This window comes from Camellia sinensis, chromosome 15, assembly GCF_055761805.1.
Source record: "Camellia sinensis isolate YWXY chromosome 15, ASM5576180v1, whole genome shotgun sequence".
Taxonomy (NCBI): domain Eukaryota; kingdom Viridiplantae; phylum Streptophyta; class Magnoliopsida; order Ericales; family Theaceae; genus Camellia; species Camellia sinensis.
The window spans coordinates 121,050,853-121,195,031 of NC_138975.1; the positions used below are offsets into that span (position 1 = coordinate 121,050,853).

The 144,179-nt window shown below is 38.4% G+C and overlaps 4 protein-coding genes and 1 long non-coding RNA gene across 9 annotated transcripts; 3 read left to right on the top strand and 2 right to left on the bottom strand.

Annotated features, from left to right (window-relative positions):
- Positions 1-11,625: 11,625 nt before the first annotated feature.
- Positions 11,626-13,472, bottom strand: LOC114323067 (uncharacterized). The gene is made up of 2 exons (XR_014356919.1): positions 13,375-13,472; positions 11,626-11,823 (listed from the first exon to the last, which is right to left on the bottom strand). It is a non-coding gene; the product is annotated as an uncharacterized LOC114323067 (long non-coding RNA).
- A 28,340-nt stretch (positions 13,473-41,812) lies between these two features.
- On the top strand, positions 41,813-78,165 carry HDA05 (histone deacetylase 5). The gene is made up of 14 exons (XM_028270527.2): positions 41,813-42,092; positions 42,756-42,957; positions 43,470-43,616; positions 43,746-43,858; positions 44,173-44,384; positions 45,016-45,080; positions 48,429-48,599; positions 48,795-48,881; positions 74,715-74,841; positions 74,928-75,049; positions 75,685-75,878; positions 76,083-76,212; positions 77,640-77,704; positions 77,799-78,165. Exons 1-14 carry the CDS (start codon positions 41,926-41,928, stop codon positions 77,965-77,967), a joined length of 1,971 nt encoding a protein of 656 aa, XP_028126328.2. The 5' UTR covers positions 41,813-41,925; the 3' UTR covers positions 77,968-78,165.
- On the top strand, positions 59,631-74,708 carry LOC145813576 (uncharacterized). 5 transcript variants are annotated; one of them, XM_082909171.1, is made up of 7 exons: positions 59,638-68,814; positions 68,910-69,116; positions 69,213-69,380; positions 69,450-69,632; positions 69,721-69,903; positions 70,042-70,137; positions 70,840-74,708. In XM_082909171.1, exons 1-6 carry the CDS (start codon positions 68,722-68,724, stop codon positions 70,093-70,095), a joined length of 888 nt encoding a protein of 295 aa, XP_082765297.1. In that variant the 5' UTR covers positions 59,638-68,721; the 3' UTR covers positions 70,096-70,137; positions 70,840-74,708. The 5 variants fall into 5 exon arrangements, 3 of the variants coding, with proteins under 3 accessions (XP_082765299.1, XP_082765298.1, XP_082765297.1); XM_082909172.1 differs by lacking the exon at positions 70,840-74,708 and having other exon boundaries at positions 59,637-68,814; positions 69,721-69,908; XR_014356734.1 differs by having other exon boundaries at positions 69,721-70,137.
- Positions 78,166-81,272: 3,107 nt separating the features above from the next.
- LOC114323063 (DNAJ heat shock N-terminal domain-containing protein) lies at positions 81,273-86,338 on the bottom strand. The gene is made up of 3 exons (XM_028270524.2): positions 84,462-86,338; positions 81,826-81,884; positions 81,273-81,697 (listed from the first exon to the last, which is right to left on the bottom strand). The coding sequence occupies exons 1-3, from the start codon at positions 86,184-86,186 to the stop codon at positions 81,640-81,642; spliced, it is 1,842 nt and encodes a 613-aa protein (XP_028126325.2). The 5' UTR covers positions 86,187-86,338; the 3' UTR covers positions 81,273-81,639.
- A 17,873-nt stretch (positions 86,339-104,211) lies between these two features.
- LOC145813252 (uncharacterized) lies at positions 104,212-105,534 on the top strand. The gene is made up of 2 exons (XM_082908535.1): positions 104,212-104,454; positions 105,283-105,534. Exons 1-2 carry the CDS (start codon positions 104,212-104,214, stop codon positions 105,532-105,534), a joined length of 495 nt encoding a protein of 164 aa, XP_082764661.1.
- Positions 105,535-144,179: the final 38,645 nt, after the last annotated feature.

Below are 144,179 nucleotides of genomic sequence, written 5' to 3' on the forward strand. Positions count from 1 at the left end.
ATTAGTCTAATTTCACAAATGTCCCTGTGGATCGATATCTGGACTTGCCATTATTCTAAAAGAATTTGATATAATTTAGTATTTATTTTTGGTGTGTGTAACGACCCATCAGATACTTAAGTTTGGCAGTAGCCAAATTGTCAACCCTTGTACCCAGGCGTTCACACTAAATTTTAGTAGGCAATCCCAGAGTTTGCAATAAACAAGGATCGACACCTCCCAGACTGGTGTTGACTCCAAAGGCCAACAAGAAAAGGCAGGTGTCGACACCACCAAGGGCTAGTGTCAACACTAGATTTCAGTAGCGATCTAGGGACACAGTAGCTAGATGGTGTCGACACCTCCAAGGCTGGTGTTGACCCTAAGAGCAGAAGAAGGCAAGGAATAAAAGGCAGTGTCGACACCAACAAGGAAGGTATCGACCCTTAAAGCCAAAACCAAACATGAAGAGAAAGGAACGACCATCATGAATATGGTTTCCCGGATTCAAAAGTAATAAATGGTTTGGGTCTAAATCAGGATCGCTATATGCTCAAAAATGTAAATGTTGAGATTATAAAGAGGAAATGGAATAAATGTTGAGAAATGTGAAATTGAAATGATGATTAATGATGATGGTGGAGTTTGATATGTATTATTACTCCCATTTAAGATTTTGGAAAAGTGTATCTTTAATAAAATTTATTTATCTGTTTAAAATATTTGTTTTGGGCTATCGGTGGAAAATAGCTATGATTGTTGTAGAAATTGCATGTAGACTAGGCAAACTGGACTGTTTATAAATTATGCATATCATGGAGCATGTAGCGGATTTTAGAAATTGAAACTGTATGTTTTGGAAAGAGATTTTAGAAATTCTTGTGTTATGTTTTAAGTGCATTTGTTTCATTTTGAAAATCATATTTTGGATCACATGTATTGTGCTACTTTGAAGGGTAAATAAAATGGTAAATTTGAGAAATTGTTGTTGTTACATTAAACAAGTTGGCCTGTGTGTTCAAGGTAAAAGTCCCAAAAACTGCGCGTATACATGGGTGTCGATCCTGCGGATGAAATTTTAGTAAAATGGCGATGGTAGTGCTTGTATAACCTACGTTTACATGGGTCCTGTTTAATGGTTTCTAGCGGATGAAATTTTCATGAAAAGTTGTATTGGTTTTGGAGATTTACCTATTTTATTTATTACCATTTTGGTTTTGGAAGGAAATAATTTTAAAACGATTTTAGCAATGTATTTGCTGTTGGTTAACGATGTATTCGTATTGGAATTGGCAATGAAATTTCTAGTTAGTATTGAGATACCTGGATTGATTTGTGGAAATAGATTTTATATTAAACTAATGCATTGAATTCGGAAAACGTTTTGAATAAACGAATGGTTTTGAAAACTGGGAAAATAGGGTTTTTATTAAGAAAACAAGTGGATTTGAGAATGCATTGAGCATATTATTTATGCATGTATTGCATTCATGATCATTTGCACTGGTAGAGTATATTTAGTTTTTGAAATATTTTTTATTAGGCTTTATGCTCACACTACGTGGTTGGAAATATTTTTCAGGTATGCTTATGTGGATGTGGACTGAGACGTTGAAGTTGTGTTTGGAACCATGTATAGTGGTTCCTTTATTTGTCGGCCAAGGGCCATTTATGTATTTGTTGGCCGTGTGCCATTCTTGTAAAGGTTACACCTTTTGTATATGATGTAAGCCTTTGGGCATCTTAATTTGATTATAACATCTTTGTATGTTTTAGTTACAGAGCATCCATTCGACTTAGATGTTGTATCTAAGAATATATAAAATTGGAATAACACATGTACTGTGTTGTGTCTATATTTTATACATCTGGATGAGTGTTATTAGTTATTGTCTATCGTTGGGTGGTTTACTCACGTGGGTCGGACCTCGTAAATCAGGGATGTGACGATTTGGTATCAGAGCTAACCCGGTTTAAAAACCTTGAGCTCACGGGAAATGGTTAGCCATAATGGGTTTATCATGCTCAGTGAGGACATTTGTATATTGTGTGCTAATTGATACCATGGTTATGTGTTGCATTTTATGTGGACATGGTGTTGAGACTCATGGATATTATTCGGTGCCTAGTTGACTAACTTGAAGGTCTTATTGGAAACGCGCTTGATCAATGTTGTATCTAATGAGAAATCTAAGCGAGTACTCAAATGAATGATTATCTTTGTCAACTTAACGCGATTACGTGTTACGTGTTATGTGGTAGATGGTATGTAAATTCATTGGAGTCTCAATGGGGTTGTTTGAGTAATTGTTATGTGATTGTGTTGTGTTAGTATTTTAGAAAAAGGTGTCAGCGTTATGTATCCTAAGTTGTGTGTTTCCCTCCTTATAGAAACGTTTTGGATTGAGTAATGGACTCGGAATGGACACCTCGGTGAGTGCTACATTGGTGATATGTTATGTATTAGCATAAGTTGTGAGTTGGTGTTGGTAAGCTAGAGGTTAGTATTGTGGAGTGTGGTTGGTTGGAATGTGGGTGTGGTTTGACTTCCCTCAGGGTTGGTGGAGCCTGTTGGAACATTTAGGCTTGAGGTTTCTCTTTATAGATGATGTGTGTACTACAAGAAATTTCACTTTTGACGACTAAAATTTTAGTCACCAAGAGCCTTATTTTAGTCGCCAATCACTTTTGTCGACTAATATATTTGGTCGCCCATTTGGTCGCCAATATTTTGTCAGGGAAGACAATCGGCGACTAAAATTTTTTTGATAGCCAAAAGTAACCTATTTTAGTCACCATATATTTTTTAAAAATAATTAATATATATTGTTACTTTTAGCAACTAAATTATTTAATAGACAATTGTGTATGTATGTTTGGCGACTAACTACTTAGTAGCCAAAAGTTTCCTTTTTACAATTGGCGACTAAAAGTTTAGTAGCCAAAAGTTTCACTTTTTTACAATCGGTGACTAAAGGTTTAGTAGCCAAAAGCCAATCTGTGATATTTGTTTAGTCGCCAACAGGTCTCATTTAGTTTTTATAATTTGTTCTGTAATATTTTTTGCGCCACCTGTAACTTGTGCGTACACAAAATTATTCATCCATTCAATCATTCATTCAATTCTCAACCATTCAATAAAAATATTTCTCCACAACCTGTAGCATTCAATTTCCAACCATATACAAAACTTAACTATTAACCATATATATCAAAGAAAATAAGAATCCATAAACATAGTATAATCTAACAAATACATATACTATCCAAACCAACAATTAAAATCCAAATTAAATAAAATCTTAATAACAAATTGTGTGTGTGTCAATTTCCGACCACACTGCCAACTTAGTACTCAACTGGAGAACACCGGCAGAATAGGTTAAGCCCGAACAACCTGCAACAGAAAGAAGAGATTTTGGCAGTGGCTCGTCCACCTGGGGGCACTCCGACGATCCAGTCAGTAAAATATCTCTCAAAGAAAATCAATAGTGCTTAACTCACTAGACAGAGCATAAAAAGCATACCTTAGACCCATAGGGGTGCCTTCCTTTTATAGCGAACACAATCCTAGTCCCAATAGAAGCCTAACTTCAATGGACTCAGGATTACTGCTAATCTTGGACTCCCAGTAGGATTGGGATAAACTCTCTAAGAGTTTTATCTTAATTCAAACTGAAGTCTTCTCTTATTCTAGGACTCTTGTCCCTTATCCGCTTATCCCGAATTCCGGTATCTTCGGAGATAACCTCGGCCTTGCCGAGATCACCTCGGTGTCATGACCAGGACACGTGGCACCCCAGCTGACACATCGGCGTCACCTTGGCCACGTGTTGGTACTCAGAAAATATATCCTCACAACTGCCCCCCTAGGTTCTATTACCTCGGCATTCTGAAGTGATAGAACCTATATCAGTACTTCCTTCCATTATGTCGGCTAAAAATTTCTCAGCCGAGATCGTCATTCAGACCGACATGCCTTTTATAGAACAAGAATTTCCAAGTGCTCTTTCATGCATATGAGCTGTCGTGCATAACAACTCAACCGTTTTTACCACGTGTCTTTCCCTTACTGGTCCGGACCTGATACGCGCCATCAAATCGTATCACTTTTGTGTGCGCCGTCTAACAAGCACGTCGTCCAAGGCACCATAATTGTAATTTTGCCGCCATTTTCATGTTTTTTATCAAAATCAAAATTTTCTCTCTCAAATCCTTCATTGCTGCTTTTGCGAAGCTTTATGCAATCAATTTCACACTCTCTCTTTGGTGAGGCTTTCGTTGCACTTCTTTGCTTACTACCACTGTCTGACACCGGCATACTTCACACCGGCCTTTTTATAATCTAAACAATCATTCTTCAATGTTAGGCTGAAGTGTCTTCTTTCGTTTTCTGAATGCATTCTTTATTTTCTTCTTTCAACGTGGTTGTATGTGTCTTCTTTTTACTCTTGTACGATTCTATACTTAAAATAATATGTGCAATCTCCTCGGGATGTAATACCTCGGTTGTACCCACTAATCAGTTTATCTCAGCCTTGGCTTAACACTTGAAAATATTTAAAATATTTTCACAAGTGTTATTTACAACTCGATACTTTACTTTTAGCAAGACTTCTGTTTTCAAATTTCTTCCAAGTCTTGGCAACATGGTAATCTCGGCAAGTATGTAGATATTTCTTTCAACATAACATTGGCTTAACTTGAAAACTTTTCTCAAAATTTCAACAAGTGTTAAACCACTCTTCTTTTAACATAACCTTGGTTAACTTCAACTTGTAAACTTTTCTCAAGTTCAACAAGTGTTAGCACATGATCTCAGTTTAACTTCAACTTGTAAACTTTTCTCAAGTTTCAACAAGTGTTAAACATCATCTTGGTTTAACTTCAATTTGTAAACTTTTCTCAAGTTTCAACAAATGTTAACACATGATCTCGGTTTAACTTCAACTTGTAAACTTTTCTCAAGTTTCAACAAGTGTTAAACATCATCTCAGTTTAACTTCAACTTGTAAACTTTTCTCAAGATTCAACAAGTGTTAACACATGATCTCGGTTTAACTTCAACTTGTAAACTTTTCTCAAGTTTCAACAAGTGTTAAATATCATCTCGGTTTAACTTCAACTTGTAAACTTTTCTCAAGTTTCAACAAGTGTTAAATATCATCTCGGTTTAACTTCAACTTGTAAACTTTTCTCAAGTTTCAACAAGTGTTAAACATCATCTCAGCTTGTGAAATTCCAACTCCCAAGCATCATTCTCCAGCCCTTTGCCCCCTAATGTGAACTTAAGTTCCACTTAGGTTCTCATTAGGCACGTGGCTTTGACCTTGATATTGCTCTATAGGCAGGGGATCTGCCCCCTGCATGGCTTTCGCATAATCCTTTGTGGAAAAAATTATTTAACTTAGGCCGAGCTCTTCTCTTCTCGGACTTAATCATCTAAGCTGAGATCTTGTCTTCTGGGATTTGGGATTCCAGATCTGGAATCTGGGATCTGCTTACTTGGGCTAAGCTCTTGTCTTCTCGTGTCCAGTATTATCTCGGCTTCGCTTCGGCGAACCATTTCTCTTCTCTTGTTTGGACGCCTTTGTCCCCGGCGTGTCTTCCTCAGCTCTGGCATACTTTTCTATCATGCCCATCAACTCCTCCATGCTTTTCGGCAATGTCTTTGCCAGTGATTTTCGAAGCAAGTGATCATCCTTCAAGCCGTTTTTAAACGACATGACCGCCACCTCTTGGTTGCATCCTGGTATTCGGTTGAATACCTCATAATGTCTTTTGGCATAGGCCCTACGGCTTTCATCCTCGCTGATCTTCAGGGCCATTAGGGCGTCCACCCTCAATGGCTGTAGTTTGTTTGTCATGAACCTGGCCACAAACATCTCGGTCAGGCCTTCCCAGGTTTTCACAGTTCCTTTCGGCAACTTGTGAAACCAGTCCGATGTAATTTTTTCGAATGATGAGGGGAACACTTTGCAGAGCAACGACTCGTTCCCAAAGTATAACGCCATCGCGTTCAGGTATAATCTGACGTGAAAGTTGGGGTCCAACTTTCTATCGTATATCTGGAACCTCGGCATACTGAATCTTTTCGAGACCTCAACTTTGTCTAATTCTTCCGAGAACGGCGTTCTCGGCTTGACCGGGGAGGTTACCTCGGCATCTTGTTGCTTCCTCTGTAGGTGATCTCCCAGATCCTTTTTGGTTCGTCCAAGAGCTCGGCTATCTTCGGATTTCAGCCTCTTTGGTGCACTACTTCTAGTGTCATCGTGAGTCCTTTTGGACCTTCCTCCACTGGTCGTGTCAAAACAGAGTTCCTTCCCCTGAACATCCCGATGTTCTTTGGTGCAGGTTTCTTTTGTTCGACGTGTCTTCTGGGATTCTCCATGCTCGATCTCCCGTGAAGGACGGTGAGAATGTCCCTTGGTCCCGCCATGCTGAGGGACTGCAGGAACTATTTCCTACCCCCCTTTCTGGGCACCTTTCTTGGCCGCTGGAATCGGCGTATCTTGTAACAGGAACGGTGGCTGCATGACGTTGTTCTGCATCATGAAATTGACGACCGTTTGCAAGTCTGCCAATTTGTCTGCCATTCTCTTTATTTCGTCATCCCTCTGCAGGCATCTATCTTTCCATACCTGGAGGTCGTTCTCGTTATAATACCCGCTCCGATCCGATTTCTTCAGTATGCCGTCCTCCTGGCCAACATCCTTTCCTCCGTGATTCTTATCACGAGTCTCTTCATTGCAGTTGTCTTCTTCGACGTCAAGGTCAATATGTTTCCCACCCTCAGTAGGGGTGTCGTCTCCAACCTTCTCTTTCTATCCGTCGTTGGCCATCTATTCTCCTTTCTTTTCCACAGACGGCGCCAAATTGTGTGTTTCAATTTCCAACCACACTGCCAACTTAGTACTCAACTGGAGAACACCGACAGAATAGGTTAAGCCCGAACAACCTGCAACAGAAAGAAGAGATTCCGACGGTAGCTCGTCCACCCGGGAGTACTCCAACGATCAAGTCAGTAAAATGTCTTTCAAAGATAGTCAATAGTACTTAACTCACTAGACAGAGCATAAAAAGCATACCTTAGACCCATGGGGGTGCCTCCCTTTTATAGCCAACACAATCCTAGTCCCAATAGAAGCCTAACTTCAATGGACTCATGATTACTACTAATCTTGGACTCCCAGTAGGATTGGAATAAACTCTCTAAGAATTTTATCTTAATCCAAACTGAAGTCTTCTCTTATTCTAGGACTCTTGTCCCTTATCCGCTTATCCCGAATTCTGGTATCTTCGGAGATAACCTCGGCCTTGCCGAGATCACCTCGATGTCATGACCAAGACACGTGGCACCCCGGCTGACACGTCAGCGTCACCTTGGCCACGTGTTGGTACTCAGAAAATATATCCCCACACAAACCATATCAGGTGTACGTGTTTCGGATCTCCAATCTCAAATAAATAAATAAATAAATTTTATCCAGAGCTTATCTGAAATATATTAGTTCATAAGTTAGTTTTAAATTAACCCAATTCCATCACTAACAAAGACATTATTAAGAATAATAATTCTGTAGATATTCAATATTTGTTGTTTATAAATTGTTTTAATAAGGATTCAACATGATAATTATCTTTGCTAAATAACTTAGTTAAAAACTTTAGTGTATTAATTTTAAGAAACCAAAAAAAAAATCAACTTTGGTAGATTTTTCAATGGCAGCATTGCCACTTGGTTGCATGCATGGAGATATAGAAGATACTCTTCAGAAAGTCCCATTATATTCATGGGAATTTGAAGATTTGATTGGACTAGATAGAATGGAGAGAGAGAGAGAGAGAGTGAGAGAGCCTCAGGATTTGAACTTAAATATATATATATATATATATATGAACACTTGCATTTGGAAGAACACGAAGAACAGAGAAGGAAAAGAGTCAGTGAGCAAGCTAAGTGTAGCTTGACTTTTTTGCACCCCCTTTCGGAAGACGAATAAGCCCTACAGTATTGGACTTCTGTGGTTTTGAATCTGATCTCACAAGTGCAATGCAAAATAGATAATCACCAAAGAGTACAAATCCGGCAAATCTTTTGAAAAATTAATTTTGAATCAAATTGCCAAAAATGGACTGCTTTGCCAGATACAGAGTCGCCACCTAAATGTTTTATTTGGAAAAATTTAGGAAATCCATGACTCATGCCAAAGGCCATATGTCCGTCATCACCAAGATTGTCTCAGCTCGGGAAACTTAGGTACGAGAGGAGAAGGTCATGAATTGAGCACCCCCACTCGCTCGATCGAAGATCGGCTTCTACTAACCATGATAGGAATCATATCTATATTATATGCTCTTGTTCCGGTTTATTAGGCTAGCATTACTATGTGATGCGCACAAACACAAGTATAGACTAACTTACAAGAATTGGAACACTTGATTCATGTTTGTTTTGAAAATTGTTTCGAAATATGCACTATTTGAAAAAGTGATTACATATAAACATTGCTCAAATTATTTCAATTCTAGCAATTAGCCTTCATCCACAGGCATTCAAGCAATTATAGCACTTAAGCAATTAGCCTTATGGCAAGCATGCTAAACATGGCAACAATCACACGTATGTGATATGCTAAAGTGAGTAAAGGCTTATCTAATACTCCAAGCCAAAAGAGAAATGAGTAACAAAAATGCATGATTCCTAACTATGCAATATGACTAATGCAACACATACAATTTGTAACTAATAGGCTCGGCTATTAATATGGCATATGATTTGATTTGATAACATGCGGTCTAAGCATGTATTCAAAGAATGTATTAAACTAATAATACAAGTTCGAATGATGAACCGAGCCTCGGTGCATGCAAAACAAATGGATGCAAACATGAAGTATGCTAAACAAAACATGATGCTCCTAAACTAACCATCATAAGCTAGTAAATAAAAGGGAGAAAGACGTGAGGTTGGAAGACATACACATTATTACAACATTATGCTCTCACGAAGGAAAGTCAGAATGAATTAACTAACTAATTAAAACTAAGCTAATTATTACAAAACAAATGAAATTAGCTAAACTAATTAACTAATTATTACAACACTTGAATTAACTATTCTAGCTAACTGAAATAATTACAAACCGAAATCGAATAACTAGTTAACTAACTAATTAATTACAACACCTTACAAAAATTAACTAGTTACAACTAATTAATTACAACAAACATCTAAGCTAAATATTTAAGCTTAAACATGCTCGATACGCGAGGAATACTCATACACATGCTCAGTTTCCACCCAAAAAGCCACTGTTTTGCTTCCAAAAGGCCTCTGTTGCACAATAAAACACTAACACCTTTGTCTACTTCCAGAATAGCTCTGCTCTGCTCAAAGAACACACTGCTGAATTTTGCATCAGTGGCTGGCCGGCCAAGAGTGAGGGCCTGCTAGCCACCAATGATAGCCGGCTGGCCATCAAAGGTGGCTTGTCGTCCATAGAAAGTGGCCTGCCGGCCATTGCTGCCCAGTTCATCTTACTGCAACAGAGAACAAACAGAGCGTGCATAGGGCATTCTCAATGGTTTATTTGCCCAATTCAACCCTCCTTATCATGAACAAATTAAAGGAGTGTATACTTGGTCCACAAACCATCAACTCAAGCAATTTCATTGCATGATGACTCATGAACCAAAATGTGCAAGTTCAATAAATGCAACAAAACAAGACTCTCAAAACCACCTCCCTATCATGAAAATCAAGGGAAGTAGTTGACAATGAATCTTGAACCATTTTCATCACTAATGAGTATGAAACGACCCAAGACTCAAGGGTTCAATTAACGTCCGATTAAACCCAAACAAATTATTATCTTGCATCATTTTAGTCCCATTTTATTACTCCATTTAGATTATCATCCATTCTTTAATTCATTGAGTCCAATGGTGAGTTTAAGTCCTCTAAATGGAAAGAATGCTCAAACCAAGTGTTGTCTTAGGTATGAAAGAGACATCATACCGTTGATAATAAACCCCAAAGGGATTACACAATTAAGCATGACATCTTAATCTCATGCTTTAAACAAACAAGTTGTTTAAACCACTTTCAAAGAAAAACAAAAGCCAAGAAAGGGAGGAGGTTGTAGAGGTGATTAAGAGTGATCACAAGTATGGAAAGCCATAAATAAATGCAATCAACTCAAATAAGATGGTGTCTAAGGCCTAGAACACCAAACTTATGAGAATAATTATACTATAAGCATGCAAAAGAAAGCTCAAATACAACTATCAACCAAAAACAGTGCTAAATCAGTCTAAAAATAGTCTTAAAACATGTTAGAATTAAGACAAAAATAGCTAGATTAATATGCTAAAACATAACACAAGTTAGGCTAGTAAGCAAGACACAAGGAGGGGAGACTAACCCCTTCAAATTTGGATTTCAAAACATGATTTTAGCCACTAAAATAACTATGAAAAATAGTATTTAAAAGCTCAAAAACAGATAGTAAAAGGATGGGAAACACAAGGGAAAAGGCGTTCAAAACAAGGTGCAAAGAAGGGTAAACCACCCCCTCAACCTTTAATGGCCTCAAAACCCAAGCTTCACCCCAAAAATACAGAGTTTTTATAGCCCAAAAACAGTTGGAAAACAACAAGAAAAAGAATAGATGAAGCTAGTAAAGAGACAAAGCTTTATACCTCTTGAAGAGAAAACCAATTCTAGGCAACAAATCAAGACAACACACCCTGTAAGAGCTCAAACTAAGCTCTAAAGTACCTTAGCTCAAAGATGAGAAGGTTTGGTTAAGAGTGTATAGGCAAAGGTTAAGGATATGTAGGCAAGAGTGTAGAAATTTGTAAAAGAGAGAGGAAAAAGTTTTGCTCTAAAATTTTTCTAACCTTAAAACATGAGAGGGAGGCCCTTTATATATAGAAAACATGAATTCCCCTCAAGAACATCCAGCCCTACACATGGGAGCAGATGCAAGCATCTGTGTAAACAGTTGGCACAGCTGTCACAAAATATCTACAAAAGACCCTACTGGCCAGCCGACCATCACTGGTGGCCGGCTAGCCACATCAGTGGCCAGCAACCAAGAGTGATGGCTGACAGCCCAAAAAGGTGGCCAGCAGGTCACCAATGGTTGCAGGCTTGAAGAACCAAGGTTTGGTCCAAGAATGAGGTAACAGGTGTGCAAGGTTGAAAGGCTCAAAGCTAAGGCATTCCGCTAAGGGCTTCGAGCACTTGACAAGCATATAGACTCATTATTGGGTGTGCAAGCGATGACGTTCAAGCCGTAAGGGCCATCAAAAATGGGGTCTCTATACTAAGCAATAGGGAGAAGAAGGAGAGTAAAGGAGCTAAAATTTTTTACCATTTCATCATCTTATTATTGAGTAAGAAAACCCTCTCAACCCTCTCATTTTTTTTAATTGTTGAAATTTTCAGATTATATTTATATAATAAAATGACTAAACTTATAGATAGAATTTTATTTACAGATGTATATAAATTTTGTGATATGTATATCAAATATTTGAAGATATTGATAGTCTTAAAGTCATAGTATTATTGTGGAAATAGGCTTGCATATGTAGTTTATACCATTAAAAAGAGGATTGAAGATTTTATATGAAGGATTTAAAAATGCAGAATAAGATAAACAATTATATTAACTATTATTACATACAATTGATCCATTGTTAAATTTTTACATGTAGGTCACCGCATCGGGGATCAATCCAGTCATTCATCTTCTTCGACTTGTGACACTTCTCATAGAATTTGCAAAAATCAGGCAACTCTTCATCGTTCTCATCTACCTATTAATTTCTCATCTAACAGAATTGTTTTAAGCAAAGAATCCAAATGTGGAAAAAGATTAAGAAGGAATCCAATGACACAAAGATGAACATAAACTTCAAATAAAAAACGTGAACCACCACCCAAAGTAACAAATGAACAGTAAGATGAGCACAAGAATGCTAATTAATTGAGTTCTGAAAAATTGGAAAGAAGATGCTTAAATAGTTACTACAAATGAAAAAAGCTAAGCAGCACAAATGCACATCAAGTCCAATTTTCCCATTACCATAAAGGTGATATTGTAACGGTGAGCTCACATCAGGAGAAGAAACATCCATTACTCTATTATTCTCGTACCAGTACTTGATGTAGAAGAACATACCTAGGATTTTAGGATTGATTTTTCTATAAAAACCAAGTACTGCAGTGGTTTAACATAAGGGAGCTTGTTGATTAATAAAATTTAGAATTATTTTAAACTTTCTCCACCTCTTCAAGTATTATTATGTGTAAATCAACTATATATGGTAACTTTAGTCATGGTATTTGTATTGAATCAATAGTTTCAAGAGCAACTATATGTGGAAAATGCATATATATATCTAAAAATAGAAACCTGTCTAAATTTTCAGACAAAAGAATGCAGCTGTAACACTCCAAATAGAATGTGAATATAACAAAACTTCGCTAAACACATCAATATCAACAAACCCATTAACTCACACCAAAAAAACTGTTAAATTTTTTTGCTTCTCCTACAATTTCTAAGTGACCAAACTGAGACAAACATAGAATTTCTTCTCATGCCATTACATTAGCCAAAAACATTTTCTTGAGTCTGAATCGATTTCTTCATTTTCTAGATTTGATGTATTGAAATAACAAAATATGTCCAGTACAACTCTACACTGTCTCATTTTCTTAGCAAGTACTGTATCTTTCTAGGAACTATTGATAATTTGTTCATAAAAAAAAGAAATAACAATTACATGTGCCATGATCAAGCGAAAGCCAGATCAAATTAATCAGGTGTCTTTGTGCCTGTCAGCTTCAAATACCAAAATTAATACAAACCAAATGTGAGTCACATTGCACCCTGTTTGGTTGCAAGTAAATAGAAGGAAAATACTAGAAGAAAATAAAACGAATCAGAGAAACATATAGAGATAAACAATGTGAGTTACTGAATCAGAACAAACAACAAGTAAAGTTACACAGCGTAACAGGGAACATATCAAAAGCCATTTTTGCATTGTTGTAAGTAAATTATAATAAGTTTAGATTTGTCTCTAAAAGATTATTTTTAGGGATCAAATCTAATTAGTCCCTAAATATTAGTCTCTAAAAGACTAATTTCTTGTAGTGGCATAAAGCGGGCAAAACAGTTTGTCAAGATTTGGCACTGAAGAACACTGAGGAACACTTTAATCATAACATAATAACTAAGCACTCAGGTAATCTTCTCCACGCAGTTGGGATTTCTGCTTTTGTCTATTTATGAAAATGAAAATGAATTTTAATAAACAAAACCAATGTTATTGCACATCAAAACTAGAAGTAGAGTCTACTCATTAAAAGCATACCTCATATCCTATCCAAGCAACTAAAGCAATCACTGTTCCTGCTAATGCATTTGAGAACTTTCTATAAATATCCAACTTGACAAAACTCCTCTTTGCCTGGATAGAGAGAAAAATATCATTATACAAACTCTATGAGAATGAAAATAGTAAAGTTGCTCTAATGGAAAAATAATTTAATGTTTCAACTAATCAGTTTCCCAAATTCTACCTATCCCCATGAAAATGGTACTAAAGAAGCCCTCTTGATGATGTTAACAAAGCTTTATTTTGTCTCCTGATTCCTTTTGCAAATATAGTGTGATGGTTAACATCTATATTCAGCAGGCCACTGTTTTAACTAGAAAAGTTTAAAAATTTAAAAATTTTACACTTAATAATGGGGAACTTGAAGGCATTGGATGAAGATAAATTGAAGATTAGGGATTTATTCTAGTATTATTTTGTGATTTGTGATTCAACAAGTTTTATTTATTAAATTAGAATTTATTGGGGTTTCCAAGGATGCCTATAAATAGGCCTTTATGTAATGAACTTATCAGACTTGGCTTGGATCTTGAAGAATTTGAATATTGATTAGGATTATCCCTGTTTTGACGTTTAAAATGAAATTCGCTAAAAAAACATGATACAAACAATTCAATTGTCATCACTATGAACACAAATAGTAATGAAATTTGTATATTTAAATGTACATAAAAGAGTGGGTGGAGAACTAAATTCATATAAGAGACTTGAAAAACCTTTGGAGTTTGTGAAAGGTATCTTTTTTTTTAGGGCTTTGAGAAATTTCACATTCTCTGTTTTTTAAATTTCTCTTCTTTGGAGGCCACCTTCCACTTTTGTTGAGATTCCCCCCTCACCATCTATTTTAGTGGGCATCACATGTATACAAATAGTATTTTCAATCTAGGGTTTTGGTACAATATATTTAATTTGGACCAATGCTAAGAAGTCCAAATGTAGTAATGCATCTCTATTAAATTAGATATTGCAATGCTTTTTCTTGTTTATCATTTTTCATTAACTCTATTTTTTTTTTTTTAATTATGCCTATAATGTACATCATTCTTCTGTCCATTAAGTGTACAAACATAAAAATCAATCACATTAAAAAATCTATTTCTCCACAATCTGGATCATGTAACACATGTGTCTATTCCGTTATTAAACATCTAAAAATTTAACTTTCAACCTCAAATTTGACTATCACGTAATACAAGGAAATAACCTTCATATAAGCCACAATATCAACTTTCTATTCATGTTAATAAACATAGTTTGTACGTATAGAAGATTGTTTTTTTGCTGTTTACAACCATTTTGTAAATTGAAGATCATTTGTTTTTCTGGTGTAAATACACTACTCATGTCCCCTGATATTAATATATTGGGCCTTACAATCTAAACTGTAGAAGGAATTAATTAGTTTTATTACATAGCCTAAGTAATGCCACAATCTTGGGAGTTTTAAATAGGAAAATTTGGCTATAAACCCCCTTTCCCTTCCTTTCATTGTTAGAAGGACTAAGAAAAAAATTATACCTTCTAAACCCCCTCATAATTATAAAATCTTGCATAAAGGACAAAATTTATTATTTAAATATTTTATCAGACTATTATACCCTCACATATACACAATTCAGATACAAAATTTATCTTCTCTCTCGTCTCTCACTTCTAACCCTAGCTTCCTCCATGGCTGGAGCTGTGTCATTCCTAAGCTCCGATGATCTCTCTCTACATCTTCTCAACTCTCCTCCTTCAACTCTCCTTCAACTGTTCATCTTCTATCTTGTCTCTCTCTTCTAATCCTAGCTTCCTTCATGGCCAGAGCTGTGGAGAACTTGCAAATCGCGCTGATACATATATATATATATATATATATGTGTGTGCTCGTGTGCTTTGAGATTTGAATTCGAATATATATGTATTTTGAGATTTGAATTCGAATATATATATATCTACATATTCCGATCTGTAATATATATATATATATATATCTATATATATGTGTGTGTTTGTCTGTTTTGAGATTTGAATTCGAATATATAGATTTTTGAAAGCTCAAAGTTTTAAAAATCTGAAAAATCTGTAAAATCTGAAAAATCTGTAGAACCGGTGTATGAAAAATTGAGATTTCTCTAAAATTTTCAGATTATAGGCATGATTCAAGGATTATAGGTATGATTCAATGTTTTTCAAAGTAAACATCGATTGATTCAAGGATTATAGGCCTGATTCAAAGCTCAAAGCTCAAAGTTCCATCGATTTTTCAGAGTAAACATCAAATTTCATTTGATAGAACCAGAGTAAAATTTTACTCTGGTTCTATTGCTCTGTTTTTTTCATTTGACAGAACCAGAGTAAAATTTTACTTTTATACAGAGTAAAATTTTACTTTTAGCTTCAGAGTCTTACAGTTTACTTATTTTTCAGAGTAAAATTTTACTTTCATACAGAGTAAAATTTTACTTTTAGTTTCAGAGTGTAAAATTTTACTCTCATTCATAGTAAAATTTTACTTTTATATAGAGTAAAATTTTACTCTGAAATACATTGTGAAAATGTCTTAATAGGAGAGCTGATAGATATGAGGGTAATATAGTAAAAGAAACAAGTTTTAAAATATCAGGGAGTTTTGAAAATACTTATATAATTCTTGTCCTTTTAAAAGAGAAATTAGATAGTGAGGGGGCTATGACCAAATCCCCCTTTTAAATAATAAAAAAAACTAGCTTGAGGATACAGGTTCCAATGTGACAAGATTCAGATAAAAGTTGCAGATAATCAAGATGCATATGAAGGTTAAGGGAAGTTTTGTGCGGGCTTATCTCGGAGGTCCATTTGTAGATGAAAGAAAAATAATAGACAATTAGGCCATGAACTAGAAAAACAAATGCTATGGCCAATAGAATTCTAAGCACTGATGAAGTATACTCTATTGTGAACATAAACTTAAACATAGGACATGATCTCTAGAAGTTAGGCTCGTGGCTTAGAATTTTTAGAAGCCTAAGAAACATTTTATCAAACAATTTGAAGGCAAGAAAAAAAAAAGAAAAAAACAAATCCTTTATTATAAGAATCCAAATCCAAAACAACAACAAACTATTTTGACATTATAAGAATCCAAAGCAACAATCCATCTATATGAATTCAAAACAACAACCCATCTTGAGGGTCTAATTTGGTCGTTTACGGAGGGATTAAAGAGACCGATTCAGTGAGGTTTAGGGCAAAAATCCAGACTACCATGGTGCTCTCCTTCATTTTGTCTTTCTATTCACAGATTTGAACGCTTACACCCAAAAAAATTTTAGAGAGAGAGAGAGGAAGGGGAAGAAGAAGAGAAAGAGGAAGAAGAAATACCAACTATCCACGGTGTGCGATATTGCACTGTCACTGGTCAGAGATGGGTGCTCGTGTGCGACGGTGGCTGGTTAGAGATGGGTGCTCCTTGCGACGGTAGCGGGCAAATCTCTACGGAATGAGAGAAACAGATATGAGAGAGGATGAGAGGGAAGACTGAAAGCGTGAGATATTTTATGTAGATGGTTATTGGCGACAAAAATTTTTTAGTCGCTGAAAGTATTTTACAAATCCCTCCAAAATATTTGAAATGTCTCGTTTCAAAAATTTTAGTACTTTAGCGACGAAAATTCTTTTTTATCGCTGAAAATAAACTTTTGGCCACCAAACGGTAAAAAATAATCTTTTATTTTCCATTCGGTGACTAAATGGTTTAGTAGCCAAAACTCAATATACGGAGATTAAAATTCTTTTTTGTTGCTGAAAACAAACTTTTGGCGACCAAAATTTTAGTCGCCAAAAGTAAAAAATAATTTTTTATTTTTCATTCAACGACTAAATGGTTTCAATAGCCAAAACTCAATATATAGCAACTAAAAATTTTTTTTGTCTCCAATTCTAGCATTTTTAGCTACTAAATTTTTTTTTAGTCACCAATAACTAACATACCCCCGTCTAAAAAAAATTAGTAGCTAAATATTTTACTTTTGCAAACTAAAAAAAAATTTTGTCGTCAATTCCACAACTTTTGGCAGCTAAATTCTTTTTAGTCACCAATTTTGGTCGTTGAAGGTGAATTTTGTTGTAGTGGTGGTTGGAATAAGTGAAGTCATTTTCTGTATAAGTTGGATGAAGTAGTTAGTTGAATACCTAGCAGGATTTATAATTACTTTGGGTAATAAGTTTTGGTTATCTTGTTTTGAGACTAGAGGATAAACGGTTGTAATTCCTATGTGGTCTCTTTCTTTTGTAATCGGTATGGTGTGGACCGTTGAAATATTATGACTGTGTTCATGAATGTATAGTGGGTTGTTTATTTTATGAGTTATTGTGGAATTGAAAAATCTTCATAAGAACTATTGCGTTTTGACTTGGAAATGTGAGGGCCAAAAAGCCTTATTTTGATTAGGGTTTGTATGCTATGTTAAATAATTTGTATTTGGTTGAAATTGATTTAGAATGGATGGAAGGTAGAACTGGTTGTGGAAGATGAGTACTTTGAGGGTCATTGTGACTTGTTGGGTTATTGTGAGGATAGAGTTTGCCAGTCAATATATTCAGTTTGGTTGATGTTGGTTACTAGTTTATGTTAGAGGTATGATGATTTTGGTTTAGACCTGACATATTTGATGCTTTGCGATTTGGATTTTCTTGTCTTTAATTGTTGTTCATATCCTTGTTTAACTTATTCGTTGTTAATTTGAGTTGTTTGAGTATTGTGGTTGCATTTGGAATAGGTCGGGGGTTTGTTTTTAAATAGAAATTTTGTCTAGATTTTGGCTTAATACTTGAGTGGTACTTTCTATGCTCGAGCGGTCTTTGAGAACTCTCAGTACTTTGGCAGGTCTACAGAGATATTGGGAGGGTGTATTCTTAGCTCGAGCAGTGTCTCCTGCGCTCAAGCGGTCAGCTTCTGTTTGTAATTTCTGGAAGTGTGGTGTTTTGGTCACTCAAGTGGTTTGTGTGTATTTGGAACCCATTATGAAGGAGTTTGATGTTGGAGTATTGTGGTTTGGTGCTAAGTGAGAACAGTATTTGGGCGAATAAAGCAGAGTCGTATGGGTCGGTAAAGGGTAAAGTGTTGTTGTTTATAACAAGAAGTGGGTTAGACGGATCAATGTCCTTATAACATCTTTAAGAATTCCTCATCAAGTCTTTGAGAGTTGGTAGTGTTGGTGTTTGAGTTAGTAAGAGTGGTTGGCATGAAAATGACTTGAGTTTATCTTATGGGGCAATTATTTCTAGCCTACTAAGAGTGGTTAGTTTGGTTTTATGGAAATTGCTTTAATTATAGATTCTTTTGTTTGGGATTGGCGGTATGTAGGAGTATGTTGTTAAGAGATGTGTAAAAAGGGATTGGTCATGGAACTATCCTAGGAGGTTGCCTTGGTGTGGTAATATTATGCTTATTGTAATGTTACATGGTTTAATGTGTACTAAGTTAAATTACTTTTGTCATAAGTGGAGGTTGTTTATGAACCTCATGTAAGATCCCTAGTGTTGAGGTGATTTTCTGTTGTGGTTTTAGTTTGAGGATGAAACTTCTAGTGGTATGATAAGGTTGTGTGGAGCGGGTAGTGAGTTGTGTAAGTTTGTTATTTACTTCATTGGTCTTAGGTGAGTGTGTATTATGATCTTTGGGAGTTCAGCTCAAACTCAAGTATGGTGCAAGGAAGTGTTGCCATGTAGGCATAAGTGCAGGGGATAATATGGGTTAACTTGAGCAACCCGGTGTGATTCAATGGGAATATAAGATTGTGTGAGGAGCTCCATCTCAGAGTTGATTTGGTTAGGTAATATGTGTTGGTGTGGTGTTGAGATAAGTGGAGTTAAATGGTATGTCAGCATTTGAGGGCTAGTGTGGGATAGTGGTGTTGAATAATAGATTGATTAGCATTTGGATTGGTTGACATATAGTCACCTCAGGAATAGGATGGAATCATTGTGTAATTGATCGATATCTTAGTGTGGCATGTAAATTCCATATGGACAGTTGGGAAGTTATTTTGAGTTTGAGGTAACCGATTTGGGGTTACTGTTTTACTGTGCTTTTGCGCCATTATGTGATTGTGAGTGTAAAATTTATGTTCCTTGTCTTATTGCATTGCTGGAATTTTTGGAAATTTCTTTGGATTCTCATGGTGGAAATTTGGTTTTGGTATTGTGGCATCATCGTGGATGTGATAGGTTTTGTTAGGTGACCATGTTATGGTTCATTGAAGGAATGCCAATGAATGATTTTGAGGGGAAAAAAATTATTTTCTCTTGGTGTTGTGGCTTTGGGTGCTTTTCTTGAACTAAAATAGTTTTGAATTAAAATGTAAGTTTTCAGTTTTATAAAAAGATGAATCCAACAAATTAGAAACAAAATGAAAATGGTTTTGTGTTATAAATATCATCTATGTTTTAAAAATAAAAATAAATAGTTTGGAAATCTCTAAGTTTTATTGTAGACAGTGGAAAAATATTTAGATTGTGACAATGTGGATTTGAACACCTTTTGGGAAAGCAAAGTGTTTTGAGACAAATGGAAAAGTAAGGAATTTTCTTTAACTTGAATGTGGTATCTTGTGTTGTGCAGTGCGTTGTGATCTAGCCTGGGTTGCTAGTTATGTGCTATGTGTTTATTTTACGGGGGTATAGAATTTGTCCGAGGCTTGTTAGGCCGTATTCGTTATTCTTTAGCCGTATTTCACCATGTGTTCTCATCCCGAGAGTTGGTCGAGAGTTTAGTGTACGAGGAGTCCTCTTATTCTCTGTGTCCGAGCGTTTGAGCACTCGATGATGATTTCGATGTTATAGGTGATTCAAGCGTGGTTGACATCTTTGAGTCTGAGTGGTTACTGTTTGTAGACACCCCATTTTTGACCGCCTTTAAGACTTGGACGTGACTGATGGTTTTGGAAGTTGTGTAGGGGAAAGGTTCAGTTTCTTTGGCAATGAGAGAGTCAAATCTCAACTCCATACCCCTTTTTGGACCAAAACACTCTTGATCAAAAGATTTTAGACCTTAAAACCCTCTCTTTCAAAATGTTTCTGAAATAAAGTTTTTACGACATTCCGAGGCTCGTATTTTGTCAAATGTTGTGCTTTTCGGTAAACCGAGCAAGGACAAAGTGGAAATGAATGAAAGAGAGATGAAATCTTTAAAAAAAAAATTCAAAACACCTTTTCTAGGGGTTTGGAGTTGAAGAAAAAAGGAGAAGAGAGAGGAAAACTAGATTGGGAGAAGTTCGGCATGAATCCGGGTAGGACCGAAACTGCGCGACTCCACCGAAACGGGCATAACTCTTTGCACAGGGGGAATTTTGATGCAAGGTTGGTGCCATTAGAAAGCTAACTTCTGGGGCTTGAATGTGGCCACATGGCAACCAGAAAATCTGATGGAAGACCAGAAAAATCAGGTGGTCAAAAGTGGTTCAGCATGAATCCAGGAGGACCAAAACTGCGCAGCTTCACCGAAACAGGCATAACTCTTTGCACAGGAGGAATTTAGATTTGAGGACATTTCCATTGGAAAGGAGACTTCTGGGGCTTCATTTTTCACTAAAAATGTCCTAAAACCAAGTCCGGGTGGGGGAGATATGGTTGGTTGAAGTCCGGTTGGACCGAATCTGCGCGGCTTCACCAAAACAGCCATAACTTTTTGCACATGAGGAATTTTAATGCAAGGTTTGCGGAATTGGAAAGATAAATTCGAGGGCTTCATGGCCGACCATTAGGCCTTGAATATTTTGAACCCTGGTGGGCCGACCAGGGCAAGTGGTTGGCCGACCACTTGAACTGGCCGGCCAGCTACCCTCTGTTTTATCTCTCTGAGTGTGTTCCAGCTATGCCAGCTGTGAAGCAATTGACCCACTATCCGAGATTTGAGCCCTTTGTTTCTCTTCTTAAGCAAGCTTTGGTCCCTTTGCTTAGCTTCTAAGAGAAGCTTGACCCTTTGGCCAAGCTTCTTGAGGAAGCTTGACCCTTTTGGTCTAGCTTCCCCAAGAAGCTTGACCCTTTTGGTTAGCTTCCTTTAGAAGCTTGCACCCTTTACTTGAGGCTTCCTAGAGAAGCCATGGCCCTTTCTCTTCTATAAGACAAGCTCTCAACTCCATTTTGCAAGGTTAGAAAAGTTTAGCCAAGGCATATGCACTCCACCCTCCATAGCCTTCTTCTTCAAAGCTCCAAACCCTAATATTCTTGCACCATTTGCACTACACCTCATAGCCTACCACCTCCAGCATCCATCCAAGCATCTTGGAGTTGATTTTTAGAAGTTGAAGAACTCCTTCCTTGGTCCAGAAGCTGCTGGAGTCATTGTCTACAAGGGTGAGTCTCTATTTCCCCTATTTTTGCATTATTTTGCTCCATTGATTAGCCTTATTTGCAAGTATTTTTGGACTTCATCATAAACTAAAAAGTGTCTTCTTTTGAGCTCCTCTTGGAGTTTGATTAAGGACACTTTTCCGTTTGAGACCATCTACCTCCTTGTATGCTCCATCCCTCTTTGTAGGCTTATTTTGCATCATATCTTAGCCCTACTTGTGAGCATTTTCGAGATTTTCTATAAACTAGAAAAAGTCTTTTTTTGATCTTCTAAACATGTTTGTTTAAGGAATCTTTTCTTTTTGGGGTCATCTCCCCCCTTTCATGCTTCATTTCCTCATGTTTTGAGCCTTGCATTTGAGCATTTGCATTGGCCTTGGTTTGGCCATTTAGCCACTGAAATCTAGTGGATTTTCAATGGCTTAGATGTATTTTTGAGCTTCAAAATCAGAGATGGGTGACCCTCTCACCCCTTGTTCTCTTTACTAGCATTGTTGGCCTTCCAAAGGGGCTCCATCTTGCATGTTGTGAAGTCACATTTCAAGCCCTATTTTGTGAGTTTTAAGGCCTTCCTTGACTCTTTCCAGAGCCCATTTTTCCATATTTTATGTCTATGATGCATGTGTAGAACAATTCCATTCAAGGCCTTTCAAAGGGGCCTTTCATTGTATGCTTCATTGACCCATTTTAGGGCCAATTTGGTGAGTTTTAGGGCTGTCATAACTGATTTCCAGAGTTGGTTTTTCCATGTTAAGTGTTCTTGTTGTATGTATTGAGTAACCCCTCGCATGGCCCTCCAAAGGAGCTCATCATTTTTGCATACATTGGATGCATTTCAGTGGTTATTTAGGGTTTATTTGACATATCATGTTCCTATTCTTGGCTGGTTTGGTGACCTCTCTTATGCTTCATGTACATGCCATGTAAACCATGCTTACTGGCCTAGGTTGCGTGTTGTTTTAGCCCCTCATGTTAGCATATTTTGGCTATGTCTTAAACTGATAATGTGCTTATTTTGGACTGTCCTAGCTCTGTTTTTGGGTCTTGTGGTTGAATGATGTTAGTTTTACATACTTGTAGTTCAAGGTCCATGCTTAACTTTGAGGTTTGAGGTCCATTACATGCATGTGCTAAGGTATTTTCATGCTTTGGGGTCGTTTTGCATCACATTTCAGAGCCTCTGTTAATTCCATATTGTCATGTTTTGTACTCTTTAAATGCGTTTGAGAGTCGGGCTTGTATGCTTTGTTTTCGGACCATTGAATGAGCTCCATTTCGTTGCATTCCAAGCCATCATTTTAGGCCATTTCCCCACTATTTCAAACCTGCCTAGGGTCTGTTTGGGGTTGGTTTTGCCTTTGGTGCATTGCTTTGGGTACCTCTAGTGTAACGCACTTCACTAGTTTCGGTACCCGGGCCCCCTAGCTTGCATTGTGTGCCATATTTGCATTTTTCGGGACCATATTTCATGCTATTTCAGAGCTGTAATTTATGCTATTCCATACCATCTTTCATCCCTTGCCATGCTTTAGTAGAGTGGCATTCCATGCCTTAGGTTCGGTCCTTGGTATTTGTACGTGTGTGCACGCATTTCGGTTGTCTCATTTTCATCTAATGGCCACTGATATGAGTGTGGCTGAGGTCCACTCACGTTGGTGTAAGTCCATCGTGCATTGTGTATGCCATTTCATAGCATTGTGTATGCTGAGTTGCATGTTAGAGCATTGTGTATGCCATGTTACATCGAGCATTGTGTATGCCATTTCATAGCATTGCGTATGCTAGGTTGTATGTTAGTCGCATTGTGTATGCCATCTCATTTGCATCGTGTTTGGGATAAGAGTTAGTCCAAGCACGGGAAACGAGGGACGTTTCATACTCCGAGTGACGGAACGTGTCTCAATTCTCGATCGCCGACACTCCGAATTACCCATGATGGAGTTTAGGTCTTGTTGTGTTTATATGTGCATTCATTTCACATCAAGTTGTGCAATTCGACCCCTCGGCCATCATGCATCGAGATGCGTGATTGGTGGCACGAGGATTGAGGACTACACTCCCTGAAGAGTAGTCATGCATACATATGTGAAAATACTTTGCCATGCCCCTTTCTTGCTCTCTGTTGCAGCAAATCAGAAATCAACAGCCTTCCGGAGCCTCGCACAACATTCCGGGATTAAGTGTAAACAGAGGCGAATCGGGGCATCGCAATGGATTTCCGCGCAAAGCAACTCAAGCATGCATCTTTCATAATTCGGAACAGAGCCGAGGCGGTCCATAGCTTGCATGCTAATTTACTTGCTTTCCTAGTTAAACTGTTAATTAATTAGGGTTTTGTACTTATTCGGACTGTAATTATTATTCGGACTGTATTATTCTTTCGAACCCTCCGAGCGAGGGCACAATTGTAATAAGTGTGCGTGCGTGTGATGTATGTCTTCCAACCTCACGTCTTTCTCCCTTTTATTTACCAGCTTATGATGGTTAGATTAGGGCATATTTCAATTAGCATACTTATGCTTGCATGTCTGCATCATTCATCTGTATTGCATGCACCGGGCTCGGTGCATCATACCAACTGCATTGTATTTCAATTCCGAGTTGGATACTTGTTAGTTATAGCATTTCGCATGCCATCCTTAGAATAGCCGAGCCTACTATAGTTACATTTTGCATGTGTTGCATTAGGCATTTCAGCATAGTTAGGATTCATACATGGATTTCTAACATAGCTTTTGTTTTGGCTTGGAGTACTCGGTAAGTTTTATGCTTTAGCGTCCTTGCATGTGTGTGAGTGACTGCCATGATAGCATGCTTACCATGAGGCTATTTGCTTATGTGATATACCTGCCTGAATGCCTGTGGGTGAAGGTTGGGTTAATTGGATTGGAACAACTCATCGACTGCGAGTTTTAAGCCCACTAGATAGTGGCAAAACCATGTTTTCTAAGCCTACCTGAGGGTGGCAAATCCACATTTTAGCCTACTTGCGAGTAACAAACCGTTTTCAAAACAAACATGAGATGTTTCGTTCCAATACAGGTGACCCAGCCTACACTTGTATACTGTGCGCATCACGTAGTAAATCTAGGCTAATAACCGGAATAAGAATGCATAATGTTTTCAAAACTTGATATCATGGTTAGTAGAGGCCGATCTTTGATCGGGCGAGCGGGGGAACTCACAAAGTGACCTTCCCCAATCATACCCAAGTTTCCGAGCCGAGGCAACTTTGGTGATGACGGACACGTGGCCTTAGGCAAACGAGTCAGGGTTTCCTAAATTTTCCAAAATAAAATATTTAGGTGGCGACTCTGTATCTGGCAAAGCAGTCCATGTTTGGCACTTCTTTCAAAAAAATCTGTTTTCAAAAAAACGATTTGCCGGATTTGGACTCTTTGATGATTCAACGGTCTTACATTGCACTCTGTGCGATTAGATACAGGACCATGACTTTGAATCCTAAACTGTGGTGAGCCCAAATGAACAGAACGAGACTCATCCTCCCGGGACATTCGGGGACGTCTACACTGTTGTTGTTGTGGTGGTTGTTGTTTCTTATCTCATGGACCACTACGAGTCATGTGGGTCGAAGAGGCATCCGTGTTTGTTCCTTGGTGTTTTGTTGTTCGGGCGTCTCTAGCGTTTTGAGATGTTAAACCTAGAATCTGGGAACTTATCCCATGATGGATCTAAACATGGATTGGTGTTGTATTCCTTGTTATCGTTGCGTGGTTTTTGGTTTTGGCATTATTTTAATTTCAGGGATGAAATTTCCTAAAGTTGAAAGGTTGTAGCACTCTGTACTTCCTGTTATAATGAAATTATATTTGACTCTTTGAATATCTTGATTGGGAACCTTCTTAGTCGATGTTTGAGTCTTGGTTGAGGTGTTATCATAGTGGTTAGGTGAGATTGAATCAAAAACTCCAAATTCGAATAGTTGTTATTGAGTAATCTTCACTCTTTTATCATTTTCTCTTTCCACACTTTGAATCTTGATGTGAGGCTAGAACCATTAGAAAGCTTACTTTCGGCGCTTCAATTTGGACACAAGAACCACCCTAAACAGAGTTCGGATGAGAGAGTTATGCCTATTTGAAATTAGCGAATCTATGCTATGAGCATAGTGTGCTCGAGCACAACTTTCAACGCTCAAGCGTATTATGCAGGATCAGGTCTTTAAAAATCACTTTTTGGGTCAAATCTATTCATTCTTCACTCCCCTATCTCTCTCCTTCCGCCATTTTTGATTTCTCAAGCTTTTTAGGCTTGATTTCATCTATTTTTATACATTTTTGACCCCTAATTTCATATACCAAAACGTAGAGCTCGACGAGGGCTTCCATTTAATCTCAATGAATCATCGTTTTGTCGCCGGTGATTTTGCTGACTTGTTTCCTTCTTGCTTCAAGAGGTAGGATGTATTTCTTAAACTCAATATGAGTTTGGTAGTGTATTTGTGGTGTATTTTAAATATATAGATTCTATTGTTCTTGGATTGATTTTTGGAAATTTGTTTTGTAAGTGAAGGTGTGTTCCAAATGGGATTGTTGAGCTATGGTTTAGTTACAAAAGTTTATTTTCCACTTACAAAAATGCATATGAGTTTTTTAAAAGTAAAAAGCTCTAATTTGGAGAAACCTTAAAATGTTGATCTGTTGGAAAAACTGTTGGATTATTAAATCAAAATGTAAACGAGGGGTTTTCAAATGTTTTCTTGAAAAATGTTGTGGTTATGAAATTGGAGTTGACATATGTTGAAATGAGCTATTCTTGCATTGAAATGGATTTTTAAAGAGGAAAGGAGTTATGCTAAAAAATGTAAATGTTGAGATTGTAAAGATGAAATAGAATAAATGTTGAGAAATATGAAATTAAAATAATGATTAATGATAGTGGTGGAGTTTGTATGTATTATTACTCCTATTTAAGATTTTGGAAAAGTGTATCTTTAATAAATTTTATTTATCTGTTTAGAGATATTTGTTTTGGGCTATCAGTGGAGGATAGCTATAATTGTTGTAGAAAATACATGTGGATTAGGCAAATTGACTTGTTTATAAATTATGCATATCATGGAGCATGAAGCAGATTTTGGAAATTGAAATTGTATGTTTTGGAAAGAGATTTTGGAAATTCTTGTGTTATGTTTTAAGAGCATTTGTTTCATTTTGAAAATCATATTTTGGATCACATGTGTTGTGCTACTTGGAAAGGGTAAATAAAATGGTAAATCTGAGAAATGGTTGTTGTTACATCACACAAGTTGGCCTATGTGTCTAGGGTGAAAGTCCTGAAAATCGTGCATATACATAGGTGTCAATCTCGCGGACGAAATTTCCATAAAATGGCAATGGTAGTGCTTGTATAGTCTACGTTTACATGGGTCCCGTTTGACAGTTTCCCGCAGACGAAATTTCCATGAAAGGTTGTATTAGTTTTGGAGATTTACCCATTTTATTTATTATCATTTTGGTTTTGGAAAGAAATGATTTTAAAACGGTTTTAGCAATGTATTTACTATTGGTTAACGATGTATTCGCATTGGAATTGGCAATGAAATTTCTAGTTGGTATTGAGATACTTGGATTGACTTGTGGAAATGGATTTTATATCAAACTAATGTATTGAATTCGAAAAACGTTTTAAATAAACGAAAAGTTTTGAAAACTAGGAAAATAGGATTTTTATTGAGAAAACAAGTGGATTTGAGAATGCATTGAGCATATTATATAAGTATGTATTGCATTCATGATCATTTACACTGGTGGAGTATATGTAGTTTTTGAAATATTTCCTACTGAGCTTTATGCTCACCCTACGTAGCTGAAAATATTTTTCAGGTATGATTATGCAGATATGGACTGAGATGTTGAAGTTATGTTTGGAATCATGTAGGTTGGTTTCTTTATTTGTCGGCCAAACGCAATTTATGTTTTGTTGGTCGTGTGTCATTTTTGTAAGGGTAACACCCTTTATATATGATGTAAGCCTTTGGGCATCGTAATTTTATTATAACATCTTTGTATGTTTTAGTTACAGAGCATCCATTTGACTTAGATGTTGTATCTAAGAATATATAAAATTGGAATAATACATATACTGTGTGCCTATATTATATACATCTGCATAAGTGTTGTTAGTTATTGTCTATCGTTGGGTGGTTTACTCACGTGAGCCGGACCTTGTAAATCCGGGGCGTGACTGTAATAACCCCGACCTCTGATTAATGCGAATCCATATTTAGTTGTGCCTAATTAGTAATTAAGGCGAAATTCTGAATTAAAATGCATGTGTGTGTTGCATTGTTGTATTTATATCTATTAGGCGTAGAAAGATCTGTTCACATTTTAGTTTCGGTTTGCGAATTGAAAGTCCTATCGGCATTCGAATCAGAAATTGGCTTGATTTATATGCTAATTAGATTTATAGAATTTTATGGTAGATTTAATTAAAATTCGATTCGGAATGACTAAACTCGATTAAAATAATGCTATTTGGTTACTTTTGACCAATTACCACTTAATAGGGCATTTTGAGCCTACTCACCCCTTTTATTCATTGGATCACACTTGAGCCTATTCTAAGGAGAAAGAAAATGTGAGAGCAGGAGAGAATTGAAGAATTAGGGCTTTAAGTTCAAGATTTGAATTCAACAAGAAAGTTTGCTTAAGAAATTAGAGGAGTTTAAGAAGACTTGGGAGATTGAGCCTCTACACTTAGAATTCAAGGCTTGAGGTAGGAAAAATTCACCCTCTTAATTATGAATTTAAGTTGTTCATGCATGAATTCAAGTGAAATGGGCTATAAGATGTGAGAATCAAGCTTAGGGAGTAGGAAAGTAGATCAATCCATGCATGCATGCATGATTCATAGCATTTTGAATGATGATTTTCAAGAATTTCCTCATGCATGTGTTGATCTCACTCTAATTCTGGAAAAACAATGAGTTTCATGTGATTTAGTAGCAATTGGTCATGTTTTGGAGAGCCTTAGCTCAAAAATGTGCATGTATGTTATGTTCTTGAATTAACTTTGAGTTCCAAGTTGAGTTTTGTACAATTGGTTTGCTTTTGAGCCATGATTTCTTGAAATGATGCTTTAAACATGTTGTTTCATGAGTTATTAAGTGTTTTCAAAAGTTTTGGGCCTAGGAAATAAAGTTTGGTACATTTGGGGTTAAATTTGAGCATGGTGGTCAAATCTGGGAATTCCAGATTTTTTATCCATGCTCGAGCATTCACCCTGAGTACATGCACTCCGCTCGAGCGTCGAGAGTTACGCTCGAGCGTTAAGAGTTACGCTCGAGTGTTGAGAGTTACGCTCAAGCGTGAAATGTGTATACCCAGAAGTTTGTGTGTTTTACAGTCCGCTCGAGCGAAGGAATCCACGCTCGAACGAGACTCTGAGTCTCATGCTCAAGCGTAAGTCGAGCGCCCATCGAGCGTGAAAATCATGCATCCAGCACTTTTCACAAGTTTACAGTCCGCTCGAGCGAGGAGAGTCACGCTCGAGCGGTGTTTCATTGTCTGCATGTCCGCTCGAGCGAGGCAAGCCACGCTCAAGCGTGGACCTTAATTTAGCAAATTTTGAAAAATGTTTTCCAATCCATTCTTCCATCCTCATTCCATCCTAGGCATTCCTAGGCCATGTTTAAGACTCCATATTGAGGATTAAAGGTTAGAAACACACTAAGAACCAATGACGTAAGTTTTGTACATTTAGAACGTATGTTTCAAGTGTATATCTGTTATGTGTTATGTAGGTCACGTGCCGCGTACTGTTTGACCAATCTACTCCGTCTATCTGTCTTAAGGCCAACTATGAGTAATAACTTAGTAAAGTTATGTTCAATTGTATTTATTTTCTGTGTGACAAAATGAGATCTGTTTCCTGAAATGATATGTTCTGTACGATGAATAATTGTCCAATTTCTGTCATGTATTCGTGACATCCTTAGTATCATGTGATACATGTTGGTTGTTATCTGGTATCGGAGGTTCCTTTATGGAACTTAAATCTGTCAGCACTCTGTTACCCGTACCGGAGGCCCCGTCATGGGGGCTCAGCGTATCTCTGCTCTATTACCCGGATCCGGAGGTTCCTTCATGGAACTGGTCATTCGTGACCCTCACGTGTCTGCATCTGTTCTGTATCTGTTCTGTTAATGCTAATGGATGTATCATGTAAACTTAAGCATACCTTATGATTTCTGTATATGATCTGGACAAATTATGAATTTGACATAAATCTGAATTATGATTTCTGAATCTGTACAGACTCATTTATTGAGACCCCTTTACTCTGTTATTATTCACTGGGCTTTCACTCACAGCTTATATTATATATGTAGGTGAGCTGGCGCGTGACCAAGGCCAGAGTTGACGGCCTTCGTTTCTGTTTTTTTTATCAGCCAACCATTGTGCCTGCCGAAGAGGTTCCGATTGAAGTCCAGTTTTATGGTTGTTTTTGTACTTATGCTGGTCCCTGTCTATTTTGTAAAGTCAGATCTTGGGAATTACACTCTTGTAAATGTTTTGTAAATATGGTATCTTAGACCGGCATACTTATGTATATATATAAGTTTTGAAATCTACTGCCTCATGTACGTTACCACAGCTCATTGGATCTTGTCTATTTTGTATTATTGCTTCCGCAGCCCCTTATTATATGCTTATCTGTTCAGAGGCCTTTGGTAACCCACGGATTATTGACCGGTTACGATGCCTAACCTACAGGGGCGGGTTTGAGTCGTGACAGTGACATTAACTTCACAAAATAATATTGTGGATCTCTTCTATTACTAAAAATGTGAGAGGAACCTTAGACTAATTTTCTTAATAGAAAATGGAGGAAACTAGAAAACATGAAAGACAATTAAAGAAGGTTGAAAAGATGAAAGTCAATCAAAGAATGTTGCCACGTAAGAAAGATAGAGTTTTAAAATTATGAGAATTTAAAAATGAATATTTAGAGGCTTTTGACAAAATAACTACATTTGGTTATATATATAATAACTAGTGGTCACCCGTGCGATGCACGAGATTTTAGAAAGTCAATAATCACTAAAAAAAATTGCTATTTGATTGTATTTCTTAATATTTTTATTTAGTTTGTGTATATAAATCTTACTTCACATCATTAAAAATATTTAATATTTCACATTATTGAAAATCATCACATAAATAATAGCTAATTTATCTAAGAAATACTTCACACAATCAAAAGTAAAGTAAGAAAGACATATTATAATTAATCAAAATAACTAATATTAAATAAAAGTAACAATAAATTTGTTTAATCAATAGTAGATATTACATTAATCATTCCACATAGTATAATGAATTAAAATAAAATTAATTTTAATTCCCATTATATTTAGTTAGTGGTTAATTTTTTTTACATGCTATTTGTTTTTTGGTTATATTTATTCATTAAACATAAATAGTTTTGAAATGATTATAAGAAAAATAAAAAATAAAAAAAATGGGTTGGAAATGCTTTAAAGTTGAATTGACAAATACAAAGAATATAAATATTTAAATTATTCAAAAAAAATTAACTTTTAATATGAGATCTCTTCCATTTGCTCAAACTCTTAATCTAAATAAAAAAAAAAATTAAAAAGAAGAAGAAGAAATTTGTGGTTTAGCTCAAATGAAATGAGTTCCTGAAAATAAATTTAATCATGAGTTATTTCAATAGGATAATCAATAATAAAAAAATCAACCGATGAATACATTTAAAATATAAACTCATATCTAATAAATTTTGATGTGTTCTTCATTTTCAATCTAACATCTGCACCAAAAAAAATAAACACAAATAGTCAATAAGTGAGAGAGTTACAAAATGATAATAGTAGCGCTTTAAAAAAAAAAGAATAAAATCTCAATTAAACGACACATTATTAGCAAAAATAAAGAAGTGAAGAAAAATACAGATTGTACCAAAAACATTTAAAAATAAAATAATAATATCCATTTACATTAACTCACTTTCTCACAAATGCAAAAAACTCATGCAAATACATATTTCAAATATAAAGCAAATATTTAAGATTTTTAGATACCAAAAAGTAGGGCTGTGCAAAATACCGCCCAATTCGCCAAAATCGCACCGATCCTCATCAATCTGCACCACTCTAACTTCTAATCGCGGTTTAAACTTTAAAATTTATAGTCCGCCAACCGAACCGTTCCACTCTGCTATAGTTAATACATATATATTTTTAAACTTCCAATGAAATATTAATGTAAAAATGAGTGTGGAAGACATTTAAGATATAAATTTTTTTACAAATTAGTGGTTATATATATGAAACATAATAATTACTTTGTGTTATATATCTAAAAAATATTATATAAATTAGTGTTATATATTATACAAACGTATAATAATTAGTTAGAATATTTTCAATCTGTCAATACATAAAAAACCGCCCAAATCGCAATTTGTCAATCCGCTAATCTGCTAACCCGCCATTCGTTTGTAATTTTACTCTCAAACCACCCGAACCACACTGCGCACACCCTTACCAAAAAGGGATAAAAAATGACTCAACGTTAATTATTTTTCTCCCAATCTTCTGTTCATGGTTCCTTTTGTACTTGTTTTTATATTGAAAATATTATACTTAGACAAAAAAATATATATGATATCATATCATATTTAAAATTTATATTGATAATTAATTGATGATTTTGAAAGATAAAATATTAAATTTAACTTGAAAATAAACTTTAAAAAGACTAAACAAACTAACAAAAAATAAATATAGATTATTAAAAAAATTATCATTTTTTTGGGATATGTATATCGCAATCTTAATCTTTTTTATTTAAATATTTTGTTATTTTTTATTTGAATTTTCATTTTGCAATTCAAATCTAAATAGTTATATTTTTATTTTTGTATATTTTTCATCTCTATTTTTTTTGTTATTCATATATAAACAGTTATCTTTTTATTTAAAAAATTATCTGACTCATAATATTTTTTATTTAAATATTAATATTTTATTTGAATTTTTATCAATTCAAAATATGGAATTGTATTAAATTTAAACTTTATAGGAATAATTAATAGATGATTTTCAAAGATAAAATAATAAGTTCAACTTAAAGAAAAAATTTAAAAAGATGAGCTAAAATATATGGAAATTCTACAACAAACTCACAGAAGGTAAATGTAAATAGTTTAAAAATTATCATGTTTCTGGGATTTATATCTCAATCTTAATATTTTTTATCTTTTTTTTGAATTTTTATATATGAAATTTTATTTTAAAATTTATATGGACAATTAATTAATGATTTTAAAATATAAAATATTAAATTCAACTTGAAGATAAACTTTAAAAAGATTAAGCCGAAATATATGGGAATTCTACAACGAACTCACATAAGGTAAATATAGATCGTTAAAAAATTTATCATGTTTTTGGAATTTATATCTCAATCTTAATCTTTTTTATTTAAATATTTTTTTATCTTTTATTTGAATTTTTATTTTTCAGTTCTAATCTAAATAGTAATATATTTTTTTTTGTATATATTTTTATCTCTATTTTTTTGTTATTCATATATAAATAATTATCTTTTTATTTAAATATTTTTTAATTGTTCATATATAAATAGTTAACTTTTTATTTTTAAAATTAATTGACCCGTAATATTTTTTATTTAGTTATTTTTTAATCTTTTATTTGACTCTATTATTTTGTGGTTGAAATTTGAATAGTTATATTTTTATTTTATTTTTTTATATTTTTATCTCTACCTCTTTGTTGTTTATATCAAAATATTTGTTGTTCATATCTAAATAGTTATAATTTTATTTAAATATATATAATTTTTTTCACTTTTGAGATTTAGATAATTGACAAATGATTAAAAATAAGGAAAAGTGGGAGAAACTTGAAAGGTGACACATAGAAGAGAGAATCCATAAGAGTTTAATATTAAGAGTTTAGAAAATTCTCATACTCCACTACATATGCTCATATCTACAGTATAGATAGATATAGATATCATTGTTTATATAGATATTTATGATTAATTTTCTTATGGGCCGGGCTTTCCTCCAGTCACTGAAGGGTACTGTTAGGCCCGTGGGGGCTCACCATAGGTCCCATTTCAATAATCTGAAACCGTTGAATGTGTAGAACTCGTCGAGTATTATATGTCTAGAAAAAATCACGTTGATTGAATATCAATAGCTACGTGATCAAATCAGTTTCGTATAAAAAAAATAAACGGTGAAAAAATAAATAGTTGACAAAAAACTGATTTAATCACATAGCTATCGATATCCGATCAACGAGATTTTTCGCGAAAATATAGTACTCGATGAGTTCCACATATTCAACGGTTCGAATTATCGAAACGGGACCCGTGATAAGTCCCTACAAGTCCAATAGCACCCTCTAGTTTGACCATGAACTAAAAGGAAGCCACTGCCTTTTCTTATTTAGAGGAAATTATTAAGAAACTAATAAAACCACATAGTATATAAAATTGTGACAAAAATCAATTCGTTTCCAATAGCAATCATAGATGAATTATGGACCGTTTGGGAACCACTAAAAGAACTAATTTTTTGGCTATCAAAAAACTTGTTTGTCATTAAATCTTTTTATTAATAATCAAATGTTACATAAACTTTTTGCAGTCAGAAAAAAAATATTTTTCCTAGTAACTTTTCAAACTCACTAAAATTTTTAACTTAAAAAAATTAATTATTTAGGGACATAATTTTGAGTAATCCATGTGGCCTAGGTGGTTAGCTAATGTGTCATATGGGTGATTCTGATTGGACGATGTGTGATCAAATCACATCTGAATCCAAAATGTTTGAATGAGGAACTAGAGTTCTAAATGATAACAGACTATCTATTTGGGTAAGGTTGGACTCTTGAGAGGATTGATCTTATTCCAAATAGGAGTCGTCTTAGATAATTGATATTCTTGTAAAGGATAGAGTCCCATAAAATAAAACTTCTAGGGGAAGTTGGGCATTGATCATTATATAAAGAGAGCACCTAATTGAGAGTTGTTTTACTTGTGTCGATATCTTGTGAGATTTGACTGACTTGATCATCAGAGTGCCTCTGGGTGGATGAGCCATCGTGGTATTTCTTACTCTCTTGTGCGCAGGTATTGGCTTAATCTATTCTTTCGTGTGCTCTCCAGCTAAGTTTCCTAGATCTCGGTCAGGAGATCTGTTTGGTTGTGAGGTCAAAAATCAACACTCACAATTTGACGTCATCTGTGGGAACTGAGTAAGAATAGATGGTCAACATTCGGCAAGGAGGATGAGAAGGATCATTTTGATTATTGATTCTTGGTTGTTAGTTTTTGACGAATGGACATTTGAGTCCTTGTTTCATGAAGTTGACAAGTCATGATCTTGGTCAGAAGAGTATCTCTAGCATGTTGTTTAGCCAATATATTAGAAGATTAGACGATATAGGTTTCATCACCTCAGGTTGTCAAGGTAATAAAACCTAGAGGCAGTTGTGGGGACATAATTATGAGTTGTCCATGTGGCCTAAGTGGTTAACCAGTGTGCCACGTGGGTGATTCTGATTGGCCGAGGTATGGTCAAACCACATCTGAATCCGAGATATTCAAATGAAGGACTAGAGTTCTAGATGATAACATACTCTCTATTTAGGTAAGGCTGGACTCTTGAGAGGGTTGATCTTAATCCAAATAGGAGGAGTCTTGGATAATTGATATCCTTGTAAATGATAGAGTCCCATGAAATAAAACTTCTAAGGGAAGTTGGACACTGATCATTATATAAAAAAACCACCCACTGGGTCCAAGGTACGCTATAATTTAGAGTTGTTTTACTTGTGGCATATCTTGTGAGATTGTTAGATTGACTTAATCGCCAGAGTACCTTGGGTGGACAAGCCACCATGATATTTCTTATTCTCTTGTGCGCAAGTGTTGGCTTAATTTATTCTTTCGCATGCTCTTCAGCTAAGTTCCCTAGATCTCGATCAGGAGATCTGTTTGATTGTGAGGTCAAAAATCAACATCCACAAATTCCAAACATCAATAAAAGTTTCTTATAATTTATCAAAAAAATAAGGATTGAGTTTTTTTCAAAATTTAAATATTAATTTGAGAGGCCGTGAGACTTATTATGGATCTCGTTTCAATGATCCTAAAGTTTATTTTGTAGAAACCCCATATATATCATTCATGAAAAATTTTAGGTCCATTCGATAATTGTAATATTTTTCATTTTATCATATTTGTCTCTAAAAAAATAAATAATTTATTTTCAAAAATATATTTGTCATTAATTTTTTTGAAAATAAATTAGATAAAATGAAAATGTTACGATTATTCGATTAATCTAATTTTTTTCAATGAATAATATACATTGAGAACTTTATAAAATAAAAGATTTGTATTATCAAAACAAATTCGTGACAAGCTCACAACATCTTAAAGTTTTCTCAAGTTTTAAAATTTTTGATAAATTATAGTAAACACCTTTAAACTATGGCTCATTTGTATTTTACTTCCTGAATTTCAAAACTCAATAGTTAATTATCTCAAAATATTATCTTGTTATAGTTAACCTCTTATGTTAGAAATTTATACAAAATTAGATAATATGTAAAACACAAGACATATTTATTGAATTTTTAGGATAATAAGATAATAGTTTGAGATGGTTAACTAAAGATGTTAAGTGTAATAATATAAATAGTTTGAGATGGTTAACTGTTGCGTTTTGACCAATAACTACTCATTTAGAGCACACCTAGACTTGCCACAGGAGCATTGAATAATTTCTCTCTAGTTTAAGGGAATTTATTATAATATATCCTAAAAGTTTTCTTAAATTTTAAAAAGGATTTGGTTTCTTGCAAGTTGACCATCTTAAGTTTGGATATGATAGGCCCATTTTGAGACTGATTTCAGTAATCAAAATCATTTCCTTTTTAAGACTTGTTGAGTAAAATATTCATGTAAAAAATAAGATGATCGGATATAGTTAGTTATATGTTTGAATCAAATTTATATTATAAAAATTAATAACTATTTTTGAAATTATATTTATTATTCATTTTTTGTAAAACAAATATAATTCAAACATATAATTATCAATGTCTAATCATTTTAATAGTTTACATGAATATTCTACTAAACAAGTTTGAAGAAGCAAGCAGTTTGAATTTCCAAAATTGATTTAAAAATAGTGGCTTTGATCCAGTCCAAGATCGGACTGGACCGTGCTGTTGGGCCCGTGAGGGCCCACCACGGGTCCCGTTTTGATAATCTGAACCGTTCAATGTGTAGAACTTGTCGAGTATTATATATCTGTAAAAAATCACGTTGATCGGATATCGATAGCTATGTGAACAAAACAGTTTTTTATCAACCGTTAATTTTTTCACCGTCCATTTTTTTTATACAAAACTGATTTGATCACATAGCTATTGATATCCGATCAATGTGATTTTTTACAGGCATATAGTACTCAACGAATTCTACACATTGACGGTTTGGATTATCAAAACGGGCCAAAAAAAGGGCCCCATGGGTCGGACTAGACGGGTCCAGTCTTGATCTCAACTTTAGACAAGCTGGACCCTAAAAATAAGCCTATCAAACTCAGATTCCCTTTCAAATTGAGATGATAAGAAGCCAAACCTTTTTAAAAAGAGTAATGTTAGGGACTCCAAATGTTTTACTAATATTTTTACTAGTTTCACATGGGTGTGAGATCTACATGTGAGCCTCACACTCATGTGAGACATTTGGTAGAGATGTTGGTAAAACATTTAGGGTTCCGAACATTTCTCTTTTAAAAAAGAAAAACTCTATTAGGGTGTATACTAAGGGTGGATATCGGCCCACTCGGCTTAGTCTTATTTTTCTAGAGCTTGATAAGGTTATTTTAGCCTATAGGGATGGGCTAGGCCAATATTTTCAACCCAAAATACTAATGGGTTAAGTTTGAAATTTATACTTTCAACCCATTCCGGTCCGCTAATTAATTAATTATTTGTTTGTAATACATTAATATATATATTGAGATCTAAACTTTTTCTTTATTGATTTTATTGAAACTCACATTTGTAGTGATATGTGATTGAATTTATTTAAGAAATTTTTTAATTTATAATGATATAAATATATTTATTTAAAAAATATAATGTGTGATTGAATTTAATTATGAAATGTTTTAATTTTTTTCAACAAATAGTCCCATAGGAGGGTTAGAGATTTATAATTAATTTTGGACTAAGCTTGGACAGATATAGAGACCAGATGTTAGAACTGGGTAGCGCCGCTCCACTCTTGAATAAACACAAAGTTCCTTATGATATAGTGTTGGCCTGACATTTGTCCATATTGTCACGACCCAAACCCGCCCCTGTAGGTTTGGCACTGTAACCGGCCAGTGGATTACCAAAGGCCTCTGAACAGATTAGCAAATAAGAAGGGGCTGCGGAAGCAATATACAAAATAAACAAGGTCCAATGAGCTACGATAACGTACATGAGACAAAACTTTTCAAAACTTATTTATATACATAAACATGCTAGTCAAAATACATCAATATTTACAGAGAGTAATCCCCAAGACCTGACCCACAAAACACACATACAGACTAGCACGAACACAAAAACAGTCATATCAATAGGCTTCAAGCGGAACCTCCTCGGGAGGCGCACCAGTTGGCTGACAAAACAAAATAGAAGGCCGTCAACTCTGGCCTGGGTCATGTGCCGCCTCACCTACATATATAATATAAACTGTGAGCGAAAACCCAGTGAATAATAAACAGAGTGAAGGGGTTTCAATGAATGAGTTCGCACAGATTTCGAAAATCAATTTATATTGTATCAAATTCATACTTATTCAGATCGTATACAAACAGAAATCATAAGTTATGATTAAGTTTACGTGATACATCCATTAGCATAACAGAACAGAACAGAACGCATAATAACCCAGTTCCAAGAAGGAACCTCTGGATCCGGGACAGAACAGAACAGTTAAGCCCCCATGGCGGGCCTCCGGTACGGGTAACAGAGTGCAGAAAGATATAAGTTCCATAAAGGAACCTCCGATACCGGGTAATAGCCGTAGATATCACATGATACTAAGGATGCCAAGAATACATGTCAGAAATTGAACAATCATTCATTGTACAGAACATATCATTGTAGAAAACAGATCTTATCTTGTCATTTAGAAAAAAAGTACAGTTGAACATATCTTTACTAAGTTATTACTCACAGTGGGCCTTGAATCAGACAGACGGAGTCAAAAGATCAAACAGAATGCGGCACGTGACCTACATAACACATAACAGACACACACTTGCAACACACGTTCTAATTATACAAAACTTATGTCATTGGTTCTTAGTGTGTTTCTATCCTTTAATCCTCACTATAAAGTCTTAATTATGGCCTAGGAATGCCTATGATGGAATGAGGATGCAAAAATGCCTTAGAAAATATTTTACAAAACTTGCTGAAAACAGAGGTCTCGCTCGAGCGTGGCTTTCTTCACTCGAGCGAGCTTGTCAAAACAGAGGGGTCGCTTGAGTGTAGAATCCTTCGCTCGAGCAGTCTGTAAAAATGCAAAAGTACTGGTTGTTGGAAATTTACGCTTGATGTTCGCTCGAGCGTGAGACACAGCTCTTCGCTCGAGCGTAGGTCTCGTCGCTCGAGCGTGCGTCTGCGAGCACCAAAAACCTGAGAGCTTACAATTCACGCTCGAGCCACCATTTCTTCGCTCAAGCGGATCTCAGAACAAACGATGGTCGCTCGAGTGTGGAATCCTTCGCTCGAGCGAGGAAGCCAAATTCTGGAATTTCCAGATTTGCCTCCCAAGCTCAAACCAAGTATTCAACAGCTCAAAACTTAACCTCTTGGGCTCATTTTCTGGAAAATACCTCCAAACTCAAAGTATAAGATGTTTCAAAGCTCAATTTGTAAAATCAAACCCCAAGGGTGAGTTAATTGATCACATTTTCAAATAAAATTTCAAGAACATGATGAACACACATACATGCAAGTGTCCTAATGAATTCAATGTCCTAAAAATGTAACCAAATGCAAGATTAACTCAAAATTATAATGAACTCATGGACTATAACTAGGATATGGCCTTGCATGTAAGGATTTCCATGAAAACACTTCCAATTGTTAGGATTATGAACATGCATGCATGAATTAAGCTTAAATTCTACATATTTGAGCTAATTCTTAACTTAGACCACTAATGGCACATGAATTATGCAAGAAATGACTTGAATTCACAATCAAGATGGTAATTCTCTTACCTTAAGTCTTCAATTTCAATCTTAGAAGCCTAATCCTCCAAGTTGCCTTCAATTCCTCCAAGTTTAATTATGACACATTTGACCTTGAATTTTGAATCTTGTTCCACAGAAGGACAATTGAAGATATCATTGCTTAATTTCAAGGGCAAAATCATCAATTTAATAAAATATAAACTAATTTGATAAAAATAAATATCAAAAAAAATAATTTTGCATTTTTAAAAATTATTTCCACCCACTAAAGATAAAATTATGTAAAATTGATAATTTTTTTAGACATTTATTTATTTATTTCTTTTACCAAATTAATTTTTATTATGTGTTTAGATGATGATCGTATAATGTGTGATTGTTTTTATTTTCATTAAATTAGTTTCTATTTTTCCAAAGTCAAATATGGCAACAACTTTGATATCATTATTAAATCAATCCATTAAATTAAAAAAAATCCAAAACTAAAAGCATTTCATATATTAAAGATATCGATTATATATTAAAATTCTAACAACCACCCATTACATGGTCAACATCCAAATACATAATAAAAATTTATTTGATACAAAAAAAAAAAAAATAAATGTTTAAAAGATTTATTAATTTTACATAATTTTATTTTTGGTTGGTAAAAATAATTTTTAAAATTTTTATAATATTTTTTTGACATTTATTTTTGTCAAATTAGTTTATATTTTATCAAATTGATGATTTTACCCTTAAAATTAAGCAATGGTATTTTCAATTGTCCTTATTTGAAATAAGATTCAAAATTTATGGTCAAATACGTCATAATTAAAAAGTCAATGACCAAAGTGATACGAGACCTAAATTATAAGGACTATGGCCCCGTTTGTTTTGGGAGATAGAATAGAGGGGATTGATAGTGAGGGGATTAATAATGAGGAATTGTTAAATTATTTTTATATAAAATAATAAAAAAATATAAAAAATTAAACATTATATTTAAAAAAAATTTCCAATATATAAAAAATAAAAAAATTTCTAATCCTCTCACTATTTTCTAATACCATCTCTACCTCTTCCTTACCAATCCCTCTTCAAAGGGTATTAGTAATACCAAGGGACTAATAGTCCCAAGGCTATCTCTGCAAACAAACAAGGGCATAGTAATTGGTATTACTAGTCCCAATACCCTCCCTACAACCTAAAACAAACGGAGCCTATTAGTATAATTCGTCATTTTTTCATTATATCAATTTGTAATGACATTACCCATTACGAAATTTTATATAATCAAAAAATTTGAGATAATATAATCAAAAAATAAAGTAGGAGTGTGAATTTTCAAATTTCAAAATTGAACAAACGTTCATAGGAACATGCAGGGCCCCAATGAATCGTCATAAAAAAAAAACAAAAAAACAAAAAATAAAAATTGAAAATTAATTTTTTTTATATTTATTTTTTTAATTAAAATAATAATATATTAACATAATTAATAAAATAAAATATCACATTTAATTTATGATTATTAATTTTTTTTTTTTACAAATACCACTTCTAATTAAATTTTTTTTTAACTCCTTAACTCCCTTTCAAAACATAATTACATATTAAAATAATTTTTTTCTAATTAAAATTTTTTTTAACTCCCTTTCAAAACATAATTACATATTAAAATAATCAAAAAAAATTAAAATTTTTTTTAACTCCCTTTCAAAACATAATTACATATTAAAATAATTTTTTTCTAATTAAAATTTTTTTTAACTCCCTTTCAAAACATAATTACATATTAAAATAATCAAACCCTGTATGATGATTCATCAGTGACTCTTCTTCTTATTCTGCTTGGCCTTTATTTCAAACTTGCTCGAAGACTGTGTTGAGGAGTGAGAACAACCAGAGGAGAATTCAAAGATGGAGTTGAACTCTGGCAGCGAAACACGGCGCCGCCGCCGCGTAGGACTGATCTACGACGATCGGATGTGCAAACATTTCACTCCCGACGGCGATTACCACCCGGAGAATCCCAATCGCATTCTTTCTATCTGGAACAAGCTCCAATCCTCCGGAATCCCCCAAAGGTTTTCTCTTTTTCATACATATACATATTCATATACCCATTTGTGTTTATGCAACGATTCAGCTTTTGTTTTTTGGTATATCCATGTTAGAATGTGTGTTTTGAGTGAATCTAAGTTTCTTTGGTTGTTGAGATTGCTTGATGCTATAAAAACCCTAGTAGGGTTTTAATTTGTTTGGATGTTTGATTAGGAATGGAATGTGTCTTGAACGTTCTGTTTAATTCTCATCCACTGCTTTATTTTATAGGTAAATTATTTTATTTTTTAAAAAAGGATATAATAATGAAGCTATAAAGTCTGCACAATGAGGGGTATAAACACTCCTTTGAAGACAAGGAAACACACACCTAGTATAAAGGCTCACAAAGTTGTCTTATATTTTATTATTTTTCTTTACCCAATGGAATGTATTGGCAATTGTTTGTGTTTCATTAGAGCACTCTAAAATGCTTTTCTATTTTGGGTTTTATGTTCTTTTTGCTTTTGTAAATGTTTCTCAAACCCATGTTTTACTTTATTTATTTATTTTACTTTGGTTCAAGTAGTTGTCATACTTATTTCTAGATTTGCGGCTCCAAAAAAACGTTTTTTGGACTTAATCTGAATGCTATTATTGAAGGAAGTTATTTTATTTTATTTTATTTTTGGGTGGTTTTCTTTTAGATGCGTGGTTTTGAGCGCCAAAGAAGCAGAAGATAAATATATAGCTGCAGTTCACACAAAAAACCACATTGATTTGATCAAGACCATAAGCTCCAAAAAATTGGATTCACGAAGACATACAATTGCTGCAAAATTTAATTCTATATATTTCAATGAAGGCTCCTCTGAAGCTGCGCATCTTGCTGCTGGCTCTGTCTTAGAGGTATTACTCTTTGGGTTGCTTTGTGTATTCGTGTTGTATTGTATTAGGTTCTGATGGAGGGTTTGAGCAATGTGGATGCATGATTTTGATATTTTATTTTTACCATATTTTTACCACGTCTGTTCATGAGAAAGTAACTTAGACAACCAGTTTCCTGAATAACAATGTGATCTTGAATGCAAGCTGAAACATGTTAACAACAAAAATATCCTTTTTGAAGACTTTATACATTTCTATGCTCCAAGTTTCGCCCAGATTTTATTTTTTGGATTGGTACTATTATTTATGACACACCTATAGTTTACATACTTTTTTTTACAAGATTTTCCTGGAAAGGTTAAATTTGTAATGAAACAACCAGTTAGATAGATCCTTAATTTGGTTTTTTGATCTTATTCCTTAATGGATAAAAATGACAACCACCGTCAAACTCAACAAAGGTTACAAAGCCTTATTCACTATTTTTGTTTTTTAAAGTTCAATATCCTAATTATAGATGTTTGCTCAAGTAGGTCACTGAAAAAGTTGCAAAAGGAGAGTTGGATTCAGCTTTTGCTATTGTCAGGCCACCAGGACATCATGCAGAAGAAGATGAACCAATGGGATTTTGTCTATACAACAATGTTGCTGTTGCAACAAGTTTCCTCTTGAATGAAAGAGTGAGCTGGTTTTTGTTATTATTTAATTCAAAGTTCATTCAAATTTGAACTGTAAACATGATGTAGCATTAGTTTAACGCATTTGTGAATATTATAAATCTGAAATTATTATTGCCTTTCATGTTGTAGCAAGAGTTGGGTATTAACAAAATCTTGATAGTTGATTGGGATGTTCATCATGGAAATGGTACTCAGAAAATGTTTTGGAAGGATCCTCGCGTATTGTTTTTCTCAGTACACAGGTACCTCAAGAATTTTTCCCTTGTTTGTTCATTTTAATTGTTGTTGTCATCTTTAGTTCCCAGAAGATGATTAAGCTCATTGAATAATTTTGTTGTACTGATTAAAAAAATAAAAATTGGGGTGAAAGTGTTTGATGATTTTCCTGATGTTACTGTAGTCCGTTTTGTTTTTGCTAAGGTTTCCACAAGTGATTTTATTGATTTAATTGGCTCTAGTTCATAGCTGAACTTGATGAGCTCAAGTCCTATCTAATCATCTTATGAAATAAGGTTATATGCCATGGTGATTTGATGGAATTGTTTCTCTTATCTAGGCACGAGTTCGGGAGTTTTTATCCAGCTAGTGATGATGGTTCTCATATTATGGTTGGTGAAGGACCTGGTGCAGGATACAATATCAATGTCCCCTGGGAGAATGGTCGTTGTGGAGATGCTGACTATTTAGCAGTTTGGGACCATGTATTAATCCCCATTGCCAAGGAGTTTAGACCTGATATAATTATAATCTCAGCTGGATTTGATGCAGGTTGGTCTAGTAATTGCAACCAAATCTATTTGAGATCATGTAATCATTTTTATTTTCCTTATTCGTGTATTTTTCTTACAACCCTTTGATAGAATGTTCCTTAGATACTTAACTTGATTGAAATATTTTTGCAGATTGTAGTGCATCAAATGCAAGTGTTTACGAAAACTACAAGTTACTATTACTTATCTCAACTCAACAAAACCTTGTCCCAACTATATGGGGTCGGCTAAATAAATCTTGTTTTTGTCATTGTGCTCGATAAAGGACCATAGCTAGTTGCTAATAATTTCTCAAGCAATTCAATGTGTGACAAAAATATTGAAAAAACTTAAATAGAAACTACTTTATATTAGATTTTCTACTTTAGTATTAGCTTCTATGTCAAGTCAATCTAGTTAAAACAACAAATGCCTGATGCCAACTAATTACTTGGTAGTCTATTGGAGATTAGAATAGATACACATTTTAACAGTCTTTTTTGATTTTTCAGTATTTACACTCTTTTTATGCTTTTTTAGCATGGGAACTAATGGATCTGCAAATATATAACAGAGGCTTCTTATAGTTGCATTCTTTATCTAGTCCTATTTAACATTCTGACTTTTGATGATGCTCTACCTGGGAACAGCCATTGGTGATCCTCTTGGGGGCTGTTGTGTTACACCATGTGGGTATGCTATTCTATTGAAAAAGGTAATGAGTAAACAACTGTGACTACCTTGTTTTTGGTTTTCAGTTACTGGGCGTTTGCGAATTGCTTTTTTAGTATTTTTTTTCTCTTACTTTGTTTTTAAGGAAAAAGTAGTTTAAAAAGTTGAAGTGTTTGGCAAATGTTACAAAAGTTATTATTTTGTTAGTGGAAATGTCACGTGAGAAAGTTGTTTTTTCCCTTTTTGTCAGCTAAATAAGTCATTGCCAAACAGACAATGACTTATCATGTAGGGATTTCATGAAGTTTTCTACAATCTATCTATACTATATATTAAGCAAAAGGGAGTTTTTAACCCCAAGTCTCGTGGGGGCTCCAATCTCCCAATCTAAATTTCCGGATTTTTTGATTTTAAAAAAAAAAAATCTTAGCATTTATTAACATCTCCCAACTCCCAAGTCTTACCCTCATAATAACACTTTAATGCATTAAGAACAAGTTTAAAAAAAATTCTTTGAAATCCAACATATATGGATTCCTTGAAAAGTCCCAACACATATGATTATTATCCCTTATAATAATACTTTAATGCATTAAGAACAAACATAAAAAAAAATTTCTTGAAAAGTCCAATACATATGATTATTATCAAAATATTAAACTTTAATATAATATAATAAAAAAAAACACATTTAATTCCTTGAAAAGTCCAACACATATGATTATTATCAAAATATTAAATTTTAATATAATATAAAAAAGGAAAAAAATAAGACTTTTAAAAAAAAAATATTTAAAAATCACAATTCACATATATAAATAATTATAAACACAATAAGATAGGAGGGCATTAATGTCTACACGTTTTTTTATAAGATCTCCTCCATTATAATAAGATAGCACTTTATTTCTCTCATCTTATAATCTATATAAAAAAATTCTTTGAAATCCAACATATATGAATTCCTTGAAAGTCCCAACACATATGATTATTATCTCTCATAATAACACTTTAATGCATTAAGAACAAACATAAAAAAAATTTCTTGAAAAGTCCAACACATATGATTGTTATCAAAATATTAAACTTTAATATAATATAATAAAAAAAAAACACATTTAATTCCTTGAAAAGTCCAACACATATGATTATTATCAAAATATTAGACTTTAATATAATATAAAAAAGGAAAAAAATAAGACATTTAAAAAAAAAAACATTTAAAAATCACAATTCACATATATAAATAATTGTAAACGCAATAAAATAGGAGGGTATTCATGTCTACACGTTTTTTTATAAGATACCTTTTTCAAAACAAATAATTTATATATTAAAATTTTTTTAAACAAATATAAATATCTATAACTATATCTATATCTATCTATTTATTTATATCTATCTCTAACCCACAAGTTTTGTGGGAGTTCCAATATCTCAATCTCAATTTCTTGATTTAAAAAAAAAAAAAAAAAAAAACCTTAGCATTTATTAATTTCTTACAATCCCCAAGCCTTACCCTTATAATAACACTTTAATGCATTAAGAATAAGTATAAAATTTTTTTTTGAAAAGTCCAGCACATATGAATTCCTTAAAAAGTCCCAACACATATAATTATTATCCCTCATAATAACACTTTAATGCATTAAGAACAAGCGTAAAAAAAAATTTCTTGAAAAGTACAACACATATGATTCTTATCAATATATTAAACTTTAATATAATCTATATCTATACTATATATTAAGCAAAAGGGGGTTTCTAACCCCCAATTCCTGTGGCAGCTCCAATATGTGAATCATAATCTTTTAATTTTTTGTTTTTGAAAAAAAAAATTTAACCTCAGCATTTATTAACTTATCTCAACCCACAAGACTTTTTGACTTCTCTCATAATTACTGCAGTATCTTTTTCAAAACAAATAATTTGTATATTAAAAAAAATTTAAAACAAATATAAATATCTATATCTATATCTATATCTATATCTATCTATTTATTTCTATCTATCTCCAACTCACAAGTTTTGTGGGAGTTCCAATATCTCAATCTAAATTTATTGATTTTTTGATTTAAAAAAAAAAAAACCTTAGCATTTATTAATTTCTCACAACCCCCAAGCCTTACCCTTATAATAACACTTTAATGCATTAAGAATAAGTATAAAAAAAATTCTTGAAAAGTCCAACACATGAATTCCTTGAAAAGTCCCAACACATATGATTCTTATCAAAATATTAAACTTTAATATAATATAAAAAAATAAGACATTTAATTCATTGAAAAGTATAACACATATGATTATTATCAAAATATTAAATTTTAATATAATATATAAAAAAAAGAAGACATTTAAAAATCACAATTGATATATATATCCCCTGATCGGCATTTATGACCTTTTTTCAATCCACGTGTCTTTCCACATGCCTGCATTTATTGATTTGGTCAAAATTCTCTAATTAGCATTTAAAATCCCCTCATACAAATAATTATAGATACAACCCCTGCATAATTACTGCAGTACCCTTTTCAACTTCTCCCATACACTATGGTTAGTGATAAGATTGTTAAATTATTTTTATAAAAAATCTTAAAAAACATAATTTATATATTAAAAAAAATCTAAAACAAATATAAATATCTATAATTATTCCGTGCATAGCACGGATGATAGGTTAGTATCTATATTAACGAAAAAGGGGTTTCCAACCCCCAAGTCTTGTGGGAGCTCCAATATCCCAATCTAAATTTCCTGATTTAAAAAAAAAGAACTTTAGCATTTATTAACTTTTCTCAACCCCCAAGCCTTACCCTCATAATAACACTTTAATATATTAAAAACAAGCATAAAAAAAATTCCTTAAAAAGTTAAACATATATGAATTCCTTAAAAAAGTCCTAACATATATTATTATTATCTCTCATAATATCACTTTAATGCATTAAGAACAAGCATAAAAAAAAATTCATTAAAAAGTCCAACACATATGATTATTATCAAAATATTAAACTTTAATATAATATAAAAAAAGGAGATATTTAATTCCTTGAAAAGTCCAACACATATGATTATTATCAAAATATTAAACTTTAATATGATATAAAAAGAAAAAAAAGAAGACATTTAAAAAAGAAAGATATTTAAAAATCACAATTCACATATACAGATAATGGTAAATGCAATCCGTGCATAGCACGGGTGATATGCTAGTATTGATGATTAGAAGTGGTAGCATGAGTAACTTAATGCTATGTTTGTTTTACATTTATTTAGTCTTTCAACACTATCTAGTTGTAATTTAAGTTCTATGATTTTGATTTACTTGCATTTCATGTAAATTCCATTCCATAATTTTCTTGTTTGCTTTTTTTAATGCCGTGTGTAGCTGATGGAGTTTGCTCAGGGTAAGATTGTTATGGCATTAGAAGGAGGATACAATCTTGATTCTCTAGCAAATTCAGTTCTAGCATGTGTAGAAGTATTGCTAGAGGACAAGCCTATTATTGGATTGTCCGAGGCTTATCCATTTGAGTCCACATGGCGTGTAATACAATCGGTAGGATAACTTTTTACTGCTGGATTAATCCCTTTTAATGTTATTGTTTATAACTAATCTTTTTGGTCACTACTTTTTGTTTTACCTAAGTGAAATGAATATATTATGACAGATTTTTCTTGTTATAGCATGTAAAACTTATCAGAAACACAGTGTCTGTTTTAATGTTTACTTCACTTCTTGTGACTGATTCAGGTCCGTGAACAGCTGTGTACATTTTGGTCGATACTAAAGGGTGAAATACCAAAGAAATTAACTAGTAGGAAAACATCTCTAATTCAGGTGATAAATTTTTTTCTGTTCTTTGGTGATTTTCATGTATTTATATTAAAAGTCTTGTTACAGTTAGATTTTTTAAAAATACTTTAGCATGCCTAGGAATTATTTGTGAATTTAATTTTAAGCAATCTCTTAAACTAAGTAGCATAGACACTTCTAAGAAGGTAATGTGTCTTGTTTGACTTCGACATGACACGATACTTGTCGGCACTTCCTCCAACACTTCACACATGAATTATTTGAATGTGTCTATCAAGTGTTTGATGAAATTTTGTGAGAGATGTGTGGAGGAGAAATGGCCGACAAGTGTTGGGTTTCATTAAGGTCAATTTGTATTTTGAAAATATTCAGTGTTGACATCGACAAATGTTGCACTAACGGAGGGGGGAAACTGCAATGCATCTCAAAATGAGAGGCATGTAATTTCCAAAACCTCAGGAGTACTAATTTAAGGGCGACAAACATCAAAGGAGGTCAGTGTAATTTACTCTTATATTTATCTATTAGCTTTAAGAGAACTAGTGCATGTAATTTTCAATAGGTATGTGTTAGCAAAAATCTAGTTTAGGTCAAATCGACAGAGGAGATTCGACAGAGAAACCGAATTTTCACAAAACAACAACAGATCAGACAATTGTGGTTGGCGTTCTATGCCTTGACAGTTTCAAGGACTTCTTTGGAGATTGTAATGCGAAAAACAAGTGCAAATAAACTGAAATTTGATTGAAGAACAATTAAACTTGCCACTTAATTATAAGGATTAAATTACAAGTTCAAAATGCACAGCAATCGACAGAGAAAAACTTGGCTACAAAGATTGAATTACAAACAAACTACAGACCAAATTACAAGCAAACTATTCCAAAGTACAAGAGCTACTCCTAATTCCACATGGGTTGTGAATTTTGTTGAAGCCCCCTTTTTCTCTATGAACTTCCACCTTTTATATGACTTTGAATGGCCATGCTATGCTGCCACATGCCCATGTGTCATCCTCCTATAACTGCCCATTAACTGCAATTGCTGCAACTGCCTCTGAACTCCCTTTTTTCTGCTACTGCCATGTATAATGTGTTGCCTCCTCATTCCTCTTTCTTAGGCCACTAACTTTACTTCATTCTTGGCCTTCTTCTGAACGTGTTTGAGCCTCTATCGACAGAGAATTTTTAATTTTTTGGTGTCAACAATCTCCCCTCATTCAAGATAAAACTAGTTTTGTCTTGAATGAATATTTTTTTATTTTTTTTTATTTTTATTCTTAAAGATGGACTCAATATTAATATGATCCATTTATCAAAATAATTGGGCCTTAGCCAAAAAACTTAGTGTAACCCAATGCGGAGATACCCACATAATATAAACTTGAGAATTTGAATCTCAGCTCTACTCCTGCCTTTTCATTTCTTGCACCATCTCTTGCATCCTTACAATTTTTACAAAACAAACCCTAACAATGGCATCCAAGAAATCAAAAGCCAAACAACCAAAGACTCTGATACCTCAAACAATATTTCGTTTTCCCCCTGAGATTAGGGAGAAGATTCAAGCTCACAAATACGATAGTTGCATAAATCCTGGGGACTCCTCTGCTAAAGGGGAATTGGGACCAACCTTTATCCACAATACTATTCCTGATGAGGTGGCTCCGTATTTCCCCATTGCTCAGACAAAAACTCTGTTGCTCAACACGGTCAAGCTAACTTGGCACCAATGGGAAACTAGCTGCAACCCTCTGCGATCATGGATAAAACCTAATGCAGACTAGAAGCTTTGGGTTAATAGAATCATGAAACACGACTTGGACCTCTGGTGAGCCCTTGGTATCTATGATGCTATACGTTTGTTAACCTTTGCCTTTGATATGGGCAAATGGACAATGAGTTCTGCCACCTGCTTTTGGTCTATTTCCTGCAATTCCTTACTGGTGAAACGTGGTATGCTCTCCCTTACTATTTTAGATGTTGTACATCTGACTGGCCTCCCTGTGGATAGCTAACAAATTAGTGCGCCCTTTTGACTCCTCAAAAAGTTGACTTCAATATTGTTACCAATATTGGCTATGGGAGTTTTATGAAGAAATACCAAAAATTTGGTTTGGAACCCACTGATGAAGAAAAGATAGCCTTTTACCTTTTGTGGTTGAACCAGTTCTTTTTCTGTATCCCGGGTTTTAAGGTTACTAGGGAATACTGTAAGATTCCTAAAAGCTTTTCTATATATTCAATTGTATCAAAGATTACAATTAGACCTTAGATTATATAGCTCTAAATCCTAAACCAAAAGGGAAAATACAATTATGTCTCTAATAGGACTCTAATTTGTACAACCATAATCATATAGAAAAAAACACACAATATATTCTATGTTCTCACACCCTCGCTCAAACTCAAGGTGTTTTAGCAGAAAACACTGAGAGTTTGCTAAGAAGAAACTGAAATCGAGCGGGTAGTGTGAGTCTTGGTGAAGAAGTCCACAAGTTGCAAAGCCGAAGGGATGAAAGGAAGCGAGATAGAGGCAGACTGCAGATGCTGGCGAATAAAGTGACAATCAATTTCAATATGTTTTGTCCGCTCATGAAAGACAGTATTGTGGGCAATCTGAACAGCACTGCGGTTGTCATAATAGAGAGAGGTCGGAGAAGATTGAGAAACACCCAAATCAAACAAGATACAACGAAGCCAAACAATTTCAACAGTGGCATGAGCTATAGCACAATACTCAGCTTCGGCAGTAGAGCGAGTAACGACTGATTGTTTCTTGCTTTTCCAAGAGATCAAGGAATCTCCAAGAAACATACAAAAACCAAACGTAGACTTACGATCAGTAACATCACCACCAGCCCAATCAGAGTTGGCATAGGCCACCAAGTCCAAAGAGGAATTAAAGAACAACAATAAGCCCTGAAAGATGATACCCCTGAGATAACGAAGAACGCGAACCAAAGCAGCCCAATGGTTAGAGCGAAGAGCAGAAACGAACTGACTAACCACATGAACAGCATAAGCAAGATCAGGGCGAATACCAGTTAGATAAACTACACAACTCATAAGCTCGCGATATAAAGTGGGATCATCTAGAGGGACACTATCGGTAGAGTTAAGCTTCACATTAAGCTTAATAGGTGTATCAGAAACCTTAGTATCAGTAAGACCAGCACGATGAATGACTTCATTAGCATACTTAGCCTGAGACAGAAAATAGCCTTTAGGATAAGAAACAACCTCAATACCAAGAAAATACCGTAATGGACCCAGATCTTTCATTTCGAAGGTGGGGAAAAGATGCTGCTTGATCTCAGAGATAGCAGAAGAGTCCGAGCCAGTGATGATCATATCATCCATATAGAGTAAGAGAGCAATAAAACTAGCTGAGGTATGTCACATAAATAAAGCAGAGTCGGAAGCAGAAAGATGAAACCCGAGCTCGGTAACAGCAGTCTGAAAGCGATCATACCAAGCACGAGGAGACTACTTTAGACCATATAGAGCACGCCGAAGACGACAAACCTAACCAGAGGGATGGTGAAGGCCAGGGGGAGAATGCATATAAACTTCCTCAATGAGATGGTCATTAAGAAAAGCATTCTTAACATCCATCTGATAAAGAGGCCAAGAATGAACAGCAGCAACAGGGATCAAAGTACGGACAGTAGTCATTTTGGTAGCAGGAGCAAATGTCTTCTCATAGTCAATACCATACTCCTGAGAAAAATTTTTAGCAACCAGATGAGCTTTGTAACGCTCAAGAGAACCATCAGAATGAGTCTTGACTTTGTATATCCATTTGCAACCAACCAGTTTCTTACCAACAGGCAAAGGAACCACCTCCCAAGTACTAGTTTTTTGTAAAGTAGACAACTCATCTTCCATAGCTTGAACCCAATGAGGATCCTGACAGGCCTCCTTGTAATACAAAGGTTCTACAAAAGAGTGAATAGCAGACAAAAAGGTATGATAGAAAGCAGAAAAACAAGTATTAGACCAACCCAACCTGTTTGGAGGATGACGTGCTCGAGGAGGATATCGGTGTGCAGTAGGATCAGAGTCGTCAGAAGCAGGGGTAGAGACAACCGGTAGAGGAGGAGCCTTGCAATGAGAATCAACTAACAACGGGGAAGGAGAAGAAGCCGAAGGAGGAGAAGCAGCTAGAGGTGTAGGACGAGCAGACGGAACAAGCTTAGGGGGAACAATGGAGATATACTCATCAGACGAGACCTCAGAAGGAAATGGGTCAATGTGAACCAAATCTTCTTTGGAAACTGGAGCAGTGAGAGGGGGAAGCTGAAAGTAAGACAGATGTTCGAGAAAGACAATATGACGGGAGACACAAAGGCGATAGGAGACAGGATTGTAACGACGGTAGCCTTTCTGAGTAAGAGTGTAACCTAAAAATACACATAAGACAGACCGGGCACTGAGTTTGGTCCTATCTTTACGGGAAAGGAAGACAAAACAAGTAGACACAAAGACACGCAGGAGGGATAATAGGGAGGTTGGGAATACAGAGCCTTATAAGGGGATTGACCGGAGAGTAAGGAAGTTGGCTTGTGATTAAGGAGGAAAGCAGCGGTAAGAATTGCCTTACCCCAGAATAGTGTCGGAACAGAGGCAGAAAGAAGAAGAGATCGAGCTGTCTCAAGGAGATGATGGTGCTTACGCTCAACACGACCATTTTGGACAAGGGTATCAGTACATGAGGTTTGGTGAATGGTGCCTAATTTGGCCAAATACTCACAAAATTCAGTTTTAAAGTATTCTCCACCCAAATCAGACTGGAGTATTTTAATTGTGGCCCCAAACTGTGTAGTGATCATAGACTGAAAGGTACAATATATCTGGTAGAAGTCAGACTTATGAGTCATAAGATAAACCCAAGTGTAACGGGTGCAATCATCAACAAATGACACATAGTATGCAGAATCCCTCTTGGTGAGAACAGGAGAAAGGCCCTAGACATCAATATAAACAAAAGAAAACGGTGTAGCAGATATAGAAGTATTGTTATGGAAAGGTAAGGCTGTCATTTTGGCAAGTTTATACTCCTGACACTCGGTAAGTTGACTAGGGAAAACTTTACCCAATATACCTGACTGAGCTAAAGACCGTAAGCAGTCAGCAGACAAATGCCCTAATCTGGAATGCCACAAATAGAAAGGACTAGACAGAGAATCTAACTGAAAAGAAGAAAAGACAGTCGGAGAGGTAGTCATAGGCAGATGCAAGCTCTCCACCACATAGAGGTCTCCAACTCTACGGCCAGTCCCAATCTGCTGCTTGGACATCTGATCCTGCACAAAACAGAACAGATAGAAGAAGAAAAGATAACATCAAAACCAGATGCATCAAGTTGACTAATAGATAATAAACTGACAGATAACTGAGGAACATATAAGACAGATGGAATAGACATAGCAGACGGTAGGACAGACCCAACAGATATAACTGACATACCAGACCCATTAGCAACATTAACAGTAATAGGGAAGGGAGGGGGAGTATAATTCTGAAGTAAAGAGAGATAAGGAGTCATATGATGAGAGATACCAGAGTCAAAAAGCCAGACAAACGAAGAGATACTTGAAAAAGACCCAAGCAAACCTGAATGAAGAGATGAAACAACGGATGCAGATAGAGATGACTGGGAGGTAGACAATATATGTTGAAGTTGACTAATCTGAGCAGTCAAGGAAGCCAAGTCAGGATCGGGAGTCGGAGCAAATGTAACATACGCAGTGGGAGGAGCCCAGAATTGGTTCTGAGATTGCTGAAAAAATGAGGCAGGCTGACGTCCTTTCTTGGGACAGTGGTACTTCCCATAGCCCTTCTGATGGCAGAAGGCATGCTCATTAAAAACCAGAGATATCGTAATAACCAAAAAACTGAGAGGTTAAAGTGTAATAAACCCTATATTCATCAAAATAGCCAAACTAGGGGTCGAAGGGTAATACACAGAAATTTGATGGCGTAAAGCCAATAAATCTAAAACCATAGTGTAATAATCAGAAAAGTGTTAGGTCTAAATGTAAAATATAATAACCAGTTTTTTTTTTTTTTTACCCTGACCCACAAATATTAACTAGAGTTTTGAAGCCGAAAGAACCAGTCTGAAGCCGAGAGAACCAAATCAGAGAAGAGAGAGAGAGATTGAAGCCAAAGTCAAGAAAGAGGGAAATTGAAGCCAAAAGGTTACAAACCAGCGAGAGAAGTTGCGGACCAGATGGGTTTGTTTGAGTTTTCTTCCGTTTTTTTGGTTCGGTACGATTGCGACTCTGATCGCTCTCCTCACGAAGAAGAAGACGACAATTATGACGTGGTTGGTGGGCCCGCTAGGGTTTTGTAGCGTCAATGGCTCCGATGCGTAAACGTGGAGCGAAAGGAGCGAAGGGGAAGAGTGAGTTGCGTCTCGGTGATCTGGTTCTCGCCAAGGTCAAGGGAACTTTGATCGATTAGAGAACTTTGATCAGAGAGCTTCGAGAACTAGATTTGATCAAGGGAGAAGATGACCCACAACTCACACAGAGACTGAAGAGGAAGACAATTTCTAAGGTTCCAGTGATAGCTCTAATACCATGTAAGATTCTTGAAAGCTTTTCTTAGATTCAATTGTATCAAAGATTACAATCAGACCTTAGATTATATAGTCCTAAATCCTAAACCAAAAAGGAAAATACAATTATGTCTCTAATAGGATTCTAATTTATACAATCACGATCATATTGAAAAAACACAATATATTCTATATTCTCACAAATACTTGCCTCTTGCTATTTGTATTCAAGAAGGCATTGAACTAGTTTTTGCTCCATTTTTGTTGGCCACATTATATAGAGGCCTCTGTACCTTAGCCACCAAAGAAATAGATGTCAACTGTGGTGGTCCTGTCCGGCTCTTTCAGGCCTGGCTTTATGCATACTTTTCTGAAGTCAGGCCTTCCAAACACACACCATACTCTTCTCCTGGTGGGTGTTATGCTAAATGAGTAATGCTAGAGGTCTCAAAAGTTCTACTAAAATTTTTACCAAATGTCTCACATGAGTGTAGGACTCAGATGGTGTGGGTCCCACACCCATGTGAGACATTTGGTAGAAATTTTGGTAAAACTGTTGAGATCTCTAGTATTTTTGTATGCTAAACATTTCCTCTCTTTTCGACCCTCAACTGACATGTCCTTCACTAGAGACTTTTCTCTTTTCCATGGACTCCCTGTCGACAGAGAGACAGCTTTATTTATACCTTTTCATGATTTCTACTTCAGATGCTCCACTCTCACATACATTCATGCTGACCCTCAAACTTTGGATGGTACATGGAAAAACAAACAAAAATCCTTTTGGCCTCAAGTTCTCACTTCTAGGTATATTTAAGATGGGGGTTCAATTGCCAACAATAGACTATCAAATTGCAGTTTTGAAAGTTATAACCCATGTCAATGGGCTAGGCAATTTCGGTTAATTCAAGTCTTACCTTGCCCTTACTTTCATCCCACTATTCCTGACTATGTGGAATTAAGAAATCAATTTAAAGTAAAGGAAGATGTTGAACTCATCCTTGCCACCAATCAAGAATTATTTGATCACTTCAGCTTCTACTTCTGCAACATTTACCCATATCCCTCCTCTTCATCTTCTTCAGATTGGGACATGCCTATTGGCCAAATCTTTGGCTTCTCAGCTCAAAAACCTACTATTCAGAGTCCAGTGAGGACTTTTGAAGTACAATACCGGTTTCTTACCTCAACTCTTCCTGACATTTTCCAAATTTTCTTGACTAGACATGAAACTGTTTAATTTTAACTATCATCTCCCTGCCTTGACAAATAAAAAGGAAAAGGCTCATCTACCCTTCCACCAGCTTAGATGACCAAGAAGTCCTGGCCAAATCATCTCCCGAGCTTGCTAAGGAGAAACTACCATCTCCTTCTATTTGCTGGGGCTGGGATCCCTCCTGACATAGTTCTTGGGGATCTCCTTGCTTTCCCTGTCGGAGGTGCTATCCCAGGCTCAAATGAAATCTTTGACTTCCTAAGAATAGATGACATTATGGGTGAGTCAGAGAGTGATAAGGAAGACAATGCACCTACAACTAGAGAAGATCAACTTGGAGAAACCCCTGTTGATTTGGAAACCAATTCTCCAGAGAATCAACAACCTATCCATATGACTTCTCCTGGGATGAACCAAACCCAAACACAGCCATGCTTCCACTTCTGGCCCTTCACAGTCTATGCCTATACCTTTCCCAAATGATGCCTTGCAAAATGACACAGTTCCTTCTGTTGACCCACTCTTGGCATCTTCCTTACAACCACCTAGGCCTATAATTCTTCCTTTTGCTACTGTTGAGACAAACAACATTTCCTTCTTCAGAAACTACAACATTACCATCCACCATTGCCACTGATGTTACTGGCTTGGTAGTCAGTGACTCCTTTTGCTAATCCTCACCAGGAGGTAAATCTTCTCAAAACAAGTGACATCTGTGATTAGATCTTCATATGGCTAAACTTTGAATTTTGACAGGTTGGAGGTACATTCCATACTCCTTCCACTGCTGAAATGGGTGTGCAAACAACTCCACCTCATAGTCCTCCTCAAGGAGCTAAATCAACTTCTTCCCAAACAGGGCTCCTTCTTATGGAGGTAACTTTTCTTGACTTGCAACAGCAAATAACTATTCTCTTCAATTGATTAACCTTGGCCTGTCCATTCAAGTCGAATCAACTCCAGTCACAACTTCATCCCCTCCTCCTTTTAAGACCACCTTTGAGACTTTACTGATGGAAGCCTCCAATCTTCAACAATCCCTCACCAATCTGACCCTTGAGGAAAAGCTCAAACAACTTTCTCAAGACGAACAACACATGGTCAATCAGTTGTTCCAGGTCCTAGAACTCTCATTTGATGTTCTGGCTCTCACAAGATTTGCAGAGCTTCTCAGTTGTTTTGAAGCTACTCAAACTTTAACTGGATCTCAGTCTTTGCAGAACTTTAAAAGGTTTGCAGAGATTTGCAGAGCTTCTCAGTTGTTTTGCCAAAGCTTTTTGACTCAGATCAAATACAAGTCTTTCAAGATTTCTTGACTGCCCTTCCTCAAGACATAGCAGCCATCAACCAGCATCATGTTGAAACTGAAGCCAACATAGCTCAAATTGATCAACTGAAATCAGTGGCTGCTTTCCTGACTGGTGCTTCTCAAGCCTTCCAAGACACCATTACTCAAGACAACCTACTCTTAGCAAAAGAAGCTCATTTGGAGGCTCAATTAGCACAAGTCACAGCTGAAAGAGCCCTCCTCAAACAAGAACAGTCCAAAATCAAAGCCAATATGCAAGATTTATTAACTCAAGCAGAAAATGGTCCTACCAGCATCAAATCTGCCCAGGCCAATCTCCAACAAAGCAAAGCAAAGCATAGAAGTGTGCTACAAGCCTGGAACAATTTTATCTTATATTTTCAAAAAGACTAAAATTTTTGTAACTTTGTTTTTACTTTTGCGTTGCAACACTAGCTGTACACACTTGATTTATATGAATGAATATGTTGGGTTATTTTATCTCATGCTTTCCCACATGGTAGGATAATATTTCTTTAAATATTTTCCATTGATTATTCTTTTATGTGGCTCCCCTTCCAAAGATGCCAGGTGATATGCCCCTCCTTTTAAGACCTTGAATATCTTGAAAGGTCCTTCCCAATTAGGAGACCATTTTCCATATTCTGAGCTTTTTGTTCCAAGAGGCAAAATAGTTTTCCAAACTAATTCTCCCTTAGAGAACATTTTATGCTTTACTTTCTTGTTATAACTCCTTTCTACCTTCTTCTTTTGTGCAATTAAGTGATTGAAAGCAGAAATCCTTTTCTCTTCCAAATCTTGTAACGCAATTGTCATGGCTTCATTATATTCATCCATGTTTAACTGTTGAGCCAATCGATTGGATCTTACCGTAATGGAAGAACAACATCATGCCCATACACCAACTCATATGGGGTTTTTCCTATACTGTTTCTCCTAGAATTCCTATAAGCCCACAATGCCTCAGACAAAGATTGTGCCAATCTCTAGGATTGTTCTCAATTATTCTCTCCAAAGTATTCTTTACAATTTTGTTTGTTGCCTCAGCTTGCCCATTTGCTTAAGCATAATAGGGGGAAGAGTTTTCTAAATGCCATACTTTGTGGCAAACTCTTTTATTTCATCCCCATTGAACATGGTCCCTTGATCAACAGTAATGGTTTGAGGCAAACCAAATCTATGGATCACATTCTTTTTAAGGAACTCAATAACCTGAGGGTTTTAAAAAGCGTCCGCAACTGTTACGTACCGCCATTATGTAACGGTTGTGGTGGTTACCGCCACCCGTTATGGCCGCTATAGCGGTATGATGGAAATTCGCATGTGTAACGGCCTATTACGTAACAATCGTAATGGTCCGTTAGATACCATTGCACCATTTTACAATATTCTGAATAGTTTCCTTTTCCTAAAAAAAAAAAACAAAAACATACAAAAAAGAACAAATACTCAAGTGATCCAAGTCCAAAAAAAAAAAAAATCTTATATGAAAATTTTTATTTGTATTTTTTTAAAAATTTATGGCACAATTTTTATTTTATAATCATTTCGTTTAATAATTGTATATATTTTTTATTCAATTAGTTCAATTATTGGTAAAAAATTTGTAGACATTTAAAATCAATTATTCTTAAAATCATTAACTATTGAAGTAAAATATTTCCTTTTATAGTGATTTAAAAATATAAAATATATTGGATTACACTTACAAATTAACAAAAATTAATCAAAATTTATTTTAAATCCTAATAAATGTGGTTCTGAAAAAGAAAAAACATATGCATATCGGTAAGTTTTCTTCAAATTGTATGAAAAATAAAAAATAAAAAATACGGTTCAGGTTACTGCAATCGTTACGTTACGGTCTTTACACCCCGCAACCACTAACGCGTCACCGCAACCATTAGGACGACCATAGCCGCTTTTCAAAACCTTGCCTGAGACTGTGTGGCAACTTTCAATGGGATACCTTCTACCCACTTGGTAAAATAATCTGTTCCCACCAACAAATATGAATGAGCCTTTGATGAGGCTGGGAATATTTGTCCTATCAAATCCATTACCCAACCTTTGAAAGGCCAAGGCTTTTCTATTGAATTCAAGCTTATGGCTTGGACCCTTTGGACACTTCCATGTTTCTGGCAACTTTGACACCCTTTTGCATACATGTTACAATCTTTTCTTATGGATGGCCAAAAGTATCCATATCTGCTAATCAACCATCTCATCTTATGCCTAGCTTGATGGGCTCCATATATGCCCGCATGTGCTTCTGCCATTGCTTTCATTTGATCTTCTTGGCCTATGCATAATAAGGTCAACCCATCATGTGCTTTTCTAAACAAATCATCCTCCATTATGACATAATTTAAAGCTTGGTATTTTACTTGTCTATTACAAACATCACTAGGGTTGGTCAAGTATTTAATCAAAGAATACCTCCAATCACTCTCAATTGTCATTATTGGTAAGAAATCTCTATGCTTGTCCTTAAAAGTCAGAAAGTTTCTCTTTTGGATTCTTATGATCCTTTCTTGGGCTCCTTTAGGAATTCTCAACCCTGATGCTGCTTGAGCCATCTCATTGACTTCTTTATTCTCTATTCTATACATGTGTGTGAAAGACACATGGTCGAAAAAGTTTGTTAACTACTCTGCCTCAATTAAATACTCTTCCAATGTTTTGTTCACACATTTGAATTCTCCTACCATTTGCTTGATGACTAATTGAGAGTCACCAAAAACTTGCAGCCTTCGAATCTTGAATTCTATGGCCAACTCGAGTCCAATTATCAAAGCCTCGTACTCAGCTTGATTACAAGACTGCACATGTTGCTCATCCAACTGATAAGCAACCTGATACATCAATTGACTAGGAGCAATCAAGACAATACCAGCTCTAACTCCCTCATCTGTTTTAGATCCATCAAACATTAACCTCCAAGGCTCAATATCTATCACATGAACCTCAAACAAATCTGGTTCAACAGGCAAGCATGGATGCTTGGCCAAAAAATCTGCTAAGGCCTGTCCCTTTGCAACTTTCTGTGGCACATACTTAAAGAAGTATTCAATTAAGGCCAATACCCATTTACCTTGCCTGCCTCTCAAAACAGGTCTAGACAACATATATTTTATTACATCAGTTTGTGCCACAACAAACACTTCTGAAGGGAGCATGTAATGTCTAAGTTCTATGGGAGTAAAATATAAAGCCAAACATAACTTTTCGACAGAAGTGTACCTAGTTTCAGCATCATTCAACCTTCTACTCAAGTAATAAATAGCTTGCTCATGACCCATATCATTTTCCTGGGCCGATAGACATCCAATCGACCAGTCACATGTTGAAATGCAAAGCTTCAAAGGCTTTCCATAAATAGGTGGCATAAGTATTGGAGGATTGGTCAAATATTTCTTGATCAGATCAAAAGCCTTTTGATGACATTCCTCCCATTTAAACTCACCATCTAACTTTGTCTTTACCAAAGAAGAAAACACCAAAGTCTTCCTGGCTAAATTGGCTATGAATCTTTTGCAATTCTTTCTTATTGCTTGGGGGTTTAGCTGCCAATATAGCCTGGGGCTTTGTTAGCATCTATCTCTATTCCTTTGTGATGCACTAAAAAGCCTAAAAACTTCCCAGTTGTTACCCCAAAGGCACTTTAGAGGGTTCATTTTTAACTTGTGGCTTCTCATCTTTTGAAATGTCTACTTTAAATAGTTCAAATGCTCTTCAAATGTGTCAGATTTGACAGCCACATCATCAATAAATACTTCTAAAAACTTTCCTATCAAGTCATGAAATATAAGATTCATTACCCTTCGATAGGTGGCTCCAGCATTTTTCAAACCAAAAGGCATGACCACCCATTCAAATGTACCTATAGGCCCAGGACACCTGAATGCAGTTTTATGAATGTCATCTGGATTGATGAAAATTTGGTTATATCCAGCATGCCCATCCATGAATGATAAGACCATGCTTTTGGCTGCTAAATCAACTAGCAAATCAGCCACTGACATAGGATACTCATCTTTTGGAGTTGCTAGATTTAAATTCTTAAAATCTATGCAGACTCTCAATTTTCCATTTTTCTTCATGACAGGCACAATATTTGACAACCATTCCACATATCTGGTTGTCCTAATAAAACTTGCCTTTAAAAGCCTCTCAATTTCTTCTTTGATTGACAGAGTTATTTCATTAGTTTTTCTCATTGGGGGTTGTTTATGTGGAGTGAAATTATTTTTTATTGGCAGCCTATGTTCTACTAATGTCCTATCCAAACCAGGCATTTCATAACTCCAAGCAAAGCAATCCACATACTCAAACAAGAAGCCAACCAACTTGCCTTTACTTTCATTAGATAAAATAGCATTTACATAGATTGGCCTCTTATAGGCCTCACTACCCAAGTTGAATTCCTCCAAAGGATCTTGAACATCTGCTTTAAGGTCATCCAACTTCGCAAAAGCAGCTCTCAAATGTTCTAATTGCACCTCTTTATAACTCTGAGGGCTATTGTCTATTACACATTCTGCCCATAAACAAACATGCATTGATTTAAACTTAAACCTACTTGCAGGAAAGAAATTAAGAAGTCTAACAAAAGTAGACCTAATTACAAGGGTTGTGGCTGTCTCATCCAGCCTGTCGTTTTCACATGTCTACATCTGCATCTCTAACTTCTGTCACTTCCTCAATCATAAGCCCTTTATGTTTCTTCTTCAGGCTTGGTTTGGCCAATTCTTGGCCTATCTGCTTGAACCCCCCTTTTATGATGTCCTTGGGACTTAACATCATCTTCAACTACTTCCACTGGTCCTAAGTCTTCATCATAGAGTACAACCTCTATGTTGTGGACATCTGCTAGAAAAGGGTTGGCATCTGCCCAGTAAATCTCCATTTCGTTCTGTTCATCTTGCTCATTACTGGTTAGGAAAATCAAAGCTTGATGCAAAGAAGATGGTACACACCCATTAAGGTGTATCCAATCCCTTCCTAGCAGCACATTGTAGTTAGAAGTGGAATCGATCACAAAGAAAGTGGTTCCCATTAACCTTGAACCAACCTGAAGTTGGATAGCAACAACTCCCCTTGCTTCAGATGATCCCCCAGCAAAATTACTTATATTAATATCAGTAGGCAACAAATCTTCCATTGACTTACCTATTGCCCTCAAGAGTTTTGGAAGGGAGAATATTGACAGTTGCTCCATTGTCCACCAGCACTTTGTCGACTGGAACTCCATCTAGATGGGCTCTCACATACAATGGTCTTAAGGGCCTGATCAACTTTTCTTTAGGCTTCTGCAACACTACATTTTCACCATCGACAGACTTAACTACTTCTATGGACCTTAGTGGCTTAACCTCTGCTTTAGTCATTGCCACTTGCACAACTGGCTCTGTCCAGTCTTCTACATCCCCTGCCAACATGTCTAGCTGGTCTGGCTTGGCTTGAAACCTCTTTGGCTTGGCCTGAAACCTCTTTGGAATGGCCATAATCATATTACATTCTTTTGGACCAGGCAAATAACCAAATTGGATAGCAGCCAACTTCTCACCAAAGTCTACCACCAAAACTATCTGACTTGGCTTCTTCCTCTTTAGCTTCCTCACCAGAATGTACCACATTATCCATGGCCAATTCCTGGCTTTGGATCTGTTGCATTGCCACATCTTCCCCATCCTTGTCATCTTCATCAGACATCAATTCCTTTTCTAACTCTTTCAATTTCTGTCTTAACATAGCCATTTTAGAAAGTTTCTCAGCAGGCTTGTCAACTACTTTTTCTGGCTCCACTTTCCTCTTTAAAATCTAAATTGGCTGCACTGGATGAGCTCTAGAAGTTGAAGTTGACCCCTTCATTTCCCTGACTGAAGTAGCATGAATCAAATCATCTCTAGTCCACACTAAATGGCATGGAACGTCCTTTGTTCTCTTCTTTTTTGAGTCCTTGTCTCTCCCATAGGTCTTCAGCCAACCATAGGAAATTTTGGGTGAACTACCCCTTGCCATCCTAAATTAGGTGGCACTAGAGGCTTCACCATTTTGGGTTGGACTGGTTGCATATCTAGCCTCACTCTTGGGCCATGATGCTGCTGTTGAGACCCCCAATATGGCCTCACAAACTGTTGTTGTCCCCCATATGGCCTTCTAATCTGTTGTTGGCCATTATGAGGCTTCAGAAAATGTTGTTGCTAGCCATTGTATGGCCTTGTCAATACCTTTGGAGTTCCATATGGTTTAGAACCTTTCTGTTGTTTTAGCATGGCTCTAATATTACTTGATCCACCAAAACATAGATGGACAGGAGCTCCTTGAAACAAAAATGGAGCCTCATCCTCCCCATAATTCTCTGCAGGGCCAAATATTCCTGGATTTGACCCATCGTAAAACAAACAGTTATCAAATATCTGTAATCACCACTTCCTATAGTATTGAGCCCAAGGCCAACATTCCTTCCAATCTTTTGAAGTTCATCTATCACAATGGCCTTTGCTTTTTCTTTTTCAGTACCGCATCTGAAGTAGATGAACCTTTCTTTAGGCTCCTCTTGAACTTTTTTCCCTCTTGCTTCTTTGGCAGCCTTTTCCATTCTTTCTTTGCAATCTCTCCAGTTCTACTAGGAGAACTCTAGTATTCTTTCCCTTTTTCTGGTCAGCCAATTGGAGGCCAATTGCTACCATATGAATACCTACCACCTCTGGAAAAGGATCACTGTCAACTGCCATCACACCTTTGTTTTTCTCAGCATACTTCAACATTCTTTTTAGAATCAAATCCTGCACACAATTTCGTAATGTGACACAGTTGTTAGTAGAATGCCTAAAAGAATTGTGCCATTTGCAATATTCTTTTCCAATTCTATCTCGTTTGGGATATTATGGCCAGGAGTTAAAAGTTTGTTGGCCATTAATTCATCAAACAAAGTATCTGCTTGTGATAAATCAAATGAATACTATCTACTAGATGTAGTCACATTCCTTTTTGCTGGCTGTGTTGATGGCATGTCCACAAGTTTTTCTACCTTTTTTAAAGTCTCACATACCATAGGTTTCTTGCCAATAATTTGTGCTACATCAATGTCTCTATCAAAATCACAACCAACTTCTTGGTAATAAGTACCAAATGAGGTTGCCTTCCTCTGTTGTTCTTCTCTAAGGATTGACTCGTAATTGGTTGCCCTAGAGGACAATTCATATAAATCTCTAAACTTCATTCCTTCAAATTTCTTTCTCAACTCGAAATCTAAATCATTTTGAGCTAATCTTAGAACTTCTATCTCAGGAATGTATGCATAACATCTGTGTTTTACTCTCTTGAACCTGTCGATAAATTGTTCTACAGTCTCTCCTTGCTTCTGTTTGAATTTCGACAGATCTACTATGGTAACTTTAGGCTCAGTTCTAAAGAATTGAGCATGAAATTGACTCTCCATCTCTTGCCAAGTATGCATAGAATTTTCTGGCAAGTTGATGAACCATGTGAATGCAATCTTAGACAATGAATTAGGGAAAAATTTCATTTTGAAAATATCATTTTTGTCCGCCTCCACACTACAACACAAATCTCTCTATATGTTCAATGGTGGACTGCCTCTTTTCTCCTGTAAACAGGGAAAATTCAAGCACCCAAAAATTCCTTAGAAGAGGCACGTTATCCACATCTGGAGGATATGGACTCCTGAACATAGGTCTGCCTGGCCTCCTCAAGCTTGGGCCATACATTTCTTGAATCAAGTTCATTATTTGTTGCCTGTTATTAATCTGAAGGTCTAAGTATTGTTGTTGCTGTCCCCCTCTTGGACTTCTGGTTAGAAGTAAGGAAAAGGAGGGCTAGGCCCTCTAGGCCTTGGGTTCATCATGTTGGGTTCATAGAATGGTTGTTGTATGGCATGATCTTGCATATTCTGAGGCCTTACTTGATTAATTGGCCTATTTCTTTGTTCTGCCATAGTAGGATAACCTACTACAGGCCCATCAAATGCATGAGTACCATACATTTGCGGCCCTGGTTGCCCCCCAGGTCTCATTCCCATATCATTTAAATCGTAATTTAATACTAGGTTTGTGAGGTACTCCCTCTCAAACACAGGATTTACAGTCATTCCCTCCTCATATCTTTCTTGAAGTGTGGGAGGTCTATAAAATGATACAGGTTCATTTACATTTGTATGCTGTTGAGGGGCTACGGGAGGTTATAAATTGTGCTTTATTTACCTGAGTCTCCTCCCCAACCCTTCTTGATTGGCTGAGCTTGATGTTAGCCTTCTCAAACAAAGCCAACAAGTCATCTACCATCACTTGATTCTCATATGTAGACATGGAGCCAATTGCTTGCTGAGTGTGCAGTAGAAGAGCCCTTCTTGGATCAGCAGGGGGCAGCTAGATTGGCTAATTTTGGCCATTTCCTTGACCTATTTCCTGTCTAGCCACTGAATGGCCATCACCTAGGTTGTCTTACACTCCTTCGAACCCACCATCCAACTCTTCACCATCTTCAACCCTTTTCTCGGGGTCTTCAAAGACTGTGTTGTTTCTTCCTAGCCATCACTTCAAATTAGACAGGTCCCACTGGGCGTGCCAAAATATGTTAGCAAAAGCAAAAATCTAGTTTGGGTAAAATCGACAGAGGAGATTCAACAAAGAAACCAAATTTTCACAAAACAACAACAGATTAAACAATTGTGGTTGGTGTTCTATGCCTTGACAGTTTTAAGAACTTCTTTGGAGATTGTAATGCGAAGAAACAAATGCAAATAAACTGAAATTTGATTGAAGAACAATTAAACTTGCCACTTAAATATAAGTTCAAAATGCACAACAATTGTTAGAGGAAAACTTGGCTACAAAGGCTGAATTACAAACAAACTATAGACTGAATTACAAGCAAACTATTCCAAAGTACAAGAGCTACTCCAAATTAAGTTATGCTACTCCTAATTCCACATGGGTTGTGAATTTTGTTGAAGCCCCCTTTTTCTCTTTGAACTTCCACCTTTTATATGACTTTGAATGGCCATGCTGTGCTGCCACGTGCCCATTTGTCATGCTTCTATAACTGTCCATAAACTTCAACTGTTGCAACTGCCTCTGAACTCCCTTTTTTCTGCTACTGCCATGTTTAATGTATTGCCTCCTCATTCCTCTTTCTTAAGCCCCTAACTTTACTTCCCTCATTCTGGGCCTTCTTCTGAATGTGTTTGAGCCTCTGTCGATAGAGCATTTTTAATTTTTTGGTGTGAATAGTATGGTACAAAATTTTGCATCTCTCTTTGAAAAGGGAAAAGAGAAAGAAAGAGAATGTGTTTCGTCACACGTGGTGTAGGACAATAAATGTGATGGTGTGTGGGTGTGCCAAGATTGAATGCAATTCAAATGCAACAACGCACGTGTGGTTGCTTCTAACCTCTTATAGGAGTTGTGTGTGGCTAAGGGGACCGGACATTAGTTCTTGTTTTGCCTCAATTAACATGAAGTTTTACTTAATTTCTAGGAGCAAGATGAACAGTAATTTGAAGATAAAGGTTCTTTGCTATGTGTGCCCATTACCCATGGTAATGGGTTTGCTTATGCTCTTCCACAAGGAGTTGAATGGTGGGAATTTTTTAGGCTTTACCTTGGAGCAGTTGCTTTTTTGATGCCATGGAGATGAACCTTCAGTCAAGCTCTTGAACATGATTGTACAAAATTGAGGAAGGCGTTGACAATTGGAGGAACAAAGAGAAGAGGATAGAGAATGACAAGTGTGGTTAACTGATTTGAAGAGGATTATATTTTGCGAGAATGGCTTGCTTTTAAAGAGATCATTTTTGTTCCTACCTTGACCTCTTCTATTTTTCTCTAGAGGGCAATCTCCTCTTTGTTGTTGCTAAGACTCCTGATAGGCAGTGCAGCCCCCATGCATCCCCAACCAGCTATACTAAATTCTGGCTATGAAAAGTTGGCTCGATCGCATTGCAACATCCAAAGGTTCCTTATGAAAAGAGATTGGAATTTGTGATGCGATCATGCTTAGTGGTTTTGTAATCAAGGCTGACAAGGCTCATAAGCCTTGCTTTTACCGATCTCTTTTGTTCCTATTTGGACTTCTTCTACTCCTCTCCAAAGGGGAATCTCCCCTTTGTTGTTGAAAATGTTGATTGGCAATGCTAGCCCTAAGGCAATCCTATCTAGTTATAGCATCAACCAAAGTCTAGCTATCTAAGTTGGAGCGATCACGTAACCACTTCCCAAGGATCCCTATGAAAAGAGATTGGCAAGGCCCTCTTCTATTTTGTTTGTTGATTCTAATTGTGTCCTTTGTACCAATGCCATTATGCTTAGTGGTTTTGTAATCAAGTTTGACAAGGCTTGTAGGCCTTGCTTTTAAAGATCTCTTTTGTTCCTATTTGGATTTCTTATACTCCTCTCCAAAGGGCAATCTCTTCGTTGTTGTTGAAGCTGTTGGTTGGCAATGCTACCCCTAAGGCAATCCTATCTAATTATAACATCAACCAAAGTCTACCTATGTAAGTTGGAGTGATCAAATAGCCACTTCCAAAGGATCCCTATGAAAAGAGATTGACATATTTATTTTGTCATGATTAGTCATTTTGTAATCAAGTTTGACAAGGCCCTCTTCTTTTTTGTCTGTCAATTCTAATTGTTTTCTTCATACCAATGTAGACAAAAGCCCCAAAAAGTCCAAAACCAAAAGAGTTCGTGAAGCCTTGCTTAGCAAAGCAATCCACAAACTTGGCCAAACATCCTTCGAGACATTTTATGAAAGCAAGGAAGGGGAAGAACATTGTTTCTGACTCCTCCGCATCCTTATCCTTCTCAAAGGAGCCTTCTGAAAAAGTGTCCGTTGGCAAGGTTTTCCTTCAATTTGTAAACAAGATAAGGTTGCACACAGAACCCTTTGCTTTGTTTCTAGGATAATTTAATGTTTTCCTTCTGCTTTTTTCTAGAACAATCCACTAGGTGAAGCGAAGCCGTCCATAGAGTCAACGAAGCCTCCTTCTAAACATTTCAAGATGAAGGCCAGGAAAGGAAAGCATATTGTTCTTGACTCCTCCTCCTCCTCCTTGTCCTTGTCCTCATCCACCTCATCCTCCTCCAAGGAGTCTTTTGAAGGAGTATCCACTGGCGAGGTCTCCCCTCCATTTGTGAACAAGGTAAGATTATACACAAAACTCTTAACTTCGCTTTTAGGATAATTTAACATATTCTTTTGGCTTTTTTTTTTTTTTTTTTTTTTTTTTTTGCCCTAGAACAAACCACTAGGGGAAACAAAGCCAAACTTGACCAAGTCTCCTTTTAGACGTTTCAAGATGAAAGCCAGGAAAGGAAAGAATATTGTTCCTGATTCCTCTGCATCCTCCTCCAAGGAGTCTGAAGGAATATCCACTAGCAAGGTTTCCACTCCATTTGTGAACAAAGTAAGGTTATACACAATCCTTAGCTTTGCTTTTGGGATTTTTTAACAAGTTCCTTTCACTTTTTTCCAGAACAAACCACTAGGTGAAGCAAAGCCATCCACAGATTCATCCAAGGCTCATTCCAAACGTTTCCAGATAAAAGCTAGGAAAGGGAAGAATATTGTTCTTGACTCCTTTTCATCATCATCTTCTTCCAAGGAGTCTTTTGAAGAAGTATGCATTGGCAAGGTTTCCCCTCCATTTGTGTACAAGGTCAGGTTATACATAAAACCCATGGCTTCGCTTTTAGGATATTTTAACGTTTTCCATTTGCTTTTTTATTTTTTGATTTTTTTTATAGCACAAATCACTAGGTGAAACAAAGCCATCCACTGACTCAACCAAGCCTCCTTTTAGACGTTTCAAGATGAAAGCCAGGAAAGGGAAGAATATTGTTCTAGAGTCCTCCACATCCTCATCCTCCTCCAAGAGGTCTTTGGAAGGAGTGTCAACTTGCAAGGTTTCCCTTTCATTTGTGAACAATGTAAGGTTATACATAAATCCCCTTGCTTCACTTCAGAATTTTTTAGCAAGCCCCTTTTGTTTTTTTCCAAAACAAATTACTAGTTGAAGCAAAGCGCCATTCACAAACTCGTCTAAGTCTCCTTTCAAACATTTCAAGATAAAGCTTGGAAAGGGAAGAATATTGTTGCTCCTCAGCCTCTTCCATGAATGAAGTAGTACCTATTGCTGAGGTTTCTCTCCATCTATGAACAAGGTAAGTGTTAAGTTGTGTTGGAGGTTAATATTGTACTTGTACTTATTCCCTTATTAATATAAATAAATACATGTGATTAGAGACGTAAAAACCTTATTTGGTATGTGCCTCCTTTTCTTGTAAGTCTGTTGTTTCTTCTTGTCTTATATTCTCTCAACTCTTACACTTAACCATATAGTTTTAACTCAGTATTAGAGCAAAGAACTTTTCTATTCTTTTTATTTTTTTTCCTTCTATTCGTTGTTTAGCTGGGTGGTTGGTTCTTTTTTACTTGATTGATAATGAAAAAAAAACTACTACTATGATCAACTAGGGTAAGAGGTTTACCAGAAAAAGTTTCAATTTTTTTTGCTTTTTGGTTGTTTATTTTTTCAATTTTTCTTTAACTTTTTGGAAAAATACGTTCGGTTTTTTGAATCCTCAATTCTGTTAGTGTTTTGGTCAATTCATCACTTGGGCGACGCACTATGGGGACCAACCAGGTGTTTCAAGGCCTCTCTTGGCTTCGGTTGATGATTCTAGATGGTTTTTGATCGGTTTTTGGTTTCCCAGTGCTGTCAGCAGTCTTCCACAGTGTGTTTTGCTTTTCTTACTCCGGCCAGTCTATTTCTGGCCCTAGTTTGATGTTGTTGGGCTGTGTATGTTGGGAAATAATTTTATTTTGATTTGTTGCTTTTTTTGGGTGTGCTCGCACTGTCTTAGGCCATGGCAGATGAAGGCAAGACCTCTGTGTGCAGTGAGGTGAAAGATTCAAGTCCAACCGTCGCTCTTGGTGATAATTTCTCTTTTTAGCTTATTTCTGTCAAGTTGGATAGCACACTTTTTTGTTGACCATTACTACTTGTGCATGTTCGGTTACATCAAGGGAGTTATCAAGGCTCCCAAGGAGGATGGACCAGCCCAAGAGAAATGGCATAAGGAGAATGCCCTTGTCACGACCTAATCAACTCTAATAAACTCTAATAAACTCTATAAATCCTGGTATTAGCCGCTCCATTGTTTTGATGGATACTGCTCATGAGTTCTAGACTGGTACTATTCAAATGTATTCCTAATGTGGTAATGATGCCCAAGCCTATGAGCTACCAAAAAAAATACGGGGTTTGATCATAAAGATAAGTCTTTTGCCGAGTACTATATCGAGTTGAGTAGTTTGTGGCAATAGCTTGACTATTAACTTCCAGGCTGTTTGTTCTTGAGATGCAACCTTTCGGCAAATGGTGTCAAAATAGAGGGTCTGTGATTTTCTTGCTAGTCTTAACATCGAGTATGAACAAATTCGTGTTCAAGTTCTCAGCCGACATCCTTTTCCCACTCTGCGTGAGGCATATTCTTGTTTTCAACAAGAAGAGAGCATGCATGTGCTATGGTTCATCAGCTTCTCCCAGATCGTTTTGCTTTAGCTTTTTCTTTTTCTTTAAAGGATGGCCATTGTTCTCCTTCCAAGCTTGTTGGCGAAGGTAACAGTGGTAATCGTGGTCATATTACCTATGATTATTGTGGGAATGACCGCCATGATAGGGAACATTGTTAGATGTTACATGGTCACCCTACTCGAGGGCAAGGGCGGTGGCCGTGGTGGTTTTGTTTGTTCACATTCCAATCTCTCTGAGTCTTCTTCCATCACCTCCGGTGATTCTACCACACTTTCTTATGATGAGTTACACACTCTCTAACGTCTAATGGCTCAGCTTGATTCATCCTCTTCTCCTGCTTCTGATCCTACTTTTTCCAACTTTTCTTCCATATGTATTCCTACCAATGCCTTGAGCGCTTTTTCTTCGCATTCTCGGATCATTGATTCTGGCGTTACTGACCATATGATAGGTTTGACACATCTTTTTTACTCTTACTTTCGTTGTTCAGGCAAGGACAAAGTAAGAGTTACCTATGGGTCTTTTTCTTGTGTCTGGGACAGGCTTTGTTCATCTCTTTCATCTGTTCTTCATTTCTCTTTTGTTAAATTGTTCCGTAAACTTTTTATCCTTCTAGTTCGTGATCCGTGTCAACATCAGCCACACTCAAGTGTAACTAGGTTCCCCTATTATAGGTTCTCTTAGAAGCTATCTTTTAGTTTTATCCTTCTTTGAGTATCTACAAGTAATGGTTGCCCTTGTGGCCAACTCAAGCAAGTTGCAAAACTCCGTGCCTTCAAACTTCTTTCTAAGCTCGAAGTTAAGGCTATTTTGGGAAGCCTAACATATTCGTCTCTGGTAACACCACTTATCATTTGAACGTAGCCTTCTTGAACTTGGTAATGCCAGTATCTATTGACTCTCTAGAAACCTAGAAGAATCATGGTGCATGAAGTTGGTTGCTTTGGTACAAATTTCTTGCCTCTTCTCTACCAGTTATGGCTCCTACTGGGCATGCCGAAAGTTTTTTCCCTCATATGTGATCAAGGACTAACAATTGACTGTTTGTGATGGTAACCTAGATTGAATGCCATACAAATGTGACAATGCACATTAGGGTTGTTCAATAAATCGATTCATCCGATGTACCCGACCAATCCGACTTTAAAAATCATGTAATGGATGATTTCAACAAAGGAAACGGTTGGCTGCAGGCCAATAGTTCCAAAAATTTGTCTGTTGGTCAAGTATCAATTTCTAAGAGGTTTAACTATTAATCGACCAAACTAATTAAATATAATAAATTTTATAGGTGTCACAATCTTGTTTGTTAGCTAGATTACATCTTATTTTTTCTTAAAATATTTCTCTTCCCAAATTCTTATCTGCAGACTCTCCAATAAAGTTTTTGAACAAAGGAGAAGTCATTATTACACTTTCAGAAAGTAGGTCTGCCTAAGCCTAGTTCCTATCCCCAAAGCATAGGGTTTGATGGTGATAGCAATTATCTTTGATTATTTTCTTTTATTCTTTCATTCATCTCATCTTATAATCTAGTTTTGTTGAACTTCACTCTCAGTATTTCAGTCCTCACGCCTCATATCACTCTCTATTATCTGTTCTTGTTCTTTTTTCTCAAAATTTATAATTTCTCAAAACCCCTCATCTCCCTCTTACCCCCTCCGCTTCATACAAACCACAGTTCTTGTAATGGGGATTTTGAAAGCAAAGAAAGACAAAGAAGGCTTTAGTTGGAAGTCGTTCACCAATAAATGGTGATATATATGTGCTACAAAATTGATCGGCAAAAATAAATCTCTTTTCTTTCCTTCACTCTTCCTCAAATCTGGATATCTATTCATATATATATATATATATAGTTAGATATATCTGTATATGTATAGATTAGGGTTTAAAAAGAGAGAGTAAAGTCACCAGATTTGTCCAACTAGCTTGCCCGACGAAAACCAACCCGACTGTCAAAGTTTGTTTCGAAGAGTGTGGTTTCGATCAATACTACAGTCGCAATCAGATGAAAGAAATCTCTGGCTGACATAGTCTGTTCAGGTAGCGGGCCAGTGACAAATCCAAACCGACTCAACCTGTGAACAGCCCTAATGCACATATGGATGCTTCTAACTTTCTACAGGCATCGTGTGTGGCTAAGGGGACCAGCTGCTGGTTCTTGTTTTGCCTTGAGAAACTTTATTGTTTCAATATGTTTGGAAATAGAAACATATGGGAATGACAAGAATTTATATGAAAATGTTTGGTACAAAAACTAAAACCTGTAGAAATGTTAATATATTCTCAATGATTAAATAGTTGAACATGTTGAGGTCTATAAATATTAGATTTCTCTTCCTTGGAGAAAGTGTTTTCCATTGTAAGAAAAAAAACCTAAAAAAATGTAAATCTCTAGTATTAATAGTGATGGGGAAAAAATATATCTGTATCTATTATCTTTATAAAAGTACTTTGCGGTAACAAAGAAAGAGCATTGGTGATGTACTCAAGCTTGTTTCATCTTCTCCTCTCTCTCTCTCTCTCTATATATATATATTTGGATACATTTCCTCTATATTTATTTTCTCCTCCTTTCTTGTTTCTCAGTTTCCCTAATAAATTTAAGAATTTTCTTTCATTTTCTATATTTTGGTATGTTTCTTTCGTAGTATTTTGTTATGTTTTGGGTATATTTTGGTGGAAACATTGAAATTTCAGTATTCCAATAATGTTTTGTTTTGGTTTACAAGGAAACGGAAATATTTTGCTTGTTCCAATGGAAAAGAAATAAAATTTTGTTTCATGCTTGGCCCCAACTCAAAAAAAAGTATTAACTAGATAAAAATTTTATCAGCTTGGCAACCAACCATGCCTTCTATTAAAAGGGGTTTTAACGGTAAATGGTTGATAATTTTTGTGAATTTTGAGGCGCAAAATGATGGTGACGAGTATAGTTTCTGTGCTCTTTTTCCTTTCATTTGTGCTAAAGGAGATGGTGTTCAATGTTTAATTGGTTTACTTTTGTCCACTACTTAGGAACATTAGAATTATGAATTTCTAAATGTATCAAAAAAACAAATATGTTTATATACATTCTTTTTTTTTGCATCTGTCCTTGTTGATTGGTCTTTTATTTTTCAGTTAGTTTCCTTAACATATACATGCTACAAACCTTATCTTATGTTGGCGCCCTAATTTGTCATCCTTGTATTATAGATCTCAAGCCCTGATTTTGATGTTGAGAATGATTATAGTCCGCGTACTATATCACAAGATCTTGAAAAGGCTGTTCAGGATGTTATACAACCCCTTTCTGAGCTGAGAGTTGGTGCACATAGTAATGGTAAAAGATAATTTGAAGTTTGTTTAGCCTACTAGTCTTTCCTCTTTTTTGACAGTATTGTGTAATGAGCTTGAAACTGAATGCAGATGAAGTAAATACTGGTTGTTCCTCTTGGAGATCAGAGTTTTCAAAGATTGATGTTTGGTATGCCTCTTATGGATCTAATATGTGGAAATCAAGATTCCTCTGCTATATTGAAGGTGGACAGGTAAGTCCACAACCCTCTTGTTTTAAAAATGCCCCTTATAATAAAGAGGAGAGATTCATGTTCTTGACCTAGATTTCTTAAAAGCCTTGCCCTTTGATTAAAATGAAAAACTCTGAAATATAATGTTCTGTAAGGTGGGTGTTGTATGTTTCAATCTTCTTTCCATTTCTCTCCTTTTTAAATATATATATATTGATTTTAAGATCCAATTGATACCATAGTATGCCCCAAATTGTGAGATACAAAGTCTGCTAAAATGGCCATCTATCTCTCCACCAATGTCTGCACCAGAATTAGAGGATTGCATGTGTAATGTACTTGATTTTCTGTTTAGGAGAGGTAATTCTGGCTAGGTCACATCAGAATTTTCATGGAAGACTACTTTGTAGCAAGATTTGATCTTTTCTGGGTTTTTTTTTTTTTTTTTTTCAACTGACATTGTTATGATCTCCAGAAACTATTATGAGATTCACATCTGCCATGCTATAGGATTGTTCTTTATCTTTCTATTTTTTTTTTTTTCTTAAAAAAAAAAATCATGTCCATAGTCCACAAAGCATGGGGTCCTGAAGGGGTTGCTTGAATTCGTTCTTTCATTTTCTCCATTCTTGTTCTGTTTGTCAAATGACTTTTAGGTGGAAGGCATGAAAAATCCATGTTCCGGTTCACTGGATAAAAGGCCACCAAAAGAGATTATATGGAAAACTGTACCTCATCGTTTATTCTTTGGTCGTGATCATACGAAAACATGGGGTCCTGGAGGGGTTGCTTTCCTTGATCCTGAAAGTAACTCTCAAGATAAAGCTTACATGTGCATATACAGAATCACGTATGTGATTGTTGTGCCTCTCTTCTCATTTCCATTTTAACTGCTTTTGAGGTGTAGCTTTTTGTAACTCCATCACAAGGGTACAACTTTTTAGAAGATTCCTTAATGACGGAAATGACCTCCCAGTGTAGCATTTTTAATATTGAATTTTGTGCGCCAAAGGTTTTCTCAAGTTGATTGATAGTTCTCTTGGTTTCTTAACAGGCTTGAGCAGTTCAATGATGTTTTGCTTCAGGAGAATGTTCCAGGCTATGATATGAGTTCTCCTTTGTTTGATTTGACTGATTTAGATTCTGTCATGAAGAATCAGTACTTCCCTGTGGAGGCATTGGAGGTATATTTTATTGTCTAGTATGCATAGTTCGTTTTTTGTGACACTTGTTTTCTTGAGAACCTTTTTTTTTTTTCTTTTTGGGTAAATTACAATGACTTACTTGGTAATTGGGCTGGGATAAATTCAGTTAGCCCCATTTGTTCAGAAAAATTACACCAACCTTTTTTTTTTCTTTTTTTTTTTAACAGTCACATAAAACAATAGACAATATGGAATATGATGATGTCATAGACTTTTTAATTAAAATATAGAAACGAGTTTCCTTATTCCTTATTGAAATTAATTGGCTATGTTTCTAAACTAATTCCTCACCATAACAGAAATGGCCAAGCCACCAAACATCCCTCTTCATTTTAACCAGACATCCCTTTTCCACCTTAGCAACCACCTCCGTGCAGCAGACCCCACCCTTTAGCACCTTTGCCCCCACTACATATAATGGGGTTGTTTGGGAAGTGAAATTTTAGCCTAATTTATACTAAAATTCACAAAAGGACAAAATAGGCTAAAATAGCTAGTAAGACAATATGTCATGTCAAAGCCATAATCATTTCACTTTTTTTCTCATAAACATCGTATCCAACTACAAAAAAATCCAGTCATATTCCCAAATACAAAAATTTTAGTATATTAAAATAGCAAAGAATTAAAATAGCCTACTAAAATAACAATTTCCCAAACACCCACAATGCCTCACATTTCATATGTATATAATTATAAACACATCCAATAAAGGTCAAACCATAACCAACCACAATCAGCCCATCACATTAGTGAGAAGAGGCAGATGAGGGAGGGTGGAGACAGAGAAGTTGGTTGGCATTTTCCGAATTTGATGATGATAAAGATTCTAGATTTTGGGGAGTTTTAGAACGCATATTGCTGGTTGAAACCAGAGGACCACAATACAGTCTAACAATAATGATAGTTTATGTTGCGCATCTTCGACAAAGGTCTTAGGTGGCAGTGGAGCTAGTGTCAGTGTCTATGGCATGTGGTGATTGTTTTTTTTTCTTTCTGATTGGTGAGGAGAAAAAGGGTGATTGTGGTGAGAAGACAATGGTGGGTTTAACAGTTGACAAGGGGGGTTGTTACAGTGGCCATGGTTGTGGTGAGCACTGGGCAAGTGCGAGAGCAAGGGCTGTGCCGTGACGTAGCGACTGCCTTCTCTTTTTCACATAGTGGGTACCAGGGAACCATCTTGAGCCAATGAGTACAAGTTTGGTAAATATGTGACCTCTACATAGATTCATGTAGTTGTTGGGAGGTCTTTTTTTATTATTTTAAAGACGTCATTCATTTTTATTTTTTCAAGGAATACCTCTGGTACTGCTCACATTCAAGGTGCAGCACAGGAAAAGATTTCATTTTCTATAACCAAGCATCTCAATTTGTCTTCTCTCGCTATTTGAATGTTGTTTTGATAGGGAGGCTGGTACTATAACGTCGTACACATGGGGAATGAAAATGGCATTCCAATACTGACAATGACGTAAGCGCATTTGCTCAATTCATCTGTTTCTAACTCATTACATCATTTTTGAATTCAGACCAAGGCGGTCATAAGAAAATTGTGTTTTATTCAGGTGCACCATTTCTGCTGTCGAAAAATTCAAGTCTGGGAAGTTTCCCTTATCTGCCCCTGCCAAAGGATATGTCAATATATTGGTTAGAGGCCTTGAAGAAGGAAAACAGCTTTCAGAGGAGGAAGCCATGGTTTACATTCTCGAAGCTTCTACAAAACCATTATTGTGATTGTGACTTTGTAAATGACTTGAATTACAAGTTTACCAAGACACATTGATGTTGGGTCATAGACACCGTTTATTTTGGGAGCAGTGGTAATGCTGTTCCAACCATTATATATAGTCCTAGTAAACTTGTAGGTATTGTGTAAATGATTTGCATATACATATATATATTGTTCTAGTAAAACTTGGTGGTATTCTATTATATGATTTGCAGTCCCTGTGATTTCTTTTGAACTTTTGCTACTGATGCATTAGTAGATATCATGCTAATTTTGATTATTCTCTTAATAATTAATTGGAATCCTGATTCTCCTGAGAGAGAGAGAGAGAGAGAGAGAGAGAGAGAGAGAGAGAGGAGAAATTTTGTTCAATTTAGCATTATGAGGCATTCAATCCGTCATCTTTATCTTGCCTTCAATTGGCATGATGACTGGTTATCATAAAAATCAAGATGCATATAATTTCTCATTTCCTCTTTGCACCAGACTTTTGTTTTCACCAGCAAAGCTCATTTTTCAATCTTCATACAGTTTAGTGTAAGAAGTTCCTTTTTTTACCTTAATCGACTTTAATTGAGATGTCTGTTTTCCAATAATGAAGTGCATAATTTGGAAAGGCAAGTCTCCAAAGAGAGGCAAACTTCTACACAAACATGTAACATGATACAAGCAGGCTGAATGTCTAAAGTGTGTCCTAGTCTTGAAAATATTTAAATACTAGTAGGAAAATATTTAAATAATAATAGGACAAGTTTGGACATGCATCCAGCACATGTCGAAAAGCATCTGACAAGTGTCAACATCCAACACAGACACAACACCTTAGAAGTATTTGTACTTAGTACAGAAGCTACAGGCATCTGTTTCAACATTTGTATCTTATCAATCACTGAATTCTTAACCAGGCTGTTCAGCCATGTGGTGCTTCAAAAGTGGGAGCATTTCCCTAAATAAGCTAAAATACTAATTTAATTTCTAAACTAAGCTTAGTTTTGAAAAAAATTTCAAAATAGGCTAAATCGTGGTTCACAACCACGCTTTCAACATGTGTGTGCCTGTCTCGTGTGAAAATTGGAAAGTCTTAAAATCGTGATTACAAAACACGCTTTTGATTAAGAAATCGGGCTTACAAAGGGCGCTTTTAATTAATTTTTTTTTCTTCTGAAATCGCTGTTCTGAACCACGTTTTTAAAGAAAGATTGTTTTTTAAAGAAAACGTGATTCCAAATCACGCGTTCACTATGTGAAGAAAGCGTGGTTAGAAACCACGCTTTCAACACTGCCCTCATATGCACTCACAAACCCTCTCAATTTGACTCTGATACCAAACGCAAACAAACACTCACACACACAGTCACACTCAAGATATATATGTATATATATATATATATAAATTTTATTTCATAAAATTGAAATCAATATTAAATATATATAATAATTTATAATAACAAATAATAATCAACTATATAAAATGATTACTTTTTATTTTAATTCTTATTTTTTTTTATTTTACTATTTAGGGATAAAATTTATTTTTTTTATTTTAGGGTTTAAAGTTTAATTCTTAAAATTTATTTATTTTTTTATTTTAGGGTTTAGGATTTATAAAAAAAAAAATTTATCCCTAAACTATAAATTCTAAACCCTAAATCCTAAACCCTAAAATAAAAATAAATAAATTTTAAGAATTAAACCCTAAACCCTAAAATAAAAAAATAAAAAAAATTATCCCTAAACATTAAGGTAGCGTTTGGTAACATTTACGTTTTTGATTTATGTTTATAAAAATTTTATAAATTGATTTCTGTTTATTTTTAGAAAAATATAAATTATAAACCAACGATTTTTCCAAAAAAAAAATTCAATAATTTTTACAAACCACGTTATTTTAGAAACCAGTTTATTGAAATTTCAATAATTTCACATGGACTCACAAACGTGGTTTGTAAAAATTATTGAAATTTTTTTTGAAAAAATCGTTGGTTTATAATTTTTGTTTTTTTAAAAATAAACAGAAACCAGTTTATAAATTTTTTATAAACATAAACCAAAAATCTAAATGTTACCAAATGCTACCTTAGTGTTTAGGGATAAAATTTATTTATTTTTATTTTAGGGTTTAGGGTTTAATTCTTAAAATTTATTTATTTTTATTTTAGGGTTTAGGATTTAGGGTTTAGAATTTATAGTTTAATTCTTAAAATTTATTTTTTTTATAAATCCTAAACCCTAAAATAAAAAAAATAAAATTTAAGAATTAAACCTTAAACCCTTAAATAAAAAAAAAAAAATTTATCCCTAAACAGTAAAATAAAAAAAATTAAGATAGTAAATTTAGGGGAAAAAATTAAGATAGTAAATTCTAAAAAAAATTTAGGGTTTAGAATTTACTATCTTAATTTTTTTTTATTTTACTGTTTAGGGATAAAAATTTTTTTTTTTTTTTTTGGAATTTAGGGTTTAATTCTTAAAATTTATTTATTTTTATTTTAAGGTTTAGGATTTAGGGTTTAGAATTTATAGTTTAGGGATAAATTTTTTTTTTTTTTTTTTTTATAAATCTTAAACCCTAAAATAAAAAAAATAAATTTTAAGAATTAAACTTTAAATCTAAAATAAAAAAAATAAATTTTATCCCTAAACAGTAAAATAAAATTAAGAATTAAAATAAAAAGTAATCATTTTATATAGTTGATTATTATTTATTATTATAAATATTTAATATTATTTTCAATTTTATGAAATAAAATTTATATATATATATATATATTGAGTGTGACTGTGTGTGTGAGTGTTTGTTTGTTTGTGTTTGGTGTCAGAGTCAAAGTGAGAGGGTTTATGAGTGCATGTAAGGGCAGTGTTGAAAGCGTGGTTTTTAACCACGCTTTCTTCACACAGTGCCACGCTTTCTTCACACAGTGAAAACGTGGTTTGGAATCACGTTTTCTTCAAAAAAACAATCTTTCTTTAAAAGTGTGATTCAGAACAGCGATTTCAAAAGAAAAAAAAATTAATTAAAAGCGCCTTTTGTAAGCGCGATTTCTTAATCAAAAACACATTTTGTAACCACGATTTTAAGATTTCTCAATTTTCACATGAGACAGGCACACACAGTTGTGAACCACGATTTAACCTATTTTAGAAATTCTTTCAAAACTAAGCTTAGTTTGGAAATTGAATTAATATTTTGACTTATTTAGGGAAATGCCCCTCAAAAGTGAGTATTACCATTCTGAATAAATTACTTTATACACCAAATAGAATTTCAGATCACAATGCACAACGAAAGAGTGCAAGGAGAGAAATCAAATTTTCAAATGACTGTTGTATATTCAAAAGTAAAGATTTATTATTCAAAATTCAATAAAAAATACAACAAATCGCAATTCATAAACAGAATTGCACAATCTCTCCTCCCCTTACTTTGAACTCAAAAACATAATCTTTAAAAGCAAAAGCCTGCTTTTGAACTACATAATATGTGTTTGAGCTTACCAACATAGAAGAAGAAGCTTCCGTAACTCTTTTAACTTAGACATGGACTTTGTGATAACAGATGTTGAATTGGTGTATTAACAAAAAAGAAAAGAAAAAAAGTATCACATACACCCAGTTCAGGAAGGTAATTCATGGGCCAAAATTTCCGTACTTTTTGCTTGTAATTAGCAATCACCTTCTCACCGTGATTTTAATGTAGCATGACCCGAGTCATCCAAATGTTTATGTAGTTTATTCCTGTCAAATGACAAACATCCAAAGGATAAAAAACTAAATAAGAAACAAGAGAAAACACAACAAACAGTAGAGATAGCTAAGAAATGTTTTTAGAAAAATAAAACTAAAATAGATAGCACAAGAACTACCTCGATTGAAAGTCCTCTCCGCATGCGTCACATATAGTGCTAGAATCTTTTGATGTGGCCTGAGTTGAAAAGGAAGATGTCATTCATGATTAGACACCAGGAGTACAAGCAACCAACTTGTGAGATTTTGTTTTGTACTGAAAACGTAAAAACTAAAACAGGACTAATTTCACTATATTATTCAACTACTACAATATAACAAGCAACAGAAATATAAGAAAGTGGTGTGTAATGTCGGACAGTGTGTCAGACACTGACACGACACTTCATCCACACACATCTAAACATGTCCTACAAAAATTCTATTTGAGATCATATCTATTGCTCTCAGACATATTAAACAACACATTACAAGTTTGAATAAAATAACTTAAAATCTAACAAAAAAATAAACACACAAACATCATAAATGTACGCTAAAAAATTTCATGCATGCGACTGTTCATTCTTATGTGTCCCCATGTATTGTGTTTTAAAATTTAGAGCTGCTGGGTAGCTCGAACATTCCCAGGCCCGAATGGCTCGAGGTGTCGTTTTGGCACCATTTTTTTTTTCTCTTTCTTTTTCCTTTTCCCTCTCTTCTTTCTCTTCTTCCTTCCCCCTCTCTTTTTCCTCCTCTTCTTCCTCTATTCTTTCTTAATCCAAACTCAGAATCAAAATCAATTTTTTTTTTCTTTTTTCCTTCCCCCTCTCTTCTTCCTTCCCCCTCTTCTTTTTTCCTTCCTCTTCTTCCTCTCTTCTTTCTGAATCCAAACTCAGAATCAAAATCAAAATTAAAACCAAACCCTAAACCAATTGCAAGAGTTTTGAATCAAAAATAAAACCAATCAAAACGACGAGGAAAAGACAATACCAAAAGCTCAAACCAACAATTAGACCAATCTATGTAAACTGAAAAAATCATAAGTACCGGATTCATAATATTAGGAGGAAAGAAAGCAAACTAAAAATATGTGGGATTTAGCATACACATACACACACATAATTCAAGTGTAGATAGGGAAGCAAGAGGAGTAGGAAACACACACACAGTGAAATAGTAGACATCAAATTTGGAGTTAAAGTGGCCATCATAATGGCCTAATATTTATGCACAAACAAGAGGAGTAGGAAACACACACACACAGAAATAGTAGACATCAAATTTGGAGTTGAAGTGGCCATCTTAATGGCCTAATATTTATGCACAAATTAATGTACTAACTACTGTATCAATTGATGATGTGGCATAATTTAAGATATTTTTAGTATTTGTAATTTATATAATGAATGTGATCAATAATAATGTCATAACTAGTATTGGTACACACACTAATTAGTACACTAACTGGTGCATGTAACACCACTCTTTATTAACAGATTATAATTGCCAGAGTATTGAATCAAATATCAAACCAAAACCCATAACTTGATTTCAAGTGAAACAAGATTTCAAGTGAACAAACCTCACTGACCTCACTTCTTCACATAAAACTAAAAACCCAGTTCTTAATTTACAGATTATGAAGATCAAAACAAAACCCAGAACTTGATTTCCCTGAGAGAAAGAAAAAAACATATATATTTTTCAAACCCAAATCAGACTAAATCAAACCCAAATCAGTTCAAAATCAAACCCAAATCTGTTGAGACAGCCATAGATCACTTTTCCTCTCTGGTAAAATCGAATCAGAATTTGCAAAAGAGAGATGCTTTTGGAGAAGGAGAGAGATAGAGACGCAGTTCTGGTGGCTAGAGAGAGAGGGGAGGTTGGGATGGTGTGATAGAGAGGAGAAAGAGAGGAAAGAGAAAGAGAGATACCAGGAGTGTTTGAATGAGAGTGTTTGAAGAATAGAGATAGAGAGGAGAGGAGAGGAAACCGATAGAGAGGAGAGAAAAAATTTCACTTTTTGGGCTACTCGGGCCTCGAGCTACGGAGCATTTTTCTTTAAAATTTTGTCTGTATCTGTGCTTTGTAATCCAGGAAAGTATTTTGAATGACTGCAATTATCTTTAATCAAAAGGCACAACAGGACTTGGTAGAGAGTCTTTTGAATACCCTAGGCCTCGTTTGGAACAAAATATTTTAGTAATTATTTGACTTTTTACGAAAAGATATGCAGAAAAATAGAGAGAGTGACACAATAACTTATAAAGATTTTATAACTTTTTAACTAAAATAATTACTCTTCAAATGAGCCTTAAATAATAATTTCTCACTCCGAAGTGAAGCAAATTGTTTCATCAACTTTTCAGTGTCATATCCCAATTACTTGGATTTTAGAAGCACTCAACATCGAACATCATTAAGTTTGCAGAAGTCAAAACTTTATGTATAAACAATTAATCTGAGAGATTTGGCCTATGTTTAGTTGGGAGATTTGGGAAGTGATTTGGAAAAGACAAGGGAAAAAATATGTAAAATTAAGTGAAATGTAAATATATTTTATTCACATTTTACCTACATTTTTCCTTTCTCTTTCCCTTTTCAAATCCCCTAACCAAACCAACCAAACACAGCGGTAGGGTGTCCAGCAAGCTGATACAGTTAGATAATCACAAATAAACACACCAATGACAGCACACCAATCCTAATATAAATAGAAAACAATGACATAGATCAGGAAAACAGAAGCCAACTCCAGGAGTATCCGCACCTTCTGTTTCTTCCTTTTGGATGAGTTCTTTGATTTGGCATTCACTTCTTTCTTGGCCGCGTCTTTCTTGGGCATACCCTTTTTGTCAACAGGTTGTTTTGGAACCTTATGACTCTTTACTAATTGATTATCTCCGTTACCATTACTTTTTCCTAATTGATCATCTCCTTTACCATTACTCTCATTTTCGACAAAAGCATGAGACGAAGTCTCACCCTCACATGAACCATCATTGCGCCCATTATTTTCCCCAAATTGACCACTGGTTTCAGTTGCATCAGCCGTAGTAGTAGTTTCTTCATCATATCTTCCACCCCTCTCGCCTCTTGCTTCCCGCTTTCTTCTAGTGCTCTTGAGGTTATTATATGCCATAAAATCCATTTCATCGCTATCATTTTTGCCATGAGTTTTTGTTGTAGAAGACTTGGCTGGATTCACATTTTTCTTATTCTTGTGCCCAGACACCATTGCTTCAAGAAAACTTGCTTCTTCATCATCATCATCGGACCCAAATGACTCATTCACACCTTTTGAACTACCACCATCATCAATATCAACAAACCCTTCTTCCTCAATAGATTGAGCTTCATCATCACCTCTATTCTGTTTTTGTAATCGAAAACTATCTCCAAATTGGTTGGTTACCTCATCAACCCCATCATCTGCCGAAACAAAACCATTGTCACCCAATTCCCCTTCTTCTTTTCCCTCTTCTCTCTCATTTTCAATCTCTTCATCACCAAAAGCTTCCCTCAACTCTACAACCTTCTCCTTATGCTTCTTCGATTGCTCGTGATTCTTCCACTGCTTCTCACTCTTAAACTTCTTCCCACAAACCACACAATACAACTCCTTCTTGTTCTTCTCATCCTCCTCAATTGCATCATTATCATCCTCAATCTCCTCAACTTTCCCCCAATCGGGCTCCTCATACGCCCTCGCCCGCTCCATCTTCAGTCTCTCAATCTCCTTCTTCTTCTCCCTCTCCTCCTCCCTCTTCCTTTCCATCTCCTCATTCCTCTTCACCTGCATATCAATAACCCTCTTATCCCTCTTCTTCACAAACTCCGCCAAACCCCTCACCGTCTCGTTATACTCCCTCCTCGCCTTCTTCCTCACCTTCTTGTTCTCCTCCTCCATAACCCTCCTCGACTTCCGATTCGGCCCCGCCATCACATCATACTGATCAACCCAACAAAAATCCATCACAGTCACAAACCCTAACCAATAACCATAAAAAGCCGATACCTGGTTGTACGGACTCTGCAAATTTCCCATCAAGGGAGCCTCTTTGACGGCCTCCAAACCTAACCCTAACTTGTTGGCGAAATTCAACTCGTTGGAGTAGACTTTATGAAATACATCGGCGTAGATATTGAAGAAGCCCTTGGGGGAGTCGGAGTAGCCGGAGAAGACGGAGTTGGAGAAGAAGGAGAAGAGATCAGGGATGGAATTGGAATTGGAATTGGTGGAATCGGAGAAAAGGATTTGGGAGCGGTGAGAATCGTACCAGGAGCGTTCGCGAGGGTCGGAGAGGACTTCGTAGGCGTTGACGAGTTCTTGGAAAGAGGCAGTGGCGGCGGAGGAGGAGAGGCCGGACTGGACGAGCTTGTCGGGGTGGCGCTGGAGAGCGAGCTTTCTGTAGGCCGAGCGGATCTCGTCGGAGGTGCAGTCACGAGGGAGGCCCAGCACCTCGTAGAGGCATCGCTTCTCCGACGACGCCATTGTTGGGGGTGGCGCGACAGAGAGAGATTCTCTTTCTGTGTTTCTAGGGTTTCTGGTTCTCGTTGGCTTAGAGCGTCACATCAGATTCTTTATATTGTACCTTACAATATTATTAAAAAATTCTTTCCCTATTTTACTAGGATTCAACTTTTCATCTACTTTACCTAATAAGTGATGATTTGGGATGATCTAAATAAGTATAATTTTTAATTTTTTGTAAAATATGAGTTGAGTTTGAAGTGATGTGATAGAGATGTGATATGACTTAAATAAAATGATGTGACTTAAATAGGATAGTAACTTTTTGACTTTTTTAGAGTATCCCAAACAAAACTTAAATTTCTTTTCTTTTTTTTTTCTAAAATATTATTAAAATATTATTCTCTTAAAATATTATTTTCCATCTGGATCCGAATAGATTAAAACAAGTTTTTGTAATCTTTGATTAGATTATATTACATCAATGAAAATGGAAACGATAGGAACAAAACAATATAGTATAATCAATCAAATAAGGCAGAGGGAATTATAAATGTGAGCTTAAAGTATTGGTAAAGCACATAAAAGCAAAATCTAGTAATTCTAATAGATGATCTGTAACTATAATTCAAAACTCTATTAGAAAATCATTAAGAAAGAGAGAAGACATTGAGAAACTATAGATGATCTCTTCCTTTCACTTCTGCAATTGTCATATATACATATATATATATAGAGAGAGAGAGAAAAAAAAAAAAACATTGAAGGTTTGAGAATGGACAGAGTAGAGTAGTGACTAAGCGGCGGTCGACCGGACGGACGTTCGGGTGGACAACCGACGAATCAAGTTTGCCCAAATCACTCATCTGGGACATCCGGGTGGACGACCACTATCAGATATGAGGGAGTTACAGTGACTTCTTACAAATAAAGAGTCACTGTAGCAAATATTAGTTTAGGGTGGCTTATAAGGGAGCTGATGGGGTGGTATCAGGGACCTCTAACCCCTTAAAAGAAGTAAGGGAATGATTTTAGGGGTTTGATACGAATGCTCTTAGTTATTGATTTTGAAATGTTTACGAAGCCAATTTTAGGGGATTTTTTTTTCCCTAAAATTTATAAAAATAAAAATAAAATAGATTTAAAATAGTCAATAAGATAAAATGTATCATCTTCTTAAATACAAATATTTTAACCTATTAAAATAATTAAGAATTAAAATAACCTACTAAAATAATCAATTTCACAAACAAGACGATAAAAAAACTTGTTTTTAAGGGTAATTACAAATGGGCTAAGTGTCCACACCTTTCCATTTTAGATCCCCACTTCTTTAGCCTTCATCAACAAAATTACTTTCCTATTTATTTTATTTTATTTTTTATTTCTATCATAATCTCAAATATATTCTTTGAATCCCACCCCTATAACTCCTATTTTTCTCCTCCGACAGTCCCCCTCCCACTTCAGCGACCCTCCTCTAATGTCCCTTCATTGCTGATGACCCCTACTCCTCCTTTCAATTTCCACCCTCGCACTTACTGGACTTCACTTACATTTTGGCAGGCACTCCAACCACTCTTTTTTCCTTCGCAACCACTCTTGTCATTGTTCAGAAAATCAGTTTTGCACAAAAGCCAAATGTTCAGCAGTATGTAGCCAAACAAAGGCATATATTCGGTTATGGGGCACCGAACATATTCAACAAGTTCGGCTTTGTGTGACTGAACGAAAAGGAATCAACTAAATTGTGAAGTAAGAGAGAAATCGACGAGCAAAGAGAGTCGCACACGAAAGAGATAAAAAAGAGTAAGTTCTAGAGGATAAGATGAAGATCACGAAAAAGAGTCAATCTAGGTTGCTCATCGATTTGGTTTCAGGTCTAGGTTGTTGGTGAGAATGAAGATTGCGATCGTTGGGTCATAAGTGGTGGGTGTCGTAACGATGGGAAGTGGAAGTGGTAGTGAGTTGGTCGCCAGAGGGTGTCGGCTGGAGTGGAAATGGTGGTGAGATTAAGGTTATGGTTAAACATGGGAGGATAAGGATGGGGACAAAATTAAAATTTGATATTAGGACAAAATTATAATAAAATTAAATAAAAAATTAGAGGGTTTAAAGTAAAATGGCAGAGGTATTTAGCAGCCTTCATTACAAATACATCTCCTTAAGTTTTCTTAAAATATAGATTGTCTTTGAAAAATTACTTATATTCTTTTGTAAATTTTTTTTATTTAACAGAATTAATTAAAAAAATAAAATTTCGGACTACTCTCCTATATAAAGATATATTATTTAAATTCTTGATTGTTGATTATTTAAATTAGGGGTGAAATCAGTGCAATTCGGTCGGTTTTTTCCAGTTTTTGGGCCGAACCAAGTTATTGGGTTTTGTAATTATGTGAACCGAACAGACTGAGGTACATACATAAACCGCACCAAACCAGTCTATGCGGTTTGGTGCGATTGTTACGATTTTGGGATTTAGAAAGAATTTGACAAATATATATAATGATCTAGAAATGATTACACACACACATATATATATAATACAATCAAGTGATTCACAAACATATATATATATATACATATGAGAGTTTACACCATGAAAAATAAATGGGGTTTTCAAAAGGGTTCCAAAAATTGGGCTTTCAAAATCAAAATTAGGGTTTTCAAAATCAAAAGTTAGGACATGAAATTTACCTTAGTTCTGTGTCAAAATCGTTACACCAAAAACAGAGTAAAATAAGAGTGAACAAGTCTCTGCAAGATGGAGGGCTTTACCATGTCCTTGAAATTTACGTTAGCTTTGTTCCTTCAAAAGGACAAAGATTTGAGAATCAGAGGGAGAGACGAGTGCGTTTCAAGTCGACTGGCAGTGTAGATTTAGAGAATTGAGTGATGAAGGAAAATGAAGAGATGAAGAAAGATATTGCTAGTGGTTGTGCTTTTAATAGTCTTAGAGAGAGGCGAAGGGTTTTTGATTTGGCAACAAATGGCGGTGCAGATTTGGAAGCATGAAGAAACCTAAGAATGGACTGAATTAGTGAGTGAGTGAGTGAGTGAGAGAGAGAGAGAAAATGAATCAGTACAGAGAGATGAGAGAGATTGCTTGTTTACCTAGGGAAGACAAAAAGGTGTTTTCATCTTTTCATAGTGGAAAGGCCAAAAGTTGTTATATTGAGTGAGCTCTAGGATTAAAACACGTGGGCAGCTAAGATGGAAGTTTATTTTGGTACGATTCGGTGTAAAATTTACCAAAACTTGGACCGAAAATCGAAAAATCTAAAAAATCATACCGACCAACCAAATGAGAAAGAAACAAACAAACCACAAATCGGCAATTTCGTTTGATGCGGTTGGTCGGTTCGATTTTAGCAGTTGTTCTTTCATCTCTAATTTAAATTGTTGATTGAAGTATATTTTTGATATCATTAAAAATTATTAATTGACTTGATGATTTATTAATAAAAAAAATTATTTATTATGCAATTCTAAACTTAAAAGGGCATGACGTAATTTCTATAATTATAGGGAATAATTCATATTTTAAATAAATTTCAAGAATATATTTGTAATTTGTCTAAAATTTAAGGATAAATTACATTATGACTAATTTATACTTTGTCTTTTTGAATTTCAAAATCCAACAGTTAACTCTCATGAAATATTATCTTATTATAGTTAATCATTTTTATTAAGATTTTATTAGAAATTTACAAAAAAATCAGATTATGTGTGAAGTGTATTACATATCTATTAAAATTTTAGGATAATAATATTAATTATTAATTATTTTAGAGTAATAATACTTTTTTCTTATAATTTTATTTGCACTTTGTCTCTTTTAATTAATGGCAAAGTATAAACGGAGTAAAATTTAGGATAAAATCTAAGAGTGTAAAAGTGTAATTTACCTAAGATTAACAGTGAGAGGTTGAATGTAATTTATGTAAGATTAACACTCTGCTTGGATCGTGAAGGGAGGTAAAAAAAGAAATTATTATAATTTCTCACCATTATATTTGGATGAATAAAAGAGAAAAAAATGTGATTTATCACTTATCTTGTTTGGATAAAGTTAGTAAGAGAAATGAAAAGAAATTGTTTTATTTCATTTTATCAAAATAACCTTTCACATTAGTAAGTTATGTTTTTTTTTATAAGAATAGTTTTCGTATTTTAAATAAGTTTCATTAAACCTAATACTTTTCTCACCAAATCTCCCTACTTTTCGTGACAAACAAAACACAGGTTTGATGAGAGTTTATTTCTCACAATCTCTCATCATTTTTTACTTTATTTAACCATCCAAACAAACGAAGGGTTTTCAATTCCTATTATCTTTTTTCTTTTCTCACCAAACTCTTCCATCCAAACAGAGTGTAAAACTGTAATTTACCAAATTTTCCTGCAACATTTAATGTAAACGGAGAAATTCTATTTCCATACACCTAGTTACCTCAGTCCACACACTTAATGAAATATTATTTTAACAACAATTATACCCTAAACTAAAATAACCATAATGGACATCCACCAACATCAATAATATTATATCAAAATATGCTCTGTACACATCTTTTAAAAACAAAAAATAAAAAAAAATCTCAATTTACATCTTTTAAGTAAAAAAAAAAAAAAAAACTAAATCCTAATTTCTTCATTATTTGTCACTTCTTGCATTGTTTCTCACTTTGCCTCCTACGCATTCTATACTTCTTTATTTGCTTGCGAAGCCATACTCTCATAACAACTCTAATATTTTTTTATTCTATAGGTTTATACTCCATTATTTATATTGTTTTCTCATTAGTTCCATAATTATTTTTGATATTGTTATGGAAGAGTTACAAACCAATAGAAGCTCAAAATCAAGTAAAAATATGCCCAGTGACAGCAAAGCAGTATGAAAGGGTTAGTTTTTTCGTGCAGAAGTTTTTTTTTTTTTTTTTTTTTTCCGTCGACTAATTCGGAGAACCAATGCCAAAATATTCTATTTTATTTGGAACTACATTGCCGAACAAATCAATATATTTTGGAACTATAGTGTCGAACAAATTGATCTATTTTAGAAACCAAGTGTTGAATTAAAAAATGAATTTCGAAAAACCAGTGCCGAATTCCCGAAACCACAACTCTTATTCTAATTTATCAATGCACTCAACAGAGAAAATGAAACGGTACCAAATGCGATAACGAAATCGAAACAAAGTAATAGTTACCTTCAACAGATTTCAAAACTAGAGTGTCAAATAGAGGAGGAGGGTTTTCAATGGAGTTTCCTTCACTATCTTCACTGTGAACCGAAATAGGGCAAACTGTTGTTCTTTCGTTTTGAATTGGTGCGTGGAAAGAAGGTTGAGGTGGTGTGTGTACAAGATATGAGTTGAGGGTATGATTAGAATAATTGGTGTGTGGAATGAGAACAAAAATTAATAATCAAATTACTAAGTGTGTGCACTAAGAAAAAATATGCACTGAGGTAACTAGATGTGTGCAAACAGAATTTCCCAATTAGTACCTCAAACAATGACGCAAGCAGAGATTTAGGTCTTGTTTAAAGAGAAAGAGTTAAAATAGTCAATAATACAAAATATCATATTTAATTTATAATCATTTTACTTTTTTTTTTCTCATAATCATCAAATCAACTACAAAAAAACTCAAACAACATCCTAAACACAACTATTTTAGCCAGACTAAAATTGTCAAAAAGCCAAATAGCCAATTAAAATGACCAACTCCCCAACCAAGGCCTTAGCAAAGTCAGAATATGAAGACGACACTATTTGGTTCCCATATGCAAGTTCCCATTTTTTGCAACAATTGCAAAAACCCTATCACCGTTGAAAACCCCTATCAAGCTTCGATCTTCAAATCCAAGAAGAAGAAGAAAAGGGAGCGATCGAATCGAATCAAATCACAGCAATGGCCATGGTTGTGTTGAGGCGAGAGGGACACCGTATGATCTCCCATAATCCTATCAACACCCTCCATTCCTTCCTCTCTCCTTTCTAGTGCCATTCTCCTCTATTTTCTCTCTCTTTCTCTCTCTCTCTCTCTCTCTCTATATATATATATATATATATACATCTCGAATTTCTAGATTCTATATGACTGTTTTCTTGAGGAAAATGTTCTCTATATTGAGGTTTATCCACTCATGCAACTTTTTGATGCCTTTTGTTCTTATCAATTGCTATTATCTTGTTCTTATTCAATAATTTCACATTTAGTTTGTTTATGTCTTCAATTTAGCTAACAAGTCCTGCATCTTTGTGTGCTTATTATGCACATGGATTCACTCATTGGTTTTTTGTTATTTTATTGTATATGTGTAGAGGAGCAAGAGTAAGAATATACGAAACATTTGAAAGCAAATCAATCAAAAATAGGTTTCGTTCATTACAGATAACGATGGGATATCATATAAGCATTACTATGAGAATGGTAAAAGACTGATGTTACTAGGTTGCGATTCAAATTACATTATTCTTTTTATTATTATCTTCATCATTTAAGCAATCTTTGCACAGCTTGTTCCATGCATGCATAGAGAAAGGAGGATGGATTTTGTAGTAAAGCCAAAATTCATATTAAAATTATTTATTGGAAACGCACTCTGTAGGCACTTAAATTTTTATGCGTCTTGATCAATGTCTGATTAATCAAGACAAATAAATTTTCTTGATTAATCAAAATTAAGATGGTCAAAATTTTCAAATGGATGTGGGTCCTACTAAAATTATGGATCTTAACCCATTTTAAATTATTGGTCACACGAAAAGAAAAGTGAACCCATTTTGACAATTGGGTCAACCCAAAAGTGTAAGGCCCATAAAAATATTTTGTCAGAATTTGATGGAATAATTCAAAATTTCAATGCAAATAATTTCTATAAAAAGGTAAATTGCATGTTTCTTGGAAATTAGTATCAAATGTGGAGTTTTCAAAATTAACCCTCCCCTCCTAAGCCTATAAATAGAGGCTCTCATTAGAGGGAAAAGGAGATACATTCTTTGGCTAATGGTCTTGCAAGCTCCTAAGCAATCTCAAGACTCTACCAAATTCTCTTCTTAAAATTCTCTCTAAAGTTCCTCAAACTTAGAAGAAAGGATTATCAAGCACTCCAAACTTGTGCCAATCCTTTCAAGTTACAAATACAAATTTTGTCTTTCTTTTCAAAAAGATCATTTCAAAATTCATTCAAGATCAAGCCGTTCAAGCCCTCGATCAAGCCTTTCTTCTCCAAGTTTCTCCATTCGAAGACTTGAAGAAATTCATCAACTTGTCTAGTTCAACAATAAGCTTTTACAGCCATTAAATTACACCAATTTTGGAGATCGAATCAGACGATTTGTTCTTTTGTAATAGAGCAAACCACAAAGAATTGTACCCCTTTATTATAATCAAATAAAATTAATTATTTGTGCATTTATTTCGAGTCTTAATTGTAGGATACGAAATTTGTGTTTACAAATTTTGGCAAACCCAATGGAACCTCTCTACCTCTCATCTCTTTCTCTTAAAGCATCTTCCCAAAACCTTGTTTGATCAAGCATAATGGCTTCAAAGAAAGTTCAAACTGCTCCGATCAATAAGAACGCTTGCAAGAATGCCACTGTCAACAAAGGATTCTCTGCTAGAAGGTTTCTCCCCGCACCCAAAACCCGTAGCTTCTTATGCAAACTCAAGGATCATCTCCTAGTAATCCTTAACGTTCAATTTCATCGAATCACTCAGATTTGTCTCGCTCGGTGGCTATGCAAGTCATGACCACTAACACCACTTCAGTGGAAGAACAATTGGCAACCATGGCTCGTGCTATTGACAAGCTCACCAAAATTGTAGAAGAGAAAGATCTTCAGATTGCCACCTTGATGAACAAGTTAGAAGCACGAAATGCTGACGAGACAAGTTAAGACAATTCTCATCCACCTGGTTTTGCACCACAATGTGCATTTGTTGAGAAGGTGAACCCTACATCTAAGTCCATGCAAGTTGTTGGTGAGGCAAGCGATTAGCACAAGTAGTCAACCAACATCTATTGCTTCTTTATTTGTTCAACAACTCCAAGACATGATTGCAAATACCATCCGAGCACAATACAATGGGCCCTCATAAAGCGCTTTCATGTACTTCAAGCCTTACACAAAGAGGATAGACATTCATAGAATGCCTAATGGATACCAACCTCCAAAGTTCTAGCAGTTCGATGGAAAAGGTAATCCTAAACAACATATCGCTCACTTTGTAGAAACTTGTAACAATGCCGGGACAAACAGAGATCTGTCAAGACCCAAACCTGCCCCTGTAGGTTTAGCGTCATGATCGGCCAGTAATCATAAATTACCTACGGCCTCTATACAAAAATCTCTTAATATAAAGTACAGGGCTTAGCGAATGTTAAAATGACATAGAAATTATCCATTGAGCTGTGCGTATACGTAGAGATCTAGTATATCAAACAAAGTTTTTCCAAAACTGTAACCATCATAATTGTACAAAGTCATATCTTACAAAAATACAACCCCAACCATATACAAATACAAAATCACTGAAACGCATAAAAGGGGTTTGACTAGCATAGCTCCACCCGAGCTTGGTTACTTCACTTGGAAGCTCTTCAAAGGGTTGACTTGGGTAGACTCGAGGCTTTCCTAACTCTGATGTTCAGCTTGCCCACCTACATATATATATATATATAAATAGCAAGTTAGAGCCCAATGAGTAATAATAGAATAAAGAGGTTATATGAATGAAGCTCAATAATATTGTCATACCAAATTTCATATCATCATCAAGATCTTTCAATATCGTTTTATGTGGTACATCCATTAAGTGACAACATTCCAGTGATAATGGACCATATGTCAATCAATCCAAAAGCCATGGTATTGTTTTTCCCAAGCAAGGGCTTAGCCATGGTATTGTTACCCCCAGGCAAGGGCCTACCTTCGATAGATGCCATAAAACCATTTCAAAACAGAATTTCATTCATTATAAGAAAATAACGTTTTCAATAGGCCATGCTATCAATTATCAAATCATTTCAATAATTCATTCAATCAATCACATATTTATTTCGATAGCAATAACATTTTTGAAAGTAAAGATCATTTGGACATATCTTTATAAAGTTATTACTCACAATGGTTTGTGTTGTCACTAAGGCCTCGTTTGGGAACAGGCTAATTTAGTAACTTTTTGGCTATTTAGTTAAAATATGAGCTAAAAAAAACTAGTATGTTTGGGATGACTTTTTGGCTTTTTACAAAAAGATGTGCAAAAAGTAGAGAGAAAATAGAATCTTTGACTTTTTTGTATGGGTTGTTGGCGTTTTGGCTAATTTAGTAACTTTTTGACTTTTTAACTAAAAAAGAGGGTTCCCAAACGAGGCCTAAGCCTCGAACATCCACCTAAACAAAACACATAACAAAGCATAATTGAAACTCCATTTCATTTTAATTCAATTCTCTTTATGTGTTTCTAACTCATTCTATGATTATATGAGTTTGAATGGTGCCTAAGAACACTAGGAGTGGCATGCGATGCAAATATGCACTTAAAAGAGATAGTCAAAATTTGCTAAAAACAAGGTCTTCGCTTGAGCGTAATTTCCTTCGCTCGACGGGAGTTCAAAAACAAAGGTGGTCACTCGAGCGCAACTTCTGTTACTTGAGCGATCTGTAAACTTGGCAAAAGTACTGATTGCATGAAATTCCCGCTCGACGGTCACTCGAGCGGAAGACTAAGTAAAAAGGGTCCTCGCTCGAGCGATCTATAAAATTTTATAAAACTTCTGGGACCTCAATTTTCACGCTCGAGCGAGGTTCCTCGCTCGAGCGGACAAGCCGAATTCTGGAATTTCCAGAACTGTGTTTGAGCTTCAAGTTGATATTCCAAGCCTCAAAAGTTGTGTTTTTGGTACAAAAACTTGGAAAACCATTATATAACATGAAAATACTTCCAATTTAAAACCATTTATTCAAAATAATGCTCCAATTGTCCAAATTTGAGCTTATACTAGCAAGTTAAAACCATGCATGGTATGGATTAAGTCCTCTTCATGTTAAAACACCACTAAGTGATATGAAATGCATGAATCCATGGATGATCTTCAAGTTCATGCCTTCTAAGCTTCATGCATGTATGAATTTCAAGAAATCTTAACTCAAAAATAAAAGATTAAGCATGCATGTACATAATTTAACTCAAATTCATCATATTCATGGTAATTCCTGCTCAACCTACTCAAATTCAAGCAAATGATCCTATAATTCCATGCACTTAGTTTTTACATGACTCAAGTTCATGAATTTAGGATGAATCTCATACCTAATGTATGAATTCAAGTGTTGGCCTAGCTCAATTTACCAAAATTCTAGCAATTCACTTCAAATCCTCCTTATCTCTCTCTAGATGTTGAGTTACTCTCTTTCCTTCTCTCAAAATCTCAGCCAAGAGTGTATATCTATGAGTTCAAGGCCTAATTAGAGCCTTATATAGGATATAATTAGGTTAGCCTAATCAAGTATGGTTAAGGTTAATTAGCTAGGCTTAATTCTAATTAATTCAATCAGTTTATTCTAATTATTTTGATCAAAATCAATTTTTAATTGAGGTTGCCATAGAGTTCTAAATATTCTAATTAGTCTATTACGCTAGTCAATTTCAGTTTCTGAAGCCGTCTAGGCTCTCAATTTCTGTCTCTAAGTTGTCAATTTGAACAGATATTTCATGTAACAACAGATAGCTACAAAATTAAGCATGTAATCACACAACTAAGCACACAATCATACAACTAAACTTATTAGAATAATATAATATAATAGTCTGGAGGTCGAGGTTGTCACAGAGATCTACTTGTCAAATAATTTGTTCAGTTGCTCAAAGAAACGCCTTTGATTGTTACACCGACTTGGAGATCGAATCAATCAACAGTTGGGAGCAAATGGAACGTGAATTCCTTAATCGTTTCTATAGCACCCGTCGTATGGTAAGCATGATGGAATTAACCAATACCAAGCAATGGAAGGACGAGCCTGTGGTAGACTACATCAACCGTTAGTGTGCTCTAAGTCTAGATTGCAAAGACCGACTTTCTGAGATCTCAGTTGTGGAGATGTACATGTAAGGCATCCACTGGGGACTACTCTACATCCTTCAAAGGATAAAACCACGAACATTTGAAAAGTTAGCTATGCGTTCACATGACATGGAAATTAGCATTGCCAACCAAGGCGGGAAAGACCTTCCTATTCTTGAACAAAGGAAAGATAACAAAGAAGTGAAAAAGGGAGGCAAGCCTTTCAAAGGTACCACCAAAGAAACAATGGCGGCAACCATGGCTCCAATCAAGATTTCAATGAAAGACAAGAAAAAAGAAGAAAGGAAAGAAACACATCCATCTCTAAAAGAACTACAAGAAAAGAAGTACCCCTTTCCTGACTCTGATATACCAGGGATGTTAAAAGATTTACTTGAAAAGAAAGTCATTCAACTCCCTGAGTGCAAACGTCCTGAAGAAATAGGTCGTGTGAAGGATTCGAAATACTGCCACTATCATTGGATAGTTAGTCATTCTAGTGAAAAATGCTTCGTGTTAAAGGAATTGCTCGTGGACTTGGCCAGGAAGAACAAAATCCTCTTGGACCTTGACAAATCAGCAGAATCCAACCATGCGACGGTTATTGTAGGACCTCCAAATTCTCCATCCTCAAAATCCAAGACAGAAATGTCACAGTCTATAATCCCAACAGTGAAAGCAATTCCCAAAGTCATCCAGTTTGGTTCACTTGAACCTATCATTATTTAAGTTTCAAATCAAGACAGGTATGTCCATGATGGTTTTGAAGAAGTCTTAACTATTGAAGAAGATAAAAGTTGGACTCCTGTGACACGAAGGAAGTCAAAAAAAAGTAAGTCCAAGACTCAACATTTTTCACTCAAGAAGGTAGAAGAAAAGAAGAACTCCACTCGACATTCCAAGAAAGAGGTGATGGACAAAAGGAAGAATGAAAAGAAGATGCAACAAGTAGATAAATTCCTTGAAGAAAACTCGTCTACCCTAATCATCCTACGAGACTTTGTCCCCATTGGGTATTTTGGAGATGACTTGGTTGAGGTAGCCTGCATGGTTTTAACCGTTGAAGCAGATGTGGAACAGGTTCACGCCATTAAGGCAATGCCAGATAAGAAGGAAATTGATGTCCTGACAACCTTGAAAGAACTACCCCCACGCTTCAGTTTACGTGAGGCGTCTCAACTCCCTAGATTTGTACAACTTGCACTTGTTCGGGTGTTAGAAGATCTTAGGAAATATGAATTTGTTGTTAATGAGCTAGATTATCCCGAGGTGAACTCTATCACTTCTGTTCCTTGTTGCACAACAGTCACCTTCACTAATGAAGACCTTCAACTAGGATCAAAGCCACACAATCGCCTATTGTTTGTCTCTGGCTTTATTAGTGAACAAAAAGTTAAATGCATCCTTGTTGATTGGGGCTTAGCAGTAAACATCATGCCAAAGTTCACCATAAAGAAACTTGGAATCCCAGTGGACGAGTTAGCCCGAAGTCATTTGGTTATTCAAGGTTTCAACCAAGGGGACCAACGTGCAATTGGTATGATTCATTTGAACCTCACCATTGGAGAACTCACAGCCAGTACTTTGTTTCACGTCATTAATGCAAGAACATCCTATAATTTGTTGCTTAGGCTACCTTGGATACATGGAAATGGTGTAGTTGTGTCAACTCTCCATCAATGTTTTAAATTTGACCAAGGTGGAATAAAGACGGTGCTAGCAGATAACAAGCCATTTACAGAAACTGAGTCTGTAATAAACCGACCCTCGTATATGGTTTCGGTATGGTTTCAGTCTCTAACTTTTGTGCTTTTAAGTGCTCATTGTGAAATTTCATGTGAAAGTAAGTTTAATTAAGTAAACTCGATGTTTAGGGATGCATAACTGTTTAATGAGGAAAAGATCTGTCACAATTGGAATGTTTGACTCGAAAATTGAGGGCCTTAGGGACTTGATAAGCAGAAATTGATTTTATAATTGAAATCAACATAATTTTTAAGTAATAATAAGCATTGCCGTAAAATTTCAATTTAGGATGATTAAACGATTGATTTTTGTCCTATTTGGTTTTAATATATATATATATATATATGTGTGTGTGTGTGTGTGTTCTTAACCAATTGCCTTAAGAATTCCTAACTTCATTTCTGAGAAAGGGTAAAGAGAAAAGGAACTAGAGGGGAACTTCTTCAAGATCAAAATTGGATAACTTAGAGGGAATTTAAGAGTACTAAGCTTAAGGTAAGTCTAATTCATCTAATTCCACTTTCTCTCCTTGATGTAAAGTAAGAAGTTCTTGATGTGGTGTGGATTGGAGTTGTGATGGAATGTATATTTAAGTGTGTGTGTGTGTGTGTTTGATAGTTGGTATGATAAGCTTATCAGTTATGTGTTTGTTTTGAGTTAATTGAACCATCTAGTCTCAATCTTCAAACTTGGCCTTCTATGTGATTAAGTGGTTGAAAATAATGTATTGTGTGGGGTATGGAAGATGGCAATGCTTGGAATTGAACATGGTCATGAGTTGAAGATTAATGCTCTTAATCAAGTGAAGTGATATGTATTCTTTATGTAATTTGTAAGCCATATCCTATCAATTGTTAGATTTATCTTGGGCTTTATAAAAACCTATCAAAGTGTGATTGTTGTTGGAATTTCGGACTGCAAAATGTAGCAAATCGCCGCACGTGCGGGTGTTATTGCCGCACGTACGGGAACCCACGCCGCACGTGCGGGAGTCATGGCCGCACGTGCGGAAAAATGGTGAGTTTTGGGTGTTTGAACACTGCTAGAAAAGCACGTGCGGGGCATCACTGCTGCACGTGTGGGACCCTTTGCCGCTTGTGGGGGGCTTACAGTCATACGTGCGGCCCAAGCTGGAAAACATGAGTTACTCCGTTTTGCATGTTGGATCCTCTAATGTTGTCGAAACCTGCAATTGATGTTATTTTGATGTTCATTAATTTAGTCGAAATCAAGCGAATCAAGAATTGATTCAACAAGAAAAAGGGGAACTAATTTGTATCTTTGTATATGTGTAGGACACGCTTCAGGAGGAACTAGTGCCCCGCCGCAACACAGTGAGTAATAGTACTATCGATGTACCGTAATCACGTTAATTATTATTGTTTTTGACGTTATGTTTAACATGTATGCAACTTGAGAAACAGTGTGAAATTATGGAACATCGAAAGAACTTGTGAAGTATGAATCCGAAGAGGCTGAGGGCCAACTGGTGAAACATGAAACTATGAGGCCGAGGGCCAACTTGTGAAATTGTGAATCCAAAAGGCTGAAGGCCAATTTGATAAGTTATGAATCTATAAAGCCAAGGGCTAATTTGTGAATGTGTGAACCCATCAGGCCTAGGGCCAATTTGTGAAATTGTGAACCGATGGAGTCGTTCTGCAAATTTGTACAGAATCAGACTAACTACATGATTTCTGCATTACTTACGTTTTTATATGTATTACAATTGAAATGGAGTATTGAAGTACTATTATTCACTGAGCCTAGCTCACTCTATGTTATGTCTGTTTCTGTAGGTAACCAACCTGGAGGTCGGTCCTAGTCCTGTCACCGTCACACTTTTGCCAGCCTAAGCATAGCCAGGCACTTGGTCGAAGCCGTACATTTTTTGTGAAGTTTTACTAGACGATGGCTTGCATTCTAGTTATTGTCTTAGGATAAAATGTACATAATGTTTTTGTTATACGCCCAACTTTGGGGTTGGATCTGTATGGGCATATGTATATAACTAGCTCAAATGTATATTTCCTTAGCTCCATTCGTCTTATGCAGTGTCTGTGATCCTGGCATGATAATAGAAGCTCAATGGATGTCATACTTTCTTATATATTATCATGTGAATCAATGCTTACATTCAGGCCCCTATGTTATATATCAGGTTAAGTGTCCATTTCTGTTTAGGTCATGCCCAAACTTCTAGGGGCGGGTGTGGGGTGTGACAGAGTCTCACTTCGCTGATGCAAAATTTCATTTGGATTCTAATGGGATACCTTAAGTTATTCTAATTGAAATCCTTTCTGCAAGAAAAGAGAAAATGAATGAAGAAAAGCAAGTTGTGTTGGACTTCTCAAAGGAAGACGTATCAAGTAGCAAAAAAGCACCTGAGGTCGCGTCACCACAAAAACAACCTTCATCCTCAAAAGGCCATGCAATGACAAAAGTCTTCAAGTATGTGCCGAAGTCTCAACGGAAAGAAGGGCAGTCGCCGTTTAAAGAAGTCACGACGTCCACAAAAGTTAAAGGAGACTTTGATCACCCCGCAATAAAAGAAGATCTGAAGATACTAAGAGCAGATGCAACAATACCAATTCCACAGGTGAGAGTATCAAGCCTAATTAAACCTCTACTAACAGGATTTGTTAGGGTTGCGCAAAATTCTATCGAACATGGCTCTTTACCTAAAAGACGAATAGAAAGGTTTGATCAACAAGCTCACAAGCTTCTAGCCAAGTCAGGTTATGACTTTGCTGATCCCTCATCACTAGAAGAGTTAAGTCCTGAACTTATTGGTGAGAAAGTTCATGATCTCAATGAAACTCAAAAAAAGTTAAGGCAACAAGGGTATAGGGTGAGCCCTCCAAAGACTAGAGTCAGATTCATGCCAATTGAACCCATTCGTATCTCTGCCAAAAGAAAATAGAAAAAGAAAGACGTACAACATATCACTGTGGAAGAAGTGAAGGAAGACAAAAGTCCAAGCCCAACTCTTCGAGTCTCAGTGTTTGACCACATTGAAGTTCCTACACCTCGAACCTCGATTTTTAATAGGTTGAGCGCCATTGATAAGGCAGATGAAGGTATAACTTCTCAACCTTCAGTTTTTAACAGATTAGGCACTACTAAGGAAGGGGATGAAAAACAAACTTCCTGGTCACAAAAGTCTGTTTTTGCTCGACTTGGCAATATGAATACATCTCCTAGAAAAGGCAAGAACAAGAGAAGCACAACAACAATTGAGTTGAATTTTACAAAAGAGGATGATGTGACTTGAAGTTTGATTCCTTCTCTCATGAAACGCATGACGTCACTTAAAGTTACTGTTAAAGGTCTGTTTAAGGTCAAAAGGCACACTACCATACTAACTGGAGAAATTAAGACTCAAGCGGAAAGTAAAAGCGAAGAAGAAATTGAACATATTGCTTATCACCATGTAAAGTTGAAAAAGATGCTAGCTCAGATTCGAAGGATGATGATCTCCAAGAAGCTTCTCCATAACTTAAAGATGGGGGGGCAATCAATTGTTGACAATTTGAAAGAACTTAACTTGGGAACTCCTGGTGATCCTCGACCAATCTCTGTGGGAACATTCTTAACGCCTAAGGAAAAAAAGACATTTTTCGAATTGCTCCTCGAATACAAAGATGTCTTCGCATGGACGTACAAGGAAATGTCAGGTTTAAGTCCAAAGGTTGCTGTCTATCACCTTCGGATCAAACATGGTATGCGACCAGTAAAGCAAACTCATCGATACATCAGACCTGAGCATATCCTTAAAGTGGAAGAAGAAGTCAACAAGTTGATCGAAGCTGAGTTCATACGTGAAGTAAAATATCCGACATGGATATCAAGTATGGTCCAGGTAGTCAAGAAGAATGGACAGATTAGAATATGTGTCAACTTTCGAAATTTGAATGAAGCATGCCCCAAGGATGACTTTCCGCTTCCTATTATGGAATTAATGATAAACTCCACTACCTGACACGAGGTGTTGTCCCTCATGGATGGGTGTTCAGGATACAACCAAATATGGATGGCACTTGAGGATGAAGAGTTAACTACATTTCGTTCCACAAAAGGCATCTATTATTATAAAGTGATGCCTTTCGAACTCAAGAATACTGGTGCCACCTATCAATGTGCCACGCAAAAGATCTTCAATGACATGCTCCATAAATTTGTTGAGTGCTATGTTGATGATTTGGTGGTCAAAACTAAGAAAAGAGAAAATCACCTAGAGGGCCTTTGTACAATCTTTAACTGGCTAAGAAGTATGACTTGAAAATGAATCCACTCAAATGCGCATTTGAAGTCACATCTTGAAAGTTCATCGGCTTTATTAGAGGCATTGAGGTTGATCAGTTCAAAATCAATACTACACAAAAGATGGCACCGCCAAAAAACCTGAAGGAACTTAGAAACCTCCAAGGTCACTTGGCATATATCCACAGATTCATTGCAAACTTGGCAGGCCCTTGTCAATTTTTCAGTCAACTGATAAAAAAGGAGGCTCCATTTGTTTGGGATCAGACATGTCAAAATGCTTTCAACAGTATTAAGAGATATTTTCTTCATCCACCAATATTAGAAGCTTCTATTCAGGGGAAACCATTGATATTTTACATTGCTGCTCAAGAAGAGTCTCTTGGAGTGATGCTGATCCAAAATAACAAAGAAAATAAAGAGCGAGCACTCTATTACTTGAGTCGTAGATTAACTGAAAATGAACTCAAGTACTTACCCATTAAGAAAATGTGTTTGACGCTTGTTTTTGCCTCTAAAAAATTGAGACATTATTTCCAAGCCCACACAGTGCATCTCATTACACGAGCCGACCCAATAAAGTATGTTATGTCTAAGCCCATCCTCTCAAGATGCTTAATGAGATGGTCTCTCCTCTTTAATGAATTTGAGATAATTTACGTGCCAAGAAAAACGGTGAAAATGCAGGCCCTTGCAAACTTTTTGGCCGACCATCCCATCCCTGGTGATTGGGAAATTTCTGAGGAATTCCCTGATGAAGATGTATTGTTCATAGAAGTCTTACAACCTTGGATGAAGTTCTTTGATGGGGCTGTCAGGAAGGAAAGGGCTGGAGCAGGTGTCATTTTTGTGTCACCCCAGAAGCACATTTTGCCTTACTCATTTATTCTTGGCTAAAATTGCTCAAACAATGTTGCTGAGTACAAGGCCTTGATCATTGGTTTACAAATGGAAACAGAGCTAAAAATTGTTGACCTAGATGTCTATAGGGATTCTAAGTTAATAATTAATCAGCTCCAGGGGGATTATGAAGTCAAGAAAGACAACTTCATCCCATATTTCCAGTATGCAACTCATATCATGGAAAAATTTGAGGGGGTGGTACTCAAACATGTTCCAAGGAAAGAGAATCTCATGGCTAATGCACTTGTCAATCTAGTAACTACATTGGCATTGTTAAAAGGTGAACAAGTTAGCGTCCCTGCATGCCAACGATGGGTATTGCCATAACTATTGGAATGTCACCTTGTAGAAACAAACGCAATTTTTGTACTAGCTATCGAAGTCGACAATTGGAGAATGCCAATTATAGACTACCTTGAACACGGGAAGCTCCCTGATGATTCTCACCATAGAACTGAAATAACACGCCAAGCTTCTCGATTCATCTATTACAAGGGAACTTTATTCTAATGATCATTTGAAGGAATTTTTCCTCGTTGCCTAGGGGATGATAAAGCTCAATAAGCCATAGAAGAAGCCCATTCCAAGATATGTGGAATGCATCAGTCTGGTCCTAAACTTCACTTTCGAGTAAAAATGATGGGTTACTATTGTCCTATGATGGTTAAAGATTGCTTAGACTACTTAAGAAAGTGTCAACCTTGCCAGTTTCATACAAACTTTATCCATCAACTACCAGAACCTTTACACGCGATAATTACTTCTTAGCCATTTGATGCATGGGGTCTAGATGTAGTTGGCCCATTGACTAAGTCTTCGGTAGGCCACTTATACATCCTGACCGCCAAATTACTTCTCCAAGTGGGCTGAAGCTGTCCCACTTAAAGAAGTCAAGAAAAAAAAACTATTATTGACTTCGTCAAATCTTATATTATTTATCGGTATGGTGTACCTCGCTACATCATCACCGATAATGGAAAGCCTTTCTACAACAGTCTAATGAACAAACTTTGTGAAAGGTTTGGATTTAAGCAATGCAATTCTTCACTGTACAATGCACCTACCAACAGACTGGCAAAGGCGTTTAACAAAAATTTGGTCAACTTATTGAAAAAGGTAGTTGCTAAATCAAAGCAGGATTGGCATGAAAGAATTGGAGAAGCACTCTGGGCATACCATACGACACATTGTGCCCCAACACAAGCCACCCCATACCCCCTTGTGTATGGTGTTGAAGCGGTTCTTCCTTTGGAACAACAGATTCCTTCATTACGGATAGCTATACAAGAAGGTCTCACTGATGATGAGAATGCGAAACTACGCCTTGCTAAGTTAGAAACATTGGATGAGAAGAGATTAGAAGCATAATAAAAACTTGAGTGTTACTAAGCTCAACTCTTCAGAGCTTTTAATGAGAAGGTTAGACCTCGGTCTTTTCAAGTTGGCGAATTGGTGTTGGCTATTTGTAGAGTCGCCAAAAACTGTAGACATACCCGAACGTCCCGGGGGGAATCCCCCGTTTTGTTCATTGGGCTCACTACGGTTCAGGACTCAATGTCACGGTCCTGTTTCTAATCTCGTAGAGTGCAATGCAAGACCGATGAATCATCAAAGAGTCCAAATCCGGCAAATCATTTTTGAAAACAGATCTTTTTGAAAGAAGTGTCAAACATGGACTGCTTTGCCAGATACAGAGTCGCCACCTAAATATTTATTTTGGGGGAATATAGGAAACCCTGACTCGTTGCCTAAGGCCACGTGTCCGTCATCACTAAAGTTGCCTCGGCTCGGGAACTTGGGTACGATTGGAGAAGGTCACTTCGTGAGCACCCCCACTCACCCGATCAAAGATTGGCCTCTACTAACCATTATATCGAGTTTTGAAAACATTATGTGTTCTTATTCCGGTTATTAGCCTAGAATTATTATGTGATGTGCACAGCATACAAGTATAGACTGGATCACCTGAATTGGAACAAAACATTTCATGTTTATTTTTTAAAGCGGTTTGCTACTCGCAAGTAGGCTTAAAATGCAGATTTTGCCATCCTTGGGTGGGCTTAGAAAACATGGTTTTGCCACTATCTAGTGGGCTTAAAACTCGCAATCAATGAATTGTTCCAATCCAAATAACCTAACCTTCACCCGCAGGCATTCAGGCAGATATATCACATAAGCACATAGCCTCATGGTAAGCATGCTATCATGGCAGTCACTCACACGCATGCAAGGATGCTAAAGCATAAACACTTACCGAGTACTCCAAGCCAAAACAGAAGCTGATTAGAAATCATGCATGAGTCCTAACTATGCTGAAATGCCTAATGCAACACATGCAAAATGCAACTACAGATAGGCTCGGCTATTCTAAAATGGCATGTGAAATGCAACAGATAACATGTATTCAACTTTGGAATTGAAATACGATGCAGTTAATATGATGCGCCGAGCCCGGTGCATGCAAGACAGATGAATGAATGCAAACATGCGAACATAAGTATGCTATTAAAACATGCCCTAATCTAACCATCATAAGCTGGTAAATAAAAGGGAGAAAGACGTGGGGTTGGAAGACATACATCACACGCACGCACACTTATTACAATTGTGCCCTCGCTCGGAGGGTCCGAATAAATAATACAGTCCGAATAAATAATTAACTACTTTAGCTAATTAAATATTACAAAAATCTAATTAATTAACAAGTTAACTAGGAGAGCGAATAAACTAGCATGCAAGCTATAAAATGGACTGCCTCAGCTCTTGTTCCGGATGATGAAATATGCATGCATGCTCGCGTCGCCTCGTTGAGAATTTCCTCACGATGCCCCAATTCGTCTCTGTTTGCAATTGATCCTGGAATGCTGTACCAAGCTCCAGAAAGGTTGTTGACTAGTTTTTGCTGTCGGTTTCCGGTTTGCTGCAACAGAGAGCAAGAAAGGGGCATGGCAAAGAATTTTCAACACATGTGCGCACGACCACTCTCCCCGTCATTGCACAAGCTCCAGGGAGTATAGTCCTCGATCCTCGTGCCATCAATCACGCATCTCGATGCATGATAGCCGAGGAGTCGAATTGCACGACTCAATATGAAAATGAATGCACATGTAAACACAACAAGGCCTAAACTCCATTATGGGTAATCCGGAGTGTCGGCGATCGGGAATTGAGACACGTTTCGTCACTTTGAGTACGAAACGTCCTTCGTTTCTCGTGTTTGGGCTAACTCCTATCCCAAACACAATGCAATATGCATGACATGCATGAATGCAACTCTAACATGCAACCTAGATGCAATGCCACTGAATAACGCAAACATGCAAAGGATGAAAATGCAAACATGCACCTAGCATATACAATGCTAACACTACATGGCATGCACAATGCTCATGAACTATGGCATACTCAATGCGACTAACAACCTAGCATACACAATGCGAGGAATGACATGGCATACACAACGCTAACAACATAACATGCACAACACATTGCAACATGGCATACACAATGCAAGATGGACTTAAACCAATATGAGTGGACCTCAGCCACACTCAAATCAGTGGCCATATGATGAAAATGAGGCAATCGAAATACATGCGAATATGCATGAATGCAAAGGACCGATCCTAAGGCACAACATGCAACTCTAACTAAGCATGGCAAAGGATGAAGTATGGCATGCAAACACACATTTTTCAGCTCTGAAACATAATGTATAATGGTCCCGAATCATGCAAATATGTCACACAATGCATGCAAGATGGCCCGGGTACCGAAACTAGTGAAGCGGGTTACACTAGAGGTACACAAAGCAATGCACCAATGGCAAAACCAACCCCAAACAGACCCTAGGCAGGTCTGAAACAGTGGGGAAATGGCCTAAAATGATGGCTCGGAATGCAAAGAAATGGAGCTCATTCAATGGTCAGTAAATGAGGCATACAAGCTCGACTCTCACACGCATTTAAAGAGTACAAAACAAGGGAATATGGCATTCACATAAGCTCTGAAATATGATGTATAGTGGCCCCAAAACAAGAAAACATCTCAGTATATGCATGTAGTGGACCTCAAAACTCAAAGTTAAGCATGGACATTGAACTACAAGCATGAAAAACAAGCATCATTCGACCATGAGACCCAAAAACAAAGCTAAGTCAGTCCAAAATATGCACAAAATCAGTTTAAGGCATGGCCAAAAAGTGCTAAAATCAAGGGTCAACAAAGTATGCAAAGAAAGCTAGTGAACCATGAGTTGTACTACAACTATATGAAGCATATGAGAGCTCACCAAACCAACCAAAAACAGAAGTATGCCATGCCAAAATATGCCAAAAACCCACTGAAACTCAGTCAATGCATGCAAGAATGATAGGCTTCTTTGGAAGGCCATGCAAGGGGTTATTCTACACATGTATGATAGACACACAAAATGGGAAAACCACCTCTGGAAAGAGGTTATGATGGTCCTAAAACTAGGGCTGCAAATGAACCGAGCCGAGCCGAGCCGAGCTTTGCTGAGCTCGAGCTCGGCTCGTTTACTTATCGAGCTCGTTTATTGAGCTCGAGCTCGGCTCGATAAGGAACTGGGCTCGAGCTCGGCTCGTTAATTTTAATAAAACTCGAGCTTGGCTCGGCTCGGCTCGATAAATTTTTTTTAATATTATTTATATTATTTAAATATTAAATAAAAAATATTATTTATATTATTTAATATATAAAAAATGTATTTATATTATTATTTTTATATATATTTATATATTTATAATATATAAATAATGTATTTATATATATTTATATATTATTTAATATATAAATAATATATTTATTATATAATTTAAATAAAGATAAACGAGCCGAGCCTAACGAGCCGAACACATGCAAGCTCGAGCTCGGCTCATTTACTAAACGAGCCGAGCCGAGCCCTTAACGAGTTGAGCCGAGCCGAGCTTGTTCATGAACAGCTCGGTTCATTTGCAGCCCTACCTAAAACCCACCAAAAAGGTCCTGAAATCAGTCTAGGAAGCATGCAAGTGAAAGCCCCTTTGAAAGGCCTTGAATGGGATTGTTCTACACATGCATAATAGACACTTTATATGGAAAAATGGGCTCTGGACAGAGCCTATGCAGACCTTAAAACTCACTAAATAGGGCCTGAAATATAGTTTTGAAACATGCAAGTAGGACCCCCTTTGGAAGGCCAACAAAGCTAGTAAAAAAATCAAGGGGTGAGCGGGTCACCCCTCTCTGATTTTAGGGCTCAAAAACACATGTTAGCCATTGAAATCCGCTGGATTTCAGTGGCTAAAAGGCCAAACCAAGGCCAACACAAATGCTCTAATGCATAGCCCTAAACATGAGGAAATGAAGCATGCAAAGGGGAAGACGACCCCAAACAGAAAAAAAAGTCTTAAACAAACATGTTTATAAGCTCAAAACAAAACTTTTTTCAGTTTATGACAAAGCCCAGAAATGCTTGCAAATAAGGATAAAGTATAGAGCAAAACAATGCTACAAAGAGGGAAATAGAGGCTCACCCTTGTAGAGAAGACCTCCAGCAACTTTTGGACCAAGATAGCAAACCTTCAACCTCTGAAAACCAGCTCCAAGGTGCTTGGATGGATGGTGGAAGGGTTAAGCTAAGGGTTGGTGTGCAAAGGGCCAAGAAAAATGGAGCTTTGGAGCTTGGATGTAGAGATATAGAGGGAGAGTGTATGTATGCCTTAAACCAGGTTCTAAACCCTTGCAATGGGAGAGGGGCTCTTCCTTTATAGAGGAGAAGCTTTAAAGCTTCTCAAAGAAGCTTAAAAGCTAGGCCAAACATCCTCCATACACGTGTATGGAGGATGCACCAAATGCCTCCCAGCTGGCACAGCTGGAACACACTCAGAGAGAGGAAAAAACAAATGGCTGGCCGACCAGTTCAGGTGGTCGGCCGACCATGCCCCCTGGTCGGCCGACCAGGTTCAAAAGGGTCAAGTTGAAAAGGTGGTCAACCTATCCATATTGGTGGTCTCCCAGGTGAATGCAACACAGTGGTGTTATGGGAGACCAGAAATTGTGGCCCAAAAGTAGGGGAGACCACTTACCTGTCAAGAAAAATCGGCCGACCAGGGAAAGGTGGTCTCCAAGAAGAAAAGGTGGTCTCCCACCCTTGTACCACCTTCCTAACAATGAAACTAGGGTCCATGCCAAAAATGGACCAAGACGGATGCAAAACGAAGGTTCGGGGGCCAAAACACGCGGCCGGAGGCCCCGAAAACAGGCTGTTAAGCATCGAAAGTGGCGTGCGACCACGAGAGGTGGTCTCCCGGGCCACAGTGTCCCTCTAAGGAGAGGAGACAAGGTGTGTGCCAAAAACCGGAGCGAACGGAGGTAGTTAAGTGGTCCCGAACTGAGGCACACGGCTAACGGCTCCGAAAATCGCAAATTGGTCTCCAAACAGGAAAAATGGCCTACGACCACGAAAGGTAGCCTACGGCCACTGAGAGATGGTCTACGAGACGTCTCCCTCTCTTCGGAAAGAGAAAACAGAGAAAACAGGACCTGGTTCGCAAACCGAGGCAAAGCATAAAAGAGTCCTGATGTTCGGAGGCAAGGCTCTCAGCCGAGACTCCGTGACCTCAGAACGAGCACAATATGCATCATCACTGAGAGCTCAATCAGTGACGTCTGAGTCTTAAGGTCGGTCAAAAATGGGGTGTCTACAGTTGCCCCTCTTTGACAGAACTCGGAAGTCATAAGTGATGGGAGTGAATGTCAAAGCCCAGAAACGACCCATTTTTGAAAAGGCCGAAGACTTAGACAAACAGGCGAGATAAACAAAGATGTGCCCGCAGGCATGCCTGCAGGCAGGGGGCAAAATGCAAAATGATATGCACCAAGCCGAATGTAACTCGTGATCATGCAGTGCAGCAAACTGTAATGAGGCAAATATTCACAATAAATGCAACAGTTTTAAGCAAGAATGCAAAGCAAAAACTACATTTCATGTAGTAAGAATGTAAGAGAATCACAATTCTCGCTACGTCTCACACGGAGAAGATACAATACCTGTGCGGTTCGTCTGGTCGTTCCAGCCTCAAATGAACCGTACATACAATATCGTGCCTGCAAAAGAGAGAAACTTAACAGGCACAACATAGTTAGCAACATATGTTCAACGTTATATCGAAACGTGGACGAATATGACGCCGATGGAAAAGTGCATAACAATGCAAGCGAAACGTGCGCGACAATGCAAGTTAAGCATGGATGTATGACAATACCAGTGAAACGTGCATAACAATGCGAGTGGTGTGCATAATAATGCAAGTGACGTGCATAACAATACAGGATAAGTGCGACTTTACAAGCATGCTTGGAACAGAACATCGAGCAAAGAAATGCAAGCTTCGACGAGGACGACTTAATCGCGATCTCCGGTTTACCTCCCGGAGGGGTCGCAACATACTCAAAAGGGATACATCTTGCTCTTGACGAGTAACAATGAAACATGCATCGAAAGTTGGAGTTGAAGTTCCCGCGGAGGGATTTCGCGACGAAAAGTGCACTTTTCTTGTACTTTCTCAGGTGCCGGGGACTCCGATCACTACCAAATTTTGCAGAGAGCTCAAAGAGACATTGGAGACCACCTTGGGAACACCACCGACCAGGTTTGGAGGCCACTGACCAGGTTTGGTGCAGGGGGTGGGCGGCCTACCAGAAAAGGTGGTCGGCCGACCACCTAGCCAGAATCAGGGGCAGTTTTGTCCTTTCACCCTTGTTTCTTTAAATACACATCACCAAACACTTTTTGGCTCACACCTTCAGATCCGAAATCATCTCCCCTTGCTTCCTAGACCACTTTCTCCCTTAGATCTACCCTCTATACACATTTTCCAACGCCCCACGCAAAGTTGTTTCACGAAATCTTTCAGTTTTCTTCACTTTGGACCGATTGAAATTTGATTTCGAAGCTTCTTTCTCCATTTTCACCACTTGGGGTAAGTTTGTCTCAATATTTGGAACATTTTCTTAGGAGTTTACTTTTGTTGACTTTTTCATTTCCCGAGAGTTGACTTTTGTTGACTTTTTCCAATTTTTGCTCATTTTGCTCCTTTTTGCAGATTTCTCGAAATGACAGGTCATTTTCCTCAGGGCGGAGGTCCTCCAGGTGTCGGGGGTGAGCCAGACATCATGTCTTTACCTCTGAGGATTCGGCCATTCATTCCCGAGAGGTATGACCCTTCGGCGCACATCCTTCCTCGGGCCGTTTTCTACCACTTCACTGACTTTGATAAGCAAGCACCTGTAGATCTATTACTGCGGAAGCCCGAGTCTCACCTCTCTTATCAGGCACGAGAGGTATGTACTTCACTTTTACATTTTCTGCAATGTGTTTTCCATTTTCCATGCATTTCATGCTTTTGCTATGTATTTTTTTATCTGCTCGTTCTGAACGCGTTCACACACCATACTTCTGCTTATTCTAGCACACAGCTCACAGCACAATATTTAGTTAAGTTGACACGTAACTCAAGCACTAGAATTTCTTAACACACAGGTCACACTTTGATGATGAACAGACAGCCCACTATTTGACGGCGAACTTACAGCTCACTATTTTTTGAAATCTGAACACACAGCCTAAACTTTGGTGTTGAACACACAGCTCACTGTTTTTGAAGTCTGAACACACAGCTCAAACACTTGACTTTCTGAACACGTAGCCTAAACTTTGATGTTGAACACACAGCTCACACTTTGATGATGAACACACAGCCTACTGTTTTTGAAGCCTGAACACACAGCTTAAACACTTGACTTTCTGAACACGCAGCCCAAACTTTGAGATGAACACACAGCCCACTGTTTTTGAAGTCTGAACACACAGCTCCAACGCTTGACTTTCTGAACACGCAGCCTAAATTTTGAGGTGAACACACAACACACACTGATTGAGAGCTGAACACGCAGCTCACTATCTTTGAAGTCTGAACACGCAACCCGAATTTTGAGGTGAACACACAGCACACACTAGTTGAGAGTTGAACACGCAACTCACTGTCTTTGAAGTCTGAACACGCAGTCCGAATTTTGAGGTGAACACACAGCACACACTGGTTGAGAGTTGAACACATAGCTCACTGTCTTTGAAGTCTGAACACGCAGTCCGAGTTTTGAGGTGAACACACAACTCGAACTCTGAGACGGACACATAGCCCACTGTTTTGAAATTTGAACACGCAGCTCATGGCATTGTATCTGATTTAATTTGCACACAGCTCATATACTTTATTTTGAAACTGAATACATGTGTTCATTCTGAATGCAGGTATCTTCTCGTATTACACGAGGATATGGATCGATCATCGCCAGGGAGTGGTACGCGGAGCTCCCAGAGGCCGTTCGCGATCTGGTTGACCAGGCAGGGTTCGGACCCTTCTGCATGGGGATATCCCGTTATCCAGCGAGCAGGACCCTGATGGGCGCCCTCGTAGAGAGATGGTGGGACACCACCAACTCCTTCCATTTCTTAGTTACCGGGGACATGACAATGACCCCATTCGACTTTGCCGTGCTGACGGGCCTTGACTAGGGAGGCTGGCCGATTCCCTATGACGCAGACATGGGCGAGTGGGAGATAGCTTGAATTTATCTGTTGGGAGCTCACCCACCGGTTGACAGATCTTCGGGCCGAGTCCGGTACACTTGGTTTGCCACACAGTTGAGGAGGACTGAGCCTGAGACTCCCGGGGAGATTGCACAGTACACTCGGGGATTTTTGATGTTCCTTTTCGGGACCACTCTGTTCTCCGATAGGGGGAACACCATTGGACTTTATCTGCTGAGTGCTCTGGTAGACCTGTCATAGGTCAGCCAGTATGACTGGAGTGGCGCCGGCTTAGCTACCCTCTACTACTACATAAGTGCGACCTCCCGCGGACGGGGAAACATAGTTGGCGGCTATTGGAGAGCTTGAGAGGTACTTTCTGCCCTCTTGATTTACATTTCTGCTTTTCGTTATCTGTACACTGCACACACGACACTCTTTACATTCTATACTCTGCATTCCACTCTCAGCATTCTGTATTCTCTGTACATTCTGTATTCATATTCTGCACTCAGCATTCTGTATTCTGATGGCTATTGCCCTATTTTCCACAGCTATGGGTTTTCGCGTACTTTCCGACGCTAGCCCCGGAGCTTGAGGTGGAGGCGCCTCTCATGATTCCTTACTCGTTTGTCTTTGAGGGCCAGTACCGACCGAGGGCTCGGGAGACCCTGCCCTACCTGCGACAGTATTTTGACACGGTGCGGGTGACCGAGGTACTTCAGAACTCTCAGTTCTTCATGTTTTCATTTTTGATTCATCTTGCACATTTACGATTTCTAATCGGCTTATGCATTGGTTATCCGCAGATCACATGGCAACATTAGGCGATCTTGGGTGGAGACACCTGATTTCAGTTTGCTGGAGGATGGGCTGCTTCTCGATACTGGATCCTATTTGAGGGGCCCGTTGGTAGGGCTTGGTTTCTGGGGGACCGCTTCATGCGCCAGACTATGGGCATCCCCGAGCAGAGTGTCCCCTCAGCACCTCCGAACGATATGAGGTCTACTGAGAGACTCATTCCCCAGGAGGTTGATAGCGCGATGTTGGGTATCGACGTACTTTTACACTTGGAGGAAGGGGAGTACGCGACTTACCGTCATACATACTTGATGCCTCCATTGACAGGTGTCCGTACTCCCACGAGGAGGTCTGTTGGCATGCCCTCATCGAGCTGGGCCCGGGCTGCAGATATTCCTTCAACCAGTAGGGCCGGCACATCGAGAGGTGGGGCTGGACTGGTCCCCTCGATTCCCTCGACTTATCATCACGCCGGATGGCCAGATATCCCGACTGAGTTGACAGGATGGCGATACGGGACTTCCTACCCGATTCCATTGGAGCCTCCGTTGCCTGGTCACCGATATGTCAGAGACCCTAACTCACCACGGGTATGCTTTACAGTTTTTGATTTACCACTCAAATATTTGGACATTCATTCATTTACTGATAACTTGCACTTGCATTGCAGCCTCCCATGGAGTATATGGATGGGATGCTCGGATTGGTGGCCTCGCTCGAAGGCATGGTCCTGTAGAGAGAGACGCAGTTATCCATCATTGGTGTCCCGGTACTCTTTAATTTTCTTGCATTTATCATACTTCTGATGACATGCTGAACTTGAACATTTCACTGTATTGATTGACTGTATGTGTAGAGCACATCTGACACACACCACATTCATGTACTATATCTGTATGCATCCACTCCATGTAGTTTTCTTGCATCTGCATCTGATATACATACTGGCTAATGTACTTGAATTGTCCTCTTCCTTTTCAGATGCCTCCGCTACATATTGGGCCACATGCCGGGCCATCTAGGCCTTCTCGGGAAGCTGGGAGAGGAGACTCGTCTCGCAGACGAGGCAGGCGCAGAGCACCTGTCATAGAGGAGGAGTCCAGCGAGGAGGAGGAGTCTATGCATCCTCAATCAGAGACATCTGCAGGCAGAGAGAATGACTCTGAGTCCGGTTCTGAGGGTGGAGGTGATGCCGAGGAGGGTTCCGAGGACAGCAGCTCCGATTCAGATGGTGGTGCTGGTGGAGATGGTGTAGGGACTTCTCAGCCAAAGAGGACGAAGAGGGCCTCTTATTCTTGCACTTGAGAGCACTGATGCAGATGTTCCTGCTTTATTTACCCTTTTTTACTAGTAGTTGTAGCATATTGTACATTCTTAGGCAGTTTTATTTTCTGTAAAACTTGTACCCTTGTTGTAAAATGTTGTAACAAAGGAAGCATGATGGAATGAAACGGCTTTTGTTCAAAAAGTGTTTTATTTTATGTTCTTAGCATCGCATCGCATCATTTTGCACAAAAATGAGACTGAATGAAAATTGAGCATCGAAAATTTGCCAAGTCAGGTAGTGAAACGACATAAAAAACAAAACAACTTATCTTACTAAGAAACAATGAGACCTTAGCAAGCTTACAACTCGATAAGAAAATCTCAAAAATGTTGATAAACAAAGAACAACAATTTCAACGGACAAAACTCGACAACTCGATAAAACTTAACAACTCGACTTGATAAGCAAAACTCAACAACAACTCTATAAACAAAACTCAACAACAACTCGATAAACAAAACTCAACAACAACTTAATAAACAAAACTCAATAACAACTCGATAAACAGACATATTTCGGACGATCGGAGTGACGGAACGCATCCGAAACAGAGGAAAACTTGCACCTTCAACACTCCCAATGCATGGAAATGCTAGGAACTTTCTTCTAGAGACTAGGATAAGACCAAAGCCGCACTTCTCTCCATGGCCGACCACCTAAGGAAGCTGGCCGACCAGCTTTCTGTCTTGGAGACCAAAGGGGTGGTCGGCCTACCAGGAAAGGTGGCCGGCCGACCACCTGGTTTGGCGGCCACCAGATTTGTGACACATGTCCCCCGAACAGTGCCTTATCCTCTATAAAGGTCCCAGCGTCGTGGTTCATTCATTTCATCTCAGTTTTGCATCAAAATTGAGGCGTTCCTTACTGAAAATCTCACAGCTTGGGTTGCTACTTTGGATGGCTCGAAAAAGTTGAACTTCCGGGGCTTTAGCTTGAATGCACTATTCACGCTGGGCTGTACTCCGCTGCACCTTCCTTTCCTTCATGCTGCGGCGAGGTTTTGGAATCCAGTAACACACGTCTTTAGCTTTAGCGGGAAAGAGATGTGTCCTACTTTCGAAGATTTCCGAGCTTTGATGGAATCTGAGCGCAATGATGAAATCTTGCCTCAACTCCGATTTGGCCACGTCCAAGCCTTAGGACAAATGTGCGACCTCACTTTGCATGACGCTCGATCATTGATTCACGATGGGGAGCTGGACATCCCAAGCTTGGTTCGCTGGTTTTCCGATGCTGTGACCGCGGCGACCATCATTGGCAGGGCTATCGGTGACACGCGCTTTGCCTATGCTTGCTATCTCATTTCTTGCTTGCCCCGGGCTCTGGTGGATTCAGTGTTCGGTTGATCGAGGTTGCCCAAGGTTTGAAGGAGGGCAAGAGCTGCATTGCATGACGTTGGCTGAGACATTGATGGGTTTAGACGCTTTTCATTGCCGGGAGACGGCTAGACTTGCGGGGAGCCCACTACTATTGCAGGTAATGTTTCCCACCCAATCTCACATATGTATTGCTCACGTCACTCGGCCCTCAGGCTCGATTTTTTTTCACAAAACCCCTTTCTTACTTTTCTCTCATCGTGCATCTCTCTATTCTTTATTCTCTCATTTTTCATCCATCCCCAGGTGTGATTGACGGACAAGTTACAGATTGTGGAGTCTTGCCCAGCATACTCAGCTCGCGGCTACTTTTTTCGACAACGCATGGTCGATGCCCTGGATGAGGGGTGGTGGTTCGACTGGATGTGCCGTTTGTTCACAGACCACATTGCTTGGCATTGCCTTTGGCTCAATCTGCCGGCAATGAGTTACAACATGACCCGTCAACCTGGGATTCAATTGATTGGCATGACACACTGTGTTTTCTATTTTCAGTTCGAATTCCGGCGCCAGTTCGGACATGATCAGACTTGCCCGCCAGAGGGGATAGAGTACCCTGCTGCATTCCCAGCCTGAGGTGTGCACAGCTTGCCCGGTATGCCATAGCATGGAGGACTAGAGAGCTCCTGGCCCCCATTCCCACTTTCAGTTGCACTTTGTCTGATGAGTGCTTGGATTGGCTTAATGAAGAGGCACAGGAAGGGCCCACTTTGGCATCAGAGGCTTCGACCAGCTCTGGGAGGGGGCGCAGGAACACCTGACTTATCTATGCCCCGGATTTATTACTTTATCAGTACTTTCAAGTTTTCTTTATGAATGTAATAACAAGCAACTTCAACTTGTATGCAAGAGCAGGAGAACTCTGTATTGAAATCAATGAAATTGAAGGTTGTGGGTACTGAAAATTTTTCACTTTGGTCCAAAAATGGTCTAATCTGTAAAAAGATTAACTTTGAACAAAGTCAACTTTTGTTAAAACTTTTCAAAACTATTTTCGATATGGATCAGAACTGGACACGCCTGAGATCTGTCATTGAGATGCACAATCCCAGATCCCACCAACTGAAAAGTTGCCCCTAGTCTGAATAGCACTGTACCGGAGATTACAACCCAGTTCTTGAATGCAGAATAGACAAAGATGACAGAGATGATCAAATGGACAAAGTTGATCGGGGAAAAGTTTATGGCTGAACTTCAGGATGAAGTTGCCTACGTATCCCAAAAATAGGAATCAAGCCTTACGTAGTTCAGGCTCGGGTTCACTTGAGTATTTTCACTTTCCTTTTACGCTCTAACTTTTGCCAAGGCCGCCCTTTGCGGGTTTTCAACCTTGTGAGCTCAGTTTTTATAATTTCAAATTTTTCATGCTCTAACTTTTGCCTAGGTCGCCCTTTTGGGTTTTCGGCCTAGCGAGCCTCTTAGGGGTAGTATTTCTTCAACTTGTCCATGTTGATCGGCTGTGAGAACTCTAGGCCATCTAGGTCCATCAGAACCACAGCTCCACCTGACCAGATAGACTTGATGATGTAAGGGCCAGTCCAATTGGGTCTAAACTTGCCCCTAGGGTCGTGAATGGGAGCTTGGTTGTCCTTGAGCACCAAATCTCCTTCTTTCAAATTCCTGGACTTAACTTTCTTGTTGAAAGCCCTAGCAATTCTGCGCTGATAACCTTGAACATGGTACAGTGCTTTCAGTCTTCTCTCATCAAAGAGCATGAGTTCTTCAAATTTGCTCTGCTGTCAATCTGCTTCGGCTATTTGACACTCAGCCAACACTCGTAAAGACGAAACCTCAATCTCGATAGGTAGAACGGCCTCCATCCCATAAACTAATGAATACGGAGTTGCCCCAGTAGAAGTTCGAATTGACATTCGGTAACCCCACAGAGCAAACGACAGCTTATCTGGCCAATCCCGGTAGGTTTCCACAATCTTCTGCAATATGTGTTTGATATTCTTGTTGGCGGCCTCGACCACTCCATTGGTCTGCGGCCGATAGGTGGATGACTTATGAAAAGCCATGTTGTATTTTTCCAACAAGTCAATCACTTCCTTCTTGAAGTGGGAACCATTATCTGAAATGACCTCGTTCGGGACCCCGTAGCGACAGATGATGTTGTTCCTGATGAACTTTGCAACGTACGATGCCTTCAACACCACATAAGATTGAGCCTCAACCCACTTCGTGAAATAATCTATCGCGACCAGGATGAACTCATGCCCATTCGACCCCTTCGGAGTGACAGCCCCGATCACATCGATTCCCCAAACTGAAAATGGCCATGGCGAAGTCATGTTGTACAGCTTCGACGGCGGGATGTTCATGCGGTTTGCATGGATCTGACACTTATGGCATCGCTGAACAAAGCCGATACAATCCTCCTCCATGGTGGATCAATAATAACCTTGTCTGAGGATTTTCCGTGTTAGCATTACCCCGTTCATATGCGCACCGCATTCCCCTCCATGGATGGCCTCCATTAGGCGTTTTGATTCTTCAGCTTTGACACACAGCTTATGCATTCCCAGATGACCTCTCTTGTACAATTTACCCCCGCAGATAATGAACTGAATGGCCATTCTTCTGATTGCCCTTTTATCCTTGGCATTTACCCTTGGTAGATATGCTTCATTCTCCAAGAAATTCTAAATATCGTAATACCAGGGGTTCTCATCTTGAACCCCATCTATAGTAGCAATCGACTCGTAAGCCGACACAAATTTCTGGTCAATAATGACTGGACGCATCCGGACTCCAAACGGGATGTCTATCATGGAAGATAGAGTTGCTAGTGAATCTGCGAACCTGTTGTTCTCTCTTAACAGATGAGCAAAGTTTAACTTCTCAAATCAAGGAATTAACAAGTCCAAGGTTTAGTGATACATAATCATCTTTTCTTCTTTGACTTTCCAATCTCCTTTCGCTTGAGATACAACAAGGTTCGAGTCCCCGATGACATCCAACCATCTTGCCCCTAATTCCAAGGCTGCTTCTAGACCGACAATGCATGCCTCATATTCTGCTTCGTTGTTCGAGACTTTGAACCGGAGTTTGAATGCTAGAGGGATACGAGAGTTGTCGGGTGCTATCAGCAACACTCCTATCCCATCCCCGTATTAGTTTGACGCTCCATCAAAGTACATCGTCCAAAATTCATCGTCGATATGAAGAATGGCCTCATCTGGAAATAAGTACTCAACTGCTTCACCTCCTTCTACGGAATGATCAGCTAAGAACTCCGCTACCGCTCTTCCCTTGACTAACTTGCGCGTCACATATTTCAGATCGAATTCGGAAAGCAACAGCAACCAACGAGCTAGCCTACCCGTAAGCGCCGGTTTCTCAAAGAGATATTTGATGGGATCTAATCTTGAAACCAACATTACAGAGTGAGCTAACAGGTAGTGCCGCAGCTTCCTGGTAGCCCATACCAAGGCTAAACAAGCATTTTCTAATGGTGTGTAGCGAGTCTCATACTCTAGCATCTTCTTACTCAGGTAGTAGATGGCTCTCTCCACTTTGTCCTCTAATTCTTGCACGAGCATGCAGCCCATTGTAGTCTCAGTTACTAAAAGATACAAAATCAACGGTCTCCCCGGCTCTGGCGGTGACAACACGGGCGGGTTTTGTAAGTATTCCTTGATTTGTTCAAAAGCAGCTTGGCATTGGCCGTTCCATTGGAACTTCTTTCCTTTCTTCAGGAGACCAAAAAGTGGTTCACAAGTCAAGGTTAATTTTGAGATAAACCGTCTTATGAATTGCACTTTACCCAGAAAGCCTCACACCTGGCATTTCTAGGATGGCCTTGATTTTGGAAGGGTCGACTTCAATACCTCTCTGTGTAATCAGAAACCCTAGCATTTTCCCTGCTGTAACACCAAATGTACACTTCTGAGGATTCAGCCGCAACCGAAATTCTCTAATCCTTTGAAAGAACTTTTGCAAGGCGGTGTAGTGGCCCTCCCTTTCTTTGGACTTGACAATCATATCGTCCACATACACCTCAACCTCTTTGTGGATCATGTCATGCAATATTGTGGTTGCAGCCCGTTGATATGTAGATCCAGCGTTCTTCAACCCAAACAGCATCACTCTGTAGCAGTAGGTCCCCCACGGGGTGGTGAAAGCAGTCTTCTCCCGGTCCTCGGGTGCCATTACAATCTGATTATAGCCTGAGAAACCATCCATGAACGAAAGCAAAGCATGCCCCGCTGTGAAGTCCACTAACTCATCAATATGCGGCAAGGGAAAGTTGTCCTTCAGACTGGCTCTATTCAAGTTCCTGAAATCCACGCATACCCTGATCCTGCCATCTTTCTTCGGCACCGGAACAATGTTGGCCAACCAAGTTGGGTATTCGGACACGTCAATTTGCTTGGTGACCTCGTCTTTAATCTTGAGAGCCCAGTCCGGGCGGATCCTTCTGAGTTTTTGTTTAACGGGTCGGGCCTCGAGGTCAAGAGGGATCCGGTGCTGTACAATCTCGGGATCGATTCCAGGCATGTCTTCGTAGGACCACGCGAAAACATCTTTGAAATCTTTTAATAAAGCGACTAAGCGCTCGCGTTCCTCCGAAGACAAGGTGGACCCGATCTGGACCAGCCGCGGGTCCTCCTCAGTACCAATATTCACAGTAGTGATTTCATCTATTAAGGGTTTAACAAATCTTTCCTGCTCTTGTTCAATTAAGCGTTACAAAATCGGAGGAATTTCTTCCTCGTCGTTTTCATCAAAATTTTGAAAGTCTGAGTTAATGCAATAAATCAAAGGCACAGAAAAGTACTCAGAAACCACAGCCACATCATTCTCATTAAGCACATCCAAATCGTCCGATTCTTCGATTACAACAGACTCAAAAGAGAAAGAAAAAGACGACCTGGACAGGACTGTGGTATCCGGGTTATCACCCCCTAGACTATCGGACTCAGACTTAGTCGAGCTGGAACCTGATTCTGACTCACAAGACTTGGTGGAATCAGATTCCGGCTCACTACCTGACCCAGTGCTGCTTGACAAAAATCCCTCTTCATACTGCCAAATGAGAGAGGGTGCAATAGATGCATCCAAAATGTTTGCTAGTAGGCCCGCAGCCGTTTCATTCCCGATTATGCATACCGAGAAGTTATCCCCCAAGCACTTCTGTTCGATCGGAGGATCTGAAAGTAGACACGCCAGCGCTACCCCCATTTCACTTTCGGCATCCTCAGACTCCACTTTCTTGCTCTGCTCAGCCTCAGCTAATGGGTTCGTCTGCTCTTCGGCAACGTCATCCTCAGATAACTGTAGGTCAAAGAAAATCTCAAACCCTGGCACACGGCGCTTCTCTTCGTTTATCCGGGGATTGACGAATTTCCAAAAATGGAAAATCCTCCGCCTCTCGGACGAAGCATCCGTTTAGGGTACCCAGAATGGGTCGGTGCATTAGCTCATAAGGCTTCCCGGCCTTCCTTGCTTTGGCTCTCCCGGCCATCTCCTTGCCTCTTCTTACCCAGTCCTCTTTGGTGGGCAGATAACCCAAACCAAAGGTATGCGGGTTGTGCGATACTTCGGCCGATACTGCGGTGCCTTTCCGGCCGCTCTTTCCCAATCCCATCCCAAGGATGTGTTGAAGCTTGTTCATGAGGTATACTGATTGCGCACTGACATACACCCCCTCATTAACAGCCAAAATGTTCTGCACGACCCGGGCCTCAGCCAGAGTAAACCCCGACATGAACACATCCTCCATACCGTGCTCAATTTCCAAAACTGGCGTAGATACTTCTAGCGGTGGATGGATCGACGAATTTCCAAAAACAATGGCTACTCCCTTCCCGTGGGGGTATTTCACATCTGATGCAAGGTGGACGAAATTGCCTTTACTTGGTGCAACCACGGCCGCCCCAAAAGTAGATTGAAGGTCGCAGGAACTTCTAAGACGTGAAAGTCTACCTCATGCTGTCCCGGCCCAACCTTGGTCTGAATTTTCACTGTCCCCATTACTTCTCTGCTTGTGTTATCATATGCCCAAATCACCTGGGCTGTCGGCACAAAGTCCGCGGTCTTTAAACCGATTGCATATGCAGTCCTTGCCAGGCACACATTGATGGCGGACCCTGTGTCGACAAGCACCACGGGTATCCATTTGTTTCTGCACTCGACAGAGATGTAGAGTGGCTTGTTATGGTTCGCACCCTCAGGTGGCAATTCTTTGTCGGAGAAAGTCAACATCGGGGTAGCCCCTCCCGGAAAAACTAAGCCCACCAGCTATTCGGGCGTGGTGTCTATTGAGAGCTTGGCCTTGTCCATGGCCGATAAGACAGCTTGTCGATGCACTCGCGATGCCATAAGTAGTCCCCAGATGAAGATGTCTGCCTGTATCTTTTTCAACTGCTTCAGTACAGCCTCTTCTTCGAGGTTCTTCTCTTTCTATTTCTCCGCCTCCTTATCTTTCCCAGATGCCTCTGGCTGATCTAGATGTGGGGGCTTGAAATACCGCCCGCTTCTAGTCATGTGATCGACTTCGCCGATGTACCAGGCATCGTCTGGTTGATTGCTCCCCCAATCCTCATCCGTGTAGGCAAGACATAGATCATCGTCTTCCCACCACATTCCAGCGGCAGCCGACAAACATCTGTCCGGCTCCGGTTCCACTGTCCTTGTATTCGCAGTATCTTCTATCCACATGCTCGCAGCATTCTCTGTCTTCGTGCACACAGCACTTTCAATCCCTACGGGGGCCTTGGCTTTTCTGATTCTCTCAAACTCTTTGATTCCTTTTTATTCCAACTGCGTCAGTACAGCTGGCTGCTCAATCCTTTCCACATCCACAATGCCCAAATCCTGAGCGAAATTCTTAACACCGGCGCTCTCCGGCGATGTATTCTGATTTCCGACCCCTCCGGTCACAACTGATGTTCTTGCCCCTGCCGGGCCTCGTTCCAACTGAGTTTTGTCGACAACATCTGGCAGGTCATCAAGCCACCTGGTGACCTCTGCTGACTCTTTAAAATCTGACCAGTTGACTACCATGCCTTCTAGATCTTGTTCATTGAAAAATTGGAGGTTAGCAAATTTCCCTTCCACGGTTGCCAAGTCATCTATCCTCTGACCAGATTCATCCCCCTGTATCACACAAAGCTCTACCCCTGCCGGCAATTCCACATTTAGCCCAACCTGGCCTACTGATAGAATGTAGTCATTCGAACTATATACCTCCTCAGTAAAACTCCCAGATTCCTCAGATTCTGACTCAACAATCCCATTCTCCCCTGAAATCTCCCCTGTTCTGTCTTCAACAGTCACCACCATTGGTTCGGGTTGGGTTCTGGAGATGTCCAACATGCACAAGTCAGTGCAGTCAGAAAGGAGCACCTCCGGCTTGGGTAGGTGAGACGGGGTGATATATATGCTAGGATCGTAAGACACGACCCTAGTCTGGATAAAGTTAATACGTTTGGGGGGTAGAGCTTGGTTGTGCGGTGGGAGAGGGTTTGTTGTGGCATTGGGTTTTTCTGGAGGCACAATCACCTGTTTGTCAATGAGGTCTTGAATCTCATGACGCAATCTGAAACATTGGTCGGTGTCATGACCGTGTTGTTAGTGATATGCGCAGTATTTTGCCGGGTTATGAGAGGGTGGGAGTGGATTTGGCAATGGCCTTGGCTCCAGGGGCTTCAAATGCCCTTTTCTGATTAATACCCCTAGAGCCTTGGACAGGGGCATATATAATGGGGTGAAGGTTCTCTGGCCTCGAGGTTGGTATTTGGTGGTTTGTGTGTTGCTTCCGGACGCGCCGGAGAAAGGTGTAGCTGCCATGGGTCTTGGAGGGGGAATGGTGGTGACCATGCTTACTTCTGAAGCTCTAGCATTTGCGGCATTGCTGGTGCCTGTATTGCTGTTGCGGTTGAAGGTTCTTCTGGGTTGCTCTCTGTCATTATCAATCAAGCCCTGCTTCAAGGCATCCTTAATCTGTACTCCCATCTCATGCAAATCTGAAAAGGTAGGGAAAGGGAGCACGATCATTTTCTGCATCAGCTTAGGCTGGAGATTGCGCACAATCATCCGGATTTGATCCTTGTCAGTAGGCCCTAGGGTCATCATTGAGGCCTTCGCCCTCCACTTGGCTACGAAATCAGAAAAACTCTCCTTAGGCTCTTGCCTTGTTGTCTCAAGATCACGGGTTGTAATCTCGATTTATGTGTTATAGGAATACTCTGCAATGAACGCCTCGGCCATCTCATCCTAGTTCCATTTAACATCGTCTTCTAATTTTGCATACCAAATAGCGGCTACACCCGACAGGGTCCGGCCGAATAATGAAAGCTTCTGCGGTCTGGTGAGGCCCATCGGTCGTAGTATATCTAAGAACAATTGGAGATGCACCATGGGATCCCCAGACCCGTCAAAGCGGTCAATTTGTGGCATTTTGAACCTATCTGACAGCGTCACAGCCACGTCAGTATACCCGTCCTCAATGCCGGGGATGGATTTTACCCCTTGGGATTTCTTGAATAGCTTCTCAAGCTTGCTCAACTTCAATGCCGTAGGTTCGACCTCAAACTCAAAGTGGGAGTCCGACAGGTTAATAGGCGTGGGTGACTTGGATAGTTGAGGTAGAATCGGGGGCGGAGGTGGCCTTGTCGGAATGTCTGTATCTACCTGGACATTTGGTGTCTCCCTGGGTGCTGGAACTCCCGGTGGGGTAGGAACCTGGTGTGAAGCAGATGTCCCGGTTTGTTGTTGCAACCTGGCGATCAACTCCGCCTGCTGAGCCATGATCTCGGCTTGCTGCTTGGCAAATTCATCTCGACGAACAGCGTCCTGCTGCATAGCCCTCATACTTTCTTGAAGTTGACGCATCATGTTCTTCATTCCCACCATAGTACCCTGATCTAGCTGACTGATTGGTATATCTATCTGTATGGCAACAATTGAGACCTCGGCCCGACTGTCCACTGATAGGGTAGACCACTGCTCTGGCAACCTCTACTTAGATACACAGCGTTTTCTCGGCCTCCGTCTGATAACCGGGGGTAGAGAGTGGAACAATGGTTGTCCATCGACCAGATCCTCAGATCGATTGAGCCGGCGACCTCTTGTCCAGGGTGTTTGGGAAATATCTGCTTGGTCTGAAGCAATTGTGCTACACAACCCTAGCAAAAAGACGAATAAAGCAATAATAAGGAAATAAACAACCAGACAAACGGACAATATAACAGCTTAAAATAAACACAAAACACCTAGTCGGGCGTAATAACACGCAGTCGATAAGCTGAATATACTGTTCTCAGACACTGATTATTATCCCCGAATCACTGTCTCCGAAAACTGAATCTGATACCCGCAGATAACTGATTTTCCAAAATACTGAACTGGTGCTCGCAGGCCTGATACCCAAACTTGTGAATTGATACATGCATTCCCTATAGAGACGCACTTTAAAGCACATAGAAAGGAAGTGAGAGCTAAAACACCCCTATGTTGGGGTAGGGTTTCCCTGTCCTATTTTGTCAGGAGCTAGGGTTTCACTACGCACGGAGCGGTTTCAAACAACGTATAATCGGGTAAGCAACATGTCCTAACTTTGGAATGGTCACTATGGATTCCGAATATGCACTAGGTCGAATGGTCCAAAAGGGTGCCCCGGTAAAACCGGGGTTTATGTTCCCATCGTGGCAGAGCCCGCAAGCGGTCAGCCTTATGGCACGCTTCTCGATGCGAGCCTCCGGCAAACCGTTCAGGAATAGCATACAGCAAACACGGTGTCCTAGGCGCACCAATGCACATGCAATGTAAAGAAACACATAAGTGTAATCAAAACAAGATATCAAGAGTTCGAGTCAAGTTCTCAAAGTCCCCAGCAGAGTCGCCAGAAACTGTAGAGTCGCTAGAAGCTGTAGACGTCCCCGAACATCTCGGGGGGAATCCCCCGTTTTGTTCATTGGGCTCACTACGGTTCAGGACTCAATGTCACGGTCCTATATCTAATCTCGCAGAGTACAGTGCAAGACCGATGAATCATCAAAGAGTCCAAATCTGACAAATCGTTTTTGAAAACAGATCTTTTTGAAAGAAGTGCCAAACATGGACTGCTTTACCAGATACAGAGTCGCCACCTAAATATTTATTTTGGGGAAATTTAGGAAATCCTGACTCGTTGCCTAAGGCCACGTGTCCGTCATCACCAAAGTTGCCTTGGCTCGGGAACTTGGGTACGATTGGGGAAGGTCACTTCGTGAGCACCCCCACTCGCCCGATCAAAGATCGGCCTCTACTAACCATGATATCGAGTTTTGAAAACATTATGCATTCTTATTCCGGTTATTAGCCAAGAATTATTATGTGATGTGCACAGCATACAAGTATAGACTGGATCCCCTGAATTGGAACAAAACATTTCATGTTTGTTTTTTAAAGCGGTTTGCTACTCGCAAGTAGGCTTAAAATGCAGATTTTGCCACCCTCGGGTGGGCTTAGAAAATATGGTTTTACCACTATCTAGTGGGCTTAAAACTCGCAATCAATGAATTGTTCCAATCCAAATAACCCAACCTTCACCCACAGGCATTCAAGCAGATATATCACATAAGCACATAGCCTCATGGTAAGCATGCTATCATTGCAGTCACTCACACGCATGCAAGGATGCTAAAGCATAAACACTTACCGAGTACTCCAAGCCAAAACAGAAGCTGATTAGAAATCATGCATGAGTCCTAACTATGCCGAAATGCCTAATGCAACACATGCAAAATGCAACTACAGATAGGCTCGGCTATTCTAAAATGGCATGTGAAATGCAACAGATAACATGTATTCAACTTTGGAATTGAAATACGATGCAGTTAGTATGATGCGCCGAGCCCGGTGCATGCAAGACAGATGAATGAATGCAAACATGCGAACATAAGTGTTCTAATTAAAACATGCCCTAATCTAACCATCATAAGCTGGTAAATAAAAGAGAGAAAGACGTGGGGTTGGAAGACATACATCACACGCACGCACACTTATTACAATTGTGCCCTCGCTCAGAGGGTCCGAATAAATAATACAGTCTAAATAAATAAATAACTACTCTAGCTAATTAAATATTACAAAACCCTAATTAATTAACAAGTTAACTAGGAAAGCGAATAAACTAGCATGCAAGCTATAAAATGGACTGCCTCAGCTCTTGTTCCGGATGATGAAAGATGCATGCATGCTCGCGTCGCCTCGTCGGGAAATTCCTCGCAATGCCCCAATTCGCCTCTGTTTGCAATTGATCCCGTAATGCTGTACCAAGCTCCAGAAAGGTTGTTGACCAGTTTTTGCTGTCGGTTTCCGGTTTGCTGCAACAGAGAGCAAGAAAGGGACATGGCAAAGAATTTTCAACACATGTACGCACGACCACTCTCCCCGTCATTGCACAAGCTCTAGGGAGTGTAGTCCTCGATCCCCGTGCCATCAATCACGCATCTCGATGCATAATGGCCGAGGAGTCGAATTGCACAACTCAATATGAAAATGAATGTACATGTAAACACAACAAGGTTTAAACTCCATCATGGGTAATCCGGAGTGTCGGCGACCGGGAATTGAGACACGTTTCGTCACTTTGAGTACGAAACGTCCCTCGTTTCTCGTGTTTGGGCTAACTCATATCCCAAACACAATGCAATATGCATGACATGCATGAATGCAACTCTAACATGCAACCTAGATGCAATGCCACTGAATGACACAAACATGCAAGAGATGAAAATGCAAACATGCACCTAGCATATACAATGCTAACACTACATGGCATGCACAATGCTCATGAACTATGGCATACTCAATGCGACTAACAACCTAGCATACACAATGCGAGGAATGACATGGCATACACAACGCTAACAACATAACATGCACAACACATTGCAACATGGCATACACAATGCAAGATGGACTTAAACCAATATGAGTGGACCTCAGCCACACTCAAATCAGTGGCCATATGATGAAAATAAGGCAACCGAAATACATGCAAATATGCATGAATGCAAAGGATCGATCCTAAGGCACAACATGCAACTCTAACTAAGCATGGCAAAGGATGAAGTATGGCATGCAAACACACATTTTCCAGCTCTGAAACATAATGTATAATGGTCCCGAATCATGCAAATATGTCACACAATGCATGCAAGATGGCCCGGGTACCGAAACTAGTGAAGCGGGTTACACTAGAGGTACACAAAGCAATGCACCAATGGCAAAACCAACCCCAAATAGACCCTAGGCAGGTCTGAAACAGTGGGGAAATGGCCTAAAATGATGGCTCGGAATGCAAAGAAATGGGGCTCATTCAAGGGTCAGTAAATGAGGCATACAAGCTCGACTCTCAAACGCATTTAAAGAGTACAAAACAAGGGAATATGGCATTTACATAAGCTCTGAAATATGATGTATAGTGGCCCCAAAACAAGAAAACATCTCAGTATATGCATGTAGTGAACCTCAAAACTCAAAGCTAAGCATGGACATTGAACTACAAGCATGCAAAAAAAGCATCATTCAACCATGAGACCCAAAAAAAGAGCTAAGGCAGTCCAAAATATGCACAAAATCAGTTTAAGGCATGGCCAAAAAGTGCTAAAATCAAGGGTCAACAAAGCATGCAAAGAAAGCTAGTGAACCATGAGTTGTACTACAACTATATGAAGCATATGAGAGCTCACCAAACCAGCCAAAAACAGAAGTATTCCATGCCAAAATATGCCCAAAAATCCACTGAAACTCAGTCAATGCATGCAAGAATGATAGGCTTCTTTGGAAGGCCATGCAAGGGGTTATTCTACACATGTATGATGGACACACAAAATGGAAAGATCACCTCTGGAAAGAGGTTATGAGGGTCCTAAAATCCACCAAAAAGGTCTTGAAATCAGTCTCGAAAGCATGCAAGTGAAAGCCCATTTGAAAGGCCTTGAATGGGATTGTTCTACACATGCATAATAGACACTTTATATGGAAAAATGGGCTCTGGACAGAGCCTATGCATGGCTTTGAAACATGCAAGTAGGACCCCCTTTGGAAGGCCAACAAAGCTAGTAAACAAATCAAGGGGTGAGAGGGTCACCCCTCTCTGATTTTAGGGCTCAAAAACACATGTTAGCCACTGAAAATCCGCTGGATTTCAGTGGCTAAAAGTCCAAACCAATGCCAACACAAATGCTCTAATGCATAGCCCTAAACATGAGGAAATGAAGCATGCAAAGGGGAAGATGACTCCAAACAGAAAAAAAGTCTTAAAAAAACATGTTTATAAGCTCAAAACAAAACTTTTTTCAGTTTATGACAAAGCCCAGAAATGCTTGCAAATAAGGCTAAAGTATAGAGCAAAACAATGCTACAACGAGGGAAATAGAGGCTCACCCTTGTAGAGAAGACCTCTAGCAACTTCTGGACCAAGATAGCAAACCTTCAACCTCTGAAAACCAGCACCAAGGTGCTTGGATGGATGGTGGAAGGGTTAAGCTAAGCGTTGGTGTGCAAAGGGCCAAGAAAAATGGAGCTTTGGTGCTTGGATGTAGAGATATAGAGGGAGAGTGTATGTATGCCTTAAACCAGGTTCTAAACCCTTGCAATGGGAGAGGGGCTCTTCCTTTATAGAGGAGAAGCTTAAAAGCTAGGCTAAACATCCTCCATACACGTGTATGGAGGATGCACCAAATGCCTCCCAGCTGGCACAGTTGGAACACACTCAGAGAGAGGAAAAAGCAGATGGCTGGCCGACCAGTTCAGATGGTCGGCCGACCATGCCCCCTGGTTGGCCGACCAGGCTCAAAAGGGTCAAGTTGAAAAGGTGGTCAGCCTACCCATATTGGTGGTCTCCCAGGTGAATGCAACACAGTGGTGGTATGGGAGACCAGAAATTGTGGCCCAAAAATGGGAGAGACCACTTACCTGTCGAGAAAAACCGGCCAACCGGGGAAAGGTGGTCTCCAAGAAGAAAAGGTGGTCTCCCACCCTTGTACCACCTTCCTAACAATGAAACTAGGGTCCATGCCAAAAATGGACCAAGACGAATGCAAAACAAAGGTTCGAGGGCCAAAACGCGCGGCTGGAGGCCCCGAAAAAAGGCTGTTAAGCATCGAAAGTGGCGTGCGACCACTAGAGGTGGTCTCTCGGGCCAAAGTGTCCCTCTAAGGAGAGGAGACAAGGTGTGTACCAAAAACCGGAGCGAACGGAGGTAGTTAAGCGGTCCCAAACCGAGGCACACGGCCGACGGCTCCAAAAATTGAAAACTGGTCTCCAAAAGGGAAAAGTGGCCTACGACCACGAAACGTAGCCTACGGCCACTGAGAGATGGTCTACGAGCCCTCTCCCTCCCTTCGGGAAGAGAAAACAGAGAGAACAGGACCTGGTTCGCAAACCGAGGCAAAGCACAAAAGAGTCCTGAAGTTCGGAGGCAAGGCTCTCAGCCGAGACTCCGTGACCTCAGAACGAGCACAATATGCATAATCACCGAGCGCTCAATCAGTGACGTCTGAGTCTTAAGGTCGGTCAAAAATGGGGTGTCTACACTATTCAAAGACCTATCATCACTACTCACCGAACCAGCAACAAGTTCGTGTCCAAGTGGGATGGTCCATACGTGGTGACTGAAGTCTACACTAATGGAGCATACAAGATTGTTGATGAAGAAGGTATAAGAGTTGGTTCAATCAATTACAAGTTCTTAAAGCGCTACTATCCATGACAATGTAACACTTCTAATTGCATAAGAATAAACTACATGATGCTTTTGGCCCATATGAAATAAAGTTGTAAAAAAATAATAAAAATTAAAAAAAAAAATTATAATACTCCTGGCCCGCATGAGTATAAACTGTGAACGGCTAAATAAATCAATAAACCAAATGTGTTTTATAATAAGAGCATTTTGCTTCGAACTATAATATTTATTTCATAAATAAAGTGTTTGCTAGAGCAATTATTTTATTATGAAGTATTTGGTTTCGAGCTACATTTCATGAAAATAAAAATAAAAATGAAATAAAATAATAATAAATAAATAAATCATGGCAACCATGATAAACTCTGGATCTCGCCTTGTTTAACCTTCAAGAGTTGTTCCAACTTGTTGGCGACTTCGATATCCTCGCTTCTTATCACCTCAGCTGTTTCTATTGTAGCTTGTTCATCCCTTAAATTGGAAACAAGCGCTCACCTTTGAACTACTTCAGCTTCAGCAACACTAATTGTAGTCTTTAGTTGTTGGGATTGTTTATCTAAATGTTCCAACACCTTTAACAATTCTGCCTTTTTTGCTACAAGGCTACCCAAATCAGACTTCAGCAAGTGAACCAAATCAATTCCTTCATCTCTATGGGTTTTGACATAGGTGGGCCTATAGGAGCGTTTGGCCCACCACTCAGAGCCCAATACATAATTCAAACACTAAAGCCTAACATTGCTGAAGCTCAACGTGGCATTGAGGACCAATGACATCCAGACACCTGTCAAGAATAGAACCAGCCACATCAGCAGACAAAGATCCTACAAAGTTATTGCACCACACATCAGCCATTAATGAGTTCCCTGCAGCATTTATTGCGACAACCCCTTCACGACGGAACAGAACAGCCTCACCACGAACAAGGCAAGCTAGAACATAGACTTTCAGCCAACATGACAGCACAAAGTGGACAAGGAAATGATAAACAAATGATATAAGCAGGCTTCTAAGACAGAAAGAAGGTTAAGCTGTCCTAATATCAGTCTATCCCCATTTCCCTTTACTTTCTCTCTCTTCTCTAACTTGTTCGTCGGAGGGTTCACTGGGGGACTCCCCGTTCCCCATCGAACTCTTGTGCAGGTCTCTCCGCGGGCTCGACATCCGGGCAATGGCTTGAAAAGCGTGGATCAACCTAACTCGTTCTATCTGGAGCGAGCTGCTTCATCATTGGCGCCGTCTGTGGGAAACCTTTCTGCTCCGTGTGGCAATTGTGCTCATTGGCGCCGGAGACCCATCCCTGATAATCCCTATCTGCCACCCACCAAGGTGGATGGTCACAACTAGATCCATGGCCTCTCAACACAACGTTGCCGACCCCCAAGCCAACCCTCCTAACCCAAACAACCCACAGCAGTATTTCACAGAACTCACCAACAGCATTAACCGCTTAGCCGAACAAAACCAGGCCCTGATCAATGTTTTGCTTCAAAGAGACCTTCCCATCCCTCATCCTCCACCTCAAGATATCGCACCTAACCGAGAGCGAGCCCCGAGCCATCCTATCCAACTTGGAAGGCTTGCGACCCCCTCCTCTAGATATGAACCCACCACCTCGGGTCCCACATCTATCGGTCCAGGCACCCACCCCCCGAGAGAGAGGCCAATAGTGTCCAGCCACCGCTGCATTCCGGTGGTGACAACGTTCCTCTTTGGGATGCAGAACTCCGAGCCATGAAACTCCAACTTCAAGGAGTCATGCAGAACATACAGAATAAACCATCTACCACAGCCAACTCACCATTTGTTGCCTCTATTAGGGACAAACCCTTACCTCCTAAGTTCCAAATGCCCTCACTCGACTCTTTCGACGACACAACGGACCCAGTCGACCATTTGGAAACTTACAGGACCCTCACGGTCCTTCATGCATTCCCTAACGAGATCATGTGTCGGGCTTTCCCCGTAACACTTAAGGGGTCGGCTCGACTCTAGTTTAGTCAACTGCCAACAGACTCTGTCTCCACTTTCCAGCACCTAAGTGACTCCTTTCTCAGCCATTTCATTGGTGCCCAGCGCCAGCGACGTCCGGCAACCCAACTCCTCAACATCCGTCAGACCAAAGGAGAGTCGCTGCGCAGCTTCGTCACTCGCTTCAACACCGAAACCCTACAGGTAGCGAAAAACGACGACAAGGTCATTCTCATGGCTTTCATGGCCGGTCTACGATCATCTGATTTCCTTTTTTCTCTCTCCGAAAACCCTCCGACCTTCATGGCAACCCTACTCTCCAAAGCCTAAAAATACATGAACGCCGAAGATTTCCTAGCCGCCCGACAAGATCCTACAGCCAAAAATCCGACCCCTAGAGAGAAGACAAAGGACTCTAAAACCAGAAACACCCAGTACACTCACCAAACACCTCAGTATACCGACCAACCTGCCCGAGCCGACCGGTCGGCACCTACCCGACCACCCGACCGGTTCGAACGATACACACCCCTCAATTCCCCCATGGAACAAGTCCTGAATCAAATCCAACGAGATTATCCCTTGAAATGGCCCCAATCGTCGCGGTCTCCTTCCAACCGGCGAGACCAGTCCAAATACTACCGCTTTCATCAGGACCACGGCCATAACACCGTGGAGTGTGTTAACCTCAAAGACCAGGTTGAGGGATTGATACGCTAGGGGCGTCTCAATCGGTTCACGGCAGCCCGCCCTCAACAAAGGCAAAGGACTGAACCTACCAAAAACAACCACCGGCGCACGTCTCCTTGACAACTCGCACAACCTAACCAAGGCCATGATCGGCCGCCACAGCCACCCCGGGCACAAGGCAACCATGCCCCCCCCCCCGGTTGGAGAGATCAGAGTTATTGCTGGCGGGCTTGCTTGTGGAGGACCATCTCGTTCGACTCAACGAGCAGAACTCAGGAAAATAAAGCAGGGCTCAGATATAGAAGTTGCAACATTGGACCGCCCCTTCAAACACTCCAAGCAGTGGATAGAGCCCATCACCTTTACAAAGGCTGATTGCACAAGCATTCGTTACCCCTATGACGACCCCCTCGTCATCTCTGCTCTCCTCTCCAATTACAAAGTCAGACGGGTGCTTGTCGACAACAGTAGCTCTTCGGACATCATCTTCCTAAACGCCTATCGCTAGCTCAAGGTCGGGGAAAAAAGTTTGTCCCCTCTCCAAACCCCACTAGTTTGTTTCACTGGAGACCGGGTGACCTCCATAGGCTCCATCGATCTTCCCATCACCATTGGAGAATACCTACGGCAGACTACTAAGTTACTCACTTTTCTCGTCGTTGATTGTCCCTCTGTTTATAACATCATCCTCGGTCACACCGCCCTTAACTCTTTTCAAGCCGTCACATCCACGTACCATCTGGCCATGAAATTTCCTACCGACCTCGGAGTCGGCACCGTGAGGGGAGAACAGACTGTGGCTAGAGAACGCTACGTCGCTTCACTCAAAGAGGTCAAGCTGAAGGAGGTCATGATCATCGAAGGACTCGACGTTAGAGACGAAGACGAGTTAGTAAGAGGGGAACCAGTGGAAGAATTTGTTGAAGTCCCCATCGACCCCCCCCAACCCAGCAAAGACAGCCAAGATCGGTAGCCAACTATCTCCTCAAGCCAAGGCCGATCTTACAACCCTTCTGACCGAGCACAATGATGTGTTTGCCTGGACCCATTACGACATGCCGAGTATCGATCCTTCCTTCATCACTCATCGTTTGAGCATCGAACCCCATTTTTGACCCTTCTGCCAGAAGCAGCGCATCTTTCACTCAGAACGCAACGCTCTTATTGCTTTTGAGGTAGATAAGCTACTGGAGGCACAGTTTGTCAAAAACATGGACTACCCCAGATGGCTGTCGAATGTGGTCTTGATTTGTAAAAACAACGGTAAATGGCGACTCTGCGTCGACTACTCCGACCTTAATCGAGCTTGCCCCAAAGATAGTTATCCCCTTCCTCGCAAAGATCTGCTTGTCGACGCCACGGTCGGTCATCAAATGCTCAGTTTTATGGACGTCTTCTCTGGGTACAATCAAATTCTGAGGCACCCGTCTGACCAGGAACACACCTCCTTCATCACCAGCCGGGGAACCTACCATTATCGTGTCATTCCATTTGGGTTAAAAAATGCCAGAGCAACTTACCAACGGTTGGTCAACGCCGTCCTTCATCATCAGATAGGTCGGAACATGGAACAATACGTCGACGACATGCTAGTCAAGAGCAAACTCTCCTCTGATCATTTGGTCGACTTATGGGAGACCTTTAGCACCTTACAAAAGTATCAAATGAAGCTCAATCCGGGGAAATGCGCCTTCGGCGTAGGATCTGGGAAGTTCTTGGGTTTCATAGTCAGTCAGCGGGGTATCGAGGCCAACCCCGAAAAGATCAAGGCCCTGATAGAAATGCAGTCACCCAAAACGGTTAAGGAGGTTCAAAGGCTTACTGGCAGAGTCACCGCCCTTAATCGCTTCATTTCCCGCGCAACGGACAAGTGCCTCTCCTTTTTTAAAGTTCTTCGGCATGCTTTTGAGTGGACGACCGAATCCGAAGACGCTTTCCAACAATTGAAGCAGTGTATGGCTAACCCCCCCTTACTCTCTTAGGCGCTCACGGGTGAGTCCCCTTTTTCTCTACTTAGTCGTATTGAGCACCGCAGTCAGTGCGGCCCTCATCGGGGAGGATGGCTTAGTATAGCGCCCGGTTTATTACATTAGCCGGGCTCTCAAGAGCGCAAAACAGAACTACCTATTGGAGTAACTTACCAACGGTTGGTTAAAGCCGTCATCATCAGATAGGTTGGAACATGGAAGTATACGTCGACGACATGCTAGTCAAGAGCAAACTCTCCTCTGATCATCTGGCTGATCTGCGGGAGACCTTCGGCACCCTACGAAAGTATCAAATGAAGCTCAATCCGGAAAAATGCGCCTTCGACATAGGATCTGGGAAGTTCCTGGGTTTCATGGTCAGTTAGTGGGGTATCGAGGCCAACCTCGAAAAGATCAAGGCCCTGATAGAAATGGAGTCACCCAAAATGGTTAAGGAGGTTCAAAGGCTTACTGGCAGAGTCGCCGCCCTCAACCGCTTCATTTCCCATGCAACGGACAAGTGCCTCCCCTTTTTTAAAGTTCTTCGACAGGCTTTCGAGTGGACGACCAAATCCGAAGACGCTTTCCAACAATTGAAGCAGTGCATGGCCAACCCCCTCTTACTCTCTCAGGCGCTCACGGGTGAGCCCTTTTTTCTCTACTTAGCCGTATCGAGCACCGCAGTTAGTGTGGCCCTCATCAGGGAGGAAAGCTCAGTATAGTGCCCGGTTTATTACATTAGCTGAGCTCTCAGAGGCGCAGAACAGAACTACCCATTACTAGAAAAAATAGCCTTGGCCCTGGTTACCGCCTCAAGACGACTCCGTCCTTACTTCCAAGCCCACTCCATAGTGGTCCTCACTGACCAACCTTTAAAGAAGATAATGCAACAACCAGAGTTGTCCGACAGACTTATGCAATGGTCAGTCGAGCTCAGCCAATTTGACATCTCTTACTAACCTCGAACAGCGATCAAAGGGCAGGCTGTCGCCGATTTTATTCTGGAATTCACTAATCCCGCTCCAGCCACAGCCCCCCCGCCCAAGCAATTCAACACTGAGGCAGAAGATCCCCATTCTTGGACTCTCAATGTCGATGGATCATCCCGCAAAGAAGGCAGTGGAGCTGGTCTTATCCTCACCGCCCCCGAGGGTGGTTATTGTAACGCCCTCAAAATAATAACATTAAACACATCAAATAAGACAAGCGTTGATAGATAAACTAACCACCTTCTATCATTCATTAGCATCTCATTACATAAGTATTACATGTTAACATCATAACAAAATGCCCTACGGGCTTACAGCTTTCCAAGTTAACACTTGGTTACAACAAAGAGTACTAACTCGATACACATTAAGCCCTTGGCTTGAAGTTACATGTAATACATCAAAAGTAAAACAACAAAACATGTCCGCCTCTAGCCTCCCAGCTATGTCCTTGGAGGTGGCATGCTTCCTGTACCTGAAAATGATGTTCCCATATAGGGTGAGCCACAGCCCAGTAGAAATACACTAAACCAACCATGGACAATGACTAAAATATTAGCAATTGATAGTTGGTCAACACTGATACAATCACATAAATTACATATTTATGTCAACGACTTACAAGTCCCATTTACTTTTCATTTTCCCTTTTTCAGCAGATAAGCATGCTAGCTCTATCATCATTTCCACAGATATGTATAAAAACTATATCTCACATTCAGATAAGCATAAAAGCTATATCCACATTCTCAACAGATATGTATATCAACAATATCCACAGATAAGCATACAAGCTGTATCCACACTTCACAAAGATAGGCATATGAGCTCTATCTTCACTTCTCTAGACAAGCATATGAGCTCTGTCTACGGAGTACATCCCCTATCTCCTCCAAATACCTATCCGGTTTAGAGGTACATCCCCTATCTTCCCCTAAACCGCGGAGTACATCCCCTATCTCCTCCTCTACACATAACGTATATAAACACATTGGTTCTATATACAATCACACAATACATACAATTAATGTATTCAATTAACCGTCAAGTTCCATGACGCATTTCATTGATTAGTTTCAGTTTACCTAATCATCATGCATTGTCTACAACAATCACGACTATCCTCCACCGATAGCCCAAAGCAGTTATTTCTAAACAGAAAATAAATGCACAATGGATTTTCAATCAACATTTCATTTCTTCATTCTTCTCAATTAATTATCCCAATTAATTAAACAATGTAATTAGGTCAATTCCCATAATTAACATTTCAACCCTTAGGTTCCATTTTCATCAATGATTCAACAATCATTCCATTTTTCTATGCCAAACATGCATCTAGGTTTATTATGAATAAAACCCCAACTTTTGTAAAATTACACAAAAGCCCCAAACTTTTACAAAATTACCAAACCAAGCCCAACATCTCAAATTACCAAAATTTAAAGACAAAACCCATAGAGAGGAGTAGGATATCCCTACCTTGAAGTTTAAGCCACAAAAGGAGATGAAGACTCCAAGATCAACTTGCTCCAAATCCAAACTTTTTCAGATTAAATCGAAGCTCTCAACGCCCTCTATCTTTTTAACAAAGGCCCTAGGCTAGATTCACACCCTAGGGAGATCAAATCTTAGAGAGAGTGCAAGTTTAGAGAGAGAGGGTGTCGGATTTAGGGTTTAATCAAAGAAAAGGACTGAAAAAGTGATGTTTTAGACGCTGCTGTCCGCTGATATAAAACACCCTCGCTCGAGCGAAGGATTGGTCGCTCGAGCGACCAGACACAGAAAACTCTCGCTCGAGCCAAGAAGTTCTCGATCGAGCGAAGAAAAACCCAGACCGCTCGAGCCAAGAAAAGCTCGCTCGAGCCAGAAACTACAACTCTCAGGTCCAGAACCGGGGCAACACTACTCTCGCTCGAGCGACAAACTCCTCGCTCGAGCGAAGGACCAAAAATCTGGGCAGCAACACTAGGCTCCCAAGCACAACCAACCTGTACCAAACCTGCCCAACACATCCCATAACCCAATATACAAAGTAAAGAGGATGCAAACTAGAAAATAAACAACTACCAACATTCACGGACACATGTCCGGATCACTGTACAACAAGGGTAAACCCGGGATCGCTATAGTTATTGCTCTCCACTTGCTGTTTGACGCAAGCAATAATGAGGCTGAGTATGAGGCCCTGATAACAGGTCTTCGCCTAGCCAAAGACATTGGTGTGAGCCAAATCCGAGTGTTCAGTGATTCCTAATTGATCGTCGGACAAATCACGGGGAAATTCGACGCCAAGGACAACACATGCGAGCCTATAGGGATATTGCACTCCTCCTTGTTCGCCTTTTCAACACTTTCCACATCAAACACATCCCTCGGTCAGAAAACTCTAAGGCAGATAAAATGGCGCAATTAGCCTCGGCTGACCAGTCCGACCTCAGCCACGACGTTCGTCTTAAATACCTGGCCCACCCAGCCACTTCGCCAACACAGCTGGAGGTCTACTTCCTCCAAAATGAACCTATCCCATGGACAGCGGACATCCTTCTATTCTTGACAAATAGGGAGTTACCAGAAGACAAATAGCAGGCCACCAAAGTAAGAGTCGGTCGTCCAATTACGTCCTCATCAGCGGCCTCCTATACAAACGGGGATTTTCACACCCATACCTCAGGTGCCTCGGCCCTGCCCAAGTGGCCTATGTGATGAGGGAAATTCACGAGGGTGTATGTGGTAACCATTTGGGTGTCAAGTCGCTGGCCCATAAAATACTCCGCACCGGTTACTTCTGGTCTACTCTCAACCAAGAGGCCACTGAGTTCATGCTTAAGTGCGACAAGTGCCAGCACTTTGCCAACATCCCTCATGCTCCGCCAACAGAACTGATTACGCTCAACAGTCCATACCCCTTCGCCAAATGGGGCATAGACTTAGTCAGTCCATTGCCCATTGGTAGGGGCCAAACCAAGTTCGCTGTGGTCGCCATTGATTAGTTCACCAAATGGGTAGAGGCGGAACCCCTCACCACAATCACCGAACGCACAATCACCAAACGCAACACAACCAGATTTATCTGGCAGTCGATTGTATGCCGATTTGGAATCCCCCAAGCCATCGTCTCAGACAACGGCAAGCAATTCGACAATGCCAAGTTTAGGAAATTTTGTGCAGAGCTCCACATCCAGCCGTTCTTCTTTTCTCCAGGCCATCCCCAAGCCAATGGGCAAGTCGAGGTCACCAACCGTTCTCTCTTGAAAATCATCAAAACCAAGTTAGAAGCCGCTAAGGGACTCTGGGCTGAGGAACTGCCAAACGTACTTTGGGCCTATCGCACTACCACCTGAACCTCTACTAGGGAGACCCCCTTTCGCTTAGCATACGGCACTGAGGTGGTCATCCCAATTGAAATTGGCCTGTCAACCCCGAGGGTGCTGCACCCAGAGCCAAAACTCACCGAAGACTTGCGTCGAGCTGACTTAGACTTGATTGAAGAGCTCCGAGAGATAGCTGCTGTCAGACGAGCCTCATATCAACAAAAAATAAGAACACACTACAACCGCAAGGTTCGACCGAGGGAGTTCGCAGTTGGGGACCTAGTCTTGCAGGAGGCAACTCTCGCCACCAAAAATCCAGCCGAGGGCAAGCTCGCCACCAAATAGGAAGGGCCTTACGTCGTTAAAGCCAGACCTCACCCAGGCACTTACCGACTCCAAGATATGGAAAGCCGAGACCTCCCCCACCCATGGAACGCAGAACGCTTGAAGCGTTATTTCCAGTAAAGTACCATGTCCTATTTTTGTATTGATCAATTGCTGTATGACAATCTACACACTTGGTTGCTTTTGTCCTTTTCATACATGATGTAAATATCTGATCAATAGGCTACGCTTTAAATGACAATGTCTTTGCATCTCTATTATTTGTTTTGTACTTCAATAACGACTTGTCAAGACTGAGTTAATTCAAGCCTCAGCCAGACTAAGCATGGAAGCCTCGGCCAGACTGAGTTAATCAAAGCCTCAGCCAGACTGAGCATGAAAGGCTCGGCCAGACTGAATTAATTAAAGCCTCAGCCAGACTGAGCACGAAAGGCTCAGCCAGATTGAGTTAATTCAAGCCACAGCCAGACTGAGCATGAAAGCCTCGGCCAGACTGAGTTAATTAAAGCCTCAACAGACTGAGCACGAAAGGCTCGGCCAGACTGAGTTAATTAAAACCTCAGCTAGACTGAACATGAAGGGCTCAGCCAGACTGAGTTAATTAAAGCCTCAACCAGACTGAGTTAATTAAAGTCTCAGCCAGACTAAGCATGAGAGCCTTGGCCAGACTGAGTTAATTATAGCCAGACTGAGTTAATTAAAGCCTCAACCAGACTGAGCACGAAAGGCTCAGCCAAATTGAGTTAATTCAAGCCATAGCCAGACTGAGCATGAAAGCCTCGGCCAGACTGAGTTAATTAAAGCCTCAACCAGATTGAGCACGAGAGGCTCAGCCAGACTGAGTTAATTAAAGCCTTAGCCAGACTGAGCATGAAGGGCTCGGCCAGACTGATTTAATTAAAGCCTCAACCAAACTGAGTTAATTAAAGTCTCAGCCAGACTAAGCATGAGAGCCTCGGCCAGACTAAGTTAATTAAAGCCTCAGCTAAACTGAGCATGAAAGGCTCAGACAGACTGAGTTAATTAAAGCCTCAGCCAGGCTAAACAAGAAAGGCTCAGCCAGACTTAGTTAATTACAGTCTAGCACTGAGCACGAACGGAGAGTTTGACCTGACCATTCTCGTAATTTCATGATTACAACATAGTTGCTGCACTTAGCTAAAATCTAGGTCCATACTATAACACTTTTAACTTTACATTTTTAATGCAGTTAAAATCCAGATGCTTAATCGTCCAAGCCAATCCTTCATTTCTAACTTTTTTGGCTAGCTGCTCACTTCACACACAGGTCAAGTTTCACAATTCACACACAAGTCTTACTTTCATGTCCATTCTTCTTTTAATTCTGCTTTGTCTTTTCATTATTTTTGAAATATACAACTCACAAGGCATAGCGACAACAGTACGACAAAGCAAAAATAAACAAAAATAACAATAAACAAACTCACAAACTACTCTGTTTTCTTTTAATTTTGCTCTATTTTTTATTTACACACTTACAGGTACATACCATTCATTACAGAAATTACACACAACAAAAATAAACAAAAACACACAAACAAAAAATCTTTACATAAATCAATCTCCCTCACTAGAGGCCAGGTCTTCCTCCTCAACCCCCTCGTCCAGGGGGGTCTGGGCAACGTCATCTCCGTCTATCTTTACACTGCTGAAGTCCAAGTCTGGGAATAGCTCTTCCGCTTTACGTTTAAAGGTCTTCCAGCCGCTGTCCCAGAACTTAGCCATCTCATGCTTGTAGAAGTCCGACCCCTGGAAGGTCTGGATCACTTCCCCTTCACTTCTACTTCCAGCGGCCGCTGCCGATGGCCCAGCCCTCAATCCCCTTCTCTAAACAAGCTTTTGGCGACTGCAACATCGATGGCTATCTGGAATTCGGCGGACTCCTTGAACTGCTCCACCACCGTTGCCTTACAGAAATCGGGGTACGCTGCTTTCTCAGACGCCAGTCTAGCATGTTCCTCCGCCAATGCCTTCTCTAACTCAGCGATCCTCTGATCTGCTTCTTCCTTTTCCTTGATCGACTGAGCGCGTAGATCTTCATTACAGGTCATGGCCTCATCCCGCCTTTCGTTGGCGGTGGTGCAGGCTTTCTAGGCCTCCTCAAGTTTCTTCTACTCGCCAGCCAACTGGAACTCAAGCGATATCTCCTTGCGGCGTTCCGTGTCCAGCTCTAACTTCGTCGCGAGAAGCTCAGCATTAACACGCTCTGCTGAATAGCCCTGCACCAACGCCAACACTTCCATCTTCTTGGCTTTCTGGGCATACTCCAGCCCCCTAGCACACACACTCCGCATGGCCTTCCTCCAGCCCCCAGTCTTCATCCTTAAACTGTCCAGTTAGGCCTTCACCTCCTTCAGTTTTTTCTTCAGTGGCTCTACTTCGCCTTTTGCACGCGCCGCTTTGCTCAACAAGGCTCCTGCTAAGGTCGTCATCTCCATCTGGGCCGAGCAAAGCCCCCTTAGCAGTTCGACCTCTGTAAAACTTGCCATCGAGCGCACGGCCGCGTCCTCCACTACTCCCAAGAGCCGGTCTGCAGCAGTCCTAGCCTCACCACCTTCTCCCACTAGTCGTCCGGACACTGCTCGCGCGTGATAGATGGCGGTCTTCAACCTGGCCTCCCCTCTTTCTCCTTGAGGCACAGGACCGCCTTCGGGCGGTTGCTCCGTCCCCTGCTCAAGCCCAGTCGCCCCACTTTTCACTTGTGTTCCAGGGCCCATGGCACTCTCCACCCCCTCCATTGTCCCCTCCAACTCCACCTCGGGGGTCACCTCTGCCATTCCCTCCTTCATCCTCTTCAACGCTGGACCCTCATCTTTCTCTACTCTCTTCTTCTTCTTCTTTAGCACAGCCTCCACCTCCTTTTTGCTTTTTTCCTTCAGTGGATCCATTGGAGGTGGTAATGGCTCAAAACAGCCCAAGTCCTTATCCCCC

Bases quoted from the DNA above. Each gene is read 5' to 3' on its own strand.
- HDA05 (XM_028270527.2), top strand. From the start codon at position 41,926: ATGGAGTTGAACTCTGGCAGCGAAACACGGCGCCGCCGCCGCGTAGGA. The intron at 43,617-43,745 runs GTGAGCTGGTTT...TTCATGTTGTAG, and splicing joins GTTTCCTCTTGAATGAAAGA to CAAGAGTTGGGTATTAACAA. The intron at 74,842-74,927 runs GTAAAAGATAAT...AACTGAATGCAG, and splicing joins AGTTGGTGCACATAGTAATG to ATGAAGTAAATACTGGTTGT.
- LOC145813576 (XM_082909171.1), top strand. From the start codon at position 68,722: ATGAAAGCAAGGAAGGGGAAGAACATTGTTTCTGACTCCTCCGCATCC. The intron at 69,381-69,449 runs GTAAGGTTATAC...ACTTTTTTCCAG, and splicing joins CCACTCCATTTGTGAACAAA to AACAAACCACTAGGTGAAGC. The intron at 69,633-69,720 runs GTCAGGTTATAC...TTTTTTTTATAG, and splicing joins CCCCTCCATTTGTGTACAAG to CACAAATCACTAGGTGAAAC.
- LOC114323063 (XM_028270524.2), bottom strand. From the start codon at position 86,186: ATGGCGTCGTCGGAGAAGCGATGCCTCTACGAGGTGCTGGGCCTCCCT. The intron at 81,885-84,461 runs GTGCGGATACTC...TTTTCAACTCAG, and splicing joins CCAAAAGGAAGAAACAGAAG to GCCACATCAAAAGATTCTAG. The intron at 81,698-81,825 runs GTAGTTCTTGTG...GTCATTTGACAG, and splicing joins GGAGAGGACTTTCAATCGAG to GAATAAACTACATAAACATT.
- LOC145813252 (XM_082908535.1), top strand. From the start codon at position 104,212: ATGGAAACAGAGCTAAAAATTGTTGACCTAGATGTCTATAGGGATTCT. The intron at 104,455-105,282 runs GTTAGCGTCCCT...TTATTGAAAAAG, and splicing joins CATTGTTAAAAGGTGAACAA to GTAGTTGCTAAATCAAAGCA.